We start from the raw sequence: 144,179 nt of genomic DNA on the forward strand, positions 1-144,179 counted from the left end.
TATAAAATAAGTTCACCTCTTAACATCCATTGTTAAAGAAACTGAGAATAATAAATTATGCTTTGATTTGGAACATACAGAATAAAACTTGTACCAGACAACAAGCTACAAGCCTTTAATCTTCTCACTCATTTCTTCTTCGTATGGACACAAAGGTTTTTTTTAAAAAAGTGTGTAATTGGCGAAGCAAAGTCCAGATTATATTGTGATAGAATATAACTATTGTACTGTTCTGGTCAGCCAACAGGTTGATCAAACAAAATTGTGGATTAAAACTTAAAATAAATTATATGTATATATATTTTATTTGTTTAGGAGTGCAATACAGTAGCAGGCCCTTCTGGCCCAATGAGTCCGTGCTGCCCAATTACACCCATGTGACCAATTAACCCACTAACCTGTAGTCTTTGGAATGTGGGAGGAAACCAGAGAACCTGGAGGAAACCCACATGGTCTAAGGGATAACATACAAACTTCTTGAACCTGGCTTGCTAGCGCTGTAATAGCATTGTGCTACCATGCCACCTGTTATTTATTGATAACTATTTTTGATGCTTTTATGATTTCACAACTCTTAAACTTTATTAAAATGTTAATTATGAAATTAGTAACGGAATCTTATTATGGCATGTTCTCCAAAACACAATAAATGTGATTGGGTGACTGCTGTAGAGTTTGCCTGGCTTAACTTGCTGTTATGTTTCTCTCTTACCACCACTCACTTTCTCCAAATCAAAGGTGTAGCCATGGGCACATGCTTGGGCCCCATCAATGTCCATCTTTTTGTGGGGTATGCAGAACAGCCCTCATTTCAATGATACCCAGGACCATTTCATTAATTCTTCTTCTAGTACATCAATGACTACGTTGGTGCTCCTCCTGTATTTATGCAGACCACAACAACTTCACTGGTCTTGCTACCAGTTTCCAGCCCTGCCCTTGCTTTCACATAGTTAATCTCTGACTCATCGTTTTCTCAATCTCTGCCTCCATCTCAGGAGATAGGTTTGTAATGGATGTTAGTAGCTAGCCTACTGACTTTCACAGCTATCTCAACTACTCTTCATCCTACCTGTTGTATTTGCTCCAAAGATAAGACTTCCTGTACAAGTGTCTTTGAAATGTCTGCCTTTTTCCTGAACTATAGCCTCACCTCTTCCATTGTTAGCAAAACCCTTGAACACTTCCCAGGCCTCTGTTCTCTCTCCTTCCTCCAGGATAGAGTTCTTTGGTCCTCAACATTCACTCCACCAGACCATTCCTTTTATAATTTGTCACCCTCAGAGATGTCACACCACGAAACTTATCTTCTCTTATCTTCCTCTTTCAGTATTTCCCAAAAACCGTTCCCTCCACGACTTCCTGGACCATTCTTACAGATGACTTGTGGACGCCAAATGCAGTGCGTGAGATTGGAAGCAGCACAACTGAGTCAATACTTCACCTAAAAAGTCTAAGTCCCTACATGGTGGGAAGGAAGGAGGACAAGTTTTACATCAACCGCTTCTTACAACAGTTTCCCACACACACTTGGCGTCCACAAAGTTGTCTTCTCTAAGTGTGGCTAATGTAACTCCACTTTTTAAACAAAGGAGGGAGAGAGAAACCGGGGAATTATAGACCGGTTAGCCTAACGTCGGTGGGGGGGCAACTGCTGGAGTCAGTTATCAAGGATGTGATAACAGCACATTGGAAAGCGGTGAAATGATCAGACAAAGTCAGCATGGATTTGTGAAAGGAAAATCATGTCTGACGAATCTCATAGAATTTTTTGAGGATGTAACTAGTAGAGTGGATAGGGGAGAACCAGTGGATGTGGTATATTTGGATTTTCAAAAGGCTTTTGACAAGGTCCCACACAGGAGATTAGTGTGCAAACTTAAAGCACATGGTATTGGGGGCAAGGTATTGGTGTGGGTGGAGAATTGGTTAGCAGACAGGAAGCAAAGAGTGGGAATAAACGGGACCTCTTCAGAATGGCAGGTGGTGACTAGTGGGGTACCGCAAGGCTCAGTGCTGGGACCCCAGTTGTTTACAATATATATTAATGACTTGGATGAGGGAATTAAATACAGCATCTCCAAGTTTGCGGATGACACGAAGCTGGGGGGCAGTGTTAGCTGTGAGGAGGATGCTAAGAGGATGCAGGGTGACTTGGATAGGTTGGGTGAGTGGGCAAATTCATAGCAGATGCAATTTAATGTGGATAAATGTGAAGTTATCCACTTTGGTGGCAAAAATTGGAAAACAGATTATTATCTGAATGGTAGCCGACTAGGAAAAGGGGAGGTGCAACGAGACCTGGGTGTCATTATACACTAGTCATTGAAAGTGGGCATGCAGGTACAGCAGGCGGTGAAAAAGGCGAATGGTATGCTGGCATTTATAGCGAGAGGATTCGAGTACAGGAGCAGGGAGGTACTACTGCAGTTGTACAAGGCCTTGGTGAGACCACACCTGGAGTATTGTGTGCAGTTTTGGTCCCCTAATCTGAGGAAAGACATCCTTGCCATAGAGGGAGTACAAAGAAGGTTCACCAGATTGATTCCTGGGATAGCAGGACTTTCATATGAAGAAAGACTGGATGAACTCGGCTTGTACTCGTTGGAATTTAGAAGATTGGGGGGGGGGGATCTGATTGAAACGTATAAGATCCTAAAGGGATTGGACAGGCTAGATGCAGGAAGATTGTTCCCGATGTTGGGGAAGTCCAAAACGAGGGGCCACAGTTTGAGGATAGAGGGGAAGCCTTTTAGGACCGAGATTAGGAAAAACTTCTTCACACAGAGAGTGGTGAATCTGTGGAATTCTCTACCACAGGAAACAGTAGAGGCCAGTTCATTGGCTATATTTAAGAGGGAGTTAGATATGGCCCTTGTGGCTACAGGGGTCAGGGGGTATGGAGGGAAGGCTGGGGCGGGGTTCTGAGTTGGATGATCAGCCATGATCATAATAAATGGCGGTGCAGGCTCGAAGGGCCGAATGGCCTACTCCTGCACCTATTTTCTATGTTTCTATGTTTCTCTGCTTCAGAGATTGTGTAAGTGCTTTATGGACACCTGTTTTTCAGTCACTAGTGCTTTCCCATTCCACACCAAATTTGAACTGTTGTGATCATCTCAAAAGGAGGTGTTATTCATTGAAGAGATAATAGGCGAAAGAGAATGAGCAGATTTAAGGAATACTTAAAATTTAAACAAAATAGTCACCATTTAAAGAACTAAAAAGCAAATGATATGCTGTAGATATTAGATAGATAGCAAATGTGGAAGATGGTACATACTAAAGAAGAGTTTATGGATTTTAATCTTAAATTCTAAATCTTACAGCATCAATGCCCTGTGAAGAATCCCATTATGGTATAAATAGTTAAAACCACAGAAATCAGGTTATTTTGAACTAACCTGAAGAAATCTGCTTATTTTGAACTACCCTGATGAAATGCAACATAATTATAACTGTATTTCAAACCAGAGATTACACAAGAAAAATCAGAAAATAGTTATTTGTACAATAAATGACGTGCTCCATCTACAGGTTATGTGCATTGACACATCTTTATTGAGAATTTATTGTACACAGGCACAAGATTACTGATTACAACAACAGAGCATTGTTCTTTAAGAACAAATAAACGAAGATGTAAATACAGTAGTTCACTTAATTATTTATATTTTCCATACATCACTGATTGTGGACACTATTTTAACACAACATAAGCACCACAGTAACTGTACTGTACTTTATAACCATGAACCTTGGTGAAGAGGGAGCATTACAACGTGCACCATTTTGCCACACTGGAACCTTTTGGTTCATCTTTCTTGAATATGCTTTTCTCTTGAATGAAATGACTATTTTATTGTGTTTGTAAACAAAAAGATCCCAATTCGATAGCTTTTAAAATTAACATTCTATGTTAGAAGACAGGTTGTAATCTTTCAAAGATTGTGCTACTAGATCTTTGCTAGGTTGTAACTTCAGTTTAATTCATTAAACATAACTCACTAAATTTAGGCAAAGCATAAAATTTGAGATTTATCTAAAGTAAATAAAGATTCACAGTGCAAAGTTATTTTATGATTAAAGGACCGTTATAAACACGATAAAGTCTGCAGATGCTGGAAATCCAAAGCAAACACGCATAAAGTGCTGGGGAAACTCCACAAGTCAGGCAGCATCTGTGGAAATGAACAGTGGACATTTCAGGCCAAGGCCTGAAGAAGGGTCTCAGCCTGAAACATTTACTGTTTATTCATTTCCATAGGTGTTGCCTGACCTGCAGAGTTCCTCCAGTGTTTTGTACATTTGTTCGTAAAGGAATTGTATGGGATATAACAAAAGTTAATGCAGTGTCCACTTATCCACATATGGATATGTTTGCTAACGTTTAGTTAATGGCCTGTAATACCTGAGAAATAATAAAAGATAATTCTGACATCATCACACAAACACATTTCAAGTCTCCAAGAAAAACAATTATAATATACAATTGAGAATACATGAAGGAAAACAAATTGCTATGTTATGATAAAGCAGTGGGTTATCACATATCTTAATGACTTTTTACTTGGTATCAGTTTAACTCAGTACCTTAAAGAACTTGTTTGAATTCATTTACAATCATTTCCACGAAACTGTTCATTTAGAAATGCCTATGGCGCATTGGCATTTTTCTTTGGCACTTCAGTAAACCACAGAAAGAAATTTAAAAACAGGGTACAGAACCTTCATCAGTTACAGCCCTTTCAAGACAGGGAAGATCCCAAGGAGTTCTGTGGAGCAGATCATTGTGATGCATTCAGAATCATGCAGGAGAAAGTTGCAGAAATAGAGTGATGCTATTGGTGGGATTTAAAAACAAGGACCTGAAATTTAATAAATGAGAGGATGGAGATTTATTTGAGATAGAGCAGCCAAATCAAACTTTGTGATTCACTTTAAGTGTGAGCCACTAGTTGTCCTCTATCACATCCAGATCCAAGAAAACAACTTCTTGTTGCTTTTTAATGCAATATCTGGAGCAAAGCAAGTTACACCATACCAAATGATCAGAATTTTGCAAAGAGTTTATTTTAAAATGCAGAAGTTCCAGGCATTTACAGCTTGAGAGCTACACTATTATTTACATGTGCCATCACGTCCTTCAGCTTCTGTGCTGAGCTATCAGTAGCTTTGCCGAGACTATGCAGAGATGATCGTAATTCTACCCAGTTAACTTAATGCCATTTGCAAATTTTCTGTCACTGTAATCACTTGGACTAAAACATTATCATGCAGCAGGAGTGATAATACATGTCTGATGCAAGAAAGGAGCATATCTGGTCTGGCAGTGGATTCAGTTTCTTGGCATCAACTTAGCCAATATGGCAACATGGATATTTTAGGTACCTTTGATGTAGGGAGCATAAACCACTAAATTGGACCATATGCACACTTATTTCATATCACACTTGTTTAATCTGAGACCTTTTTTTCAGGGTAGTTTGAAATCACTAGTCTAATCTTCAGATTGAATGTTTTTTTAAAATTTGTAATTTACAGTTATCTCAAAAAGTTCATGTTTCAGTTGGAGTGTGTCCATTGCAGCTTACTGCAAGAGATCAAGTTTAATCCAGGAAAATAATGTTATCACTTGGTCAGGCTAATCTGTTTGATCTGTATTTTTGATAAAAGGTTGGGTAGTCGTTGTCTGGCTACTTCTAATTTCTCTGAACTCTCATTAAAGTTGTCAGGTACTGTAAATCTGTGTTATGTTTTTAAGTTCACAAGATGATTAGAAAACCAAATCTCACGGTTTCAGCACGTCCATGGACATTGACAGTGCCAATCTGCTACTTCTAAATAAAACAGTAACTGTAGCAGATATTTACCTGAGGTGATAAAATTAAGCAATGTAAACTAGCACAATTATGACCATTAATCTTCTTAATAAGAATAAAACCTTACTAAAATTAGTAGTTCTCTGCTTTGCTTAAAACAAAACCTAGCAAATTGTTACTAACACTTTTAAAACAGTTAATATTGTAGTTGATCTGTTAACTATCAGTTTCCCCCCCTCTTACTTCACCTCAATTATCACAGTTTGAGTAATCTCTTCTAATATCATTGGAGACTACTTTCTCGAGGTTTTGAACACAAAATTCAAATGCACTTTAGTGAATGCTCATTTCACATAAAGCTTGATTATCCCAATTAATTTCATACAAGTTGTTCATCAATAAATGGTATAAATGCTGGAGTGTTACATGTTTTTTAAAATTTGGCAGTATTAGCAATGAAAACTGCTATTGTTTACATGTGGAAACAGCTCATGAAAATACATTGTGGCTTGGTAAATTCCTCAAATTCAATTTGTAACATCAAAATCTGTAAAGGTTTTCCTCCCTGCAGGAAAACACTTGTCATAAGGAGGCACGATTTCAATGTTAAAATTGAATATTACGATGTTCCAAAGCACTTTAGAGCCAATAAGTAGCTTTTAAATATAGTCACTATTACGATGTAGATAGTGGCATCCATATAGCATGCTCCCAAAATAGGTTTAAGGCATATGTTCCTCAAAGCAAGCCAAAGGAAGCTTGTAAATTCACAGGAGAGCAGATTAAGTCTTAGTTTAAGATCTCACAGAATATACAATGCCACCAACAGTGGAGCACTCCCTCAATCTGCACTGGAAGACTCATCTACATTGTGAGCTGGGACTTGAATACACAACCTCATGACTTGGACATATAAGTAATGACAACTAATACTGGATTTGAGAAAGTACACAGTTAAGGGGATAAACAACGCTAAAACATAGCTGCGTGGAGAACAATAAACGTGTGAAATTGCATAACTAGACTGAGGTTTGAAGCAAAGGTATCATTAAGTAAAAGCGTATAGCATAAGAAACTATTACTGAAGATCAAGTGGAGGCAAGTCTCCTGTTTCCTTTAGGAAGATTGCTAATCTATCTTGATTGGCTCTTATCCTCAAGTTCAGGAATAAATTGGGTAACATGGGAAAGGCTTCTACTTATTTAAAACTGTTACCAATGTGTTTGTAAACACAGTTATTCAAGCTCACTTAATGCCTGATAGAAATTGCATCAATGGTACAAAGTACTAGATGTTTTCCTGACCAAGCATCTTGAAATTAAAATTCCTATCAAAATGCTTTAATTCCTGACTATGCCACATATATCGTGACAGAAAGGAGAAATACATTGACAAGCCTCAACATTTATCCCACGCTCTAAAGAAAAGTCTCCATCTTTGCTCCACATCAACAGTCTTGGGGCCTGATTAAATGACTTTGCCAGCTAAAGGCCAAATAAAAAGCCACACCTGGTACTGGTAAAGAATTTGTTTGAACTTCTCTAAGTATAACTACTTTTTACATTGGATTAAAGATCCTCACTCAATGAGAGGGCCCTAACTGTTCAGGATAGCTCAAAATGGAAAGACCAGCACCAAAAAATACATTTGACAAATTACATGACATGTCAACAAGATCAAAGCCCATGAGATTAAGGGGGTAATTAAAAAAATTGGCTAAGTGGCAGAAAGAATACAGCTTTTCAAGAAAGGAATTAATGATATACATTTTGGATATTTTTCCTCAATATATTTCAGTGACCTGGACATAAATATAGGGAAGATAATTTCAAAGTTTTCAAAAAAAAAAAGAACTATGAAATTGAGTAAATAGTGAGTAGTATCCCATTCCAGGAATACAGAATGGGTTAAGTGAGCAAATACTTGGAAATTGAACTGTACCATATAGAATACGAGTGATTTTCATTAGAAGAATAAGAGTCAATATGAATTAAATGCTGCAATTTTAAAGGAGCTGCAGGAACATTGATGAGATTGGATGGGATGATTATCGAGTGGGAATAAGTGTATACAAGTTTTATTTTAAAAAGTTGCAGGACATGGATTGAGTGAGATCTTGACTAAATTAAGTCCTACAGTAAAAAATGTGCAAGCCTCCCAAAAGGTTGTGTGAATCCTACTAGAAATATTGTTTTGAGTTGCAGCCATCACACTGTAGAACGATTATGAATGTTTTTGATAGAGTGTAGAGGATATTCACCAGAATAGCACCAACAATGAGTGACTTTATATAAGTGAAGAGAGACACGCAAGATTTTTCCCTTTCAGAGAGGCCAGAGACGATATTTGAAAGATGTGTTTAAAATTGTGTAATTAAATGTGGAAAAATTGTTTTAAGTGGCGTACGAATTGTTAAGAGAGGAGGCAGAGGTTAATCAGTATGCAAAGAGAGAGAAGTGACACAAGGTGAAAAAGCATATGCAACTAGTAATGTTAATTTCGATTGCACGCGTTCAAATTCAATACTAGCTCCTAAAAAGGGAAGAGGATAAATATTTGTAGGTTGTTGGGGAAAGATAAGTAGATGGACTAATTGGATAGTTCTTGAGAAACCTGACACAAATACTTTGGGCTGAATAACATTCTTCTGGGTGGCTATGAATTTAATTGGCACCTTTTTATATTTCTGCATTTTATTGCCTTTAAGGTCATTGAAGAGGGTGTTGCTTAGGTTGTCTCCCTTACAAACAAGGGTTTTTAAACTGCTATTTACAAGCATTAACAGTTACTCCGGCAAACTTATGCAAGCCACATTTGCAATACTCTATCGTTAATATGATTTATCTTAACCTACAGATTCAGCAACCCTTACTCCCCCTACTCCCCATATATCATTCACATAGTCAAAAGGATTATTGTGATGTTTGGTTTCGTTAAACTTTAAAAAAAAAGGCACTGTTTGTTTCTCTACAAAACAAAATACCAGCAGTATGTGTCAGTATGGAGTTAATATCAGCTAATTTAGCCCTGTTAAATTAATTTTACGAGGAAGAAAATAATTGTAAGCACTTGCAGGGAGGTCATTTAATTTTCCTCTTATTTAGAATCTGTATTAAATCTTGTAATGTTAACATTACGTTGTGTTCAAATGGAGGAATTACTTAAATATAAAGCACGAAATCACAGAACTGGTTTACTAACAAGACACTTTCTCTGGATATGTGGTCAGTTTAAATAAACACACTGTCCGATACAATTCTAAGAAATGGTGAATTCAAATGCAAGTGAATTATTAGTTATGTCTGATTAGTAGATCCCATTTCCCTTTCCAGGCCATTTCTCTTCAACATAAATTCCCAAATGTTCAAACTGGAAAATATTTCCACTTCACCAGCCCACATATTTATTTAGTCTTTATAAAATGCTTGGCACATCTGTGATTAGAAAATTAAATTCAAAACTTGCACCATTGCTGATATTTTAAGTAACTTTGTTTGAATCTTGCATTTGTGACATTTAATTGATTCCCTACAAAATAAAAATACAAAATTGCACTTTGTTGTCCTGGCATCATTTTGTTAAATTGTTACAAAGGTTGTATGCTGGTGAAAAAGGTTAAAGTTCAAATATTAAGGATACACTTACTCAACTGGCAGTACATACATACATCACAAAAGGATATAGGATGTTTCAGACTGTTTTAACATTATTTAATTACATTCTCTTATCCATAGTCAAAAGAGTTCCAGCATACTTTGATGGCATGGACCTGAAGGCTCAAAGAACAGATTAGGTGTTCCTGGTTTACAGAGGTTTAAAAGACTCCCTTCTGTTATGTGTGGTGACTTTCCCCTTTGGGTTATTTATGATCTATTTCATGTACAATTCCATTCACAGACCTACTATAAGAATGAGATTACCATAGAAAAAAAAACACACACACAAAACCTTAGGTTATATAGAAACAGTCAGGCTGTACTAAAGTCACAATCAATACTATTTGAGTAATATTCTATTCAATCATATACATCTGCAATCACATGTATAAAACAGTATTTTAAAATATTTGCATGGTACCTATTCAAAAGTTCAGCTGACTTATTTCTAAGTTGCTCATGATTTTTTATATTTTGCAACTATACAGTTAATTCAGACAGCAGGAATACAGACAAAATTCACATCCCCACTTAGCTCTGAGCATTGACAAGTTAAAGCTTTATACACTAACTAGAAAACCTAGCACATCATGTGGAATAGTGAATGATGAGTTCACAGACAGCCTAAACAAGGAGAGAGTTCCTAAAACACTAAATAGGTGCTTTATTGTTGGAAGAGGCTGTTTCCAAAGTATATTCTACAGATTAATACAAGAATGACAATACCTCTAATATAGTGAGTACACTGCACTATTAGCCAAAGAAAGGTTACCCAACATCAGTTTAGCACATGAAAAGCCTAGTGATCTTAGACAGCACTTTAGTACTCTTGCAGCTAACCAACCAGTGAACCACATTGCACCACAGCTAAGATCTGTATTACAATATCCCTTTTCCATTGGCCCACATAGGTTTCAGTTTAACTAGTTAAATATCAAGTCCCCAATGCAGCTTTAAAAAATCCTTCAACAATTTGGCTTGATCGCTTGTGAAAAACGGTTGCAAACTGCAAACTGTTCGCAAGTTCACTCGGTAGGTCAGGACTCTTGGTGGGAATTGACAAGTCGTAGTTCAAACAGTGTAGGGGGTTAAGAGGATAGACAAAAGACAATAAATAGATCTGATCTTTGATAGGCTGGATTAGAAATCTATCTAGGCCAACAAAAGGGAAACTGTATTTCTAAGTGACAAGTAGGACCTTTGGTCTCTAATATGATGGTATTTGGTATCCCTTGGAGGCTGTACCCAGGTTTTCAGCAAACGGTGGGCTCTGGAAGGTTTCTGCATTCTCAATTCCAGTACTGTATGGTGGATGGCCAGCGTCCAAGTGATCGTGGGAGAAGAGTGATGAGTCAGCTCCCAAATGGTACCTCTGCCATGCCTTAAAGGCTAGACCAGCCTTTAATGAGATTCATTAAAGGAAAAATATTATTATGCTTGTTAGTATATGATAATTCGGCACAAACAGGAAAAATATAACAGAAATGCAGTTAATTTAGTGGAGGTTAGTCAAGTGTCTTTACAATACAGTATTCCATGTTCTCAGATTAAGCACACAGGTGTTCAGAAAACTACAGTAAGACTTGTTTACGTTAGGAATTCAACCATATGTTGGGCAATGATTTCTGAAACTGATGTTCAAATGCATCTCTCTCACTGTCATCCAAATGAGATTTGTATAATTTCATAGCAAATATTATAACCTGTCTATTTACTTTCACCATCCACTTCCCAAGATTTAATATTAATTAAATTCACTTTAAAATTATGTACAGTATTACCAATGTTTTACACATTTGTGAGAACAACTACTTTAAAGTTCTTCATTTATTATTCTGTCAGTGCACTAGATTCCACATTGATTTCACATAATGGAACTAAAGATGTGTTGAGTATACAGCTTGGGATTTGTTGCATGTAAAGAGTCAGGATTTTTGTATGGCAGAAAAATGTGTTCTATATTAAGGACAGGTTATTACATACAGTGACTAAATTCATAAAAAGGTATATACTGCTAATAAAATACAGGTGAATTTTTTTTGTCACATGGGGAAGTTTTTGCATCTCATTCCTTACTAAACTACACTATACTTTCAATTACAGGGGTACATAAAGTGAAAACAATAGCGCTAATATTGTTTAATAATGAGTCCCAAAGAAAGGTCTCAGCCCGAAACATTGAATATACATTCATTTCCATAGATGCTGCCTCACCTGCTCAGTTCTCCTCCAGAATTTTGTGCATTGTGGCAATATTTCGTGTTTTAGTACTTAGCATTGGAATCTGGATTTTGTACGATTTATTTGTATTCAAGATTGTTGGCACTTATTCCTGCTATGATTTCAGTTTTGTGAGAATTATATTAATTATGAAATTGAGCTAAAAAGAATCTATTAGCTATGATCTTCTCAGAAACAATGCCCAAATTCCAAACTATTTTGTGAAAGACTAACATGGTTAACTTTGTGCTTGTGAACACAAGAGGTTATTGCAAAACAGCTTTCAATAACGTGCTTAATCTCAGTCTATCTTGGTTAGGTAAACTACTATGCAATGAGATGTTAATTATTTAGTCTCAGAGCACAGAATGAAATAAAATCTTATCAATAATTAAATGTATTCTGTTAATGATATTAAAAAGATATTGTGATAGGGATATAGTCAGTTTGTTAACAGGCACAAGGGCGGTTTATATTGGTGAAGATGGTGAAGACTGAAGGACCAGTCTTTGGACATCTTCAACAAATCCTATACTTTTAAATTTGTTGAAGGCCAAGAGAGTCAAGAACCCCTGAAAAAAAAGTGACAGAATTTATCACAATTTATTAGAGTACAGGGAACGTTTGTACTCTACTACAGAACTTTAGATCTGATACAGATTTTTAATTAGATTATATCCTTCAAATGGCTCTTTCACTAACAGTGTCAGCCAGGCCACAGTTCGATCTTGCATCATTCTCACTTCTACATCAGAAGCACAAAGCTTAGGCCAAAATCATATTCTCACAACTTTCTAGTTGGAGAGCTTGAATGACAGCTGAAAGAAATGGGACAATAAGAAATTTGATTTTTCACTGGGGTGTCATTTATCCTCTTTCACACTGACTGGATTATTGGATGCAAGGGCCTCAATAACAGCTTGTGATCAAGTTCGCTCATAGTGTCTGAAATACTCACCCACGACAGAATGGAAAAGAAAGAAAAGGCAATGGCAGCCCGCGCAGCATCAGCACCTTGGTTGAGAGGAAGGTTTTCTGATGGGGTGTGTTGCCACTGATTTGCCAAAAAGCAGAAGCTTACGAACCACAAGAATGTCCACAGCCCTGAAACAGATTCAAAATGCGTCAAGTTAGTCGGTGAAAAGCAGAAACTGTGAATGTAGGAAATCTAAACAAGAACAGAAATTCCTAGAGATATTCAACAGGTTACGACACCATCTGTGGTGACAGGAAAAACGTTAATATTTCAGGTTAATATGACTGGAACTAGAAAAGTGGAAGTGTTTTAAATTGCCTAGAGGGGAAGGAATGCCTTTGATAGAATGGAGTATGTGCACATTATTATTGTCAACCATGGATTACTGTTGAATAATTACGAATGAAGCTGGGAACATAAAAATTGATAAAAATGTAAAGCAAAAGCCCCTAAAACAAAGTTTACCCTATCTGCAGCGAATTATAGAATGATACAAAGTTACAGCACAGAAATAAAAACACCACTGATCATACGCAACACATGCAAAATGCTGGAGGAACTCAGCAGGCCAGGCAGCACCTAGGAAAACAGTACAGTCACTGTTTCGGGCTGAAACCCTTCAGCAGGAACATGCTGCACTCATTTCCTAGATGCTGCCTGGCCTGCTGAGTTCCTCCAGCATTTCGTGTGTGTGTTGCTTGAATGTCCAGCATCTGCAGATTGTCTCGCTTACCACTGATCAAATTACATTCACAAAGGGTACTCTGTCTATAAAGCACACACTTCTTAGCTCCTGGCACTTTGCCTTGAAAGTTACAGAATATCATCCAAAAAACCTTTTAAGAGTGCTGAGGATTTGTGCCCCATCTCCCTTTAGATTAGATTAGATTCAACTTTATTGTCATTGTGCCAAGTACAGATACAAAGCCAATGAAATGCAATTAGCATCTGACCAGAAGTGCAAAAGAATAGTATTATTTACAAAATAACTGTGAATAAAAAGTGCTACAGCACACAAATATAAAAGTACTGAGGCAGTACAATATGGGTGCAATACTGCTTAGTGCTGTGATGTGAGTTTCAGCAGGGTCACAGCCTCAGGGAAGAAGCTCTTCCTGTGCCTGCTGGTGCGGGAGCAGCGCCTACCGGATGGGAGGAGAGTAAAAAGTCCACGATTAGGGTGAGATGCATCCTTGATAATGCTTTACGCCCTGCCCAGTCGGTGTTTATGGTAGATGTTCTCAATGGTGGGCAATTGGGTGCTGATAATCCGCTGGGCAGTTTTCACCACACGCTGGAGTGCTTTGCGGTCCGATACGGGACAATTGCCATTACACACTGAGATGCAGTTGGTGAGGATGCTCCCAATGGTACAGTGGTAAAAGTCCATCAGTATCCTGGGACAGGGGTAAGTTGTCTTGATGCTGCGCAGGAAATAAAGGCGCTGTTGCACCTTTTTGATCAGGATGGAGGAGTTCAGGGACCAGGTGAGCTTATCGGAAATGTGGACACCAAGGACTTTGAAGCTTGATACACACTCCACTACAGCTCTATTGATGTAGATGGGGACATGAGTATGGCTCTTAACATGCCTGAAGTCCACAATGACCTCCTTGGTCATCTGGGTGTTAAGGGCCAGGTTGTTGTCGGCACACCACGCGGCCAGGTGCTGGACCTTGTCCCTGTAGGGTAGGCTGTCTTGTCATCCCCTCTGCTCAGGCCAACCACCGTGGTGTCGTCTGCGAACTTGAGGTAACCATTTCCAAACCCATACAATATGGCTGTTTGGATAGATTATTTCCTTTTTCCCTCAGCTCCACTATAATCTTTCAAACTATTATTTTTAATTATATGCATCTAGATACTGACGGCTTCTACTACAGGAAGATGTTCCACTCACCACCCAGACCTCTTAAATATGTGCACGATGATTGACTCTTCTTTCTGCTCTGAACTACCCCACTGATCGAATCTCTGTAATTTTTGAAATCTCTGTAGTGCTATCACATCCTCCCCTTAATGCAGTAACCAGAACTACACTTGTACCTAACTTAGGGTTTCATACAGTTCTAATATAATTTCCCAGATTTAATTTACTATGTCTCATCCAATAAAGACAATGATCCCATATACCACTTTGACCGCTATCTACCTTTCTTGCTCTTTGCTATCACACAACCAACATCTCATCATTTATCACACAACCCTATTTCTCCTTCACCTCATACTGCTCCAGATTGAATCGGATATCATCTTCCCGCCCTCTTGGCCAGTCCACAGACCTCGCTCTGCAGTCCACAGCTTTCTTCCTCACTATTAGCTATTCAGTGAGACCAACCCCTTTTCGGCAATCCAGCCACACAGAACAGAGGCCTATATAAGGCTCATGTAAAACTTTAAACTTTCCACAATATTGGTGCTGTTTTGTCTTAATGAACAATTCTAGAAGGAATAAAATCTTAGTTACTGACAGTTTGGTAGTGAGAACCTTTTAGCATTGACTCTTCCCTACCAAATGCCATTGGTATAAACAGATTCATAACAAAACAAAAAGCAAAGGGAGTAGCTTGGGACAGCTTATCAAGCATCCTTCTACTGTTAATAACAATGAACATCTATCCATTACTTGCTTTGAATTGTTTTATAACATCAACATTGTCATGTTTGTCATTAACCATAATTAGCAATGTTCACTCCATCTAAATCAGCTTGTTCCCCAATTTAAACTGTTGATTAGATTAGATTATGAAGATACGCAGTCCCTCTTTTATTGTCATTTGGTAATGCATGCATTAAGAAATGATACAATATTTCCTCCGGCGTGATATCACAAAACACAGGACAGACCAAGACTGAAAAAACTAACAAAACCACATAATTATAACATACAGTTACAACAGTGCATCAATACCATAACTCAGCGGTCCCCAACCACCGGGCCGCAAGGCATGTGCTACCGGGCCGCGAGGAAACGATATGATTTGGCCATATGAGTCAGCTGCACCTTTCCTCATTCCCCGTCACGCCCACTGTTGAGCTTGAACGCACGCGAGGTCATTACCCATGTGTCATCCATGTCAGCACGGGAAGGAGATCAACTCCTCGAGCTTGCAAATGACGGCGGGCTGAAAAATATGTTTGACATAACATCTCTGCCGGCATTCCGGATCAAGTCAAGGCTAAATATCCTGAGATAGTCACGAAAGCACTGAAAACGTTGCTTCCATTTCCAACATATCTCTGCAATGAATGCAACGAAAACCAAATTGCGGAACAGACTGGACATAAGGAACCCCCTTCAAGTATCGCTGTCTCCCATCACCCCTCGATAGGACCGTCTTGTTGCAGGAAAACAAGTATCATTTTAGGCTCCCACTGATTCAGCGATATTGGTGCGTTGCAATGATTTTATATGTTCATATGAGGAAAATATGTGCTGTGTGTTTGATATCCAAACTTTACTTAAAACGTTATGATGCTATTATAAGTGACTTATATAACCATATAACAATTACGGCATGGAAACAGGCCATCTCGGCCCTTCTAGTCTGTGCCGAACGCTACTCTCACCTCGTCCCACCGACCTGCACTCAGCCCATAACCCTCCATTCCTTTCCTGTCCGTATACCTATCCACTTTAAGTGATAATGTCAAACCTGCCTCTATCACTTCTACTGGAAGTTCGTTCAACACTAACTTCAAGCTCCCCTGTCCTCCCCTGATAATTGTCTTATCGCTATATTCATGCGAGGAAAATATGCGCTGTGTGTTTAATATTAAATTCATTAGATAAAACCTTTTAGAAACGAAATTGAGTGTATTAGCCACTTATCACCTATACTCCAGTCGTGATTAACACACCCCCCCTGCCCCGTTGTCGTCGTCCCCGCCGCCAATAGAATCAGCAAAAACGATTTTTAAGAAATCGGCACGTACACGCAGCATGCGCACTGGTGCCCGCGCAAGGCTTCATGGTCATTGTAGTCTTTCTCGGGGTAAACACAACGTATTTGACTGCTACTCTTGTACGTTGGCAACCTTACCCACGCGCCCCCCACCCCGGTCCGCAAGAATATTATCAATATGAAACAGGTCCGCAGTGCGAAAAAGGTTGGGGACCCCTGCCATAACTTGATGAAGAACAGTCCATGGCACAGTAAAAAGTTCAAAGTCTCTCGAATGTCCCACATCTCACGCAGACGGGAGAAGGAAGAAAACTCTCCCTGCCATGCCCGACCACAGTCTGACTGATTTCTTCATCAGTACTTCTTTGAATTAATCAACATTATCAATGTCTAGTTATACTCTGTCTATAATAAGGTGGGAAATACTCAGCGGATCAGGCACCATCTGTGCAGAGCATCATGGTTAACATTTCAAAATTAGAAAAAGATAAGAAAAAGGATGGAACACATACTGTGTGTTTTAAGTGGACAAAAGAGTATGTGAGCAAATAGAGTCAGACTAACTAAAATGATAAGTAAAATTAAAGGCTTTTTCATCAAAATGTGAGCAGCATTCAGAACAAGATCGATCAACTGATTGCAACACAAAATGCTGGAGGAACTCAACAAGTCAGGCAGCATCTAAGGAAATGAATGAACAGTCGACGTTTTGGGCCAAGATCCTTCTTCAGGACTGACAGATTAAGTGATTGCACAACTAAAAGTAAATGAGTCTGTCAACTATAGCAATTCAGAGGTATGGTTGCAATGTGGGCAATGCTGGGAAGTGAATATTTCGGAGTATTTCATACTCGAGAAGAAAACAAAGGAAAAGTTAGGAGTTCTAATAAATGATACTAGTTCAGTGATCAGGATGTAGAATTAATTTGGCTGGAGGTAAGAAATAATAAAAGTATATCACTGGCTCTGTCCTTTAGTACACCTAATATTGTAGAGTATAAAGGATTTTAGGTAACTGCATTAATTATGGGAAACATTCAGGATGATTTCTCAGAAGCCACTGGGAACCAATCAGGGAGCAGGCTCTTTGACATCTGATATAGTGCAATAAGGTAGAATTAATGAATGAAGCCATTGTGAAGGATTACCCAAGAGGTAGAATTTCAAATCTACTTTGATGGCAAGAAATTTGGTTCTGAAACTAGTAGCCTAATTTTGAATAAAGTCTATTACAATGGTATGAGGACAGATTTGTCTCAAGTGGACTGGGAGAATAGGTTCCAGGGCACGGCAGCACATTAGCAAAGACAGATATTTACCTCAGTGCCATTTTCATGCACTATCCCCTTCTCCATATCCCATTTACTACCTGATATCTATCAGTCCCTGTCTGAATGAATCCAATGACTAGTTCTCCAAAATATTAAATATTCACCGGCTGAAGGAAATATCCTAAATGCAAAGAAGGTTCAAGTTTATTCCTACGATGAAGGCTATTATTCACTGTAGAATAGTGCATGAACTTATTGAAACAAAGATTTTAAGAGGGGTTAACAGAATGGATGCTGAGAGGATGTTTAACCCAGAGGGAGTATCTTCATCTGGGAGGAGGTGGGGGTACAAGCTCAAATAAGGGATCACCCATTTAGGATGGAGCTAAAGAGAAAGTTTTACTTTCAGAGGATTGTGATTTTTTAGAATTAGCTAACCAAAGATCTGTGAAAGCAGAGTGATTAAACATATTCAAGACTGAGACTGAAGACATTTAAACTGCACAAGAGTCCAGTGATATAGGGAGAGAGTGTGAAATTGGTGTTGGGGTTGGATCAGCCAGTTGATCAGATGACAGAACCTGCTTCTACATGTGAGCAAAGGGAATGCCTGTGTTAATGGTAAAAGCCAGGAGAAACCGATTGTCACAGATGGCATTGGTGACAGCTAAGAGCATGTGTCCACCTTGTTAATTGCAACTGATGTATCTAGAGGTGGTGTAAACAGAGGGACATGAATGAGAACAGAAGGAAAAACAGTAATGATGAAACTGCAGGATGCAATACACAGCCACTGCTGGAAATACAGAGCATGGGACATAGAACAATACAGTACAGATGATGTGCCAGCCTTTTAACCTACTCCAAGATCAATCTAACTCTTCCCCTCCCACATAGCCCTCCATATTTCTTTCATTGTGTGCCTATCCAATCTCTTAAACATCCCTAATGTATCTACCTCTACCAGTACCCCTGGCCGAGCATTACCCCATCCCAGCAGACAGCACCTGCAGAAAGGGAAAATCTAAGTTTAGACCCTTTAGGAAAACTGCCAGCTCTGACACAAATTGGAACGACTGATAACCCGACTGGGCCTAGTCATTCACTGGGCCATCCTGGCCTGAAGAGGGGAAAATTATCCTGAGGTGACTTCTTAGTGAAGGTGGTGAAAGGCATGGAGACAGTACTTGGAAGGTCAAAACATAGTGTATCCTATTAATATTCTGGTGGGAGAAAATGGGCTGAGAGCAGAAGAGAGGAAGTGGAGTCTCTTCTAGTCTCAGATGTTTCACTCAGTAACCTATAGTCAGTAGCTTTTGATCATTATGATTTTTCCATCAGGAAATAATGTCTAGATTCCTCTTGCTCTTTATCAGCACTCAGGATCCACGTGCAATATATACATATGAATTTCCATTATAATCAAATTCAATAATATTAGGATTCTTACACAATTATGTTCTACACTCATATCCATGAATTTACATTTTATTAAAAGAATCATTAGAGGTATACAAGCACAGAAACAGGACATTTGGTCTAATTTGTCCATACCGATCAAGGTACCTATTTGAAATTTGTACTTATACCTATTTGTGTGTGTTTCTAGGGTATCTATTTCAGCTAGTCCCATTCACCTGCATTTGGGCATTTTCCTCTAAGCGTTTTCTCTTCTTGTACCTGCCCAAATGTTTGTTTGTTTTTTTTTAAAAACATATCCACTTCCACCATTTCCTCTGAGACTTCCTCGCACCACATGCCCCGACTCTCTGAAAAACTTGCATCTCGGTTCCACTTTATATCTTTTCTCTCTCATTTTAAAGAATGAAAAGTATCTTTGTGCAAGTTCTTTTGAAGTCCCACAGTGGAATATCAGAAATACATGCGCAACCTATATTATATAGTGTGTCTAGCAAAAAAGGTAAAGGGCTGGACGAGAGGGAATCTGACTGGAGAGGAAGTGGACCATGGGAGAAAGGGAAGGAGGAGGGGCACCAAAGTTCAAAATTCTAAGTAAATTTATTATCAAAGTACAACATATACAGCTCTGAGATTCATTTCCTTGTGGAAGTACTCAATAAATCCATAAGAAAATAATAACCATACTAGAATAAATGAAAGGCCTCACCAACTTGGGTGTTCAAACAGTGTGCAAAAACAACAAACTGTGCAAATATAAAAATAAATAATAATTAATAAATAAATAAATATCGACAACATGAGATGAATTGTCCTTGAAAGTAAGTCCATAGGGTGTGGGATCATTTCAATGACGGGGCAAGTGAAGTTATCACCTTCGGTTCAAGAGCTTAAAGGTTGTGGAATAATAACTGGGGAGGTGATAGGCAGGTGAGGAGAAGTAAGGGGCCAGAGTGGGGACTTGAAGAGGAAGGAAGGGGAAAGAGGACGATGGAAAATTACCAGAAGTTGGAGAAATTGATGTTCCTGCCATCAGGTTGGATGGCAATGAGACCATAAGACATAGGAGCAGAATTAGGCCATTTGGCCCATCCAGTCTACTCTACCATTTCATCATGGCTAATCCAGTTCCTTCTCAACACCATTCTCCTGCCTTCTCCCCACGTCCTTTCACACCCTAACTAACCAAAAACCTATCAACCTCTGGCTTAAATACACCCAGTGGCCTGGTCTCCACAGACAGTTGTGGCAATGAATTCCACCGATTCTCCACCCTCTGTCTAAAGAAATTAATCCTCATCTCCATTCTAAGTTGATGTCACTCTGTTCTGAGGTTGTACCCTTTGGTCTTAGACTCGCCCACTTGAGGAAACTTCCTCTCCACATCCACTCTATCTAGGCCTTTTAATATTCAATAGGTTTCAATGAGATTCCCCCTCATTCTTCTAAATTCCAGCAAGTACAGGCCCAGAGCCATCAACCACTCCTCACACGATAAGCCTTTCATTCTTGAATCACTTTCATGAGACAGCTTTGAATCTTCTCCAGTTTCAACACATCCTTTCCTAGATAAGGGACCCAAAACTGCTCATAATACTTCAAGTGAGGCCTCGCCGGTGCCCTATAAAGCCTCAGCACAATATCCTTATTTTTTATGTTCTAGTCCTCTCAAAATTAATGCTAACATCGCATTTGCCTTCAACACTGACTCAACCTGCAAGTTAACCTTTGGGGAATTCTGCACAAGAAAGGACCTCCAAGTCCCTTTGCACCTCAGATTTTTAAATTTTCTGCCATTTAGAAAATAGTTCATCTTTTTATTCCTTCTACCAAAGTGCATGATCGTATACATCCCGACACAGTATTCCATCTGGCATTTCTTTGCCCATTCTCCTAATCTGCCTAAATCCTTCTGCAACCTTCCTGCTTCCTCAATGCTTCCTGCCCCTCCAACCATCTTCGTATCATCCACAAACTTGGCCACAAAGCTGCCTATTCTATCGTCCAAATCATTGACATACAACGTAAAAATGGTCCCAACACCCATCCCTACAGAACACCACTAGTCCAGCAGCCAAACAGAAAAGTCTCCCTTTTTTCCCCACTCTGCCTCCTACCGATCAGCCAGTGCTCCATCCATGGTAGTATTTTTCCTGTAATGCTACAGGCTCTTGCAGAGTAGCCTCATGTGTGGCACCTTGTCAAAGGCATTCTGAAAATCCAAGTACAGAACATCCACCAATTCTGCTTTGTAATATCCTGCTTGTTGATTCCTCAAAGAATTCCAACAGATTTGTCAGACAAGATTTTTCCTTAAGGACACCATCCTGAATTTGGCCTGTTTTATCATGTGCCTCCAAGTACCCCAAAACCTCATCCTTAACAATTGATTCCAACACCTTCCCAACCACTGAAGTCAGGGCAACTGGCCTATAATTTCCTTTCTTTTGACACGCACCCTTCTTGAAGAGTGGAGTTACATTTGCAATTGTCCAGTCCTCCAGAATCACGCTACAATTTATTGATTCTTGAAAGATCATTATCAATGTCTCTACAATCTTTGCAGCTACATCTTTCAAAACCCTGGGGTATTATCCATCTGGGCCAGGCGACATCTACCTTCACACCCTTCAGCTTCCCAAGCACCTTCTCCCCCAGAAATAGCAACTGCATTCACTTCTGCACCCAACACTTCTGAATTTCCAGCACACTGTTAGTTTCTTTTACAGTGAAATACTGGTTCAGTCCATCTGCCATTTCCCTGTCACCCATTACTACCTCTCCAGTACCATTTTTCAGTTTTCCTATATCTACTGACACCTCTTTTACTCCTTATATATCTGAAAAATACTTTTGGTATCCTCTTTGATATTATCTTACCTTCATACTTCATCTTTTCCCTCCTCATGGCTTTTTCCAGTTACCTCCTGTGGTTTTTAAAAGCTTTCCAATCCGCTAACTTCCCACTAATTTCTGCTGTATTGTATGCCCTCTTTTGCTTTTATGCTGTCTTTGAGTTTACTTGTCAGTCAAGGTTGCGTCATCTTGCCTTTAGAATACTTCCTCATCTCTGGGATGCATCTATCCTGTGCCTTCCGAATTGTCCACGGAAACTACAGCCATTGCTTTTGTGCTGTCATCCATGCTAGTGCCCTCTTCCAATCATCTTTGGCTAGCTCCTCTTTCAAGAGCAATTCCCTTTCCTCTAGTGATACATTTGACTTTAGCTTCTCCCTTTCAAAATGCAGGTTGAATTCGATCATACGATGATCACTGGCTCCTAAGGACTCCTTTATCTCAAGCTCCCTAATCAAATCCAGTTCATTACACAACACCCAATCCAGAATAGCTGATCCCCTAATGGACTCAACAACAAGCTGCTCTAAAAAGCCATCTTATAGGCTTTCTATAAATTCTCTTGGGATCTAAAATCAATACCAACCTGATTTTCCCCAACTAGCTGCATACTGAAATCCTCCTTGACTATCACAACATTGCCCTTTTGGCAAGCATTTTCCATCTCCCTTTGTAATTTGTAGCCCACATCCTGGCTGCTGTTTAGAGGCCTGTATTACAACTCCCATCAGGGTTCACCCCCCACCCCCATCCCCTTGCAGTAACTTAACTCTACCAACAATTATTCTATATCTTCATTTCTAATGACATCTCTTTCTAAGGATTTTTTATTTGATTTGATTTTTTAACCAGCAGAGCCACAACACTCCCGTCTACCTGCTTGTTCTTTCAATGTGTATCCATGGATGTTAAGCTCCAATCTATAATTTTCTTTCAGCCACAACTCACTAATGCCAATATCCTCATACCTGCCCATCTCCAACTGTGCTACAAGATCATCTGCCTTGCGCTGCATTCATTCAAATACATCTTCAGCCCTGTATTCACCACCCTTTTCGATTTTGTCCCCGTTATAATGCAACTCACCCATGACTCCAATTTTTTCCTGTCATCTGCCTGTACTTGCCGACAGTCTCACTACACACCACCTCTGCTTGTATACTAACTGCCTCTTCCTCAGGCCTATTACTCAGTTTCTTATCCCATTACTGAATTACTTTAAACCCTCCCCAACAGTTCCAGCAAACCTGCCTGCAAGAATCTTGAACCCCTCGCATTCAGGTGTACCCTGTCTCTCCCTTCTGTACAGGTCATACCTTTCCCAGAAGAAATCCCAATGATCCAGACATCTGAAATCCTGTCCCCGTATACCAATTCCTCAGCCATGTATTCACCTGCCAAATCATCCTATTCTTACCCTCAGAGAATATGGCATAGACAGCAATCCAGAGATTACTACCCTGGAGGTCCTGCTTTTCAGCTTTCTACCTAGCTCCCCAAGTTCTCTCTTCAGGACCACCTCCCTTTTCCTATCCATGTTGTTGGTGCCAATGTGTACCAAGACTTCTGGCTGCTCACCCTCCCCCTTTAGAGTGCTGTGGACCTGATCCAAGATATCTCTGACCCTGACACCTGGGAGGCAACACACCATCCGGGTGCCTCTATCACACCCACAGAATCTCATGTCTACTTCTCTCAGTAAGGAATCCTCTATCACTAGTGCAGTCCTCCTCTCTCCTCTTCCCATCTAAGCTACAAGTGCCAGACTCCATACCAGAGCTTCCCCTCCCCAGTAGATCATCCCCCCCCCACTCAACAGTATCTAAAACAGTATACTTACTATTGAGGGGAACAGCCACAGGTGCACTCTGTACTAGCTGACCATTTCCTTTTCCTCTCCTGACCGTCACCCAGATACCTGCCTTCTGCATCTTAGGGGTGATGACCTCTATCATTTCCTCTGTTTCCTGTGGGAGCCAAAGGTCATCGAGCTGCAGCTCCAGTTCCTTAACATGTTCTCAGAGAAGCTGCAGCTCGGTTATCCGGGAGACTGGATTACCAGAATTCCCACATCTCACACAAAGAACACAACACAGCCCCTGAAGCCATTCTCACTGCTCTATGTACAAACAGATCAAGAATGAAGAATAACCTTAGTAGATACACCTGTTCTCGCCAAAGCCTCTCCAGTCTAACACTGGTCCACTCCAACAGTGGCTGCTCCACTTGCCCTTGCCTTATTTTTTTATTTGCCCTTACTAATGAATCGTTATTTGATTGGTCCACTGGAAAGGCTGAGAATGCTCCCTTTTAAATCTCATTCAAGGACCTGTGAGTAACCTCCTCTCGCTCCAGAGGTGTTGTTCCTTCAGCTTGAGAGTGACCTCATGGTGGCAGAGGAGGCGGCACAGACCAACATGCCAGATTGGAAACAGGGATAGGGATTAAAATGGCTGGTCACCAGGAAATCCTGCTTTTTGCAGACAGAACAGAGGTGCCTGACAAAGTGGACCCCAATCCACATTGGGTCTCACTAATGTAATGGCAGCTGCATCTGGAGCACCGGATACAGTAGAAGACCCCAGCAGATACACATGTGAAGTATTGCCTCACCTCTAAGGAATGTTTGGGGCCCTGAGTGGAGGTGAATGGGGGCAAGTATAGCAGTTTGCCTACTTGCAGGGATAACTGCCTCTTTCGGCAATGTAGCTCTTTCAGTAATCCATTGATGACTAAATTAGTGAAACTTCATGCACCCATGGAGAGCTCGTCAATTTCACCAACTTTGAATCAACTTCCACCCTGCCCTGAAATTCACTTGTTCCATTTCTGACAACTCTCTCCACTTTCCCAATATCTCTCTCTCCCCCCCCCCCCGCCCCCACCACCTCTCTGGACAGAAAATGTCCATGAGATCTTTTATAAACCTACCAATTTGCATGGTTACCTTGACTGTACCTCTTCACACCCTCTCTCCTGTAAAAAAGCCATTCCCTTTTCCCCATTCCTTTGGCTCCACTGCACCTGTTCTGGACTGAAGTTCTCCTTTCCAGGACATCAGATGTCCTCCTCCTTCAAAGAGCTGGTTTTCCCTTCCTCCATCTTTGATGGTGTCCTCACCCACACCTCCTCCATTTCCTGGACATCCTCACTCAACCCATATTCCCACTGCCTTAACAGGGATGGAGTTCCACTTGTCCTCCCATGAGCCTCCACATCCAACACATCAGTCTCTGCAATTTCTGTTCTCTTCAACAGGACTCCACCACCAAATGCATCCTTACCCCACCCCCCAACCCCACTTTCTACAGGGATCACTCCCTCCGTGATTCCTTTGTCTATTCCTACCTCCCCACTAATCTCTCTCCTGACACTTAACCCTGCAAGGGGCAGAAATGCCACACCTGCCCATTCACCTCCTTTCAAGGCCCTAAATAGTCCTTCAAGGTGAGGAAACACTTCACCTGTGAATCTGTTGGGGATCATCTCCTAGATCCAGTGCTCCCAATGTGGCCTCCTCTACAATGGTGAGACCCAACGTAGGTTAAGGTCCACTTTGTCGAGCACCTCCGTTCCAAACGCAAAAAGTGGCCAACCATTTTCGTTCCTATTCCCTTTCCCGTCCTGACATGTTGGCCTATGGCTTCCTCTTCTGACATGATGAAGTCACTCTCAGTATGGAGGAACAACACCTCATACTCCACCTAGGTAGTCTCCAAACTGATGGCATGAGCATAGATTTCACCAAAAAAAAAAAAAAAATCCCCTCCTCTTCTCTTCAATTCCCCACTCCAGCCTCTTACCTCTTCTCTTCACTTGCCCGTCACCACCCATTGCCCCTGCCCCTTCCACCCAAAGTCTACTGCCCTTTCCTATCAGATTCCTTCTTGTCCATACTTTTGTCTTTTCCACCCATCACCTCCAAGCTTCTTACTTCATCCCCCTTCCCCCATACACCTTGCTTCACCAATCACCTTCTAGCTTGTCCTCCTTCCCCTCCCCCCCACCTTATTCCAGCATCTTCCCCCTTCCTTTCCTGTCCTGAAGAAGGGTCTTGGCCCGAAACGTCGACTGTTTATTCACTTCCATAGATGCTGTCTGACCTGAAGAGTTCCTGTGGGGGGTGTGGGGGGTCTCTGCATTTTCAGCACCTCCAGAATCTCATGTTTATGAAACTAATTTATTGTCTTCTCTGTCTCCTTCCCACTGCTAATAGCCAAATAAACCTCTCTTTTTGATGCCAAGGGACACATTTTTGCAGCACTTACCAAATATAATCAACCTTACTGACATTGTGAATAAAGCTGCTGTTAATTGTACTGGCTCTTCTGATACCTAGTTAAACCAGTTTTGATTTTTAAATGATAGTGATCATTATACAGAGATACTAGAATGGGAACTTTTCACTTCATGCTTGTTTGGTTCCAAATTAAGGAAGCACATTAAATGACAGTTTGCATAGAAGGAAGTGAAAATCTTAGAAGGTAGAACAGTTAACATGAACAAATCATAGCTATGTGCAAGGTACAGGTCTTTGTTATAGTCCCGTTTGGCCTCCACTCTTTTCAAACCCTACTTTAGAGTTTGTGGTACTCCTCTTAGCTCATTCGGTGGCACAGCACTCAGCCGTTAGCATAACATTTTACAACACCAGTGATCCGAATTCCCGCCGCTGCCTGTAAGGAGTTTGTCTGTTCTCCCTGTGACTGCGTGCATTTCCTCTAGGGTGCTCCAATTCCCTCCCACATCACAGATCTACAGATTAGGTTTAGCGAGTTGGGGACATGCCATGCTGGTGACGGAGACGAGGCAATGCTTGCACATCCTCTGCACAGGTTATTCATGAAAACAACGCATTTCATTGTAAATTCTGACTTTTATATATCTGACCAATAAAGCTCATCATGTCTTTTATCATTAGTGTATTTGCCAACTGCATTCAGCTCCTTCCTGCTCTGCTCACTGCGTCCACTCTACCCCATAAGTACATGCTTGAGCAACCATTTGTAGCAAGATCTACACAAATGAACATTAAATACTAATTATAGAAATCCCCGTTTATTAGTTCAAAATTACACCTGCCAAATCTGTAGTCTTAAGCACAGCACCTTGGTTTTATTTTCAGGTTACAGAAGCATATTGTAGAATGTGACAGGATTTGTATTCTATAATATGGAAACCATAAGAATTGATTTCCTTTGTTGGAACATATTTTCTTTCAAAGTACTCCATTTATATTGAAGATACATCATTACAAATTGTGCACAGCACAGAAAAAAGCCTCTCGGCATTAGTCCACATTGACATTAATGTTGTACATTGTCCTCATCCAACTCTGCTCCAGCAAACCTCAAAAACATTTCCTTATCTTCTCACTTCAGTTTCACACCCTAGCAACACATGGGAACATTGGAAAAAATGGCCAAGAAGCAAATTCTTGCTCCCTGCAATAAATGTGTGGTATCCACATCAAACAAGAACCTGACAGGACAGACTATTACTTCACAAAACAGCTTTCTAAAAATATAGCTGTTGATTCTGTAAATCCTGTGCAAATGAAGACTGAATCATTTGCAAGTTTATTTTCAGTACACGTTGAGTGTGATTGTATAATATTTGAAATTCAAATCCAGACAGAATTTTTTAAAAATCACATTTTAAAGCATAACGCAATGCTAATAATTCAATCGAGTTCATTTTTAATAGCTTAGAAGTTTTAAACAAATAATGTTTTAATGTTTAACTGATTTAAATAATTGTTAATATTTCTGAAAAATGGGGAGACAAAAAATGATTTCAGACAGTTTACTGCCTAATTCAAGGGGCATTTCTTAGTTGCCAGTATTACGTGGAAGGAACTTTTTCCCCGTATGGCCCTGCTACGTGTTAGCAGTGACATCAGCAGAGTTCTGCTGAAGAGGCTTCAGGAAGGAAATTCTTAAGTAGAGGGACGCACAGAAGCCACGTGCAGACAATATAAAGGTCAGTGGCAAGTACAGATGGTATACTAGTAATTGGGAAATTCCACACCAAATTTTTTTTTTAAAACATACATGATCATCATTTTAAGATTAATTTGCATTTCCATTAAAAGACATTATTTGTAATTAATTTATAGCACTATTCCTTATAAAACAACTAAACATTACAAAAGCCATTTTGAAGTATTATCAACACACAGAAAAATACTGGACAGGATTTTGTTTTTGTTGTTCAAGATTTTCAGCATCAGCAGAATCTCCTGTTTTTTGAAATATTATTCAGTTAACACTTAGTAAAAATCATACACTATTTCACATTTCTCCTCTAATATTCAAATGATTTATGAACTGCTTTTGGTTTAGTTTATCGATGTTCTAAATAACATCCTTCAATTACATGCATTTGTCATGGTTTATAATAAATGGCCGTTCCACATCTCAAAATGAATTTGTTATTTCTGTGTCAAAGCTAATTAACACAAAATTTCCCTTTAAATAAATGGAAGAGATTCTGCAGATGCTAGAAATCCAGAATAACACTCGCAAAACACTGGAGGAATGCAATAGGTCAGGCAGAATCTATGGAAAGGAATAGAGAGTCAACATTATGGGCCGAAGCCATTCAAATATTAGCAATAATTATTAAACAATCTAACTTAAAAGACAACGAAATAAAATAAGATTGCGTAACTCTGAATAGTTGGTGGTTGTAAATATATGCCAAAGCCTTTAGGACATTAAAATTACTGACAGATAAATTGGATTTGAGCATGCAAGAAATGACTATAGACCACAGCCCATCCAGCCTCTTTCAGAATTGCATCTCTTCCAGAAATTTCTTTCACTTCCTTTGTGCATTGATACCTGCCTTGTATATATTTCTGTGCATTATGACAATCGTTCAGTACCTTTCACACAAGCCCTTTCTCAGCATATCAGCACTCAGTCTGGTCTTGGGGGCCACTCCTAATTGCAAGTACAGCCATACTTCCAACTGTACATGGAATTCTGGCTGAAATGCAGAAGGTTGAGCCACTTCTACTGACAAGTAGTTGTAATGAGCTAGTGCACTCGCAATTAAAATCAAATGTACATCCTTTCTGAATCACATGGTCAGACTCTGACCCTATGGCAAACATCTGATCACCTATACCTTCAATCTTGAGCTGTAAGAAAGAATACTGTACCCTGACTAATCCAAGTAGCAACTTCTGTAATATCACCAGCATTGCCTCCTTATCTGGAGAAATTAAATGAATGCATAATGTTTTGCTAATAATTTAATTGCAAATACAATATGGAAAAGGGTATCCTACTGAATTATTATTCCCATTAAGTGGGAAATTAAAAACTATGACTGTAATATCAATCCCAACTTGAACCAAAGCTAGAATTAAAGGAATCTGGACCCACAATTTCTTTATGATGCTTAACACTAACTTACCATAGAATGTGGAATTCTCTAGAAAATAGCAAACGAGACCAGAAAAAGCAAAAAAAAGATGCTGGGTGTATTGCTAAGTACAGTCTATACTGTCCAAGGCTGGATAAAAGGGACTACAGGCAGCAGCAGGTCAAAGTAAATGGTATGAGCTTGAACATGCCTGACTGGCAGCATGATATTTTTGTATGTTAGTGTAGTTTTTTTAAATTTGGAATTTATGCAAGAAAGCTTTTCATCTTTTAAGCTTGATCACACTCTCTAAATTTGAGACTGTGCAAGCAATATTTTTTTTAAATATATGTGTAAAAGCAAATGTGTATGATATCATACTTAATCATGATTCTATTGGCATCACAGTATTCCCCCCCCCCCCCGCCCACCACACCATGCAGCCATTGACTCACTGTGATACAGATCCAGCCCACATCTATAATCAGTTGGAAACCTTGTGCCAACTCACCAAGACTTGGAGCAGAACTTTTGAGACAATAAAAATATTCCTTTTTATTTACTGCAATAAATTCTGTAGAATCTGTAGTTCCTTGGGTACCTTGATTGTTACTTAGTAGTGTTGTGGATCATAAAAATTAAACTGCAAAATAATTATACATTCATTGGTCTCACATTAAAATGAAAGAAAATGAGAATTAGTAACACTTAAACAGTTAGATATTTCTGTCCTGAATACTTCTACCTGCTCAGTTATGAAATTATACGATACTTTCAAAATGTATGTTCATATAGAAAGAACAGTATAGAAAAATGCTGATGTTTACAGAAGGCTAGTTGTGTAAACTTTTGGCTGAAGTGGATAGACGACAATGATACAGGATGAAGTGTGAGATATTAAAATCATGAATGTAAGAATGACAAGCAGAAGATCATTTCATCTCATGGGCCTGCTCTTGCATTCAGTAAGATCATTGCTGATCTCTCTTGCCATTGCGACACTTGGCTACAGTAATCCCCTCACCAAGGGAAGGGAATCCGCTGTGATCTCATTGAATGAGGGTTTGATCCAAAGAGTCTAAAGGTTTACTTATGTGGTCGTGATAAGAACGCTGTAAACTTCCTTTAACAATTTACCTATTAGATACAGCACAGAATAGGCCCTTCGAGCCACACCAACCAGTAATCCTCCCAATTTGATCCATGCTTAATCACAGAACAATGACCAGTTAACCTACCAAACAGTACATTTTTGGACTGTGGGAAGAAACTGGAGCACCAGGAGGAAACCCAGTCGGTTTTCTCAGGGAGAACGTAAAAACTCCTTACAGGCAGTGGTGGGAACTGAACCTGGGTCGCCTGTAGTGTAAAGCGTGTTGCTAACCACTACGCTACCATGACTGCTTGCTACAACAGAAAGCTTCAATTCATTGTTAATTCTCAGCACCCTACATAGTGGACACCCCAACATTCAGGCTGCCATCATGCCCTGGACACAAGTATTAGTCAGGTTTTAAGATGACTTTTCGATATATATAGTCTACTTCCAAATTTCCCTCATTGTCCAGATGGTTAATTTAAATTTGATTGTTGAAATGCCCACCCTCCACTACCAGAGGCCTTCAACTAACAAAACGAATATTGGGAGGGTGCACTTTAACATTACATTTGTAGAATAATAGCTGCAATATATTATACAACTACTAAAGTGGAAGTGAAGGGTTTAAGCAGCAATCAGAAGAATCGAAGAGGTCAGGTGCCTATCAGATTGATTGTGGCTCAATCAGCTTAGTCATAGCTCAGGTCAAATACAAAATCTTTTATTTTTAATTTCAGCACAACGCGTTACTTGGCCACAGCCCAGGTCAAAGATTGTGAGTCCACTGGAGAAGTCGGGGCCCAGTGTCAGGGAATCCATCAGCCCACTGGAGCGAAAGAGGACTGCCTGCCCTGGGGTTAGAGGACTGTACGTGTGTGTGAGGGAAGGAGGAAGGGATGGGGCTCATTGTGCTGTTGGTGTTTGGTATGTTCTATTCTGTCGAGCATTGTGGGCATGCTTTGTTGGTACCAGAATGTGCAGCACACTTGCAGGCTGCTGCAGCAGATGTTGGTTGTTAATGCAAATGACACATTTCACTGTATGTTTCAATGTACATCTGATAAATCTAAACCTGAAATCCAAAATATGTAGCACTACTAAATTTTACTTAACAGTCAATATCTTCAGCTTAGATTTACCATTCAATGTGTTCTGTTTACATCTTCCTAAATGTTTGGTTTAGTCTGATTGTGGCCTGGTTGAGAGGGGAACAGGAATGGGTGCTTAATATTCCAGGATTTCAATGTTTTAGAGGAGGTAAAAGAGGTGGTGGGTGGAAGGGGGAAGTTCAACTATTAATCAGGATCATACTTGTACTCAGAGGGCCAAAATGGAGGACACATCCACCAAGTCTATATGGGTAGAACTCAAAATTACAAAAGATACAATCATTCAATAGGATTATATTATAGAACCTCCAATAGCCACTGGGACAGTGAGCAACAAATATTCAGGCCAGTTAGGGAAAGGTCTAAAATCAAGGCTTTTGTTGGGGGTGACTTCAACTTCCCTAATATAAACTGGGATCTCCTTAGTGCAAGAGGTATAGATGTGGCAGAGTTTGTTAGGTGCATCCAAGAGGGTTTCTTAAATCAATATGTATATGCCCAGCAAGAGCAGGGCTAAACTGGAGCTGGCGTTAGGTAATGAGCCTAGCCAGGTGACTGACTTTTCATGGGAGAACAGTAATTGAACAGTGATCAGAAATCTGTTTTAAAATAGCCATAGAAAAGGATAAGTACAATTTGGGGCAAGTCCACATCTGTCATGTTGAGGGTGGTTAAATATCAACTGTACAGAGTACAGTTTGTGTTCCAGTAAGAGAGGACAAGGATGGCAAGGTAAGAGAACTTTGGATGTCAAGAGGTGGTGAATTTAGTCAAGTAGTAAAGGAAGGTTTAGGAAGCCAAGATCAAACAGAGCTCTTCAGAATTATAAAACAGCAAAAAAAATTCAAGAAAGGAATTAGCTGAGCCAGGAGGAGCCATGAGAAGTCCTTACCAAGGTGGATCTTAAAAATCCCAAGGTATGCTCTAGTATATCAAGACCAGGAGAATAACTAGGTCCAGGTAGGACAACTCAAGGATAAAGCAGGGAACATATGCTTGGAAGCAAAAAAAAAATATGGGTGAGGTTATAAATGAGTACTTTGCATCAGTATTTACCAAGGAGAAAGATGAAAAGGATAGAGTGATTAGTGTGAAGCATTTTAATTTGCTAGGGCATTTCAAGATAAAGTAGTGGTGTTGTGTGTCTCAAAATAGTAAGTCCCCCGGGTTTGACGTGATATATTCCAGCTCACTGAGAGAGACGAGAGAGAGACAAGAGAAAGATTGCTGGCACTTGACCAACATCTTTATGTCATATCTAGCATGGAGCACTGGCAAGCAGCTAATTCTGTTCCAATATCCAAGAAAAATAAGGATAATGCGAGAAACTATAGACCAATGTCACATCTGAGGTAGGAATGTTACTACAAAAGATTCTTAGGGATATGATTTATCCTAAGAATATTTGGAAAACCGTGGCCTCTTGGGGACAAGCAGCATGGCTCTGCATGGAGCAAGTCTTATCTTAATAATGATGGAGTGTTTTTGGGAGATGAAGATGATTGATGGAAGTAGAGCTGTGGATGTTGTCTACATGGATTTTAGTAAGGTACTTACTAAGCTCACTTATGGGAGATACATCCAGAAGATTAAGATGCATGGGGTGCACGGTGAATTGGCAATTTGGATTTAGAATTGGCTTGTTCATTGAAGACGAAGGATAGTAGTTGATGGCATTTATTCTGGCTGGAAGTCTGTGACTGGTGCTGTTGTGCAGGGATTTGTACCAAGACCTCTGCTGCTTGTAACTTAAGTAGGTTAGTAGATTTGCACACAATACAAATATTGGCATCGTGGTTAGCATAGAAGACCGACAAAAGAGGCAGCGAGATATGGATCAGCTGGAGATACGGGCAGAGAAACGACATAACGAGTTTAACCCGACCAAGTGTGAAGTATTGCATTTTGAAAGATCGAATGTAAAGGGACAGTACACTGATAATGACAAGACTCAATAGTGTTGATGTGCTCACAGATCTTGGGGCCCCAAGTCCATCAAGTGGCTACGAAGGCTGTTGGGGTGGTAAGGAAGGCATGTGGCATGCTTGCCTTGATTAGTCAAGGAAATGAGCTCGAGAGTACAGGAGTTACGTAGCACTCTAGTAAAATTCTAGTTATACTACATCTGGATAACTGCTTTAATCTCTGGTTGCCCCGTTATATGAAGGAGGTTGAGGCTTTGGAGAAGGTGCAAAAGAGGTTTACCAAGATGCTGCCTGGATTAGAGGGCTTGTGCTACAAGGAGAGATGGGCCAAACCTGGGTTGTTTTCTCTGCAGCAGCAGAAGTTGAGGGGAGATCTGATGAAGGTTCATAAGATTGAGAGGCATTGATAGAGTAGGCAGCCGGGATCTTTCTCCTAGGCTTGAAATGTCTAATACCAGAGGAGACGCGTTTAATCTGAGAAGAGGCAAGTTCAAAGGAGAAGTGTGGGCAAGATTTTTTCCTGCACTGCGTGTGGTAGGTACCTGGAATGTGTTGCATGGAGTGGTGGAGGCAAATACAATAGAGGGGTTCAAAAGGCTCTTAGAATGGCACACGGAGACGCAAGAGAATGGAAGGAAGTAAACATTGTGAAAGCTGAAGGAATTGATTAAGTTGGGCACTTAATTACTGATTTGGACCAACACTGTGGGCTAACAGGCCTGTTCCTGTGCTGTACTCTATGTTCATGTTAAGAATGTCTACATCAGTCTCCACCACCATTACCATGGCAGCCCATCCTAGATAACAAGAACTCTTCAGAATCCTCCTCTAGTTTGTAGGTGGCTAGCTTACATTGACAGTTTCTTTAACTTTGCTCTTTCAAACAGGAAAGATTCTGTGTCTGCTTCGTTGAAACCTATAGACCTTTATTAGGTTCTACATTAACCTTTAAACCCCCATTTTATCTTCAAGTTCACGTAAAAGATACCTTGGTTGTATTTTGAAACAAACTAGGGAAATATCCCAGGTATCTTGGCCAATGTTTGTCTCTGAATTAACATCAAGGGAGATCTAGTAATATCCATTAATGTATCTGTATTATTAATATACACAAGCTGGCTGCTGTGTTTCCCTATGAATAGTAATCTCAATTCAAAATTACTTCATTGGTTCAACAGTGATTGGAATAAATGAGAATAACTGAAACATAAATTTTATAGCCATTTCTAAAACCCGCTGGACTTTGAAGAGAACATTCATGACTTTTGAACTGATACAGAGAGCAGATCTAAAAAGAAATGCGGTGGACGTTGGTATACTTGAAAAAATGTATTTTTTTAAAATGAAAATATGAGGCTGGTGGCACAATGACATCGGTGCCGAACCCAAGAACGGAGGTTCCCAGGTTCGAAACTAGTCGGGTCCGCTCCAGAGTACGCTTTCCATCTGTGCTAGGTTGAGTGTTGAGATCGCAACTTGACCTTGTAAAAATAAAGGGGAAATACTGCAAAAAATGTCTGTGTGAGGAGAGGCGGGCCACACAGTCTCTCTCTCGCTCCGCGCCTTGTCTTTTTCATGGCTTTTACATCATCACAGACACGCAAACGCACAAGCACAGACTCACATGCACACGTCAAAAAAGAAAATGAGGATCAACAGAAGTGGTAGAGCGAAAAGGAGCAATCACACGAGTGATTTTGCAACAACGACCCACACAAAAAGTCAGAAGGCGGCAGAAGTGTAAATATACAATATGCAAATCTGTCCAAATGCAAAAGCCAAAATCCAGTAGATTTTAGATACCCTATTATTCATGAATAGAAGTACTGTGAAAAGTATAGAAGACAAAATTCTTAAAATATCTACAGGAATTCTTTCATTTAAAAAAAATCATAATAGTGAATTCAATAACACGGAATATGTGGATTCTGAAATTCAGCATGGGGTACCAGTCCAGAGTAATTTTATAATGGTGATCATAGTTCCATTAGATTTAGTATAATTCATGGAAAGGATTAAAACAAATCAAGGTGAACTTTGTAGGGTCCTAGTGAGAATACATTTGAACTACTGTGAACACATGTGGCCTCCTCACCCAAGGAAAAACAGAGGGACTGCAGTGGGGATTCATCAAACTTAGTCCAAATGGGAAATTTGTCACTTAAAGAGAAATCGATTAGAATGGGACTCAAGTTCTTTTGCATTTAGGAAAATGATAGGGAGTCTTAACGGCACAAATTCTTCCAGGGTTTGACATGGTAAAGATAACGGAATGGTGTTTCCACTGGCTAGTATGCCCAGGATTTGGTCTGAAGTAAGACCATTCATGACAAAAATGAGAAGATATTTCTTCAAGTGGATGGTGAATCTTTGCAATTCTCCACCCAAAGGGGCTGCAGAAACTATCCCTGAGTATATTCATAACAGTTACTAGGTCACTTTAGTACATATTAAATGTCATTCATTGCTACCAGATTTGTGCTAAATATATTCCATACCAAGTGACAATGATGTACATCTTTTGCCTAAGAATCCCAGTGAATGAGTAGGATTGTTGTGACAATTTGGAAATGAGTTTTGATGACAACCTACAAGATATTAGATTTATTGAATTCCATTTCACAACTTGACATGATGAGATTCGAACTCAAAGCTGTTGAAATTAACCATTCCCTGTGTTACATGTCATAAAAACAAAAACCGGTCAGCTTCTTTTTGCTCAGAACATCCATGTGGCACAAGGGGAAACTCTACATCTCCAAACCCGAAATCCAGTACACCTTTATCAGATGAGATTTTTATAAACAAGTTCAAGGTTTGTAATCAATTGTGAATATTTTAAAATCTTAGTTATTTTGGTGAAAGTTTTCCACTTTCCACTGTCTGTGGACAATCAATAACAGCAAAATAACAAAACTTTGTTTAAGAAATGTAACTGAACATAAGGAATTGCTTATAACTTTACATTTAGAAGTAGAAGTCCGTCTCCTTTGCGACACTAAGTATATCTACCTGAAATTCCCAGATCTCCCATTACAATGTGTTTCCTGTCCTTTACACTGCTCATCTGTGGGAAGTAGAAATCCAGGGTGAGGTACAGGATGCATATGAAGAAGGCCATGATCCCAATTGCAATGCCATAGTTGCAGGCGCTGTCATTTTTATTGTAGACACAGTGAAGTTGATTGTCACCTTTATTGACGTAGCCTTCATTCACAATAGAAGCAAATACAACAATGGAGAAAACCTGCAGGAAAAAAAAATGAAGACGTGAGAATGTGAAGAGTTAAAGCTTTGCACATCAACAACACTAACAGTTCTAATCAAAAAAGGTCACCAGGAAGGAAGTCCTAGAAACCCAGATACTTCATGGTACAAATTTTGAGAATAAGGATCAATAAAATGCACTTATGCCACTTCAATTTATCCGTAGCCAAGCTGAATATTCAATGAAGTGTGTTTAGAGGAGCAAGGAACTCGGAAGGACCTTCTCCCAGGCTATAGTGAATATCATTTTATGACCCCCCCCCCACACCTTTATTGAGTCTGACACAGGCAATGTTGGTTCTGAGCAGAAATCAGCAGAGTATGCTGCCAGTTGCTTCCAAAGCACTGAGCTTTCTAATCTTATCCTGTTCAAATCTCTTCAGCTCTCTAGCTTTGCGTTGTTCACCCAAAACAGATTTCAAAGCAGAGTTAAAGGAAGTGACGTAATAAAATTGGCACATATCCTGTGGTCAGATGAGACACATCTAGAATACCTCATGACCAAACTTCCAGGAATTCTTCCTAGTGACCCTAACAAGCCTAGACCCTTGTAGATCCACATTGACTGAACCCTGGGAAATTTACAAACTACAATGTCTTTGTTCACCATCTAAATCCTAGGTGACAGCCCGCAGATTCTGAAGTGAGTTACTGATTAAAGGCATCTGATCCAGGCCTCATTATTGTCGCAGAAGTTCAAAATAAACACCAAAACTGCATCAAAGCACTCTTTGAAACCTTGAGATTAAGCAGGGCTTGGGTTGCTTATTTTAGACCTGAGTATACTGGGTTAGCCAGTGTCACATTTTCTAATAAACACTAGATCAATTTTTCAATCTATAACCATAAAACCATTACAGCACAGGAACAGGCCATCTCGGCCCTTCTAGTCCGTGCTGAACTTTTACTGTCACACAACATGATGCAGTTAGTGGAGAGAGAAAAAGATGTTTGATTTTACTTGGAAACCAATTCCCAACTAGAACACAAATATTTCATGTTGAAGCACTAGTGCCCAAGTTGCTTTGGAACAATGCCTGCTTATTCCAAACGTTGAGGAGTTAACAGTGTAAACCACTACCTCTCACAAGGTTTTAAAGGACAGATCACATTAGTAGGATGGGGGGGTGGTGGGGGGAAAATAAGTTTTATTTTGAAACTCAACTATAAATTAGGTTTGAGAATCACAAGGTTGCAGAATCAGGCATGACTCATGCCAATAATGAAACACGAAGCCTTGCCTATGGTCCTCCACACGCTGATTTTGTTATTTTTCTACTGTCTGAGTGCTTCAGACAGAGGAAGCACAAAACAGATATTAAGCAATTTGTTTTCCTTCTATGATTCCTCAGAAAGCAGTGCCCTCTTGTAAATTAGAATATGCTCTGTTTTCCAAATAAACCTATTCTGCAGTTCACTGTTCAGTAACATTTTCAAAAATCACTCGTGAACTGCATCAAATCTAACTCAAAAATATGAAAATATTTGAAATTTATCATCTCAATAGTTAATACAACTTTGTTTCATATGGTAAACAGGAGAATTAAAAGAAAATTTCTCGAAGACTAGATCTATGTTGATTTACCTGTACATCTGACAAAACACCCTTTGTTCATAAGTAGAAAACGTTGTAAAGAGTCAAGGAGCACAGTGAAATGGGTCCTGTTTCTATGCTGATTCATTCAAATTTACAGGATATTCCCAACACATGACAGATTTTTCACCTTTTACTGTAATGTGTCACATACAAGTTCAGTCCTTGGTCAAAGCTTCTGCTAAAGGCAAGTTTCATGTGACTGATGGCAGATAAATGTGGTAACAGGGTTTGGGGATGAAATTACTAAAATGCCTGCTGTCTGGAATGCATTCAAACAACAAAGTACATGTGTTGACAGATTAAATTACCAACCATTTCTTATATTTTAGAGCAACAGCTCCCAGCCTTCATGCCATAGACCAATACCATTAAGGAATCTGTGAACCTCTGGTTGGGAACCCCTTTTTCAGAGGTTAGAGGGGCAACTATGTTCTGCAACTGTATTAACCCTGAAAACAAAAAAGTGTATAAATTTACGTTAAAAAATAAACTGATCTCCCTCCTGGCACTTATCCTTGTAAGTGGAACAAGTGCTACACATGCCCTTACACTTCCTCCCTCACCACCATTCAGGGCCCCAGACAGTCCTTCTAGGTGAGGCGACACTTCATCTGTGAGTCGGCTGGTGTGATATACTGTGTCCGGTGCTCCCGGTGCGGCCTTCTATGTACTGGTGAGACCCGACGCAGACTGGGAGACCATTTCACTGAACACCTACGCTCTGTCCGCCAGAGAAAGCAGGATCTCCCAGTAGCCATACATTTTAATTCCACGTCCCATTCCCATTCTGATATGTCTATCCATGGCCTCCTCTACTGTAAAGATGAAGCCACACTCAGGTTGGAGGAACAACACCTTATATTCCGTCTGGGTAGCCTCCAACCTGTTGGCATGAATATTGACTTTTCTAACTTCCATTAATGCTCCTCCTCCCATTCTCACCCCATCCCTTATTTATTAAATTTATTCCCTCCCCCCCCCGTCCCTCTCAATTACTCCTTGCCTGCTCTCCATCTTCCTCTGGTGCTCCCCTCTCCCTTTCTTTCTCCCTAGGCCTCCTGCCCTATGATCCTCTCCCTTCTCCAGCCTCGTATCCCTTTTGCCAATCAACTTTCCAGCTCTTAGCTCTATCCCTCCCACTCCTGTCATTTCAGATCTCCCCCTCCCCCTCTCAAATCTCTGACTATCTCTTCTTTCAATTAGTCCTGACAAAGGGTCTTGGCCTGAAACATCGACTGTGCTTCTTCCTATGGATGCTGCCTAGCCTGCTGCGTTCCACCATCATTTTGTGTGTGTTGCTTAAATGTATGCACTACTGACTAGAAAATCTGTATGGACTTCAAATAGATGCATGTCTAGTGAACTGCGAGAGAGTGGTCACAAAGCACTGACAAGATGGAAGATTATTGCAGATGTGTTGGACAGCAAGACAAATGGCTGTAAATAAAACACCACATTTATAGAAAAATAAGTGTGTGACTTGGACTGTGGTATGTGATGAAGTGCGGTATGTGACAAAGTGCAAGTCAATGGATGAATGGGACGAACTGGCCAGAGCCAGATTCACAGACAGTTGAGAACATTGTACCTGTTGTCCAAAAAAAGAGCAACTACTAAATATTCCTACACCAAGATATTGGTTTAAAAGCAACCAGAGATATTTCAACTTGACTCTGGAGAAAAATGTAATGTCCTTACAAATCAAACCATTTATTTCAACACAGTGGAGGCAAAGCCAAAAAGTACTGCATTATCAATATATATCATGGCTACACTGAAGCATACCAACAGATGCTCTTGGAAGATAATGAATATCGGGTAACCAGACAGGCGTATGTTTCAATGTGACAAAATAATCTACTCTTGGAATTGGCAAAGCAGTGTGGCTGACAGGATCATGAAGACTGCTTCAACACAGTGGATCCCTTCAACTGCACAACTTCTAGTTGAACATGCAGATGTTTGTTTTATTTATAAAAGGAATTAGAATCCAAATAGCATTTAGCCCTTGATGAAAGGAAGCAAGCAGATGTACACTCTCCAAGGTTATGTTCCAGCAACTCTCAATATTTTTAAAATTGAGTTGGAGGGACAGACACAGTAAAAGTGATACTAGGGATCATGGAGAATCCCAAATGTCAATTAGGTTAGGTATGAGTTGAGAAATCTATTGACAACCACAAGTAAACCTACTTGTCTAGATTTAAGAAGTTTTAACGAAGCTATCAAGAGCAGTCTCTATAACCTGTAAATGACCACGTTCAGCCAAATCTCAGTAGAGTGAAAAAAAAACTGTGTCCAGAATGAGCTTTGTTATGAAAACAAAAATGTGCTGCCTACTATCTGTTCCTAGTAGCCATATGGTCATACCCATTCAGAAATATTCCCTTTGTTCAACCCATTCTTCCCTCACTTTCTCCTCTTCTGAAAACTAGCCTGATTTTCTCTTTTCCTGTACTGATGAATGGTCCCAGATCTGTAACAGTAATCGTTTCACTTTCCACAGATATTGCATGCCCAATGCTCAGTAGTTCTAGCATTTTCTGTTTTTGTGTGTATCTTGGCATATAGTACTTCATAAGCAGAGCTTCATTCTGAAATTAATTCAACCTGCCATACAATTCAAGGCTTCTTTAATCAGAACATCATGTTCTTGTTTGGTTGAAACCCAAATCATACTGACACTAGACGTATATTGTTTATGAAAGGTGGCCGACTTACCACTGAGTCACACAACTCTTAGCAGGGTCAGCCAACCAGCCAAGTCTGTATACCAGCCCCAGTGAGAGGGTCACATTTGTGGGGGTCTTCGTCTGGGATTTTGGATGGTGTGTGTGAATGCTGCTTTAGTACAGCTCCAACACCATATACAATTTTGCTGACGACACCACTGTTGTGGGCTGTATCCAAAAGGAGTGATGAATTAGCATACAGAGAGATTGAAAACTTGGCTGAGTGGTGTACTAACAACAACCTCTCACTCAATATGGTGGATCATTTTGGTAGGTCAAATATGATTGCAGAATATAGTATCAATGTTAAGACTCTTGGCAATGTGGAGGATCAGAGGGATCTTGGGGTCCGAGTCCATAGGACACTCAAAGCTGCTGCGCAAGTCGACTCTGGTTAAGAAAGCATACGGTGCATTGGACTTCATCAATTGTGGGATTGAGTTTAAGAGCCAAGAGGTAATGCTGCAGCTATATGGGACCCTGGTCAGACCCCACTTGGAGAACTGTGCTCAGTTTTGGTCGCCTCACTACAGGAAGGATGTGGAAACCATAGAAAGGGTGCAGAGGAGATTTACAAGGATGTTGCATGGATTGGGAAGCATGCCTTATGAAAATAGGTTGAGTGAACTCGGCCTTTTCTCCTTAGAGTGACGGAGGATGAGAGGTGACCTGATAGAGGTGTATAAGATGATGAGAGGCATTGATCGTGTGGATAGGCAGAGGCTTTTTCCCAGGGCTGAAATGGCTGCCATAAGAGGGCACAGTTTTAAGGTGCTTGGAAGTAGGTACAGAGGAGATGTCAGAGGTAAGCTTTTTTTTAAATGCAGAGAGTGGTGAGTGCGTGGAATGGGCTGCCAGCGACGGTGGTGGAGGCGAATACAATAGGGTCTTTTAAGAGACTCTTGGACAGATATATGTAGCTCAGAAAAATAAAGGGCTCTGGGTAACCCTAGGTAATTTCTAAGGTAAGGACATGTTTGGCAGAGCTTTGTGGGCTGAAGGGCCTGTATTGTGCTGTAGGTTTTCTATGTTTCAATGTCATTAAGACCAAGGAACTGATTGTAGACTTCAAGACAGGGACACCAGAGGTGCATGAGCCAGTAATCAGAGGTGGAGAGTGTCAGTAACTTTAATTTCTTGGGTGTCACTATCTCAGAGGACCTGACATGACCCATCATATAAATATAACTGTGAAGAAAGCATGACAGCGCCTCTACTTCCTCAGGAATCTGCGGAGATTCAACATCTGATCAAAAACTTTGGCAAACTTCTGTACACATGTGGTGGAAAGTGTGCTGACTGGCTGCATTACAGCCTGGTATAGGAACGCCGTGGCTTTTGAGCAGAAAATCCTACAAAAGGTAGTGGATTCGGCCCAGCACATCACGGGTAAATCCCCCCCAACACCCCCACCCAACCATTGAGCACATCACATTGCCATAGAAAAGTAGCATCCAAAGATCCCCCACCATCCAGGCCACGCCCTTTTCTCACTGCTGCCACCAGGTAGAAGGTACAAATGCCTCAGGACTCGCACCAGAACAGTTACTACCCCTCAACCATCAGGCTCTTGAACAAAAGGGGATAACTTCACTCATTTAGAGGCTCATTTACGGATATTGTTATTTCATGTTTGTTATTTATATCTGTATCTGCACAGTTTGTTTACAGTATCCAGTTCCTGATATTCATAGTTACTGTTCTATAGATTTGCTAAGTATCCCCACTGAGAAAAGAATCTCAGGGTTGTATGTGGTGATATGTATGCGCTCTGATAAAGGATTTTACTTTGAACTTTGAAGTAGGAGTTTGAGGCAGCCAAATAGAATTATGCACTTCCTGAAGTAACTGATTCTGGCAGAGTGGAAAGTAGCACAGCAGAGGGTTGAACCTGTTCTGGAACATCATCTCACATGAGAGAGGAACCAGAAACTTGCGGTAACCTGTGAATTACCATCTTTAGAGTCAAAGGGTAATTTTTAAACCAAGCTACAAAAGAAAAAACTCCGCTCTTCTGGGAGTTTTGCGTTTGCAGCATGAGACACAACATCCACCAGCCAGGGATAAGCAAGATCAGAAACTATACACAAAAAACACAAGAGCTACTGATCTCTCAAAAGGTACCAAAGAAAAAAATGCATCCTCTCAGACTGCCCTGGGAAAGATCTGTTAGACCTGGATGAGAAATTGTATTTGGTGATAGACTGACCATTTTTCAACTTTCTGGGAGACAGACTTTTGGGGGTGGGGAAGGGGGAAAATCAGCAATAGCTTTGAGTAACAAACGACTCCGTTTGTCAGATGAGGCATCCCTGAGATATTGATCACCAATGAAGTGTCATTATTCACAATAAACAGCTTAGTGACCTTCTCAAACTTGATCATCCATATAATGTCACTTTCCACAGTGTAATGGAAGGGAAGAGAACATTGTTGAAATGGTCAAGGAACTGCTGAGGTTAACTAAATCATCACATTTGAGTCCTGCCGAAGGGTTTCAGCGCAAAATGTCGACCGTACTTTTTTCCCCCGTAGATGCTGCCTGGCCTGCTGAGTTCCTCCAGCATTTTGTGTGTGTTGCTCAGATTTGCAGCATCTGCAGAGTTTCTCTTGTTTGTGATTTGATTACTATTCTGGGGATGCCTACCCTGAAGAAGTTTAAAATCAGTCCTGCCGAAGGGTCTCGGCCCGAAACGGCGACTGTACAGATGCTGCCTGGCCTGCTGAGTTCCTCCAGCATTTTGTCGGTGTTGCTCATCACTTTCAAACTCTTGTTACAGCATCTTAAGCCTTTCACAGTGCCCCAACCCAACAGCAATCTATTGTTTGCAGAGGCTTGCGTGAGGAACAGAAGCTACTACTAACAATAAGACTGCTGGATCAGAAACGTAGAGAAAGATAAATGGACAACTGGAAGTAGCTAAAAGTAGAAATGCAAATTCAATGGCTGAGGTGTCATGGTTAAGAAATGGAGGCAAAATACAGATCAAGTTCACATTGGCCAACTCCAAACATGATGGTAGACAATGATAACTTGACACTCATCACACACTGGACTATACAGGGCACAATGGATGAAGGCATCTCATATCAGAGGAACAAGTACCATTTCAGAATGACCACTGAGGAGTTTGTTTATCCAATGTGCAAATGTATGTTACCTGCAGAGCACAAATACTACTATTCAGCAGTCCCCTGGAAGATCATAACCAGTTAGGGCCAGATTAGGAATGACATTAGTCAACTTAAGCTTCTCAAATACTTTGAGCCAAATGGGGAATGTACCATGTATTCCATGTTAATTTCAATTTGTGGACAATGAATTGTCTAGTTAACAATTTAAGGATTGCTTTATGTGAATATTTGCTGTCACAGGATTTGGAATCAAACTTCTACAGTCTTTGAAGAGGAAGCAACTGCAAGGATGCCCTCTCACTTTGGAAGTGTTTTTTTTAAGATTATGAGAACACTCAGTCCTCCTCTATCATCATTTAGAAATGCATATATGCATTAAGAAATGATACAATGTTTCTCCGGAGTGATATCACAGAAAACAGGACAAACCAAAGACTAACACTGACAGAACCACATAATTATAACATATAGTTACAGCAGTGCAAAGCAATACCATAATTTGATGAAGAACAGACCATGGGCACAGTAAAAAAAAAGTCTCAAAGTTCCAAGTCGATCGACTCCAGAGTCCCCGATAGCAGGCGGCAAAAGGGAGAAACTCCCGGCCATAAACCTCCAGGCACTGTCAACTTGGAAGCAGCCAACCACAGCCGACACTGAGTCCATCCTTCCGAAACCTTTGAGCTTCCGACCAGCCTCTCCGATACAGCCTCCCGAGCGCCTTCGACCTCTCCCCGGCTGCTGAAACACGCAAAGCCGAGGATTTCAGGGCCTTCAGCTCTGGAGATTCCGGTTACCACACAGTTGCAGCGGCATCAAAGCAGGAATTTCAGAAGTTTTCCAGATGTTCTTCCATGCTCTCACATCTGTCTCCATCAAATCAGAATTGTGCATGGTCCCCTACTTGACAGATAACAGATATCATCACCGAAGTGGCCACGTGTGCTGCCGTCATGCCGCTATGTTCTCCCTCCTCCCGGGAGGAAGTTGCTTGTCTTGTCTTGTCCATACTGCACCAACCGCCGCCGCTGGGCTATAAACATACAGGAGCAATGTGTGGTTAAGTGCCTTGCTCAAGGACACAACACACTGCCTCAGCTGAGGCTCGAACTCACGACCTTCAGATCACTAGACCGATGCCTTAACCACTTGGCCACACGCCAACACTTCATGAATAAAATACATTTAAGGGAGTGTCTGAGACCTATTGCCATGCACAAACAATACAAGGGTGATGCTGACAAACTTTCAACATGGTTTTCCAAACCTCCAACACCAAAATGGGGACTTGGAGTTTCACACACAAAATGTAGGAGGGACTCAGCAGGTCACCTATGGAGAGAAATAAACAGCTGATATTTCAGGCCAAGATCCAGCCTGACACAACTTTTCATTTCCCTCCATAGATGCTGCCTGATTTGCTGAGCTCCTCCAGCATTTTGTGTGTTGCTCAAGATTTCCAGCATCTGCAGAATTTATGTCTCTGACTCAGAATTTCAAGTCTCTCTGCCTTGTGAGTTTCTTGTAGACTGCTAAATAATAAAGCAGTAGATCATAGGCACCAAAATCCTCAAATAAATGAGGAAGATTTGGTTGAATACAAGTGCACAGGAAATGTTTGTACTTTGTTTTTCCTACCATAAATCCACAGTCCTTCCTTCCAGCCCCACCATCATTTATACACTGCTAAAAGGCCATGAAAAGACATGGCACATAACAAATGAACAAACAGGCCATATATAGCCTTCTCTTGTGACTGAATTCTTACCATTTGGGTATCTGTACAATACTATGTGCAACATTACTGTAACATGGGCACAGCCAGAAGTAATGATTGAGAGTAATTACAGCCCTAAGTGTCAGCTCCAGTGTCATTATTCCCCTTCACAAGAGAACTCCCTCTAATCAACACTATTATAACGTTGGAAATACCACTGATCAGTTAATTCTAAGATCTACAGACCTACTTCTAGCACAAAACAATAATTACTTTTTATCCTCCCAAAGTTACTGCATTACTTGCACCTCAAATTCTGCAAAGATGCACTGTTCAGTAAATGGTTGTTACGCATGATGAGAAAAGTGTTTGTGCATTGTATTAACAAAAAAAATTACGACACTAACAATGACACTAATATACAACTGTACAAATAAGCAGGCAGTTTTAACATTATGTGGCAGCATTTCCCAAATGCCACTAATCAATAGCTTAGAAGTCCTATTGATTTGGTATCCAGGATATTGAGACACTGTCCCATGCTCCTTTGGGCCTCAGTGAGTATAAAAGGATCATGGGAATTGGGGCCCAAGTGAGTTAATGTTTCCATTTAAAGTCACCTGATTCAATAAAAATATTTCTTACCGAGGTGCCACATCTATTTAAAAAAAAAGGAATTATAAAGGTAGGCTAGGGTCAGAGAGTTACGCACTGTAGAAAGAGGCCCTGTGGTCTATCGTATCTATACTACGCTTTCTGCCACAATAATCCCATTTGTCCAGTGTCCTTCAATGTCCGTTTAAACAAAAATAATAATCCTGATCTGGAAAAAAAATCAGAATCTTATTATGTTGCTGGGGGTTTTGAAACATGGGCTCTGAAATTAGGTTAACAGCACAAGATGGTTGAGGGGTTGGCCAAGGCTTTGAACTCAAACGGTAGAGAAGTGATCGTGAAACTACTTAGAATATTAGCTCAGCTACTGAATTCTGGTAATTGGGAAGATGTGAAAGCATCATTAGACTGTGTGGAGAAAATCTGAGGACATTCCTGAGGCTGAGAGCTTGGTATAACTAGGATTGGATGGAGACGTGGCGGATGAGGGAGAGGATGGAGATATAAAAAATTATGAAGGGCTGAGACAGGAAGAAGCCATGTCCACAAATGCAGGCGTTCCCAACTTTTTTTCTTTTTAAATGCCATGGACCCCTACCATTAACAAAGGGGTCCATGAACCCCAGACTGGGAGCACCACCTTAAGTGGAGGGACTACTAACTAATGGATATAGATTTTGCGAAAAGGACTACTTTCCCTTGCCCGAAGAGTGGAACCGGCTGAGTGAGAAGGTTGTGGAGGCAGAAACCTTCGCCACAATTTCAGTCAAATACTGGCCCCCTGCTTAGAGCTGCCCCACAGAGCCCTGATTCATTACTCTGTTCTTCATCCTCCAGCCCGAACACTCACAGGAAACTACCCACTGATACTTAAGAGAAAAAGATATTCAGTCAGGCAGCACACTGGGAGCCCTCGTCTTCCTGCAGCAATCTCAGAGCAACACATCACTCACAGCTCGGAGTGGAGCGGCTGCCTGTGGCCTTCACTGACCGGTGCAGAGATAGTCAGAGCCACACAGCATGGGAACTCATTAACACCCATTCAAGCCAGCACTATCCCCATGTTTGGCAGGATGTGGGGCTCAGGGGTGCACCTTGGCCATTGCTGTGGACTGGCAGTACTCCAAGCGTGGCGAGATGGTAGATCTCGCAACCTCCCTCCACCATCTGTTGGGTGTGATGGAAGATGGCAGATAGCGCCTCTTCATTTAGCTGCACAAGGGCAATGACCAGTGACCACTGTTGAACTGGTTACCCAGGCGAAGTCTCTGGGCTGGGGAAGAGGAGCGCCCATTAGATTTGTGCCAGGCGATGACAGAGTGCACGGAGCAGGAGCTGCCAGTCTGCAGCAGCAAGCTACCACTCTCACTGTGGGGCCAGGATGCCACTCTGAACCCCACATCTCAGAGACGAACGACAGCCTCTGTCCGCCCAGCGTTCACCGGCAACTCTCCACACCAAGCCATGGCCGATTCATTGCTGGATTTGTAGCTACAGTAGTCGCCAGCACAGCTGCGCTGCGGCAGTGAGTTCATACCAGCAGGTTCCCCTTGGCGTAACAGGGAACTCACACCAGGGGGTTCCCATCACAGAACCACTGTCAAATACGCAAGAATCACCCCTTTTGGCACTGGTTCTGAAAATGCTGTCAATCCTGAGAACACATCCCTTGCAGAATGTGTACTCAGAACAGCATCTTATGGACCACAAGTAGAATTGCAATGTGAATTTAACCTAAATAACCCGATTTTTCCAGCAGTCCGTGATGGTCTCTTTCTACATCCAAGTTTACATAATTCTGTGAAAACAATGACATTTATAGAACTTTAAATGTTACTATTCAGTAAACAGAACTGGGAGATAGCATGATATTATTTAGAGTCTGGACTTTTGAAACTGTAAAGAAACTCTCTCCTGTGGCTCTTCTAAAAAGTGATTCTGCATGATGTGGTACTGAACACTCCTCCATCCTTAACACATCCTGCAATTATTTATTGGAACTTTGTCAATTTTAGCCTAGTCACTTAAGATACGGTCAAAAATGAAGAGTTCCAGCACACAAATCCCAGTCTCAGACATCCCAAAGCTCTTTCACACCAACCCTTGCGTGGACACTTCCTAATGCACTGAGCGACAATGGTTAGTTTATGCATAACAAAGTCAGAATTTTTTTTAAAATGGAGAAAGAACACCTAAAGTGGTTTATAAATTATAAATGGGAGATAAATACTGGCCAGGACTATTCTTCAAGGACAGCTATGGGAAATTCAAGTATCTATACCATGAATGCCACAGTAGTATAATGCTATTACAGCTCAAGGGGTCAGAGTTCAAATCTGGAATTCGAACTTCAAGTCTGGCGTCCTCTGTAAGAAGTCTGTACATTCTTATGTGTACATGGTTTTCCTCCAGATGCTTCAGTTTCCTCCCACAGTTCAAAGACATACCAGTGAGTAAGCTAATTGGTGATTGTAAATTGTCCTGTGATTGGGTTGGGGTTAAATAGGTAGGCTGCTGGCCAGTGTGGCTCATTGGGCCAGAAGGGCCTGTTCTGTATCTCTAAATAAATTATAGATATATCAAAATGGGGAGAAAGGGCCTTCAGCCCAAATGTCATGATAACAACACTGCCAATACATCACGTGCTTCTTTATCAAGATCTAAAACTATTTCTCATATCCTTACTCGCACCCATTCCTCTTGTTTCTCTGCTACGGGCACAATACAGTACCACGTGGATGTTTGATTCAATTTCTCCTGCTCACTGACCACATTACCTCGTGCTCCAGGTTAAAGTCATCTCCTTGTTTCCAAACCCCTCACTCCTCCTCACCCTCCTGCCCTATATCTGCAGTGCTTCACTTCCGGCTTCTACATCACCCGATTTAATCGCTTAAAACTTGAATGCTGTCCCTTCTGATGTCGATACCACCTCCCCACCGTACCAAACCGTACCAACTATTCTATATTTTTGGTCACCTGCCTAAATAATACTTTCAGCTTGGTGTCTAAAGTTGTGTTTGAAAAGACTGACATATATTATTTTAATATACACTTCGTACACTCAATTAGCTGTGAGACACCCACAGCCATCTCAGTGAGTGGCAAGAATGCTATAGTCTGAGCTTCTCCTGGCATGTCTCAAGCATGGAGACATATCACAGAACCAGGCCCTTGGTCCACTGAATCCATACCAACTATCAGCCCCTACACTATGTTATTGCTACATTGAACCCACTTGGCTTCATAAAACCAGAAGAGTTATTATGGGATGGACTGAACCCACCTCAAAATGACCCTTTCACCAAAAAAGAAAAAAAACGATTCCACTGCCCACTACAAAAGGCAAATAAATTCTACGGTAGAAATTTGTCCATGATACAGGTGCTGGATACATGATACAGTACTAAAAGATGCTGCTTGGATTAGCGAGCACATCTTATGAGGATAGGTTGAGCAAGCTAGGGCTTCTCTTTGGGCTGAAGGAGAAAGGGTTGACTTGATAGAAGTGTACAAGATGATAAGAGCCACAGATTGAGTGGATAGCCAGAGTTTTTCCCCAAAGCAGAAACGACTAGTACCAAGGGGCAAACTTTTAAGGTGATTGAAGTATAGGAAGGTGGAATCACACACACACACACAGGTGCATGAAACATCCTACTGGGGTGGTGGAAAAGGCAGATACATTTGGGACATTTAAGAAACTCTGAGATAGGCACATGGACGACAGAAAAATGGAGGGCGATGCAAGAGGTAAGCACAACACCATGAGCCAAAGAGACTATACTGCGCTGAAGGTTCTACGTATAATATATTCTGTTCCTGAAACTTGGTTCCTACAGTCATTTCATGGAATGTGTTGAACTACTGTATTAAACATTTACTGTCTTAAAATTGTATGAAACTTTTAATTGTTATTGCTAAAATGAATTAAGTATGGCAAGATTTACAAAGTTAAATCACTGGAGACTATAGGAACTGTTGAGTCATAAACTTGTGTGTATAAAAGAAATGGCATTTGAAATTGTAACTGTTGTGAGTCACAATATCAGTGGCATTTAAAATAACTTGTTTAAAGATGGCCAAAAGAAAACTAGCATGTTCTCAAGTGTGTTAAATACCACTCAGTTACTCAATCGACTCCTATTTAGAATTGTATTAGTCACAAGACACTTCTAGCAAATTTCTTCACTTCCTAATGTGGCTAAATTGATGAGCACAAAAGAAGTTCACATGCATTAGATTTATTGAGAGAGAAGTTAACTCATGGGGCCTCATTTCTTTTTAAGATACCACAAAAGCCAAGTGTGATCCAATAAGGTGTATGGGAATGCAGCTTCCCTTCCTTTCCTTCCCAACAGTGCTATCTGAAGGGAAACTTAACTACTTGCACGCAGTGGTTGATATTTTTTCACCATTGTTGCAGTTCTGTAAAAGATATGCACTTTGCAGAGCTGGTGTGTCATACGCTCAAGTGTTTCAAGGCTTCTGCTAAAACCAGTTGATACCAAACGCAGGTGCACAAGGTGGCTTTCTCCTTGCAGCAGAACAGTTGATAACAGGGACGTGGGGAGGGCATGGAGAGCGAAGAAGATCATTAGCAGGAGGCCGCCACACTCCAGTGTGTTCAATAAATAAACCCCTTATCTGAACCTCAGCAAGGAATATTTTATGAGATGTCTACAAGTCAGTGAAGAGATCCTCTAATCTTGCATTTTAATGTTGCTTAAGGAACATTGTAGCCACACTACAATTAAGGAGGCTGCAATTTATACATTTCCCAAAGACCAACAATTTTGACAGAGACCGGGCAGCTTTGCAAGGAATACTAACTGCCTCACAGTTCAGGTTGTTTTTGACTACAGAAATATCACTGTGAAGCTGCCACATGTCAACTGTGAGACGTACTAAAGTGATTCTACTCCCAGAGCCTCAGTCTGGCATGTGATAATAAACAGTGAACTGTGAGAATCAACGTTCAACATCCTGGCACAAAGTTCTTAATTCTGTGGCTCTACCAGTTGCATACGTCCTTCGTATATGTCTCTCCACTGTAGTTTGCTTCATGCTGCTGCTAAGCTGTGACCATTTTCAATTGGTCTACAACAGAACCAAATCAAGACTAGCGGCACAAAAATCTCCCTTGATGCAACAGTGACCTCAACTCCGACAATCTTCACGGGAGGGGTGGGGCAATCTTTAAACTAATAGGAACCTGTGCAGCCTATTATACTCTATAAGCCATCCTCAGCACTACGTACACAAAACCACACACATTCAGATACAGAGCTTCACACTGTTGTCTACTTGTTCAATGAAGAATACAAAAGGATCGAGATGGGGGAGGTGGGGAAGAGGAGTTGGTGGTTGTAGGGTAGGGATGCTCAAAGCCTCAGACCTCGGAAAACTAGAGTGCAAGCAAACCATCCCCTATCCTGGGGACTGCCCAACAGAACATGGCTGCTCCAATAGGGGTTTGGACCTCTATAAAAGTGCATTGTTGGATATTTTTACATTAGTAACACTGAACTTGTTGCTGCTACTGGAGCAGGCACATGGGAAAATAAGTGCTCTGTCTCCCCAAGTTCTACGTTTTTATAAAGAAGAGTTAAATACACTTGCCATCTGCAATCATCTTCTAAGGATGGAAGAATACAAATATACTCTCCACCACCACAGCATCTGATTCACCACAGATTAGAAATAACCACTGCAATCTAACTTCCCAAACACCAACCTTTAAATAACAAAAGTCAATTTCCATACAAAAGTCAGCTAATCACTCTAGGTATCCTCGCTTGTCTTACTATTTTTAAGCAGTGGCTGCACTGTGACTGATGGAGGATTGCTGTAGTCAAACTCAGCATCTGAAGATAGCCCTGGACTGTCCCACCTCTGCCTGAGAGGCAGCTGAGCTGACTGACTGGCTGACAAATTATGAAGGCCCAGTGGAGTGGCGGTGGTGGGGAATGAACGATAAAGGAGATCGCCTTTGTGCACCATGTGACCACTGCCCATTTCCCCCAGGACTGCATCCTTGCCAGCCTGATATTCTGTGAAAGGTAAAACCAGACATCCCACCCTGTAAAAACTCATTTCAGGGAGGCAGCAGCATCAATTTGCGGGAGACTTCCAGGAGACGTGGGATGTCTGCAATAGAGTAGCTCATTAGCAGCTAGCCAGCTAGTTTAAATAACATTAGCTATGCTAATGAATGAATGACACCTGTTAAACTCACCTCAACATGTCTTTCACAGTTTTAACCCACCATGGGCAATAGAAAAGTCACTGTTGCAAACAGTGCAGCGAGCAACACTGTCATTATTTTTGACCCCTATTAGGCAGAGATACACTTTAGTGTAGTCTGGGGTGACGTACGTTTTATATTTTCTGTTTTTGGAACACTGTGCCATGGCACTCTCTCTCACGGGGGGGGGGGGGGAAATCAATTTCCGGGATATTGTATATAACTTGTGGGCATCAGGGAGCCAATATCAATATGCGGGACACTCCCAGAACTTTTGGGAGAGGTGGGATGTCTGTAAAACTGCTGGACTGCTCTGAGCAGTACAATCCACAACCACACTGGGGCCAGTCTAAACTGCGTTCCAGAAACTGAGCTTCCACTGAAGCACTCAGGCACTGCAACATCACCCATCTAATGCTGCATCGGAGTTGAACCCACCAGTGTGCACTTCCATGCTGGAGAGTGAGGTCTCTGTGCTGATCCTGACAGGACAATCTTGAGGCTGGTTATAGACTCCATGTTCCTTGACAATGAACATATGCTTCCCAATTCAAAGGGCCTACCCTTCAGTAAACTTCCATAATGGAGTCTTCATCCAAGTTCTCTGGCACAGAATTTAAAGACATGTCCACCCATGTAATTTTTTTCCCTACCCTGGACAGAGGCCCCTTGTACTCCCATCAGGTGCAGATGGCATCTCAGTGCAAGCCCATAAGTGTTCACATCACCGGCATCCAAACTGATGGATACAAGTGTAAAAATCAGATATTGCCTACATGATCTATCGTCCAAACTTCTTGCTCAGGCTGCCATTTTTGGATAGACTCTGCAATATATCATTTCTTTCACCTAAAGATCTAAAGAACCATAACAGTAGCTAACAACCTTGATGTCTAGAGGAAGCCAAATGCTAACCACTTTTGCTTGGGCAATCATCTTTAGCAATGGCATGCATGGTTTGTGAATGGAATATCTTAAAAAGTACAAAAGATGGTAAAATTGTTAAGAATATTATTTTGTTCCCCTTTAAGAATGGATTGGAGGCATTTCAGGAAAGATTGACGGGTAATCCCTGGGGTGAGAAGATGATCCTATCAGGATTGGCTCAAAATATTTAGACCTTCTCAGCTTAACAGAAGCAAAGGTGATCTCATTGGCATTTATAGGACTCTAATGTTTCCCCCAATGAAAGAATCTCAAACAGTAGAATACATTTACAAGATGCATGGGCAGACCTTTTAAACCATGGTGTGCAGGAATTTCTTCTCTTATGATGAATCTTTGGCATTCTCTACCCAGAGGGTTGTGGAAGCGAGTTCCCCAGGGGTAATTTAATAAGATGCAGATAATTTTTGAAAGATTGGGAATTGAAGATATCTTGTCACTACTTGCAAAACATCAAATCAGTTGCAGCACATATTAGGGCATTTATGAATAGTTCCCCAAATGAACTGTATCTATAAAAGACTATCTACAATTTAGAAAACACAAGAACAATCATCTCAAATGAAACAATGTAGAACAACCTGTTAAGTCTTAAAGGCCAAAGATTTAATTTGCCCATATGTTGAATTCCTTTTACTTTCCTCAGAATTCTATTAATCTTTTAGAATAACATGTTGTTAAAGCTAAAAGATAATGTATTCCGTTTCAAATATCCCCATTGTGGTGCTCCCCAGGGTTATGGGATCAGCCCCCTGCTGGCGCATGACTGTGTCACAGGATTCAGCTCAAACTGTGTCATCGAGTTTGCAGATGACACAACAGTGGCCTGCCTCATCAACAACGACGGCATGTCGGAGTAGAGAGGAAATGGAATGGCTGGTGGTGAGAAAGAACAAACCAAAGTTTGACGTGGAGAAGACCAAGGAAATCATTGTGAACTTCAGGAAGGGGCAGACAAACCATCCCTCTCTGCAAGTACATGGCTCCTCCATAGAGAGTGTTAAGTGCACCAAGTTCCTGGGAGTTCACATCACGGATGACCTCACCTCGTCCCTTAATACCATCTCCCTGAACAAGGCCACACCGCAGCACCTCCACTTCCTGATCAGATTGAGTCAAGAAATGCTCAGCCCACCCCAGCATCTTAACTGAATTTTATAGAAGCACCATTGAGAGCGAACTGACAAGCTGCATCTCCATCCGGTATGGGAGCAACTGTACATTGGACCGGACATCACTACAAAGGACGGTGAGAAAGGCTGAGAGGATAATAGGGGTCTTCCTACCGCCATCAGGGTCATTTATCAGGAGCACTGCTTACACAGGGACCCAATACATCCAGTATCCTCTGACTTTCTACCATCAGGCAGGAGATCTTGATGCATTAAAGCAAGAATGATCAGGATGGGAAACACTTTTTTCCTTTAGGCCATGAGGCTTCTGAACTCCCTGCTGCATCGCATACAAAGTGTCACTAACTAATCCGTTTTGTACCTGATATGATTTAGTTTATGCACTTTACTTTGCTTAATAGTGTGTAACCCACCTGTAGATTTTATCATTAATTTCCTAAGCTATTGTGTGTTGTATGTAATAGTATGCTCTGCCCCTGGTTCAGAGGAATATTGTCACATTTGACGACATACATGTATATAGTTAAATAGCAATAAACTTGACTTGAATAAAAAATTTGAATAAAATTGCAACAGGACTCCATTTTTATCATGACCTGAACTGTGGCTGTGGACATTATCTCATCACCTGCTTCGGGCCTAGGCTGGTAATAAACGTAAATAGTTTTTACATGAAGGTGTCCAATAAGTTTTAGTGCTCAAAACAACTCAGTGGATCACTTCAGGACATTTAAATTTTCCTGGGATCATTTTCATGTGTGCTATAATTACTTTTACCTACACCAAGTTGTCCATCTCCTGAATATTAATTAAGCAGATGATAATTAAAATTTAAAATTATTTCTTTCTCTATTTGCCTGAACAGCCAAATATCTCATTCTCATCTATACTGGATTGATAATTTACTAATACTACTAAAAATCATAAAGATTATGCACTTTACAACAGTGACCTTGCTTCAAAGATACATCATTGACAATGAAGAGCTTTGAGATGTCCTCAAACCACAAGAGCACTGTATGATTTGTGTAGTCTTTCTTTAAAATGTTGTTGTTTTCACAAAATAGGAGTTTGGCACCTTAAAAAATACCGAAGATTCCTGGCTTTGCCAGCTTGTTTACTGGTTCAATTGCTTTCCCTGTAACGACCAACTATTGAATCTAGAAACAAAGGTCATGTATTATAAATGATTAGATTATGAGGACACGCAGTTCTCTTTTATTGTTATTAAGAAATGATACAATATTCCTCCGGTGTGATATCACAGAAATACAGTACAGACCAAGACTGAAAAACTGATAAAAACCACATAATTATAACATATAGTTACAACAGAGCAAGCAATACCGCAACTTGATGAAGAACAGGCTGTGAGCACGGTAAAAAAGTTCTAAGTCTCTCGAAAGTCCCACATCTCACACAGATGGGAGAGGGAAGAAAACCCTCCCTGCCATACCCGACCACAGTCCGACTCTGAGTTGTCTGAAAACTTCGAGCTCCAACACCAAGCACCGAGCACCATCTCTGCCGAATGCTTTGGCCCCAACCCCGGTCACCAGCAGCAGGCAAAGCCGGGAATTTTGGGGCCTTCTCTCCGAAGATTCTCGATCGAACAGTAGCAGCGGCAGCGAACTGGGCATTTCAGAAGTTACTCCAGATGTTCCTCCGCGCTCTCATGGCGGTCTCCATCAAATCAGAATTGTGCATGGCCCCTATTTATCAAATAAGGTATCATTTCACTGTGGAGGTTACGCGCGCTGCATCGCACCACCATCTTCTCCTCCCTCATAATGAATGATAAATTCAGAAATAGGGAAGGCAGTGAAGAGTTTTATGCTTTGCAAAATGACACCGATTTGACTAACACTTTAATTCTCTGCCAGGTTTCGAAAGGATAAAAATCCACTCTCCTCTGCTATCAATTTCCTCCTTCATCCTTTACCTTTTTCACCAATCACTGCCCAGCTTCTCACCTCATCCTCCCTCCCTCACCTGACATTGCCAATTACCCGCTGGGTTCAAAGTTCCAGGAAGAATTTATTATCAGAGTACATGTCACCCCATACAACCCCAAGATCCTTTTTCCTGCATGCATACTCAGCAAATCTAAAGAACAGTACCGCAAACAGGATCAGTGAACAAACGGTGCAAATGCCAATACAAATAAATAACAAGAGAGTCCTTAAAAGTGAGATTATTGGTTGTGGAAATACCAAAAATAGAATGTGTAGTTATCCTCTTTTGATCAAGAGCCTGATGATTGGGGGTAGTAACTGTTCTTGAACCTGGTGGTGTGAGGCCCAAGGCTCCCATTCCTTCTACCTGATGGCAGCAGCGAGAAAAGAGCATGGCCTGGGTGGTGAGGATCTTTGAATTTGGACGCTGCTTTTCTACAGCAACGTTTCATGTAGATGTGCTTAATGGTTGAGGGGGTTTTACCTGTGATGTACTGGGCTAAATCCACTACCTTTTGTAGGATTTTCAACTCAAAAGGTACTGGTGTTCCCATACCAGGCTGTAATGCAGTGAGTACACTTTCCATCGCACATCTATAGAAGTTTGTCAAGTTTTTTTTGATGACGTGCCAAATCTCCACCACCTCCTAAGGAAATAGAGACACTGACGTGCTTTCCTTGCAATTTATACAATGGGTCCAGGACAGGCCCTCTGAGATGGTGACACCCAGGAATTTAAAGTTACTGACCTTCTCTACCTCTGATCCTCCAATTAATCAGGGCTCATGCACCTCTGGTTTCCCTCTCCTGAAGTCTACAATCCTTCTCCTCCTCCTACCATCTTATTCTGGCTTCTCCCCCACTCCCTACCAGTCCTGATGACGCATCTCGGCCTAAAGCATCAACTGTTTATTCCCATCCGTAAACGTTGCCTGACATGCTGAGTTCCTCCAGCATTTTGTGTGTTGCTCTGGATTTCCAGCATCTGCACAATCTTGTGTTTAGTATCTTTTTACTGAGAGCCCAACAGATTAAAATGGAATAAAAACTTTTCAGATTGCTTAAAATAGGGACTACACACTTAATTCTACCTCATTTATTTAGAGATACAGCATGATAACAGGTCTTTCCAGCCCAGCAAGCCCAATTACACCCATATGACTAATTAACCTACTAGCTGGTACTATGAAGTATTGCATTAACTGCTATGCTATCGTGCTGCCAATTATCAAAATCTATAGACTGTAAAATGCATTCAGATCTCATATCATTCAACTCTAAATCTCACGCAACAAAGGAGCTCATAATTATAATAATACAATTCACCTTCAAACTTTCATTCCTACTTGCTAGAGTAATCAATTTCTAATATGCATTCAATACATTCTTTACTGTTGAATTAGAAGTTTCCAAAAGAAAAATTTGAGCCCCAGGACAAGGAACGACAGAGAACAAATGTGTCCAAGAGTAAAATGGCAGATGGTCAAAAACATCTGGATGTAATCAGAGTGCAGATCGATGGATTCACTGGGTGCTGTGTTGGTGTGATCAGCCAGTCCATAGACTCCTCACACACAACAGTCATTCACAATGAGGATACAAGTCCCGTCCTAAAGTGATCAAATTTAAGTTCTTGTGAACGTTTCTGCTTACGGATCAATGCAAAGACAATGTGAGAATATGAAAGTATGCAGCAAAAACAAACCACTGCAGCCACAAAGATGCAGAAACAGCAATGCCACATGTTCAAAGACCAGACATTCACAGCTCCAGCAATGGGGTTCGTTAATAGAAAAGCACACAGTGATCATTCTCAACAAATCTCCAAATTTGAGGAAGGACATTCTTGCTATTGAGGGAGTGCAGCGTAGATTTACAAGGTTAATTCCCGGGATGGCGAGACTGTCATATGTCGAAAGATTGGGGCGACTGGGCTTGTATACTCTGGAATTTAGAAGGCTGAGAGGAGATCTTATTGAAACATATAAGATTATTAAGGGATTGGACACTCTGGAGGCAGGAAGCATGTTCCCACTGATGGGTGAGTCCAGAACCAGAGGGCACAGTTTAAGAATTAGGGGTAGGCCATTTAGAACTGAGTTGAGGAAAAACTTTTTCACCCAGAGAGTGGTGGATATATGGAATGCTCTGCCCCAGAAGGCTGTGGAGACCAAGTCTCTCGATGCTTTCAAGAGATGGATAGAGCTCTTAAAGATAGCGGAATCAAAGGTTATGGGGATAAGGCAGGAACTGGATACTGATTGTGGATGATCAGCCATGATCACAGTGAATGACGGTGCTGGCTTGTAGGGCCGAATGGCCTACTCCTGTACCTATTGTCTATAACACTCAGACAGTAAAACATTTTTTAAAAATAGCTTCATAAACAAGAAAAAAAATCTGCAGATGCTGGAAATCCGAGCAACACACACAAAGTGCTGGAGGAACTCAGCCGGCCAGGTCCTGCCGAAGGGTTTCGGCCTGAAACACCAACTGTACTCTTTTCCTAGATGCTGCCTGGCCTGCTGAGTTCCTCCAGCAGAGTGAGTGAGTGTGAATGAGTCTATAAAAATATAGAATTGTTATATGTACATCTAAATATACAATGAAAAGCGTAGTTTGTGTCAACGATAACAACAGTCCAAGATGTGCTGGTAGCAGCCCGCACATGTTGCCATGCTCCCAGCACCAACATAGTATGCCCACAATTTACTAACTTTTACTGCTGCCTTCAGGATGAAGGTATAAGTGTCTCAGGACTTATATCACCAGGTTCAAGAACAGTTACGAACTACCCCTCAGACATCAGGCTCTGGAACAAAGGGGATAACTTCACTTGCCCCATCACTGAAATGTTCACACAACCAGTGGACTCACTTTCAAGGACTCATCATCTCATTCTGGTTATTTATTGCTATTTACTTATATTTACATTTGCACAGATGGTTGTCCTTTGCACTCTGGTTGAATGCCCTAGTTGGGAGGTCTTTCGTTAATTCTGTTATAGTTACTGTTCTATAGATTTGCTGAGTATGCCCACAAGAAAATGAATCTCAATGTCATATATGGTGACATGTATGTACTTCGATAGAAAAGATTACTTTGAACTAATCCATACATTCTTTGGAATGTAGGAGGAAACCAGAGCACCTGGAGTAGAGAGAAATCAAATTAATGGTCCCAAAAATTGTTAGAGTTCTATTCTATTGAATGGTAACACAGCCTCATGTGTTTGACCTCATAACCCAAGACTTCTCATCAGTCAACATGTGTTCACATCATTGCCAAGCTCTATTCCTTCCAAACTGTGAGGGTGTGGCCATGCAGTAACTGAAATACTCCTGCGCACATAGCCTTTGTTGCCACACAGCTAGAATTCTCTTTTATACAATGTTAATAAAACTTTGAAATTATGCTAATATGATTAAATCTATGTTAATATTTGTTAAATACACTGATTTGCTAATAAATATAATCCATACATTATCTACCACATCTACTTTGAAATATTTTACAGCTTTAACGTATTCATATTGTCAGTGTTTCAAATTACAACACTGTTACAAATTGTAACAATAAAACAGATTGAAAGTCGGTAGCTCATTGTTAATAAACCAGTCTTACTGAATGCCAACACCCAAGTTAAAAGTTTACAAAACAAAAGATTATCCTTTTTAAAAACCATATTTTATTTATTAATTTGGTATAATGAAATCAAAAGTTTGTGATTTTTTAATTTTCAGTCAAAATAGTATGCACATTATATAAAAAAAGTGCTGTGTAGTTTTCAGGCCGTGTAAAAATTTCTTGCTCTGTCCAATGGTTGGACTGCATAGATGTTTAAAAAAAACTAGAGGAAACATTGTTGCCAAAGGACCATTCTCTAAACACAATATGTATTTTTATAAAAAAAAAATCAGCCTGTGTGTTTCACTAAATAAAATTCAGGCGTTTTATTTTTCCTTACCTACTTGAAATTTTACCCCTATTACATTTGAGCATTACAGATCAAGTTAATCACTGATTTATATGAAATAAGCATCAAAATCATATTTGCAATTCAAGTTTAAGGTGTGTATGTTTACATGGAAATAGAATGATTGCAAGGTACTTGATCGGATATCATTTACTCTATCATTCAATTTTGAAAAATAATATCCACCGAGCAAGATTCAATAGAAGTTCCCAGAATGTCTCCAGGGAATAATATCAGATTTTGGTTTCCATGGTTATCTTTAGGGAGATAGGGATGCAATATCAACTGCATGGGAAAAATATGGATGAAATAACATGAAAGATGTGATTTACAAGCCCAGAAATTATAATTAATCCAAATCAAGAGCGTGCTCTAGATTAAAATAAGTAGAACAGGACATTTTTCCTTATTCACTGCCCTGACCTTCTACCCCAATCCCCCTCCACCAAACTTCTGGAAGCAAGTGGCAACTGTCCAGCTGAATGAGTTGAAGCTGCACAATAATGATAGGGGAAAACCATTACAGAACTTTAAACAAAACAGGCAGCGTGGTAGAGTAGCATTTAGAGCAATCAAAATTACTGCACCAGTGATCACTAATTGGGGTTCGGTTCCGGGATTGCTTTTGCATTCTCCCTGTCATTGTGTGGATGCTCCTGCTTCCTCCTATGCCCCAAGGCCACACGTTTAGTGCTGGTGGTGAGTGATGGGTATGTCATGTCAGCACCAGAAGCGTGGCAAAACTTGCGGGCGGCCCCCAGCACAATCCTTGTACTCTGTCGGATGTTGATGCAAAAAAATAATAAAGTTAGGTTGCCACAGGAGCCAAGCGATTAGCACGATGCTATTACAACTCAGTGTGTTTCGGAGTAAAGAGTTCAATGCTGGCGTTGTCTGTACCGAGTTTGTATATTGTCCCTGTGAGTATGGCAGTTTCCTCTGGGTGCTCTGGTTTCCTCCTACAGTCTAAAGATGTACCGGTTAGTAGGTTAATTGGTCACCGTAAATCGTCCTGTTATTAGGCTGGGCAGTTCAGCTCGTTGGACCAGAAGGGCCTATTACACGCTGCATCTCTAAATAAATAATTTCCCGCCACTGTTTATATAGACTTTGTACGTTCTCCCTGGGACCATACTGGGTTTCCTTTGGGTGCTCCATTCCAATGGCGTGCTGGTTAGGGTTAGTGAGCTGTGGTCATGCCATGCTGGTGCCAGGAGCAGGTCAACACTTGCAGGCTGCCCCCAGCGCCACCTCAGACTGCGTTAGTCATTGATGCAAGCAACATATTCAACTATGTTTCAATATACAGGCGACAAATAAAACTAATCTTCTTCTTTAAAACCGTTAAATAAAAGATCGTGTGTTTCGCCAGGCATTGTGCAGAACAGAGTCAATAAGCTTGTGCTGCCTTAAAGCTGATTTATACTTGTACGTCAAATCGACGCCGTAGCCATCAACCCTATGCAGTGCCTACGCGGATCCCTACGCTGTAGCCTGATGCGCACTTCTCCCAAAACGTAACTACGTGTCGCGGCAAAGCAGACCAAATAACTGATTGGTCCGCTTGGTAGCATCGAATTTCCTCCTGCGCTGCAATAGCTTCCCATTGGGCGACTGAAGGGCAGGGAAGGAACTCTGGCTGCAATGCTTTCCATAAAGCTTTACAGACCTCCGAAATTATGGAGGACACATTTCGCTTTTACCAAAAAAGATGCTCGCTTTAAACTTGTTTACCCCGAAAAAGACTACCATGACCATGAAGCCTTGCATGGGCAGGTATGTGCGTATGTGTGATGTGCGCAAATTGCAGAGCGACGCAGACACACCAACGCACAAGTATAAATGCTCACAATGGCGTAGCCCACTTGCATAGGCTACGGCGTAAGCTGGTACGCACAAGTATAAATCAGCCTCTAGTTTCAAACAGGTATTCTAAAAATGACTGGCAATTTTCCAGTGAGCCAAGCCAAATATTCCTGCCTTTTGGGATTTTTCTTAAACTGAATATCCAATGTGAAAGCACAAGGTTGCATCCTGAAAACACAGCTGTTCAATAAAGCAAAAGTTCAGGAGCAACGTTTAAAATATCTCTGGGTTTTAGGATGCATGAAGACAAAATACAGCTGAATATCTGTGTGAATGCTTCTAGAATAGGACTACAATCTGGGTGGAATGCTGATTTTAGCACTGGTGTTGGTGCCAATATCAACCGTAATCAAAGGGTTGATGCATTACTCTGTTAAAGCTAATATGTGGCTTCTGCACCCATTCATAATTTTTATGTCATGTAAGTTCAGGAGACTCTGTCCTAACTTACAACATCCTTATCCTGGCAAAACGCCATTTCATTGCACCTGGACATAAAGTTGCCTTCTACACTGTCGTAATGTTTCCTGGAGGAAAAATTGCTTTAAATACACTAGGTTTGTTTAAACTAAGCAAGATTTTGTGGCTCCATTAAGCAGCAAAAACCATGGCTGCTGGTGCAAATCTGAATCAGATGCAGAAAATGGTGGAACTGTGTTGGAAACACAGAAAATGTTGCAGGAAAAAATATGATTATGAATGATTATGAAGACACATAGTCCGCTTTTATTGTCATTTAGTAATGCATGCATTAAGAAATGATACATTATTTCCTCCGGTGTGATATCACAAAACACAGGACAGACCAAGACTGAAAAAAACTGACAAAACCACATAATTATAACATATAGTTAGAACAGTACACAATACCATAACTTGATGAAGAAGTCCATAAGCACAGTAAAGTTCAAAGTTTCTCAAATGTTGCACATCTCTAACAGACGGGAGAAGGAAGAAAGACTCTCCCTGCCATACCGACCACAATCCCAACTCTGAGTCATCCAAAAACTTCGAGCTCTGATCAGCTCTCCGACACCGAGTACTGTGTGCCATCTCTGTCCGAACGATTCGACCTCCTTCGCGGTTGCCAAAAGCAGGCAAGGCCGGGGATTTTGAGGTCTACCCTCCGAAAGATTCCCAACTACACAGTAACGACAGCAGCGAACGGATATTTCAGAAATTTCTCCAGATGTTCCTCTGTGCTTTCACGTCCATTCTCCATCAAATCAGAATTGTCCACGGCCCCCATTTAACAGATACGATATCACTTTTCACCAGAGGGCTGCGCACACGCGAGCGTGTTGCCATCTTCTCCTCCCGTTACATAAAACATTGGGCAGTAACTCGAGAGAGAAAATCAGAGTAAAACTTTCAGAGTGCCAATCAAAATGATGAAAGGTCCTCCTGACAAGTTAATTCTGCTCCTCTCTATAGCCGTTGCCTGACCTGCTGGTGATCAATTCTTGTGGTAACACAAGAAAGTTTGCCTTTTGGCAACAGAGAGAGTGCCTCATTGGCCTACCTTCATCAAATCCCTGAAAACCAAAAGTACAGATACAGGAAATCAGAAATAAAAACATAAAATACTGTTAATACTCAGCAGGTCTGGTTGCTTCTGTGGGAAGAGAAACAGAACTAACATTGCCTTTATTTCTCTTACCACGTATGAAATATTTCCAGCAATTTTTGTTGAACGGATCCTTGATACATTTTGAGATGTTCAAGATAAATTTTTTTTTCAATATTTAAGGTGTTAAAAGGAAATTAAATGTAATATTCATTGTGGTACATTTTTATCCTTTTAACTTAAAAAGCCTCAATGTATTGAACTTGTGGGACTGGCTTTATAAACTGCCATACTTATTGTTAAATCATTTTTTCACTGAATTCAAATGCCTACACTTAGAAGCATGAAACCAGTTCCGCTGGTTAACCTGGCTTATCTCTGTAAAATGTACCTTACTGCTTATTTGCAACCACTCAGCTGAGACCCAAGGAAAATAATGAAATGCAAATTTACACTTCAGTGCGACAGCTCTACATCAGCTTTACTTTTCCATTTAATTTGTTCTTTGCTTCTTCACGAATACCAGTGCAATTCTCATCCCTCATTGGAATTGCTATGAAGTCTGCAGTAGGTGTCCTCAACAAAGTTGTGTTAACATTCTCCAGGGAAAAGAGTGAGACATATTTTCCCTTCGAGTACTTTCCATTTAAGGTGTGATTGCAACATGGGCATGTTAGTCCTTTCAGCAGGGAACATCATGAAACTGGCAAAGCTCTTGTAGCTCTTTAAATCCAGAGATCATCAAACTTCCTTCTGCTCTTGCATCTGTTACTGCCCACGAAAATGCTGCCTTACAAAATGTTCTTCTTCATGCAAGCAGCAACAATGTGCTGGAGGAACTCCACGGGTCAAGAAGCAACAGTGTGCTGGAGGAAAAGAACTGTCGAAATTTCAGGTCAAAACCCTGCATCAGCACTGCCCAACCTGAGCAGTTCTAGCATGTTCTGTGTCAGCTTCTGTTCTTCCACCTCACGTTCTACAAATTATTTGATTTTTTTTTAAATTTAGCAATTAAAAGGGAGGGAGGAGAAGACACGCGCGGCCACTCCGAATGATATCGTATTTGTGAAGTAGGATGCCGTGCACAATCCTGATTTGATGGAGACAGACGTGAAGAAGCACGGAGGAACATCTGGAGAAATTTCTGAAATGCCTACTTCGCTTCCGCTGCCACTGTGCGATCGAGAATCTCCGGAGGGGAAGGCCCCAAATCCTCAGCTTTGCCTATTGCCCGGGCTGGGGTCAAAGCGCTCGGCAGAGATGGTGCTCGGTGCCGGAGGGCTGGTCGGAGGCTCAAAGTTTTCGGACGGACTCAAGAGTCAGACTGTGGTCAGGGTGCTTCCAGGGTGCTGCATCGGCAAGTTTGCAGCGCTGGAAGCTCGTGGAAGGGAGTTTCTCCCTTCAACCGTCTGCGTGAGATGATGGGACTTTTGAGAGACTTAGACTTCTGTTTTAAAAATGTGCCCATGGTCTGTTCTTCATCAAATTATGGTATTACTTTGCATTGTTGTAACTATATGTTATAATTATGTGGTTTTTGTCAGTTTTTTCAGTCTTGGTTTGTCTTCTGTTTCTGTGATATCATTCTGGAGGAACAAATTGTATCATTTCTTAATGCTAACTGACAATAAAAGAGGACTGTGTGTCCTCATAATCTAATCTAAAATATTAGCTACTCTAAAACAGGACCTGGATAAATGGCAACAGAACAAAAACATTCAAATATTGGGTAGGATGCCAAGATGCATTTACTCTGCAAGCTAGAGCAAGGCATGAAACTTAACTGAATTAAAGACTTAACTAGCTTCAGTTAACCTACAGTACATTGCTCTAGTTCTGGCTGCTTGCTATCCTTAATTTTCAGTTTACCCCAACTTTGGTGCAAAAGGTTCTAAGCCTCAGAACTTTGCCCTAGACTTCAGGATGGAGATCCCCCTCCCTCTCCTCATTTAAGCAGCTCCTTAAAGTCTAACTTCTGTTCATTTGGCATGAATTGTCAGTTTACTTTTGTCTGGTAACCTTTCTGTGAGGAAGTTTGAGACATTTGAATACTTTAAATGTGTTACAATTGTTCAAGTTGTATTGTTCATAGTTCTATGAATATTTGACAGTTTTGCTGAATTACTTAGAGACTTTTCCTCAGATGTCTAAACGAAGTCAGAGATTTAGGGGCAGGTCTTCTTGATGGTGTTCATACTGAATCATTCGGGAAAAGCAGAAAATTCAGTTATGGGGGAGTTGGGCCCAAAATGAACCAGGATAGACAGAGTTTACATTTGTTACAATTTAATTGGATAAAAAATAACATCCTTTCTAAAAGTATGTTTCCAATCATTTTTCATTTTCTTTTATACCCTATACCCAGCTTATCAGAATGACCTTACATAGATGGCATTTCATGTGTTAGGCATTCTTTGTTGAAAATAAACAAAAAGTGCAGATGCTGAAAATCTGTAAAAAAAACATAGAATGCTGGAAACACTCAGCAGATCAGGCAGCATCTGCAGAAAGAGAAACAGAGCTGATACTTCAGGTGCTTTCCTTAGACCACAAGATCACGCAAAATAGGAGCAGAATTCGGCCATTCTGCCATTTCATCATGGCTGATCCATTTTTCCCCTCAGCCTCACTCTCCTGCCTTCTCCCCACATCCCTTCATGCCCCAACTAATCAAGGATCTATCACCCTCTGCTTTAAATACAGGTGTCCCCCTGCTTTTCAAACGTTCGCTTTACGAAACACCTACATTAGTACCCTGTTTTCGCTAACAGAAGGTGTTTTCACTGTTACAAAAAAAAGCAGCGCACGATAAAAAGGCAGCGCACGCCCCGAACAGCCGCTCTCCCCCGGATTCAGAACGGCATTCTCGCCGGCATTGCTTTAACACGTGCCTGTGAGTAGCTGTTTGCAAGATGAGTTCTATGGTATCGGAAAAGCCTGAAAGAGCTCGTAAGGCTGTTACACTTAGCGTAAAACTAGACATAGTTAAGCATTTCGATCGTGGTGAACGAAGTAAGGACTAAGTGAGTTTGGCTTGTGGAAGCTGACGAAGATGATGTTGAAGAGGTTTTGGCATCCCATCACCAAGAACTGATAGATGAAGAGCTGATGCAATTGGAAGAGGAAAGGTTAACAATCGAAACCAAGTGAGTAATGATAAACTACGACTTTAATTTTGAAAGGGTACGTCAGTTTAGGACATATTTGCAAGATAGTTTGAGTCCTTACAAAGAACTGTATGATAGAAAAATGCGCGAGGCTCAGCAGTCAAGCAAGCCTTCCACATCAGACAACGAACCTCAACCTTCGCCATCAAGGCGGGCAGTCATAGGAGAAGGTGAGCTGCCTGCTGTAATTGAAACAGACGACGATGAGATGACACCCCAGTGTCCCACCACCCCAACACCCAGGCTGCGGACAGATACCGATTCGTGGAGAATGCAGCGGTAGCCGGGAGACACACAGCACATCTTTAAGAAAAAAGCCTAAATAAACATGCTAATTAATTAGGTACCGCCTGGCACGTAATTGTCAGCCCAGATCGGAGGCGATGCAATCGGCAATCGCTTGCCGATGGCGCTTGCGTGAGATTTTCGCTACAGAGAACAGGTCAGGCAATGATTGTGGAAAAGTATTTCTACTTTATATAAGCTGTGTATTTATCATATCATTCCTGCTTTTACTATATGTTACTGTTATTTTAGGTTTTATGTGTTATTTGGCATGATTTGGTATGTTATTTTTTGGGTCTGCGAACGCTCACAAATTTTTCCCATATAAATAAACAGTAACTGCTTCTTCGCTTTATGATGTTCCAGTTCACGAACCGTTTCATAGGAACGCTCTACCTTCGGATGGCGGGGGAAACCTGTATACCCAATGACTTGGCCTCCATAGCTGCCTGTGGCAAAGAATTCCACGGATTCACCACTCTCTGAATAAAGAAATTTCTCCACATTTCCATTCTTTATTTGTCTCTTCTATTTTTATCCATGTTGGGCTTTCTATACAGGCTACTTCCAATAAAATAACGAAAAAGTGCACATTTCTCTTAACTCAAGCCATTAAACAATAAAGAGCTCCTACTTAATAATTATTGAATCAGGTTTGATAAATTTTATCAAGAACCAAGGAATTTGCTGTGAACTGTACAGGTACTCCAGTACGGTATTGCAGGAAAGCTGCACTGTTGGGTGTTTATTATTTTAGGCATGATGTTAATTTGAAGCCTACATGGATGTAAGTGATCCCAAGAAATTAAAAGCAGGCACATCATCTCCATTATCCCAGCCATAATTATTAATATCAAAAACAGATTAGTCATGTTCACAGTACCATGGCAAAATTGGCTACCATGCCTCTTTTATTAAAATAGTCATTACTTTCAAGTTTTTCCTATTTTGTGACAACATAGAGGCCATTTCAGCCTATCAAAGCTGTTCTATTTAATTAGCTGTACAATGCATTTGTATGTCTGAGGTATTAAAACCATCTTATCAAGAATGGATTTCAATTATCATGTAACAATTAATTTATATAGAAGCACAAATAAGTGACAAGAGCACAAGAAAATCAATTCCAATTCTATCAGGCCCACCATAACCGCTCCATAATCCACTTAAGCACAGACTCTCCATCTAATCACATAATCTCCTGTAAAAAACACACAAAAAAACTTCTGTGAATTCCCCTGTAACTCCTATCCACAATCAACATTTTCTGAGACTACAGATAAATGGTTTCCCAGAATCACAGTTAAACCACGAGAACTGGAACTGGTCTGTTAAATTCCCCTTTAAGAGACCAAAATAAATTAATAGCCGAAGCACATTTAGTGACGAGGTGATGACAATCACAGATTTTTCCCTTCAGGGACTTTCCGTGGAAGTGATTTTAATCCAAACAACTCCTGACATATCCATTTTATATGGAAGTCCTCCAACTTCAAGATTTCAATCTCAAAAGATACACAATTTGAGAGAAGGGAGCTCTTCATTACTTTAAAGGCCCTACATTTTTCTCAAAAGTCCAGTAAAATAAATGATTAATTTAGTTTAATTTAGCATTGAGATCGACACAGACATTGTGGGTGAGGGGCTTGTTTCTTTGTTGTACAGCTCCATGTTCTGCATCTATAACATTCCCATATGATCCCCTACCCAACGTCCTAACTCTACAATAGATAAGCTATAGGGAAGAGGATGAACTGATAATGGCCAATCTTCTTTTGAACATTCACACCAACTAGTACTGAAACTGCAAAGTAATGTGTACTATTAAGTAAAGCAGACGATGGTATTAACAGGACAAAAGTAATGCAATCTATTATAATATTCATGTCTCAATGAATGCATTGGTTTCCAGGATACAGATGTGATTGTATCTTCAAAGTGGAGGCAGCCTTCTGTCTCATAGATGGTTTACAATTTGGGGTCAGCTACGTGCGGATCAACTGCAGTTATCCCAATCTTACAGTGTGCTCAGACTCACTGAAGGCAACAGGCTGTGGCAAGACAATATACAAACTTCTTGTTTGCTCTGGACACTCAGCCAGCTCAGCTTTCCATTTCTTTTCAATCCCAATGCTCTTTTGAGATGTCAGGCTCCAGTGGTGCTGGCTATCACACCTCTCTATGTCAATGCCTTGCTTAACTGTCCGTGGAACAGAAGTACGAACATTCAGCAGGTAGTGATGCAGTTGGACAGCTGATTGAAGATAATGTCCTTAGGAATGGGGCCACCATCCATCCAACAGACCATTACTTTGGTAATGAATGTGTGACTGACAGAATCAGATCACACTGAACACTAATGTATTTGTCTTATAGAAAGACCTGGTGTTACTAGAGTGCAAGCTGTGAAGTCTTCTCTCCAAGTACATACAGCCCAGGTCTTGCTGCTCTAGAGGGGTTAGTTAGGTTACAGATTTGGTAGATCTACATCATGGTGCGCTCCATTGTTTACACTCTCTTAGCTTCTACACAAGCAGTTTTTGCACTGGGTGTGTTGAAAGATGTCATCATCTGCCAAAAGCACATCACCAATAATGGTTGGTCAGCATCCTGCACCCAGCGATAATGTCCAGCTTCATGATGGTCAGTATGGACTCTCTAAAGGCACAAAGGGTATCTGCCCATTTAACTTGGGGTCTGTTCTCTGGTACAGGAAGCTGGTGCAGCATCAGCAACATGAAGCAGCCACGGATAAAGACAGTCACCCTTAAACAGATAAAGTTGAACAACTTTCCATCATTTATGGCGATCGGCTGAAAGTCCATGACAGCCCAAGACAAAGCAAATCTATTTGACCCCACTGTGGATCTTAAAGTGTTCCTATGAAGGCCCCTCACAGTGACCTCGCCAGTCATGAGGAAAAGAAAGGAACAGGTCACTGTACAGTTTCAGTAAGCAGCCAGTTTTCTTCAGCAGCTTTAAAATAAAACCTATTCACACAATCAAAAGACCCGAGGCTGCTGAAGGCAACACCTCTCAAATACCAACATCAAAACTGCTAATGGAAAGCATGAAGCAGTTCCCTCTTGTTTTGATCTGGTAACTATCACTTTAAATCAGACAGAATACATAATATCAATAAGACGTATCTGAAAGCTTCACAAAATAACAGTGCGATTGTTCCAGAGTACATCATCATTGACAACCTGGGAAATGGTTTGAGTGGAAGGTAAATATTAATTGGCTCAGTCACAAATAATGCCAGATTGTTACTTATGAATGACAATGTTGTCTATCATCTCTAATAAGAAACCTGCAGAGTTAATAAAAAGGGAAATTCAGCACCTTCTACCAAGTAGATTCAGTTTTTTTTAAAAAAACAGGAAATTTCTGCCAACCCCAGTTAGTGAGGAGGAAGAGAATTGTGAAAATGAGAATTTCTGGACCTTTTATGATCTGTTTCAAAGGAAATGCATATGAGAATTTCCACAAAAATATTACACCATATTTATTCTTTGCTTTAGTCTTGGCACGTGGCCAAGTGATTAAGGTGTTCGTCTAGTGATTTGAAGGCCATTAGTTCGAGCTTCAGCTGTGGCAGCACGTTTGTGTCCTTGAGCAAGGCACTTAATCACACATTGCTCTAGTCTGTACGAGGAGTGGCGCCCCACACAGACTTCCAATCTGCGCCTTGTAAGGCATGAAAATGTCCGACGCAGGCCTCTCATGGTCTGAGTCGACGTTCCCCCCCTTTATTAAAACTAAGACAACTTCAAAAAATATTAAAAATTAACGTTCAAACACAAATTCTACTTCCAAACTACATATAATTTACTTTGTTACTGTGTCCAGCATTAGTAACCGTTTGATTCCAAGGCCAATAGTTCACAGAAGTTTTCCGCAAGAAGTCATTGTTAAAAAATTAAACACCATTTTTTGAACTTTGCAGTGGTGGGCAGTGAGCAGTCTCATTAGCAGTCTCTCAGCTCAGTACGGCAGTGCGCAGTAGGGCCGTGTTTATTTGATTGAGTCCATTCTGTTTTTGATGCAAGGTAGGGGAGACCATTGATAATTGGTGAGCGCCGCATTGCACGGAGGGGAGGATGGTCGGCTGATGAGGAGCGCAAAACGTTTTCCGAGTATTGAGTGGACTCGCTCAACTTGGGCTATGACATCAACCTCTCCCTCCTGAATTACCTTGAGAGTGAAGAAGAACACCAGAAAGTCTCAAGTCTTATTGAAAACCAGCTGGAAGAACTGCTGAACAAAATTGAACAATATTTATCCTTCCTTTCAACACAAGTGTATGACTGGTTAAAGGACCCTTTCTCTGAATATTCTGCTCAGCCTGAGAACCTGACTTTGAGAGAAGAGGAAGAACTTCATGAGCTGCACTCTGATCATGCACTCAAGATGAGATTTATTGACCTGCCCCTGGGCAAGTTCGGGATTTCTGTGAAAGAAGCGTATCCTGCCATTCATAGGACAGCAATGAACATTTTGCTGCAGTTTTCAACTTCTTACATGTGTGAGCAAGCTTTTTTCTTGTTTAACAAGCATCAAGAACAAGGATAGAAATTGCCATATTTCAGTTGAAGGTGAAGTCCATGTGTGTTTATTTCAAGTTCAACCCAGAATTGAGTATTTGTGCAGCAAAAGAAAAATCACAGATTTCACATGCTAGGTCTATATTTGAACCTGATCATGTCATTGAGTAAGAAAATCTTTTATCAAAGTCTTGTATAAAATTGTGTCTTAAACTTTAGTTACAATATTGTCAATAAATTTTCATGTTTAAATAGCATTAAAAATCAATTTACAACCTGCATTTAAATTAAATCTACTGAGTCTATCTTTAGAAAAATTAAACCCTATTTTGGCTTTAGTCAGTTATTTAACCGAAAATTATTATGTTTGCCTTATGAGGTTTTAAAATTTATGAAAGGGAAAAGATTAATTCCAAGGTAAGCTAAGTTTATCTACTCCCCCCTCCCCTTCCCCACAAGGTTGGCTAAAAATTCAAATTTTCTACTCAAAACAGAATTATTTTTGGATTATAATATCTACAACATACTGGTCACACTAAATTACCATGAGCTGTTGATATAATCATTTTTAATCAGGGGTTCCCTGAGTTGTGAAACTTATTTCAAGGGTTCCTCCAGGGCAAGATGGTTGAGAAAGGCTGGTTTACAGGTTAAAGTAAAGCGCAGGATTGGTCTTTCTGTTACTTTGTACAAGTCCACATGTGATTCATTGTCCAATCTGTGACTAAGTACACTTAGTGTACCAAATTATGGGCTTTACGCTCATAATTCGAAAAATTATGAATATTAAAAATCACACTAAACTGTGTAGTGGGCAAGGGAGCCGTTTTAAGTGCTTCGTCCGCGCATCTCCTTTATCCCCATACCTGGATATTATAGCAGAAGGCCGCTAGAGGACCAAATTTAGCAAATACGCTCTGATGACATCATCTTCCAGATCTTGCCCATAAAGTGCGCTCGCTGAACAACATAGTAAATGGCATTATTCCCTATTCTGGATCCCATTCAAAAGCAGGCAGCATTAGTCAGCAAGTGCATTTTTAATGGATTCAAATTGATTCCCAGATTGTCCTGCAAACCAGTCTCCTGGTGTGACTGATGGACACTGTCAGGCAAATCCATCAATTTTTACACAACGTTCACACGGCTGCAAAGCCACGTTTCACAACAAGACCTATGCTCCTGTGTAAAATTTAATTCATGCATACAAAGTGGGGGAGAACAAACAGCGAGCGGGCAGCTAACGAAAATAATTTCAGTTTCGCCACGCCTCGTGCTTAATCCCCAACACTATGCAGAATGTAAAATGCAACCGAATTGTCAATGAAATTCATTCGAACCAGGACCATTAAATGTGGTAATACTTGTTCTATTGGTAGAGTTGACTAACAGAACAGAATCCTGGAGCAATATATTCAGTGAATTACTATTTCTTTATCATTCAGTTCACAACACACAATCCTTTTGACTCGAACCCATTCTACAATCAAGTGCATAACTTTCACTAATACACAAGCACATGTTTATTTTTAGATAAGACTCGCAAATTAATGCCAGTCATAGAAGGGAATGACAAAGTGAACTGTATCTACGTTGCTGGGGAGGGGAGAGAGAGAGACTATCAAGCGATTTCTACCACCCCACCCCCTTTTTATTTTACCTAGGCGAGACAGAGCATACATGACGTGCTAGCTATTGTTTCGTTAACAATCTAGTTCATGCACAAGGCACGCATCAGATGAGCCCAAATGACATCCAATTAGTATTGGAATCAGGCATTATAACCCCACGTCACGTAATAAGAGCACATCGGATACAGGACGCATGGAGTGCAGCCGAGAAGCATGTGTGCTGGGCTTAGCGTGAAACCCCGAACCAATGCTACAAATTATAACAATAAAATTAAAACGTCCTGTCCATTCCTCTTTGCGACAAAATCGCATTTGTACGTTAACGCATCCAAACCTTGACAAAACGCAATAAATTACCATTAAGTAAATTAAAAAAAATATCACATCTTTAACTACTATTAAATGAATCTCGATGAAAGCTTGTTATATTGTTATCAAGGCTCGGAAAGTAATTTAACTGACGTTAATGTTTCCTACAAACATTGTAGAATCCACGCAAGCATCCAATTGTAAAATAAAGGCGCCAGTGACTGGAGGCTACTTAACCTCTGATTAGTTACATTGAAACTTCTTACAAAGCCTTAACTTGATTTGAGAGGTAAGCTTATAACCCATTCCTAGGAATCTCATTTACTTGAAGCAACTTTCTACAGCGCTAACAAGGAATTTTGCATGTTTCCAAGATCACTCTAATTTGAAGAATAAACTGGCGGGGGGCGGGGGTGGCTGAGGAGACGAATTCAGGTTTTGCTAGTAAAAGTCCTCGGAATGACAGCATTTAGCATCTGATCACCCTGGCATAAACGACATACAAAAGCGATCCTGCTCAGATGACACAACCGATACTGGTCTTGGTTTTGTAAAAAGGCACAAGTGAAAATGGGTTTCCCCACCATTTCACAGGGGAGGGATGGGAAGGAAAAAGCAATTTCTATACCATAAGGAAGATTACAAATAATACAAGTTCCGTGCTACCTGCACTCGGACACCTTGGCCCATAAATGCTGTTTACGAACACAACGCCAAAAATAAGGATCTCAGATGCTGAACAATTAATAAACGTCGGCGCAACGATGGTCGTACTACTCCCATCTTTTATATAAAAATATCAATTATGATGAAAATAACCTCCGCTTTCAGATAATTTGTTATTTGAACACCACAGGTATTTACAGAAAATGGGAGAAGAGAAATGCATCCCAGGGTTCTGTCTATCTTCTTTGCATCAGTAACACGACATCACCTGGATTCTCAGAAATTTTCCAGGTAGGATATGTCTCCAAACATCATTTCACAATTTATAAAGATCGCATATTGAACTTAGAGCCTTTTATTTCCAATTTAAAAGTAAATAAATGCTGTACCGCTGCCTTACCCAGCTGGCGATGCGGAGAATGGTTTGAGGCTGTTTGAGGAAAGCGATGGGATCAACACCGGACCCAGCCTTTCCAGCGCCGTACGCACCTCCTTCCATCTTGAGCCTTCCTCTGTCAGTCTGTCTGTCTCTCGCTCAGCCTCAAGTACAAGAGACGTGCGGCGAGAGCGGCCACTTCCCTGCGGTTGCGCAGGAGCGCGCCCCCGTGCGGCGAGAGCGGCCACTTCCCTGCGGTTGCGCAGGAGCGCGCCCCCGTGCGGCGTCTCCCTCTATATGCGGAAATAAAACGAGCGGCTCCAGAAGGAAGAGCGCAGAGCTGTCAATCACACTGGAGCAAGGGGTGGCGTTACCGGGCGGCAAGAATAAAGTCGCAAGTTGGCAGGACACGACGTACTCTTTATAAAGGGGAGCTGCAATGATTGCCAGATGAGTTCCACTTATCAGGCTTGCTGTCACTGGTTGACAGGGAATGAATGCCAAACCTCCAGGATAATCAAAGTACATAGATATTAGGATGAGACAAAACAACAAAGGTTTATACCAATATTTTGGTTAAGAGGAACTAGTTGAATGTCGAAAGTATAGAGTTATTTTTAAAAGAGGAAATTAAGAGCAGCAACGAGAGAGACGATGAAAGTAGATCAGTGGTTGAAAAGCAAGTTGTTTTTTTTATTATTGATGGGGGCGGCGGGGGGGGGGGGAGATAGTTAAACTCACAAAACTGCAGTGCCTGTGTGGATTTTCCACAATCTCCATCTGACCAGCAGGATTTCCCCTGAGTTCTCCAATTTTCTCCCACATCCTCTGTGGGTCGATAGGTTAACTGACCACTGTAAATTGCCTGGTGTGTGTAGGTGTAGAATTAAGGTGGGGGGGGGAGTTGCTAAGAACATGGTGAGATTAAAACAGGATTAGTGTAATTGGGTGATTGATGGCCACAGTAGACACAGTGGCCTGTTCCAACTGAAAGGCAGGACTGACTAGAGATTGAAAAAATACACCTTGATAATGAACTAAAAGAGCACCCGGACAAGGGGAGAAATCTGCCAGGGAGGAGTGGGAAACAATAATGAATCAAGTGAAAAATAGAGAAAGCAGATCTGCTCGATCATTCAGTGGGGGAGGCTCAGTTTCCAAGTATCTTCAAGACAAATATTGGTAAATGTTTCGGTATTAACGAATAGGATATAGTTCAGGAAAAAAGGTTCTGCAGTAAAAGTTTAACCATGATATTGAACAGCAGTGCAGCCATAGAGGGTTGAATGCCTACTGTGGGTTATATTTCTGACAGCTTGGTGTGGAGACGATGGTGGGAGAGTCTTAGACCAGAGTATACAGTGTCAGAATAGAAGGGAGTCCTTTCATAGAACCATAGAAGAATAGAACACTACAGCACACAAAACAGGCCATTCGGCCCTTCTAATCTGTGCCGAAACTTTATTCCGCTAGTCCCATTGACCTGCATCCAGTCCATAACCTTCCAGACTTCTCCCATCCATGTATCTATCCAATTTGTTCTTAAAACTTCAGAGTGAGCCCGCATTTACCATGTCAGATGGCAGCTGGTTCCACACTCCCACCACTCTCTAAGTGAAGAAGTTCCCCCTAATGTTCCCCCTAAATCTTCCCCCTTTCACCCTAAAGCCATGTCCTCTCGTGTTTATCTCTCCTAATCTAAGTGGAAAGAGCCTATTCACATTTACTCTGTCTTTTCCTCTCATTATTTTGTAAACCTCTATCAAATCTCCCCTCATTCTTCTACGCTCCAAGGAATAAAGTCCTAACCTGTTCAATCTTTCCCTGTAACTCAACTCCTGAAGACCCGGCAACATCCTAGTAAATCTTCTCTGTACTCTTTCAATCTTACTGATATCCTTCCTATAGTTAGATGACCAGAACTGCACACAATATTCCAAACTTGGCCTCACCAATGTCTTATACAACCTTGCCATAACATCCCATCTCCTATACTTAAATACTTCGATTTATGAATGCCAGGATGCCAAAAGCCTGGTTTACCACCCTGTCCACCTGTGACGCCACTCTCAGGGAATTGTGTAACAGAACTCCAGATCCCTTTGTTTCAGAACGGAGATGAGGAGGTATTTCTTTAGCCAGAGAGAGGTGAATCTATGGAATTCGTTGCCTCGGGCAGCTGTGGAGGCCAAGTCTTTATGCATATTTAAGGCAGAGGTTGATAGATTCTTGATTGGTCAGGACATGAAAGGATACGGAGAGAAGGCAGGGAATTGGGGCTGAGAGGAAAATTGGATCAGGCATGATGAAATGGTGGAGCAAACTCGGTGGGCCTAATGCCCTAATTCTGATCCTATATCTTGTGATCTTATAGTCTTGTTTTGAATCAATCCTGGGTATGTTGAGGGAACAAGGATGAAAGGGGAATGAGTCTGGCCTCAAGTTTTAGGCCCTTCTTGTGGTGTTTGGGACAGACACATTGGAGTCTTTGTCAAGATGTGTGTGGAGGGACATTGGGCACTGCTCTTTGTCAGGTTGGTGAAGGAGATGGAAATCAGGGAGCTAGGGCTCAAAATATGTTCCTGGGAAATGTCAGGAGCCTTGGTAATAGCAGTGTCAGGGTTCATTAATCAGATTTTCTTTGGTCTGATCCTTTGGAGGTGTGGCTTAGACATAGCAATAAAAGTAGCGAAAGTAAAAGCCCATAGGAATAAAGAGAAAGTGGCAAGCTGGATTTAAAAATAGCTCAGTGACAGCAAGCAAAGGGTGACTGTTCACCACTTTGCCTGATTAAAGAACTGGAAGCTATGGCATTTTGTAAAGCTCAATTCTGGCTCCTTGCTTTTTATGGTTCGGAGTCCCAATTAATGAATTTGCTGATGATTTCAAAATGGACAGTGTGGTTGATTTTTACCACAGGCTTGGTTCTCAAGTCTCCCACTTCTTTCATTTGGTTAGCAACTAATTCAGACCATTCAGTTTCATTTGTTCACGAGATGATAGCAAGGAGAAATATCTAGGTGACAGAAAGGTACCAGTCAAGTGGTACAAAATTTACAAATGAAATTTGGTTCCATGAAGGAGGACAACAAAACATGGAAGTACACATAAGAGGTATGGAGGAACCAATAGATTTTTGAGTGCATGCCCATAGATCTCTAAAGAAGCCAGGCGGGCAGATAAAAGTTAATAAGCATGCAGAATGGTTTTCTTTACTAGCTGAGGACTGAATATGACAGCCAGGAGAAAATGCTTCAATTGTATAAAACATTAGTTTTGACCAAAACTGTAATTTTATCATTTCCACAGAGAAACGACAGAGAGTTCCCTCTGCTGTCACCTACAAGGAAAGTCATTGCCAGAGTTTTTCTAAGTCATCAATTCACAGTGACCGAAGAACTGCTCCCTGGGACACGATGTATGAAGCACATGGTCTTCAATTTCAAAAGAAATACAAGGAGTAGCACCAATGACTGTTCATTGTCCTTTCTGATGTCACTTAAGGCCTTGGCATCATCAATCAGAGAGACTGCAGAGGACTGTTCTCAAATTTGGCTGCCCACAGAGATTCAACGCTATCTTACATTTGCTTCATGATGCCATGCAAGCTATGGACTTAACCAAGTTTAGAACATGGCCGACTTTAGAACAGGGTGGTGCCAAGCAAGGCAACAGTTTTATCCAGCGTGTACATATTTTCTCCGGTTTGTAATCAAGCTTCATCAATCTTTCTTGCTGCAATGTTGCCCCTCACGTCTAACAAACTGCTTACTTGAAGTGGGATGATTATAGAGCACTAATGGGAAATTATTTAAACTCCTGAACCTCAGAAGGTAAGCTGCTTGTTACTTACACATGCTTGGAGGCTAGTTCATAGTTAATTTTGCTAATGACACCACAGTTGTTGGCCAAATCAAAGGTGGTGACAAATCAGTATATAGAAGGGAGATTGAAAATCTGGCTGAATAGTGCCATATAACAACAACCTCTCACTCAGTATCATCAAAACCGAAGTATTGATTATTGACTACAGGAGCAGGAAACAAAGTCGATGAGCCAGTCTTCGTCAGGGGATCAAAGGTGGAGCGGGTCAGCAACTTTAAATCCCTTTACTTTATCATTTCAGAGGACCTGTCCTGGGTCCAGCAGTAAGTACCATTACAAAGAAGGCGAGGCATGCCTCTACTTTCTCAACAGTTTGCAAAGATTTGGCATGTCATTGAAAACTTTGACAAACATCTACAGATGCATGGTGGAGACTGTACTGATTGGTCGCATTATAGACTGGTATGGGAACACCAATGCCCTTGAACGGAAAAGCCTACGAAAGTAATGGATACAGACCCAGCCCATCATGAGCGAAGCCCTCCCCACCATTGAGCACATTTACTAGAAGTGCTGTCACAGGAAATCAGCATCCATCATCAAGGCTGTCTTCTCACTGCTGTCATCAGGAAAGAGGTATGGGAGTCTCAAGTCCCACACAGCCAGGATCAGGATCAGTTGATCAAGATTAACCTACAGGTTCTTGTATCACAGGGAATAACCACACTCACCCCAACACTGAACTGATTTCAAAACCTATGGACTCACCTTAAAGGACTCTACAACTCCTGTTCTCAATATTTATTGCTTTATTTGTTATTATTATTTTATTTCCTCTTTTTTATAATTACACAGTTTGTTGTCTTTTACTTGTTTGTCTTTTATTTGTTTGTCCGTACTTGTTGTATGCATCTTCGTGGATTCTTTGTATTTACTGTGAATGCCAGCAAGAAAATGAATCTCAATGGTGACACATATGAACTTTGAGACTGTGAACTTTACAGGCATCAGTGACACATTAACCAAAGTGGCGGGAAGGATGGGTCATTCACTCTCAAGTCACATTCCCACTCTGTCCCTGCTTTACAACACTGCCTTCCAACAATAAAGGCTCACAGTGAGACCATGGAAAACATGGACTATTTTTGATAAAGCAGATTTCCCGGTGGCCACCCATTTTAATTCCATTGCCTATTCTCATTGCATGGCCTTCTTTACCATCACAATGAGGCCAGTCTCAGGATGAAGGAGCAACACCTCAAATTCTGTCTGTCATATTCTCCAACCTGATGGCATGAACACTGAATTCTCTAGCTTCTGGTAATTTCTCTTCTCCCCCCCCTCCCACCCCATTCCCTCTTTTTCCATTTCTGGCTTACCTCTTGCCCCTTCTCTTCTCCTCATCTCCCTCCAGTGCCCATCCTCCTTCACCTTCTCCCATGGCCCATTCTCCTCTCCAAACAGATTCCTTCTTCTTCTTCAACCCTTTACCATTCTCCCGGTCACTTTCCAGCTTCTCACTTCATCCCCCCCACCTTTCCCTTCACCTGGTATCAACCAATCACATTTCAGCTTGTACTCTTTCCCCTTCCCCCACCTTCTTATTCTAGCTTCTTTCTCCTTCATTTCTAGTCCAGATGAAGAGTCTCATCCTGAAGCATCAGCTCTTCATTCCTTTCCATTGTTGCTGCCTGAACTACTGAGTTCCTCCAGCATTTTGTGTGTATTACTACAGACCATTTTCAATATTCTGGGAGCCAGCCTTAAAGAGCAACATCAAAGCAATTTACTGTGTCCCTCAATGCACCAGCATGGCCCTTGGCTGACTGAGGAAAATGAGTGTTTAAACATAAGGCCTCAAATCCAGCACAACATTCTTGGTGTAACAGGAAACAGTGATCTAAGCCTTCCTGGGTGCCTCTACGACTTGGATCATAACTGCAGGCATCTCAAATCAACACCATCTCCAACAAATCCTCCACATCCTGTCGAAAGGAAGCAAATCATCCAGGTCAACATCCCCAGCACTAATACCCTAATTTCATGCCCAGTTCACTCCACTGGGAACACCACTTCGTCCTCATGCCCAAGACTAGACCTTTGAAACAAGCACACTGTCAGGCAAGAGATTACCAGGTGGACAGAGCGAAAGGTTCATGGACGTGCTCAATGCCTCCTTGAAAACAATTGAACATTCTGGCTGATAACCATTCAGAGATACAATTGAGACCCTGGAGTCCATGTGTTGGGAGAAGACACTTGCTTAGCGTAAACCGCAGAAGAGGGTCACCACTTCACAAACTCCAGGAATCTCCTGTCCTATAAGCAGAAGCTGGGTCCAGCAGTATCTGTAGAGGGAAATGCACTGTCAGCATTTCAGGTTGAAAGATAGAGGGAAAGGTATAGTGTGTATCACTGATCTCAGAAAGCAGCACCAATGGCAATTAAAATGGTTATTTTAAATGCTAATTCAACTTTTGTTTTGTATATATTACTTTCAATGAACTTCCCTTCTACAACTGCCTATCATCTCTCCTCACCTGGATCCACCTATCGTTTGCTATCTCTTGCTCCACCCCTACCTAGCACTTTTTTTCCTTTTACACTGGCTACCTCCCCTCTATCTTTCAGTCCATCTGAAGGATCTTTACACAAAATGCCAAATGTCCATTTCCCTCCATTGATGACAAATGACCCGCTGAGTTCCTCCAGCATCTTGTTTATTGCTCCACACAGCAGTATCTGCATCTCTTGTATCTTCACCCTCAGTCTTCTCTGTGGCAGGTGACCTTAGAACTTTCAGAATAATAATGAGGCAGTCTACGGAGAGGAAGTCATCACCTTGTCACAGTGGTGTCAAGAAAACAACCTTTCCCTCAACGTTGCAAAAACAAAGGAACTGGTTGTGGACTACAGAAGGAATGGAGACAGGCTAGTCCCTATTGACATCAATGGATATGGAGTTGAGAGCTTCAAGTTCCTTGGCATAAACATCACTGAGGATCTCGCGTAGTCTGTATATACCAGCACAATAGTGCCTCTTTCACCTTAGATGGTTAAGGAAGTTTGGTATGGCTCCCCAAATTCTAAGAACTTTCTACAGGGGCACGATTGAGAGCACCCGGACTGGCTACATCACTGCCTGGTATGGGAACTGTGCCTCCCTTAATCACAGGACTCTGCAGAGAGTGGTGTGGACAGCCCAGCGCATCTGTAGATGTGAACTTCCCATGATTCAGGACATTTGCAAAGACAGGTGTGTAAAAAAGTCCTGAAGGATCATTGGGGACCTGAGCCACCCCAACCACAAACTGTTCCAGCTGCTAACATCCGGGAAATGGTACCGCAGCATAAAAGCCAGGACCAACAGTCTCTGGGACAGCTTCTTCCACCAGGCCATCAGGCTGGTTAATTCATACTGATGCAACTGTATTTCTATGTTATATTGACTATCCTGTTGTACATAACAATTATTATAAATTACTATAATTGCACATTGCACATTTGAAGGAGACATAACATAAAGATTTTTACTCCTCATGTATATGAAGGACGTAAGTAATAAAGTCAATTCAATTCAATTCAAATGGAGTGGGAGCAAATCATTCTAGATCACAAGGAAACACAGAAAAAGGAAAAAGTTAAATGTGCATTTCTGGTGTTCTAATGCAGGATAGAAGCAGAGAGAATAGCGAGGTGGTATATCTTGTTGCCAAATTCAAGAATCCCAGTTCAGGGATCAGAATTCATAGAGTGGGGTTGTTTTTTTTGGATAAAGGAGATGAAGAGAAGATTAAACTAATGTCCATAAAATTATAGGGATAAGCAGAAAGAGTTGCTATAGTAATTACAAGAAAACATTTAAGTTAATTTGTTGAAGGATTACAAGAAAGCCAAGAAAAAAATCATTCAGTAAATGCTAAGTACCTGAAACTCTAACTGACATGATGATGGAAATCCTCTTCATTTCTGACAATTACTTGGATGAGCATTTGAAGAGCCAGAGAAGGATCAGGGAAGTAAGATTAAACTAAAATTCACCATTGACCCAATATAATCCATGTTTCAGTGTTCTAAATTCCTAAGAATCTGAGCAGTACTACTTAAATGCAAGTTTTATTGTCCATGCTGCACTGATCTCAGAAAGCAGCACCAAAGGCAATTAAAATCCTGTATTCTGAAAGCTGATTGAACTTTCAGGTTTTGTATATTTTACTCTCCGTGAAGTTAAATACTCTGGCCAGAGCAATATGCCTAGAGAGTGGAGATCATCTTTTATTTCCCAGAAATTGCAACAGCATTATGAAGTTTCCATTTCACAAATTGTGTTGAATCACAACCCATGCCTGCCCCAACTTGAGCAATGGCATTGTGTTGCAGTTTGCACCACTTTGCGTTATCAGCCCTCCACAGTGTAATGGCCATTGTAGGCAGATGTCAGTAGGCTGCCACAGGGAACAGAAGTCATCTTTGCATTGTGTTTTTCGAAGCTTCCTCCTCCAATGTAAATCAGCACCTGAAATCACCTGGTACACCCAGCTTCCTGCTCGTGACACCAGACCTCCCACTATAATCATGGCAGAAGCCCTGGAGAAATGGTGTAAGGAGAAATACATGATGCTGTTCTAGGATTTTCATTGACTGTCAGCTCCCTTACTTGAACTCCAGCAGTCAAAAAATGTTTGCCTCAAAAGAAGGAAGTCCATTATTATCCAGATGGAGCCCGTGATCAAGCAAGCACTTTAATGAGCTGAAAAGGCAGGTGCGGGAATGGAACCCAGGAGAATGTAACTGGCAGGAGTCAAAATGACAGCTCATCCTGATATTCATCTGCTTTACACAGGATCATGTTCCTGATCATAGAACACACAGACGTTTGTGGGAGACAGTTGTCCTTTGTCAGCATAATTAAGGCTTGAACTTAGAGTTATGATAACTATGCTTTGAAGATTACACTTCATTAACTCTACCTCATGAACTTAATTGTAAGAAATCATTAAATATGGAAAATTGTTTTTCTTAATGTTCGACACCATTACACAGAGAACTTGTTACAAATGAACTGCAGCTAAAGTTGTGTGACAGTTTCCTTTCTTGATTGTAGGATCAGTAAGTGTTTTGTTTCACAGTAAGAGTTGTTGTACCCAAGATTTGAGCAAACAAGCACAGAAAGTTTCACAAAATTGAAACAATTTAAAAACATTTTCCATTGAAGAACTGAAAAATAACGCACCCTGAAGTTGTTAACATCAAGTAAAAGCCTACTAGCACTTAATGCCTTACCATATTTAAAACTATGTCATCTGGTTCTTTTGACTATCACTTACTATTAAACATCCTTATGGTATCACAGTGCACTTTGAATCTTTTTGATGAGTCAATTTAGCTAAGTTCACTCTTTGCTCTTTCCCCATAAAAAATAATCTTTTTTTTCAAATTCATTCCTAAGTCTGCTTTCAATAAGTGCATGTGACCCTGTAAGAACATTATAAGATGATATTTCTCATTCTCTCCCTGTGATATAGTTGAGATCAAAGTTGCCCATGGGACATAATTGCTTTTATAGACATGTAAGGAGGGGAATTTGATAGATCAGTCGTAAAGAAGGGTCTCGGCCCGAAACATCAATTGTTATTGATCTGCTGAGTTCCTCCAGTATTTTGTGTGTGTTGCATGCACCCAGTTCATTGTCTTAATTATCTGCCCTCTCCATTCAGAGATTTGATAGAATGCACTTCAAGATCCTCTCTTCCTCTGCACTTCCTGCTGTTTATTGTCTAGCACCAAAAGCAACTGTAGTATCTAAACAACCTTGGTCTTCACACAATCACAGATATTCCTTCTATTCTCATTACTTCCCCACTTTCTGTACAGAAAGCATTGTTATAGTCCTGAAAAGTCATTGATCTGAAATATTAACTCCATTTCTCTCTCTTGCATGTTTTTTCTGTAACTGTAGAAATGTTTTTTTTAAATCAGCAACTGTGCTTGTACATCTAGAAAATAATACAAACCTTGCTTACATATGAATGATAAAGTCCAAACATTTTGGTTTATTTCTGTCTACCTTAATGATCAATTGCTTTATCCCATGCTCAGAAAATAGAGCTTGATTCAGATTACTGCACTCTGTTTTGTTCCCTGAATAAAACTCTCATGGTGTGCTGAAGAACATAATTGTTTGTATCTTCACTGTTGGAGGCAACTCATTAATGTCTGATGGAAAAACAAACAAAATCTTTGACTTGATTTTCTTACAATAGCTGATCTGTTGAAGAAGATATATGTTTACAAATTACCAATTCATGTAGATTTCCAAAAAGGCTTTTCATTGTGTATTGATAACAGAGCATCATCTTTAGCTGGCCAACAAAAGGACAACAATTATTTAAATATTATTGCCATGACATAAGAATTAGACACCACTTTCACACTTTTGCAATAATGAAAACAACTTGCTAAAGAAAAGAAAAAAAGCAGACATCAAATTCCTCCTACAATGAAGTAGGCAGCACAAAGATCCATGTGAAAAGTTAAGACCCCCAATCCAATGTCTCCAGGATCCACTCTCAAAATATAGACGCACTTTATGAACAGTAAATGGAATTCACAAAAAATTTGAAGAGACCCATTCAGACTGCGAGCAATCCAGCTCAATCCCCTGCTGGATGGAGCAGATCACATGTTCAACTACTTTTTAAAAACATGAACGTTTGTGCCTCTTGCACTCTTTTAGACAAACAGTATCAGGTACGTACTACAGTTTTACATATTTCAGCGAAATTTCCCTTTAGTTTCCTCTGCTTCACAGAAAATAATCTCAGCCTAGCCAATCTTGCATCTTAACTATTTTTTACAATGTTGACAGCAGTTTTGTAAATCTTTCCTGCACCTGCTTAGTAGCACCACATCCTTCCTGTGATGAGTAAGCCAGTATGGTACGATATGCTCCAGTTGTGGTCTATACCCAGCTCTTGTTTGATATTTCAGACAATTACAACAAACATCTCCCATACCTACTCAGTTGTCATAAGTATCTATTGTCACAACCGTGGACACTGCCGCAGAGTGTGGGCGCTCTTGCAGGTGGCCAGCTGAAAGAAGAACACGGGAGAATGTGTATATTCCAGCCAATTAGGGATTCTTTGTAATTTTATTTAACTCTCTTCCTTTTGTTTCAGTCTTGCCAATTCTCCATGATTGGCTTAGTCCCTGTTCCAGGAATGAAGATCAGCGATTTAGATAGACACTGCTAAAGGAGCGGTAATAATTTAGTTCTTGGTTACTGCTTTCAAGTTGCAGTGATGGTGTTAGTTTTTGGTTAGTTTGTGTTAGTTAGTGGCCCTGTTGGCCTTGTAGTTCTTATTGTCCTTTGTTTTGATAGTTCTAATCAAAGCTCAGTGAACTGTTCATTCATTGTCTGTGACTCTCCCTCTGCACTTTGGACATCAGTGGAGTGTTGGCAAGACCTGACTGGAAAATGGACCCAGCGGAGAGAGGATAGCTGAAATCAGCCCTGAATTTCATTGGCCGGGCCGGGCGGGGGGAAGTGAATGTCACTGGAGCCTGGGTGCAACAATTACCCTCAGAGCGACAAGATTATTTCAAGCTGGAACAGGTGTTCCGTTCGCAACGACCGCTCAGCAACGCACAACAGACAGCCAGAGTCATACGGCAGCCATCGCTCGCACTGCCGCCGTTCAGCAGCTCTCTGCCAGGACAGCCCCACTCCCAGCACCAGCACCTACCCAGCCAACCTCACCGCCTCCAGCCCTTCTCTACTGCTGTCTCATCAGCCTCAGCCAACCCTTGGCTGCTTCTGGACCCGAACTGAGCCTCCCTCTGTCTGGCATATACTCCGGTGACCTCGATGGCTGTAGAAACTTTGTTAACCAGTGTAAGCTCACTTTCCAAGTCCAGCCTGGTCGCTTCAGTGAAGATGCACATAGACTGGCTTACATAGACTCCCACCCAACCCGTTTAATGGGCTACAGGAACAAGGTTCTGTTGCAGCCCAGTCTTTCCAGCAATTAGAAGGTGAGCTCAAGATGGTGTCTGACTTTCCAGTACGGGGTCAGGAGACTACCCATTGACTCCTGGACCTGCACCAAGGGAGAGGGTCAGTGAGGAACAATGCAGTAAAATTCCGCACTCTTGCAGTTGAGACGGGATGGAATGATAGGTCTTTCATCACTGCTTTCCAGCGTGGGCTGAGCATAGAGATCCGGAGCGAGATCGCAGTGCAAGATGAACAGGACAACCTGGATGATCTGACAAATCTGGCCATTTGAATTGACAACCAAATTCAAGGCTCTCGAATGGTTCTTAGGGAGCAAGATTTACATCAAACCAAGGAAGTGTGAGTTCCTCAAAGAACAGGTATTGTCCTTGGGCCGCATCCTCACCCCTTCCAGTATTCAAATGAACCCATGTAAACTACAGGCAGTCACAGAGTGGCCCAGGCTATCTACGATCAAACTGGTGAGGTGCTTCATGGGGTCTGCAAACTTTTGTCGTTGCTCTATCGAAACTTCAGTTCCATCGCAGTCTCCGTAAATGCACTCACCAAGAAGACCCCTGAAGGATTCCAATGGACAAGAGAAACAGACCAAGGATTCTCAGAGCTAAAGCAGTGCTCCCTGCTGCCAATTTGACATCTCTGAGGACAATGCCAATCCAGAGCCTATCCTTACGCAGACATGCATATCTGTTCCAGTGATCTTGGGAACAGGAGCAGTGGGGAAAGCTGCCCAACAGTTGGATCTAGGCCCATGTGGGTGACGTCCTAACCAACTGTTTGTTCCTGCATCTATGTGCTCCAGAGTGTTGAGTGGGTCACTCTTGTCTCGTTGGGTTTCCATGAATTCAACAGACCCTATAATTTATAAAGAGATTATTTTGGTGACCATCTATGTCCCAAGATGTCCTTGACTTTGCCTCTGCCTGTCCGGCTTGCGCCCAGCACAAGACATCACATCAGCACCCTGCTGGTCTGCCTGTACCTCACCATCACTGGTCCCACCTCCCAATGATTTTCATCACTGGTCTTCCTCTATCAGATGGGAACACTACCATTCTGGTGGTCGTGGACCAGTTCTCTAAAGCTGCCCACTTCATTGCTCTTCCCAAACTTCCATCAGCTCATAAAACTGCCACCCTCATGGTTCAGCATGTGCTCACCTGCACAGCTTCTCTCAAGACATAGTGTGTGATCGAGGAGCACAATTCATGTACCGTTTTTGGAAGACTTTCTGTTCTCTTTTGGGAGCCACAACCAGCCTCTCATCAGGTTTCCACCCCCCAATCTAAAGTCCAGGCGGAGAGAGCGAATCAGGAGTTAGAAACAACTCTGCACCTCCTTGTATCCTCTAACTCCACAACTGGACCTCCAACTGGTTTGGGCAGAGATTGCCCACAATAACCGCCAGTCATTGACCACTGTCACGTGCCCCTGTGAATGCCAAAAGGGATTCCAGCCACCATTTTTCCCTGACCAAGAGAATGACATGGGAGTCTCTGCTGCTGAACAGTTGGTCCAGTGCTACAAGCACACGGGATGACGGCCAGGACTTCAATATGCCCAGCAGGCTGATCAGCCCTGCTGGCAGGTGAGGCCTCAGAAGCCGGGGGAAAAGGTCTGGCTGGTGAAACTGAGATCTTCCATTGTGAGTAGAGAGCTTCAAGTTGGGCCCATGCTATGTGGGACAATTTGTAGTGGAGAAAGCTGTTAACAAAGCCCCCTACAGGCTGCCCCTACCATCATTCATGAAAATTCACTCAGTCTTCCAAGTTTCCCAGCTGAAACCGATGACTTCCACCAGCTGCTCTGGTGACTCCCCTCTCCCCTTCCCTACTTGATGGATGGGTCCCTGGTCTATCTGGTGCAGTGCATCTGGCAATCTCTCCAGGTGTGAGGTAGTGTCCAGTACTTTGTTGATTGGGTGGGGTACGGCCTAGCAGAATGATCGTGGTTCTGGCTTGACACATCCTGGACAAGTTTCTCATCCGGGATGTCCAGCGACTACAGGTCTCTGGCACCTTGAAAGCTGTGACTAGGAAAGTGGGGCCTGTCACAACCGCGGACACAGCCACAGAGTGCGGGCACACTTGCAAACAGGCATCTGTGAGAAGATGGCAATCATGTGCATGAGAATGCACACATTCCAGCCAATTAGAATTCCTTTGTACTTGTATTCAACCCTATTCCTCTTGTTTCAGTCTTGTCAAGTCTTGATCGAAACACAGAAACAACAGCCCCCCCCCCCGTTTACCTTAGTTCACGTTCAGGAAAGTCAACCAGTAATTTGGATAAACGCTGTCAAAGGAATGGTATTAAATTAGATCTAGGTTACTACATACGAGTCGCAGTGATGGCGTTAGTTTTTAGTTAGCTTGAGAGTTTTTAGATAGTGGTCCTCTTGACCTAGAATTTATTCTTTGTCTTTGTTCTGTGCAGTTCTTATCAAAACTGAACTGTTCATTCCATGTCTGTGTCTCTCCCTCTACACTTGGGCCATTGCTGAACTCCTGTTTCTATCCGGCACCGTTCAGGGATCTGAGGAAATCTCCCTTCATTTTCTTCAATTTATTGTCTATTCTCTTTCCATCCCTAACCCATACACCTGACTATTCCATTAACATCTTCCAACAATCTATGGTAACCTGTAAACTTTGAAATAAGAAATAAGATAGGTCTCTCTCATCATCCATATTAAAGGACTATTTTATAAATCACAATCATGAAGGAAAATTAAGAAACGTCACTGAACGTCAGTCTGCAAGCATCGTTCACTTTCCATTGCACAATCAGGAAACCCATGTGCTGCAGAGCAGAAATATCAATATCCCGTCAAGCAAAGAGAATTAAACACCCCCAACCACCCCCAACAGGAATTATGACAAGCTACCGTTTCTTATTAAACTGAAATCCACAGCGCTACCTTCCAGGATGGAAATCAGTGGCGTCCAACACCTCGTCTCAATGAACAGCCTCCTTCAGAAACCTGAACAGAAATGACAACAGCCCAACTTTTGTCTTAAATAGAGGTATCTGGGGCAGCGTGGTAGAGTAGTGGTTAGCACAACACTTTACAGTACAGGCGACCTGGGATCATATCCCGCCGCTTCCTGCAAGGGGTTTGTGTGCTCCCCCCGTGACCGCGTGGGTTTCTCTGGGTGCTCCAGCTTCCTCCCACAATCCAAAGACGTGCTGGTTGGTATGTAATTGGTCATTGTAAATCGTCCCATGATTATGCTAGGATTAAGTCAGGGGATTGCCGGGCAGCGGGGCTAAAAGGGCCTATTCTGTGCTGTATCTCAATAAGTACTAAATTAGTCCTTCGAAAGAGAAAGTCAACCAGATCTGCCATATCATACATCGTGGCTATCCCTCGAGGTCGAGAATGATGGTCTTCATTTTGAAGAAGTGGCCCACAGACTGAAGACGCTTGTGTGTGTACTTGTTCAACATGTACTTGATGTTGCACTCCAAAAAGCACACGATACTTCACAAATCAACCAACTGATTCCAATGGCATGGAAACCACGACGATTGGAGCTGATGGATTTGTTGCAGCCTTCATCTGCCTTTACAGCCGTTGAGTTCGAAGTAACTTTGTCCGCCTGTTCCACCGCTGAGGTCTTGGTTGGATTGTTCTTTGTCAGGGACCTCACCCTCGACCTTACCGCCATGGTTGACCCTACCAGGAGCATAGCTCCAGACGGCATTGCTCTCGGGATCACAGGATCACACAAACTTCTCCACCATGACAAGGTGACAATCCACGGAGAAGCATATCATACATGGCCTGACGAAGGGTCTCGGCCCGAAACGTCGACTGTACCTCTTCCTATAGATGCTGCCTGGCCTGATGCGTTCACCAGCATTTTACATGTCCTTCCTTTGATATTGACTGTAGACAAAGAAGGTCTTTCACACATCTGGCCTCAAGAGGACAAAGTCATTGTGATCGACTTTCTCACCAGAGTGCCTCAGTTGTGTACTTTCGGAGAAATAATGTGTACACTCCAATTTCTTACACAGAGGCAGCCCTGGGAAATAATGATATGCCCTTGTTAAAGATTCCCTGTAGTGATTAAAAAAGTATGGTATTTTCTTTCAGCAAGAGAACTTGGTCCTGATGAGGTGGTGCTCACCAGCAAGAAAATGGTCCCTCGAGCCCGGGCCCGCTCCCACAGGGGAAATGCCTCCCAAGTCAGGGCTGCTCCTATAGAAGGCAAAATGACCTCTGAGCTGAGACTAGTCCTACAGTGGGGGGAAATGGTCACTGACCTGCGGGCTACTGTGAGAGAACAGTCCTGGCCCACAGCACTCTAAGAGGAAGATGGCCTAAGCAAGTTCCTGAGTGGAAAATGGCTCCAGACTGAATGCCACTCACATTGAGAGTTGAGTGGGGCCTGATGTAGACAAATCTGCAGGAACCGTGCATTTAACTCATGGTAAACCAACTTCAGTGATATTCAGAAAGCTGCAGGAAAGTGTGATTAGATAGATATTGAGATACAGTGTGGAATAGGCCCTTCCGGCCCTTTGAACTGTGAAATCATTGGACAATTTACAATGACCAATTAACTGTCTAACTGGTATGACTTGGGACTGTTGGAGGAGGCTGGAGCACTCGGAGAAAAACTCACACATTCCATGGGGAGAATGTAAAGATTCCTTACAGATGACATTGGAATTGAACTCTGAGCTCTGACGCCCCGAGCTGTAACAATGTTGCGCTAACAGCTAAACGACCGCGGAGCCCAGATGGGAATAAGCTCCTTTGAATGAGTTGTTTTCAAAGTTAGAAAGGAAGATGCAGGTTGAGGTTGCAGTTAAGAGCAAAAGCTAAATAACTCTTGGCAAAGAAAACATCCAGAGGACAGTTGTATTATTAACCATAGAATCATTTTGTCATTTTCAATAATATTTTACTTACAGTGCTTGCATTTATGTAACTTTCTTGGTCTTACAAAGGTTTGGGAACTCTGGTCTGCATTCTGGTCTCTCAACCGGTTTTATCCTGCCCCACTATCCTTTTGCCAACCTCAGAACACGTATAAGGAACAACTCCCTACACCAACCCATGAAAAACACCTTGTTCTTATTGACGGAAACATGGAAGGGTGTTACTATGGAGGGAATTATAAAGGGTAATGAGAATTTTTAAACGGATATGGGTACAGAAAGCAGACTTCTGGCTTAATAATTGATGGTGTTAGGCCAAGAAAGGCAACCAGAGATTCACAAAATATCAAAGTTTGGAAAGTCTGGATCTATCACCTGAGAGGGGGAGGAAGCAAAATCAGACAACGCTGAATGAGCATAGGTGACACAATTGTGTGGTCTAAAACTCAGCATGTGATCAAATATCACCACTTGTGGTTCAGACACTGCCAAGGAGATGGGTGGCTGGATAGTTCAGGAACTACAGGCTCAGAGGGTATCTGTGATCTGACGATGAGGAAATCTCCACTCACCCAGCACCAGAAGTGGGACCAGTAAAATTGGCAAGATAAAGCTGGATGCCTCAAGATACTTGGAAGTTATATTACTGAGGCATAGTATAATGTGGAATTGAGGAGGGCTTTATATAAACATATAAGTACTTTGAAAGCCAATAGAATATATATAAAGGTGGCACTCAGATGAGAAAAATGTTGATGCATTCAAAATCTAAAACTTAATGGCTGATATCAAAGATCCAGTTTAAAGCATTTGGAGCTTCAGCAGTATAATTGCTTACGGAATATTTGTAATCTTGGAGCATATTTCCTCCTGCCCATTTGTGGAATGGAAATGGTTCTATAGGAAAAGAATTGCATTGGTCTTATTTCATGAATGAACAAAGCACTCAATGAAGATTGAACCTGTATAGATTCACCCCTGCTTCTTTATCATTGCTGTGGTCCTTGCTATGAATAACTTCCAGTTCCTATACCAAAGAAACGGTTTCAGTAGCTAGAGTTAACATATGAAAGAAAAGGTTTTATCTATTACACACAAATAATGATTAGGTATTTGAAAGGAATGAGTTCTAATGTTGGCTGTGAAAGCTCTCTCTCATCTTTCTCAAAAGAAAGAATGGATGCCAAATCTGTACATAGGAAATTCATAGGCTTATGTATACTGCTGACTTCAGAATAAACTTTTTTCCCACTCTGCACCTTGTAGTGCATCGGGTGGCTTTTTTTTTGCAGTTTCTTTTGCATTTGTCTATTTTCTATGAGGCCAAGTTGCTAGCTCAATGTTCAAACCAGCATATATAGAATCAGAATCAGAATTATTATCACTGAGATATGTCATGAAACTTGTTTTGTGGCAGCAGTACTGTGCAAGACAAAAAAAATTACAAATTACAATAATTAAATAATGTCAAAGAGGAATAGTGAAGTACTGTTCATGGACCATTCAGAAATCTGATGATAGAGGGGAAGAACCTGTTTCTGAAACATTGAGTGTGGGTCTTCAGGCTCCTGTGCCTCCTCCACAATTGTAGTAATGAGAACAAGGTATGTCCCGGATGGTGAGGGTCCTTAAAGAGGCACCACTCCTTGAAGATGTCCTCACTGATGGGGAAGGTTGCCCCTGTGATGGAGCTGGCTGAGGCTATAATCCTCTTCAGCCTCTTACAATCCTGTACATTGGAAGCTCCATAGCTGGCTATGATGTAACCAGTCAGAAAGCTTTTCACCATACATCTGTAGAAATATGATAGGGTCTTTGATGATATACCAAGACTCTTAATGAAGTATAGCCACTGGTGTTCCTTCTTTGTGATTGCATTAATGTGTGGAACCCAGGATAGATTCTCTGAGATGTTGATACCCAGGAACTTGAAGCAACCTTTCCAGTGCTGACCCCTCAATGAGAATTGGCGTGAGTTCTCCTGACCTCCCCTTCCTGGTCCACAATCTATTCCTTGGATTTGCTGACTGTGGTGTATTTAATATTTCAGAAATATTTGAGTAATATCATAAATACATATATTGTTTGATTAAGCATTCTTTGGTGACATAATTCATTATGGGTTATATGTAAAAGTACATGAATCACAGACGTCATTACACCACCATGTCATATTAACTTCTGGAATTACAAAACACTGACGTTGAATGCAAGGTAGCTGTTGCAACATCACTCAGCCAACCAATCTCTCTCACCCCCACATTCCTCCTCATACCATTATTGAACCAAGATCATGAAACAGCCTACATGAACATACCATTATCACGTGGACTTTACCATGTTGTTCAAGATAGCCTAGTACACCTTTAAGTGAAACTAGGAACAGACAATGTTAGACTTCTTAATTATTCCAATACCTTCAGACAAATTTAAAGCCTTATAAAAAGACAAAGCACATTCCAATATTAAATTTAATGGTTAGAGCCGTATGAATATCTCCTTGAAATACAATGCAGATAGGATATTTTAATAATTCAAGTGCAAAATGTATGAATGTGATATGTCTAATCCATTTCAAATACAGGTTTTATGTAATCTGATCCTTGCTTCCTTGGAGGCAGACCTCAGTTTTGATGCTCTTGCTTGTTTCATCAATGTTAAATGTCTTTGAGGCTTCATAGTTGATCCAAGGGAAGGGGTGAGAAAATAAAAATGAGAACATATAATGATTTAGAAAGTCAAAACAAAATCTGCTGTGTTACTCAAGCGTCTTTGTTTTGATCTCATTGCGCCTACATCCCCCTCAATACTGTTTTATCAGCACTCTGTAGGAAACAGGAAGTAAAATTAAGATTGTAGCTAATTCTGAAGATAAACAACAAATGCTGTGCTGACGGGTTATTCTCTTTCAATGCTGAAAAGGCAGTCTTTTCTGAATAGTGAAGAGTTCTAAAAGCCAAGGAATTCATTTAATACAGATGATTAGAAAGTTGTGGATAGATACAAGAAATAATGAAAAAACTTAATCTTCCCTCCATTCCTCTCAGTTTTAAAGAGGTTGGGTCCTAGCACAATATCTAGCTGTAAGCTAGTGAATGGCAGTGTGAACTGTCCGATGAAGTTACTTCTCGAGAAGTTGTCATTGTCCTGAACCAGTAGGCGAACAAAGGCCAGCTCAGACATGGGCACATTGAACTGGAAGGTTGTGTTCCACGTGGGTAGTCTCCATAGAAGGCAACAGTAGAAGATAACTAGAAAAGCATGGTTCTACCAAATCAATGTTACTGAGGACATTTCTAGATATCACTCACTAGAAAGCTATTTGGTCCTTCAGTGTGATTATGGCTGATTTATTCTAGGTTCCTCCTCTGTGCCCAATCCCCATTACCATCAAGAACTCAATCTTTAAATATTTCTAATGACCTGGCATCTGTATGTCTCAGGAGCAGAGAATTCCAAAGCTCCTTATCATGGTACTGTTCCATTTTTTTCAGGTTCTTGCTCTAGTGAAAATATCACAACTACCCTGGCAGTGCCAGGGAAGATAGTGAGGTGGGTGTGGGGAAAGGTGATGTTAAGCCTACATGCAAAGACAGGAATCGAAAGATTGATCATCGTGGGAATAATGTTCTGAGTTTTATTTATTTGAATGCATTGTGGAGATGAGTTTAGAGCATGGATCAGCACATGGGATTAAGACATTGTAGCCATTAGTGATACTTGTCTGCAGGAGGGGAAGGACTGGCAGCTCATTGTTCCAGGGTTCCATTATTGACATTATAGACAGGGAGGGATTAAAGGTGGAGAGGTGCCACTAGTTGCAGAAAATGTCATGACAGTGCTGAGATGGGACAGAGTGGAGAGTTTGTCTACTGCGGCAATGAGGAATAAAAAAGGTATGACCAGATTAATGTGATTTATTATAGACCATCCAATAGTCTGCAGGATTTATAGGAGCAAATTTGCACGGAATAGCAGACAGTTGCAAGAAAAATAAGGTTTTGATAGTAGGTGATTTTAACTTTCTACATATTGACTGGGACTCCCATACTGTTAAAGGGATGGATGGGATAGAATTTGCCTGATGTGTTCAGGAAAGTTTCCTTAATTAATATATAGAGGTCCCAACTAGAGAGAGTGTGATACTGGATCTCCCATTAGGGAACAAAACAGGGCAGGTGACAGAAATGTGTGTAAGGGTACACTTTAGATCCAGTGTTCATAATGTCATTAGTTTCAAAATAATAATGGAGAAGGATAGGTCTGGTCCTTGAGATGAGATTCTAAATTGGAGAAAGGTCATTTTGATGGCATTGGGAAGGATCTGGCAGGTGTGGATTGGGATAGGTTATTTCATGGCAAAGGGATGCTTGGTAAGTGGGAGGCTTTCAAAAGTGAAATATTGAGAGAACAGAGTTTGTATGTTCCTGTCAGAAAAATAGGCATGGCTAATAGGTTTAAGGTTGGTTTTTGAGAGATACTGAAGCCCTGGTTAAGAAGGAGGAACAGCATAGTGGGTATTGGCAGAGAAGAACAAATGAGGTGCTTGAGCAATGTGAGAGAACACTTAAGAGGGAAACCAAGAGCGCTAAAAAAAGGCATAAGGGTGTTCTAGCATACAAGGTGAAGGAGGATCCAAAGGACTTCTACAAATATATTAAGAGGAAAAGGATAGCAAGGGACAAAATTGGAATTCTGGAAGATCAGCCTATGCATAGAGTCAAAAGAGATGAGGGAGATCTTAAATGGATTTTTTTTTTGTATCTGTATTTTTCTCAGGAGTCTCCTATATACCGAGTCTATAGAAGTGAAACAAAACAGCAGAGACAACATGGACCACATACGGATTACAGAGGAGATGCTTGTTGTCCTGAGTCCAATTAGGGAGGATAAATTCTCAGGGCCTGACAGTTTCTCCTTGGACCTTGTGGGAGGCTAGTGCAGAAATTGCAGGGGCCCTCCCAGAGGTACATATTTAAAACATCCTTGTTTAAGAAAGACCCTAAGAAACCACAGGTCAGCAAGCCTGATGTCAGTTATGTATAAACTATTGCAAGGTATTCTATGGGACTGGATGTATAAGTATTTGGATAGACAGGGCCTAATTAGAGATAGTCAACATGGCTGTGTGGTGGGTCGTGTCTCATTAACCTTTCAGAGTTTTTCGAGGTTAGCAGGAAAGGCAGTGGATGTTTTTAACATGGACTTTAGCAAGACCTTTGACAAAGTCTCACATGGGAGGCTGGTCCAGAAGATTCAGTCACTTGGCGTTCAGGATAAGGTAGTAAATTAGCTTGGCGAGAAAAACCAGAGAGTGATAGTAGATGGTTGACTCTGACAGGTGGTGTGCCTCAGTGATCAGTGCTCTGTTCATTGTGATTTGTCGTCTATATCAACAGTCTGTATGATAATATGGTAACCTGAATCACCAGATTTGCAGGTGACACCAAGAAGGGGTATATAGCAAGGAAGGCTATCAAAACTTGCAGTAGGCTCCTGCACCTTCTTCCTGATGGCAATAGTGAGAAGCGAGCATAAGCTGGTGGTGTGGATCCCTGATGATGACAGTGTTTTCCTGCGCTAGCACTCCGGGTAAATGTGCTCAATGGGGGAGAGGGATTTACCTGTGATGCACTGGGCCATATCCACTATTTTTTGTAGGATTTTCCATTCAAGGGTATTGGTGTTTCCATTACCAGGCTGTGATGCAACCAGTCATTATACTCTCCACCAGACATCTATAGAAGTTTGTCAAGGCATTAGGTGAAATGCCAAATCTTCACAAACTTTTAATGAAGTAGAGGCGCTGCTATGCTTTCTTTGGAATTGAACTTGCGTGCTGGGTCCAGGATAGGTCCACTGAAATGATAATTTAAAGTTTAAACTTTGGGAGGCCAGACCAGGGTAGGACTTCACAATGAACATTGTAGGGCACCAAGGAGGTTGGTAGAACAGAGGCATCTGGGAATACAGACCCATAATTTCTTGAATTGGCATAACTGGTAGATAAAGTCATAAAGAGAGCTTTTGGCACATTGGCTTTAATGAATCAAAGTTTTGAATACAGGAATTGGGATGTTGTGTTGAAGTTGTATAAGACATTGATGGGGCTTAATATGGAGCATTATGTACAATTCTAGTCAGTATCAATAAAACTGAAAGAGAACATAGAAAATTTACAAGGATGTGCTGGGACTTGAGGACCTCAGTTATAGGGAAAGGTTAAAAAGGTTAGGACTTTAATTCCTGGAGCGTAGGAAAATGATGAGTTTTGATAGAGACGTACACAATTATGAGGGCTGTAGATTGGGAAAATGCAAGCAGGGTTTTTCCATTGAGGTCTAAAAGTCCGAGGTAAAGTGTGAATGGTGAAATATTTAAGGGGAAGCTGAGGGGAAACTCGTTCACTCAGAGCATGGATCAAGCCGTCAACTGAAGTGGTGGATGTGAGTTTGATTTCAACGTTTATGAGAAATTTGGATAAATACAATGATGGGAGGGATACAGAGGGCTATGGCCCAGGCACAGGTCAATGGGACTAAGCAGAATGCTAGTTCAGCACAGACTAGATGGGCCTGTTTCTTGTGCTGCAGTCTTCTATGAGTCTATGACTCATTGGTAACATTCCAAATCTCCTAATGAAATATTGCCACTGGTATACCATATTCTTGATTGCATCAATGTGTTGAGCCTAGGAGATTCTCTTTGAGATGTTCACCCCCAGAAACTTAAAGCTGCTCACTCTTTCCACATGAACTCCTGACTGAGTGACGGTGTTTGTTCTCCTGACTTCCCCTTCCTGAAATTCACAATGAATTCCTATTCTAGGCATGACTTCACCAACATTCTGTAGAATTGTAATAAAACCTCCCCTATTTCTAAACTCCACGCCCTTTGCAATAAGTGAAATATGCCATTTATCATTTCAACACTCAGTTGCTTGCTAACGTTTCCTGATACATGCACAAGAATACTAGATCCCTCCAAACTTTACTCCATTTGCAAATATATTGACCTTGCAGGAATTTCAACGTAAAAATCTCCCTCCAGAGTAAATTATTGGACAAACCAGCAAAACCAGTGGTTGTATTTCCTGAAACTTAGTAAGTTTAGGGAGGATGTGATTAATAATTCCAGTTTAAAGAACTGATAGGCATGATAGTTTAGTAGTATTTATGAAATTTGGAAAGCCCTTGGGCTGGGGTGGTTGTACTAGAAATGAGTATTATGTAAAAGCTACAGCCAGCTCATTCAGAAACAAAGTGAAGAAACAAGCAGAGTAGAAATTTGGAACTTTGCACATGGAAATTGACACTGGCAATAATTAAGTTTAAATCTGTGAATGATGGATTTTTGTCAACTTGGGTATCAAGGGATAGGCAACAGAACATATACACAGTAAAGCCACAGATTATTACTTCCATAATATATTCAAAGAACTCATTTCCATTTTTACATCAACTTTATTATTGAGTGAAAATCGTTTATCAGATCTAATACAAAACAACATGATGGGGAATAAGATTCCCTCAGCCAAAAAGTTTTAATCCTAATTTTCAGAACACAATTAGAACAAAATGCTTTTGGAGCAGCACACAGAATGCTGGAGGAACTTGGACAGTCAAGCAGCATCTACTCAGGAGAATAAACAGTGGTCCCGTCATCAGGACTGGAAAGGGTCTCGATTGAAGGTCTTGATTCTGCACTGCTGAAACATCAAATGTTTATTCCTTTCTGTAGATGCTGCCTGACCTGCTTTGAGTTCCTCCAGCACTTTGTGTGTGTTGCTGTGGATTTCTAGCATCTGCAGAAACTCATGTGAACGTGATTTCAGAATTTCATACCTAGCGTGATTACAGGCTTGAGTGTATCATATTGAATGGGATCCATCCAACCTATGAACTTGGATTGAGACTGCAAGTCCACAATGAAAATCTGAACTACCAAATGGCTTATTTACATTTCACCAGTCTGGAGTGGCAAGAATTGTATGACAGCAGTTACAGCTGTATAATTGTCATTTTCCTTGTAGCTTAACCTTCTTATACTTGTTTGTATTTTTATAATAATTACCCATGTACGTGTAACGGTGCAGTGTTTTCTCTAGTGGTTGCAGTTGCTTTTGTAACAACTTAGTTTCCGTGGAGGATTTAGTATTACATGAATGGGCACTAGCTTATTGGTTAATTTGAGCAATGGTATTTGAATGGAATGTGTGTTATCAAGTAATCAGGTATAAGAGGATCAAACCACTCTTTTTCTTTACCAGACGTTCTTTTTCCCCTTTGTTATTTCCCCCGCCACCAGGGTCTCATTCCCTCTCCCACTTTCATTTTCCTTCTACTCATTTCATTCCTGTAACACTGAATAAATGATCATAAGCAACAAGTTTTATGCCTCATTCCTGACTTCCTAAGAACCCTGGTTCAAAAATATCAGGATCTAACACAGCCAAAGATTTGGTATAGTCCTGCACTTGGATTCAGGACAAGAGTTTACTGTAAACATATCATGGTAAAATTTTAACCATCCAAAGAATACATAAATAAATGTCTTAACAGCCAAAACTGAAAATATATTATTTAATGTGTTTTCAAGTATCAGCAAGCCTGATATTTCATGTTTTTTTAACCTTTCCCACTTCCATATCTTTCTCTGGTTGCCACTGACAGGCAAGACTGTGTCGACAGAATGACAATCCCTCCTTATTGCTTCCAGTAACTGATGGCTTGGAGCTGTAAGAGGCACCAGACAATAGCTTGGTGGAAAAATGCAATAAGTGCCTATTTAAATAAGGTATACCTGCTGACATGGACACCATGGTTATTAACACCCTAACATAGAATATGAATTGATATGTAATCTACACAACAGTTTTATTTATACAAATTCAGTGCAAATAAAACTTTTATAATTTCAGTCTTTTTTTCTTAATTTCAGTAGTGTTGTTAATCTTTCGTTCCCGTGAAGGCTTAAATACTTAATTATCTGAAAGTTGATTAAATAATGATAGACAAAAGCCTGCCACAGTTCCACAAGATGCATTTTAGACATGTATGCATCTATTGTCACAATTATTGATAAAGCCTTACAATTGATCTAAAACTTGACCTCTCAGTCCATGAGTATTCTAAATCACTGACCGGGGGGGGGGGGGCAGTGTGAGCTGCGACAAAGATGGTAAATAATTTGTAACGTGTATACTTTAAATCTGACAAAACTGCTTTGAAACAGTGACTTTTTTTACTTGCCACGCCAACAATAATTCCAACAAGCTTCAAATTTGAAAACATTATCCAAATGCTAGAACATCCATCATTTATCACAAGGAGTGACTGCTATTGTATTAATGTATTGGTCAAAATGGCAGACATCATTAAAAACTCAGCTACATTAGTACAAGTCCAGCGGACAACTAGTACGATAGGATCAGAATCAATTTTCTTGCCCCAGCAGTTTCATGGATTCACTGATTCATCCCAAACCTTATATAATTCTTCTAAAATCGCAACAAACGTTAACCATTATAAAAACTGGTTTATTAGTTCACAAGCAAATGAAAATGTGATTCTCCAAATGCCAGTGTGGCTCAGTGGTCTTCATTTGCTATTGAAATAGCGCTAAATGTTTCAAGTTACCACTTGTTTCTGTGCGGCAACCAAATGAAAAAATAACTGAAATCCACCAAAATGTTAAATTTTGTGCAAATCCAATGAAAAGAGAGATGGAAAACCTGAACATTCCACTTTCCAAAACAACTTATTCTTACAGATTGTAGAAAATAAGCTTTCTTCAATTGTCTGTTACAGCTAGATCCAGCCAGGAACAAGTGTTAAGTCTTCATACAAATGATCATCCTGACTCAACTGCACTCTCTAGAGGACAGAGGGAGTATGAATTTAGAACCAAACAATTAGAACTGGATGAACACCTTGAGACACCACCAACCTCAAATTGAGAATTGAGAGTCAAGAAGGTACAAGTGGGAGGAGAAAATATTAAGGTACCATACATCGTGATTTCCATATTACCAAAACCAAGTAACATTTTGTCAAGAGTAAGAAAAAAAACACACACAATTCCAAGCCAAACTTGAGATTTTAAATAAAAATAATTCAATCACATGAACCATCCTTCCAACCATCTTTCCATCGCTCATCCACCTTGGAGCAATCAAACTCTGGTTTTCCTATCCGTTTGCTGATATCATTGTGGAGAAGGCACATCCACTGAGAAAGTTTATACCTGTTGCTAGTGTCGGGTGGAAGTACCTTCAATCTGTAACAGTGGAACAAAGATAAAACGATTAGCATTTGGTGCAGTATAATCAAAGTTTTCCAAAGATTTCACTAGAAAGAAATATGTTTGTTATCTTATGCCTTGCCATTTCCCTTGGGATGTTAGTGCCTTGGTTTTTGAGGTGATGCTCATTCCATGTCCTGATTTTCTACTTTCCTTTACAGATCATGAGAAAATTCCACAATTCAGAGCCCCAAAGGCACCTTCCTGTTAAGACAGCCAATTCCTTGAATATTGCATTTTGTACTCACACTTCTCTTTCCACTACACATACACCAACGATTGGAGATCTGGTCTTGGATACCCCTCACTCAGGTCTACAGACGTAACACAAGCATGCATTAATGGACACTTCAATTCTCCATTTTGCTCTCATTCTGATCTTGGCTTTCCATACCAGTCCCATGAAACTGGTTGAGGGAGCGCACGTTGTCTTTCTACAACAGCATTCAATCACACTACAACCACTCCTCAGCTTCTGTAGATAGCAGCTGAAGATACAGATCCAACTGTTCAATAAACCATAACTGCATCCTATCCTCTCAGACCCTCCTTTGTTGTTTATCTTTCCCTTTTCTTTGCATAGCTGCAATCTCTAAATTTTCCATTTTTGATGTAAAATGCAAACATTGTCTTCCTTCCATAGATTCAGCCTGGGCTGCTGAGTACTTCCAGCATCTTGTTTCTACTTAGTTATATACAACAAACTCTTCATACATTTAGCAATGTTATACAGTGAACAACTAAGTCATTGGACCAGAAGGGTTGTGGGCCAAAATGGAGTAGCAGCCAGTCTATCTCTGCATCTCTGAGAGGAGGAAGTACAAGTAGCCAGGATTCCTACTTTTAATTGTTAGCTAGAAACGCTACTGTGACATCATTAGGAAAGGTCAGGAACTGGTCCAGCCACTGTTACCTCTATTGGAAGAACTTGTTGCACCTGTACAAATAATCACGCAATTATTGTGTAAGACAGCAGCAAAGCAAGTACATTTGAACAAGGAGCCCACGGTCTTCAGGAAGAGAGAGAAGGGGGTGTGCAAAATTTTCTTTTCACTTAATCAGTTGAAAGTCTGAATCACGATTTACTCAATTGAACTTCATCTTAAAATGGTTCAGGATATCATATACATACAGTACATTAATTGGGCCACTGGTTAATCATGGCAGCCTTTTACTTGGGACACTCTGCTGCTTAGTTAAGACAGAAGACTGTTGCCAAACAGTTTCTAACCAGCATCAGTACACCATGCTTGGAACTAACAGTTTTTAAAATAGTGTCAGTTGCATGTGTTTATGTTATGTTATCCACTTGGTCTGACGAACACCGATTCAAAAAGCAGTGATTTTTGATAATTGTGTTTTTTTTTTATAAAAGGTGTAAAGTGATGAAGATGACACATCTGAACTTGAGCTGGTGACTACACAGGATGCCAGCAAATTTATTGTTGGATTACAACACTACTTCATGCAGGAAGGCTATGAAAGCAGCCCATTATCTGTGCTAGGTGCGTGTGCTGATTTTGTCCATTTACATCAATCAAAAAAAAACTGGATTACACCTTCCATTGATAAATATTTGGAACTAATATAGTTTTATAATACTGTAGTATTATTGACAGCATTCTAATTTGTTCTGTATTACATTCAAATACATAATTTGTTACCCAGTTAAATGGTAGTTTCTGTTTTTTAAAATATCTCTAACTATTCCCATGAAACCGGCTAATTGGGGTAGCCACTTAATATGTTGTTAGTAGATGTAGCATTTTTTTTCAACTCTATGATGGTAGTCTAAAACAAACAGGTGCTGAAAAAAGAAACCACATCACACTGACCTGTCTCTCAAATCTTTTGCACAGTCCTCACAGGGAAAGAACTTTGAAAACAAAGAAATAAACTGTTTCATGTCCTCCTGTTGATTGGTGGTGGGCTTGTCTGGATAATAAGCAGCCATTGTATGAAGAAAAGACCAAGTGTTCCTCCCTAGCTCTTCACGATCTAAAGGACATTCAACAGGACGCTCTTTATCCAGATCCTCTGCAACATCCTGCAGATGGAAAACAAAAATATAAAGTGTACAAGATCAATTCTAAAGCAGTGCTCAACAAAGAATTCTGCAGTAACTGACTGAAGAGAAATCCTACCATACTAGAGCTAAAACTTTATTTTAAAAGTAGAACATGTTACTTTATTCACATTTTCCAGGATTACATGTAAATCAGGTCGAATTAAAAGAGCAAAAGCAATTTCTCAAGTGATGCAAATGGAGCAGACTAGAGGGCAATTCAGTTTAAGTCCCATTTAGAAAACACGAAGAGTATATGGAACGAGCAGCCAGAAGTGGTTGAGGCAGGTACAACAGTATCATTTAAGAAGCACTTGGATAGGCAGATGCAGGACATGAGGGACATGGGTTGAACACTAGAAACTGGGACCAGCTGAGTGGGCACTGTACTGGCAGGGACTCAAGGGGCTGGAGGGACTGTATCTGTGTTGCATTGCTCCATGACAATGTCAGAACAGATCTAAGGTGTAGAACCTTTTAAGCCCATTTTACCATCCAATAGAGTTAGTGAAAGCCATACCTAACCCTATACTGAATGGCAAAAGCAGTTCAAAATATGAGGTATTTGCTTTAATGGCATTTGTTAATCAAATTTGAATCATATATACCCCCCCCCCCATATAGAACAGTCTGCACACAGCCCAAGTTTACAACCACCAACGCAAAGGAATCAGCTCCAAAGTCATTAATTGGATTTCGGATGAGGAATAAATCAGAGTTGTACAGCAGAGAAACAGGACCTTCAGCCCACACAGGTCCATACTTACCACTGTTTTATCTAAACTATATCTTTTTCTATATGCTTCTGGTCCATTGCTTGGTGACTCAAGTGCTTGTCTAAATGCTTTCTTAAGTATTGTGCTCCTCAACCTCCTCAGTGAATTCCAACTTCTAACAATGCTATGCATGAAGAAACTCCCCCACCCTCCAGATACCCTCTCACCTATACCTATACCCTCATTTTAGAGATCCTCACCATGTGGGGAAAGATTATCAATCCCTTTCATAGTTTTGCACATCTCTACCAGGTCACCCTTCAGCTCCTCTGTTCTAGGACCCAGCCAATCAATCTCTTCCCATAACTGATAAACTCTAATCCTGGTAACATTCTGGTGAATTACAGCATTCCTAGAGAACGGCATCCAATATTCCAGGTGCGGTATAAATGACAATTTACAGATTTGTAACATGATGTCTCTGCTCTTGCATTCTGTACCTTGATTAGTGAAGGTAAGCATCTCATATAGTCTTCACCACCCTATCTACCTGTGCTGCCACTTTCAGGTTTTCACTGGACCTATACTCCAAGATCCTTCTGTTCATCAACACTCCTTCAGGCCCTACTTTTATCTGACCTGCCAAAATGCATCACTTTTCATTTATCAGGATCATTTAGCTTTAAGTCTGTTCTACTTATCAAAAGCATGACTGCTGATCTATATATAGGTTAAATTTCCCCACATCATCCAATGTCTTAATAAAAATTCTCATTTTGATATGGAGTATTCAATTAACTCTACATCACATCTTGACAAAATAGCAATCTTGCAAGCTACATCATGCAGTTACTTATTGAATCAGGAAGGGAAGGTACAATGTCCTGTTCATAAAAAAAGATCAAGCTGCTCTGTTTCCAATACAAGTAGGATTTCATGTAGACATCTCCAACTCACTAACTAAACTGCACTGAACTACTCTTTTTGCACTGGAAGAAAGATGACAATTGCGTTGGTTCCTCAGTGCAACATTTTGAATCTTCTAGGGCTTCCAGGCTGTTATTAGTCTAATGGGGAATGTGGTGCTACAGAAAGTGCAGTAACAACATCATAATACAAAAATAATCAGTACCCTAGAGACGTACCGAAACAAAGTCATCACAGCCAACAGTGGATGTGTGCATACCGCGGAGCACCCACAATGCAGGTGGCACTTCCCCTTACAAACCTACCAACATATCCCCCTATTCAATCTTTCCTTTAATGCATCTCTGCTATTTGCTTCAACCACTTTGTAAGATGTAAGGTGAGAAAACACTGTCAAATTCCACATCGGATACATCATTAGTTTGTATACAAACCCAGTTTTCACGTCACATTTCGGCTGAGGTCTTAACATTAAGTTAGATTTCAACCAGATTTTCAAATATTGTCCAAGAATCTGCTGTCAGTCTACTGAACTCCATAAATCAAAACACATCCATACATAAAATGATACATGTAAGAACCGGGTTTAATATCATTAGCCTACATCATGAAATTTGTTGTTTTGCAACAGTAGTACAATGCAATACATAATAATTTGTAAAACTATAATTATAATATATTAAAAATTAAATGAAATAAGTAGTGCAAAAAGAGAGAAAGAAGTGATGTCGTGCTCATGGGGTTATTGGCCATTCAGAAATCTGACAGCGGTCGAATAAAGGCTGTTCTTGGTCTTCAGGCTCCTGTATTCCCTCCTTGATGGTATCAATGAGAAGCGGGCATGTTCTGGGTGATGAGGGACAACATTTTCTGAGCTATCGCCTTTTGAAGGTGACCTTGATGCCTCAGAGGCTAGCACACGTGATGGAGTTGGCTGAGTTTACAGCTTTCTGCAGGTTTTCTGATCCTGTGCAGTGGACATCCAGCCCCACCCACCCTCATATCAGACGTTGAAGCAACCAGTTAGAGTGCTCTCCACGGTCCATCTGTAGAAATTTGCAAATATTTGGTGACTTACCTAGTCTCCTCAAATTCCTAATGAAAAATAGCCGCGGTCTTGCCTTCTTTGTAATTGCGTCATAATGTTGGGCGCAGGATAAACCTTCAGAGATGTTGAGAACCAAGAACATGAAACTGCTCACCCTTTCCACTCCTGATTCCTCGATGAGGACTGGTGTGTGCCCCATCAACTTTCCCTTCCTGAAGTCCACAATCAATTCCTTGGTCTTACGGATGCTGAGTGCCATTTTGTTGTTGCAATACCAATGAACCAGCTGACCTATCTCATTCCTGTACACCTCGTCACCATCTGAATTTCTGCCAACAACAGCTGTGTCATTGGCAAATTCATAGAGGGCATTTGAGCTGTGCCTAGCCATGCAGTCTTAGGTGTAGAGAGAGTACAGCAGTATGCTAAGCACACATCCTTGAGATGTGCCAGTGTTGATCATCAGCGAGGAGACTTTACTTTCAATCTGCACTGACTGTGGTCTTGTGGTGAGGATGTTAACGATTCAATTGTAGAGGGAAGCTCAGAGGCCCAGGTTCTGAAGCTTGTTGATTAGAACTGAGGTTATGATTGTGTTGAATCAAAAAGCTGTAATCAATAAACAGCAGCCTGATGTAGGTACTACTATTGTCCAGGAGATCCAAGGCCGAGTGGAGAGACGTGAGATTGTACCTGCTGCAGACCTATTGTGGCGATAGGCAAATTGCAGGTCTTTGCTCAGGCAGAAGTTGATTCTGGCCATGATCAACCTCTCAAAGCACTTCAGCAAAGTAGACACAAGTGCACTGGGCTGCAGGAATTCCTCAGCAATGCAGTGAAGTGATACTTTGAACTGTTGGAGAGGTGTTTGAGCTCACAACTCAAAACAAAACAAGATTGCACCAAGAGTCACTACACTTTGACCACCCAACACAAAGAGGAGAAGAAAAGAAGTACTTCCTTCTGGATCTGTCTTTGTATCCAGTCACTGACACAGAGCGACTCTGACACAGAATAGAACTCCAGCAAAAGGTTCAAACCTGACCACTGGCACTGCCCATGCGAAGTCTGCATATTCCTTCTGTGACTGGGCTGTTCTCCCACATCCAAAGATGCTTAGATTGGCAGGTTAGTGGCCCACTGCAAATTTTCAGGGGGGGGGAGGGGAAGAACTGAGAGGAAAAAGAGGGGGAATAAAATTGGGCTAATGTCAATGGGTGAAGGGCCTGTTTCTGAACTATATGATTATTCTACCTGGCCCCTGAAGAATTCCTGCAACTACAAGACGCTTTCCACAGACACTTGGTACTCCACTACTATACACACACTGGCTGTTGCTGGATGAGGTGACAGCCAGTGGTGTCTGCCAAAAAAAAGCTATTTAGAGCATTAGAAAGGCTAAAGTGCAGGAAACAAAATTATAAACCAGGTATCTTCTCCTTCATGACATTTCAAAAAGGTACAAACATCACTGATGTGACACTTCAAGCAGACAGGATGGTGAAGAAGAATTTTGAGACACTGGCCTTCAACAGTCAGGGCATTGAGTATAGATTCTGGGATGTTGTGCTGCAGCCTACAAGACACCGGTAATGCTGCATTTGGAATAGTGAGTCCTGACAAAGGGTCTCGACCTGAAACGTTGACTGTGCTTCTTCCTATGGATGCTGTCAGGCCTGCTGTGTTCCACCAGCATTTTGTGTGTGTTGTTTTGGCCACCCTGCTAAGGAAAGTGCCACCAAGCTGGAAAGAGCGCAAAGATTTGAGGATGTTGACTTGGAGTCAACCAACGGCACATGGAGAGAGGTTCAGACTCGTTGGAACATAGGAGCATGATGAGAATTCTTAGAGAGGTATGCACCTTCATGAAAGGCACAGATAGAGTGAATGCACACAGTCTTCCCAGGGCAGGGGAATCAAGAACTAGAAGGCCAAAGGTCAGCAGACAGAGACTTAACAGGAATCTGACAGGCAACTTTTTCCTCCCAGAGGGTGGTCCAGACAGGTACATTAACAGCATTTAAAAGGCAACTAGGCAGATGGATAGGAGGGATTAAAAGGTTAACCATATGTGGGAAAATGGAAATAGGTTAGACATCTTGGTCAGCATGGGCCACTTGGGCCGAATGGCCCGTTTGCGTGTTCTGTAATCAATGACATTGAAAGTATAAGTGTCAATTAACGTCAGACTGCTTTCCTCAATAGGCACTCCCGGGTGGACATGACCCTTTCCACCGTACAGGTGCAGCGCTCGGAGCCTCCCTCACCCCTCGACGACCGCTCTGTCCTCCCATCGTTCCTCACCACTTCCTTCCCCGCAGACACCGCCAGCTTCTTCTGCTCCCGAATCCACGTCTTGAAGTCCACGCAAGCCCGGCACGGTTTTTTGGGCCGATCTGCGCCGCCTTGGACCCCGCTTCTCCCGATGTCATCGCTGCCGCTCCCGGCCCCGGTCGGGAAAGGGAACCCGGCCAGCGGGTCAACGCCACTCGGTCGCGAAGCGGCCGCCATCAGCACCCGCGCGGCATGCCGGGAGTGGCGCGCGCCTCGCGATTTATCAATGGGAGCGCCGCCCCTAGGGGGCGCTCACTCACTCACCCAGCCAGCCGTTCATCATCGCCCCTGCCCTCTGCAGGCAGATTCCCTGCCTTCACCTCCTCCGGTGAATACAGTAAATGCAAATTCAGAAAGAGAAAAAAATCGCATCTTATGCTATATTTCAATTTTACTTTCAATAACGACTTCAAACAGAGAATATAAAGTAATCCTGGAGAATACTTCTGAAACACAGCCAAAATTATTACGTACAGAGCACAATAACCTATTTGCACACATTGTGCATGTGACAAACTTGTGTATGTGTATACACAAAGGCATGCACGTGCACAAACACACACACACACCCAGTCACGCATATACACACCATACACACACACACACACACACACAAGCACATGCATGTGTGCAGAGGTGCATTGAAAAACTTATTTGTAGCATCACAGACACATAGCATCCTATAAGCAATATTCACAATAACAAACATAAATTAACCAAACATTATACTTCATTTTTACAAAAAAACATAATTAGAACAAAAACAAAACAAAGTCCACGTTAGTACGGAGTGATTGAGGTGGTCATTATGTCACTATACTGTAATGATTGGGATTGTGCATGTGGGTTCAGAGCCAAATGGTAGCTTTTTGCTACAGTAGAACTTGGTGTTGTGTGACCTCAGGTTTCTGTAGCACTGCCGGATGGCCACTGTGAGAAGATGGCATGGACAGGATGGTGGGGATGTTTGATGATGGATGTTGCCCTCTTGAAGCAGCACATCAAGAACATTCCTCCAATGGAAGGAAGGTCCTGGAGGACTGGCGAATCACTAACCTCGTACCTCTATTTAAGAAGGGAACAAAGGAAAATCCTGGGAACTATAGACCAGTGACTCTCGCGTCCGTTGTAGATAGATTGCTGGAGGAAATTCTTAGGTAGAGGGCTCATGGCATTTGGAAATCCACGGATGAAGTAGGGAGAGCCAGCATGGCTTAGAGCAGGGCAGGTTGCTTCTTATCAACTGGATAGGGTTTCTTGAAAAGGTGATGAGAGAGGTTGATGAGGCTAGGGCAGTGGATGTTGTCCACATGGATTTTAGTAAGACGTTTGACATGCGAAAACTTCTACAGATGTATCATTGAACGCATTCTGACAGGCTGCATCACTGTCTGGTACGGGGGCGGCTGTGGCTACTGCACAGGATCGAAAGGAGCTACAGAAAGCTGTAAAATCAGTCAGCTCCATCACGGGCACTAGCCTCCATAGTATCCAAGACACCTTCAAGGAGCGATACCTCAGAAAGGTGGTGCCCATCATTAAGCACCCCCATCACCCAGGACATGTCCTCTTCCCATTGCTACCATCAGGAAGGAGGTACAGTAGCCTGAAGGCACACACTCAGCAATTCAGGAACAGCTTCTTCCCCTCTGCCATCCGATTCCTAAATGGACATTGAACCTCACTTTCTATTATTTCTGTTTTTGCACTATTTTAATTTAACTATTTAATATACATATGTTGTTCGTTCATCGTTGACGTCGATGAAGACCTCGACACCATTATGATGGTGTCGAGACTAGCGCGTGATTTGGATTTAAGTGAGGGAGAGTTGCGCAGTGTCAGCCTCACTCTCTCTTCCCAATTCCCATCTGGATCCAGTGGCAAGACAGAGTCTAGACAGCTGGAGATGGGACTAGGCACAGCGGATGACCAGGACGTCTTCTGTGTCTTGTCCTACTCGACACGTTCCACGACGCTTGCAGAGACCGCCTTCTTGACCGTTGGACCTTCCATGGGTCTCGTCCGCTCAATCCGCCAGACTCTGTCTTCACATGCTGGGATAGACAACTCCCCGACTCACCGAGGGTTTGAGACCCGTCGACTACCCTCACCTGGTTTAGCCAGCTTGTCGAAGCCGTTGCCCGGGGTGTGGCCGCTGTCGCATGCAAACAGCTACAGGGAGCCACAGGTGAGAGCTGAGTGCCAGGTGGGGACCAAAGGTGGACTAACCGCCCTGAAAAGGACGCGACATGTTCCCCCCACCAGAGGTGCTACCCCTCCCTGACACCCCAGACACCCCATACATACATATATGTTACTGTAATTGCTTTACTTATTTTTCTATATTATTATGTATTGCATTGCACTGCTGCTGCAAAGTTAACTGCTGCCTCCTCCTGCTTCAAAACATCCACCATTGTTCCAGTACCTAAAAAGACCAAGGTAACATACCTGAATGACTGGCGTCCTGTCACACTCACATCAATAATAAGCAAATGCTTTGAGAGCCTGGTCAAGGACTACATCTGCAGCTGCCACCCATACTGGACCCCCTACAGTTCACCTACCCACATAACCGACTGACAGATGATGCAGTAGCCACAGCTCTACACACCGTCCTTACACATCAGGAGAAGAGGGATGCTTCTGTGAGAATGCTGTTCTTGGACTACAGTTCAGCATTCAACATCATAATTCCTTGCAGGCTCGACAAGAAGCTCAGAGACCTCGGCCTTCACCCAGTCTTGTGTAGCTGGATCCTGGACTTCCTGTCAGATCGCTGGCAGGTGGTAAGAACGGGCTCCTTCACTTCTGCCCCTCTGACCCTCAACACAGGTGCCCCTCAGGGCTCTGTACTAAGCCCCCTCCTTTACTCCCTGTGTTACCATCCACAGCTCCAATCTGCTAATTAAATTTGCTGACGTCACTACACTGATTGGCCTTATCTCAAACGATAATGAGGCAGCCTACGGAGAAGAGGTCATCACCCTGACACAGTGGTGTCAAGAAAACAGCCACTCCCTCAATGTCACAAAAACAAAGGAGCTGGTTGCGGACTACAGGAGGAATGGAGACAGGCTAACCCCTATTAACATCAATGGATCTGGGGTTGAGAGGGTGAACAGCTTTAAGTTCCTTGGCATAAACATCATTGAGGATTTCACGTGGCCTGTACATACTGGCTGTGTGGTAAGATAGGCAAAACTGCGCCTCTTTCACCTCAGATGGTTGAAGAAGTTTGGTGTGGGCCCCCGAATCCCAAGAACTTTCTATAGCACAATTGAGAGCATCCTGACTGGCTGCATCACTGCCTGGTATGGGAACAGTACCTCCCTCAATCTCAGGACTCTGCAGAGAGTGATGCGGACAGCCCACTAATCAGGGCATTTACAAAGATAGGTGCGTAAAAAGGGCCCGAAGGATCACTGGGGACCTGAATCACCCCAAACACAAACTGTTCCAGCTGCTACCATCTGGGAAACTGTACCACAGCATAAAAGCCAGGACCAGCAGGCTCCGAGACAGCAAGATTGATTAACTTATGCTGACACAACTGTATTTCTAAGTTATATCGTCCATCCTGTTGTACATACTATTTATTATAAATTACTATAAATTGCACATTGTACATTTAGATGGAGATGTAACATAAAGATTTTTATTCCTAACATATATGAGGGATGTAAGTAATAAAGTCAATTCAATTCAAATCTCATGACATATGCTGGTGATAATAAACCTGATTTGGATTCTGACTAAGTCCCTCATGGGAGGCTAATCCAGAAAGTTAAGATGCATGGCGTCTGCCGCGAATTGGTTGTTTGAGTTCAGAACTGGCTTGTGCATAGAAGACTGAGGGTAGTGGTTGAAAGGACTTATTCGAGTTGGAGGCCTGTTCTGCAGGGATCTCTGCCGTTTTGTGATGTATATAAATGACCTGGTTGAAAATGTAGATGGGTGGGTTCGTAAGTCTGTGAGTGATACCAAGTTTGGTGGAGTTGTAGATAGTGTAGAAGACTGGTAAAGAATACAGCACGATATAGATCAGTTACAGATATGGGCTGAGAAACGGCAGGTAGAGTTAACACAGATAAATGTGAGAGTGTTGCACCTTGGTAGAGCAAATACAAGGAGACAGTCCACTGTAAAGGACAAGATCCTTAACACTGTTGCTGAGCAGAGAGATCTTGGGAAACAAATTCATAACTCCCTGAAAGTGGCTACACAGGCTGATATGGTGGTTAAGAAGACTTATGGAATGCCTGCTTTCATTATATGAGGCATTGAGTTCAAAGGTCAAGAGATTGTGTTGTAACTTTATAAAGCTATGGTTAGGCCACATCTGGAGTATGGCATACAATTCTGGTTGCCACACTATTGGAAAGATGTCGGGGCTTTGGAGAGGATGCAGAAGAGGTTTACCAGGATGCTGCCTGGTTTAGAGGGCATGTGCTACCGTGAGAGGCTGAATAAACTTAAGTTATTTTCTCTGGTGTAGTGAAGGCTGAAGGGAGATCGGATAGAGGTTTACAAGATTATAAGATGCATAGATAGAGTAGAGAGGGAGTACCTGTTTTCCAGGGTAGAAATGCCTAACACCAGAGGGTATGCATTGAAGGTGAGAAGGGGTAGGTACAAAGGGGATATGAGGAGTAAGTTTGGTGAACTCAGAGTGTGGTGGATGTCAGGAATGCACCGCCTGGTATAGTGGTAGAGGGAAATATACTAAAGGCTTTTAAGAGATGCTTAGATGAGATGTGAGGAAGAGGGAGGGATAGGGACGTGGTGTAGGGAGGAGCGATTAGTGTTTGGGTGTTTTTGATTTGCTTTTTAGCTGGTTTGCCAGAATATTGTGGGCCGAATGGCCTGTTCCTGTGCTGTACTGTTCTATGTTCTAGGTTCTGTTGTGACTCTGACAGTAAAGCCAGTTTTACTCTGGCATGTTAACTGAGACTCTGAAGAGATGTTGACATGCAATTACTGCAATAAAAGCTCTTTCTCAATACTGTACCTTATATTGAGAAAACTAATTCAGCTGCAGAACTGATTGAATATCTTTTATTTTGAGACAAAATATGAAAATTAAAACCAAGCATTATAGCAAATGAGAACAGCTCACAAGCTATAAAATAATATTGGCATTAAGATTGGAAGAGCAACAAGACGGAAGGAAGAATGACAGGAATTTTATGAATGCTCATCCCAAGAATCAATTGCAGGTCCATCAATGTTTTTAATGTACATAAATGATTAAGAAATGGGAATATAAAATTTAGTAATTTTTATTGTTGCCAAACTTGAAGTGACTGAAAACGGCAAGGTCTGAGTTGATCAGATGTAGACAGGACGATTAGATTAGATTATGAGAACACTCAGTCCTCTTTTATTGTCATTTAGAAATGCATACATGCATTAAGAAATGATACAATGCTTCTCCGGAGTGATATCACAGAAAACAGGACAAACCAAAGACTAACACTGACAGAACCACATAATTATAACATATGGTTACAGCAGTGCAAAGCAATACCATAATTTGATAAAGAACAGACCATGGGCACAGTAAAAAAAAGACTCAAAGTCCCCCAGTCGATCGACTCCCGAGTCCCTGATAGCAGGCAGCAAAAGGGAGAAACTCCCTGCCATAAACCTCCAGGCACCGTCAACTTGCCGATACCTTGGACGCAGCTGACCACAGCCGACACTCAGTCCATCGGTCCGTCCGAGAACTTCGAGCCTCTGACCAGCCTCTCTGATACAGCCTCCCGAGTGCCTTAGACCTAGCCCAGGCCACTGAAACAAACAAAGCCGAGGATTTCAGGGCCCTCTGCTCCAGAGATTCCGGTTACCACACAGTAGCAGTGGCAACAAAGTGGGCATTTCAGAAGTTTTCCAGATGTTCCTCCGTACTCTCACGTCTGTCTCCATCAAATCAGAATTGTGCACGGTCCACTACTTGACAGATTACAGATATCATTCGCCGGAGAGGACGCGCACGCTGGCATGTTAAGGGACAGAATTCATAGAGGTCAGGCAAATCCATAGAGTGCAAGGAGGGGAGGAGAAGATGGCAGCATGACGCAGCGCTCACGGCCGCTCTGAATTGATATCGTATTTGTTGAATAGGGGCCGTGCACAATCCTGATTTGATGGAGACAGCCATGAGAAGCGTGGAGGAACATCTGGAGAAACTTCTGAAATGCCTGCTTCGCTGCCGCTGCTACTGTGCGATTGAGAATCTCCGGAGGGGAAGGCCCCAAATCCTCGGCTTTGCCTATTGCCTGTTGCCGAGGCTGGGGTCAAAGCGCTCGGCAGAGATGGTGCTTGGTGTCAGAGGCTCGAAGTCTTCAGATGGACTCAGAGTTGGACTGTGGTCGGGTGTTTCCAGGGTGCTGCATCGGCAAGTTTGCGGCGCTGGAAGCTTATGGCAGGGAGAGTTTCTCCCTTCAACCGTCTGCGTGAGATGATGGGACTTTCCAGAGACTTTGAGACTTTTTTTTTACCGTGCCCATGGTCTGTTCTTCATCAAATTATGGTATGGCTTTGCACTGTTGTAACCATATGTTATAATTATGTGGTTTTTGTCAGTTTTTTGTGGTTTGTCGTGTTTCTGTGATATCATTCTGGAAGAACAAATTGTATCATTTCTTAATGCATGCGTTACTAAATGACAATAAAAGAGGACTGTGTGTCATCATAATCTAATCTAATCTAAATATAAATTTATGTGAATGAGAATGCCAATAAACAGGCGGAAGTATATAGACAAATTATTCTGCATATGTGATAGAAGATTAGGACTTCTGATACTTAGAGATGAGTCACTGAAACTTGACAAAAATCAGCTATCAAGCTTGTCCACTCAGTGTCCAGATTACTAGGTACACTTCTACACCTGCTTGTTCGTACAAATATCTAATCAGCCAATCATGTGGCAGCAACTCAATGCATAAAAACATGCAGATATGATCTAATGGTTCTGTTGGTGCTCAGACTAAACATCAGCATGGGCTAGAAATGTGATCTAAGTGGCTTTGACTGTGGAAAGATTGTTGGTGCCAGACGGGGTGGTTTGAGTATCTCAGAAATTTCTGGTCTGGGATTTTCACACACAACAGTCTCTAAAGTTTACAGAGCATAGCGAAAGAAAAACTATACAGTGATCAGCAGTTCTCTAGGCAAAAACACCTTGTTAATGAGAGAGGTCAGAAAAGAATGGCCAGACTCATTCAAGCTGACAGGGTAGCAACAGAAATTCAGATAGCCGTGCGTTACAACAGCTGTGTGCAGAAGAGCATCTCTGAATGCGTAACAAAGTTCAAAGTAAATTTATTATCAAAGTACATATACATCACTATATAAAACCTTGAGTTTCTTTTTCTTGAGGGCATATACAGTAGAAACAAAAAAGATCAATGAAAGACTGCATCCAACAGGACAGACAAACCACCGATGTGTAAAAGACAACAAACTGTGAAAATACAAGATAGAGGGAGAGAGAGATAGTGATAATGATAGAGAGATAGATAAATTAATAAATAGATTGAATAAACAAACAGGTAGACTTAGTGAAATAATGAACACATAAAAAAAATTCAGAACGTGAGATGAAGAATCCTTGAAAGTAAGTCCAGAGTTTGTGGGAACAGTTCAGTGATGGGGCAAATGAAGTTGAGTGAAGTTCTGGAATCTCCTCTGATTCAAGAACCGGATGTTTGAGGGGTAGTAACCTGTTCCTGAACCTGTTGGTGTGGGATCTGAAGGTCCTGTACCTTCTTTCTGTTGGCAGCAGCAAGAAGAGAGCATGGCCTGGATGGTGGGGGTCCTTGGTGGGAGGAACTTAAAGTTAAGAGGAAGGAGGGGAAAAAGGGGGCATGTTCTGGTGAGGAAAGGTAAGACAAAACAGAAAAAAATGCAAGTGAATCACCGTTTTTTACCTGAAAGGGATTTCCTGGACAATGAGAAGTAGAGAGGCAAGAGGGAAGGTCCTATATTTGCATTGGAAGGGGAATGAGTGGAGGAGGAATAGTGAACCATTAGAATAGAAGTTACTTGGACACACTCCAATTTGCCTACCAGAGCAATAGGTCCATAGCAGATGCCATCTCATTGGCTCTTCACACAACCCTGCAACATCTGAACAGCAAAGATGCACACATCAGGATGGCCTTCATTGACTACAGATCAGTATTCAGGCTGTCATCCCCTCAAAACTAATCATTAAGCTTCAAGACCTTGGCTTCAATACCTCTTTGTGCAATTGAATCCTGGATTTCATCACTTGCAGACCCAAGTCAGTTTGGACGGGGAAGAACATCTCCTCCGCAGTGTACTTAGCCATCTGCTCTACTCACTTTACACTTATGACTGTGTGGCTAAACACAGCTCCAATGCAACATTCTCTGATGTAGTTCGAATCAAGTGTGGTGATGGATCAGATACAGGAGGGAGATTGGAAATCTGGCTGAGTGGTGCCACTACAACCTCTTGCTCCATGTCAGAAAAACCACAGAGCTGATTGTTGACCTCAGGAGGAGGAAACAAGAGGTCCATGAGCCAGTCCTCATCGGAGAATCAGAGATGGAGAGGATCAGCAAATTTAAATTCCTCGGCGTCATTATTTCGGAGGACCTGTCCTGGGCCCAGCATGTAAGTGCAATTACAAAGAACGCGTGGCAGTGCCTCTACTTCCTTCAGAGATTGTGAAGGTTTGGCATGACATCTAAAACTTTGACAAACCTGCCTAGACGCGTAGTGGACAGTATGTTAGCTGGCGGCACCACAATGAAGTACGGGAACACCAATGCCCTTGAACAGAAAATCCAACCAAAATGAGCGGATACAGCCCAGTCCATTATGGGTAAAGCCCTCCCCACATCTACACAAAGCATTGTTACAGGAAAGCAGTATCGATCATTAAAGACCCGACCACACAGGTCATGTCCTCTTCTCGCTGCTGCCTTCGGGAAAAAGGTACAGGAGCCTTAGGACTTACATCACCAGGTTCATTCTTACCCACAGCCTGTGGACTCACTTTCAAGCGCTCTTCATTTCATGTTCCTGATATTTATCGCTCATTTATTTAATTATTATTATTTTTTTTGCATTTCACACTTCCCTTTTGTACACTGGTTGAGTGCCCAAGTTGGTGCGGTCTTTCATTGATTTATTATGGTTGTTATTACATTATAAATTTATTGAATATGCCCACAAGAAAATGAATCTCAGAGTTGGATCTGCTGACATATCGGTACTTTGACAATGAATTTACTTTGAACTTTGAACCAGGGATTCGAGGTTTATTATTATACATAGAACAACAACAAAAATATTCAAAATTGAAGTGAATTTTGGTGTCAAAATCCAGTTTGTTTTCTAAAAATGGGATTCACTTAGTTCAAATTTCAATAGTAAAATGTCAAATATGAATTCACATTTTCTTAAAATTTGCTTTTTATTGAGGCTGTTGGGTGCAAAGGGATTCTATTACAAAGGATAAATCAAAATCAATTATAAACTTACCAAGTTATTAATACAAATAAATTTGCCTCATGAAAGCAAGACAGCTATTATTTCCTGGGCAAAAGCATTATCATACTTTTTTCGATTGTTCTTGGTGAATTAATTACTCCAGTTATTTCGCTGAGTTCAATCAGCATGCTGTCCAACGACGGATATAAAATATTTCTCTGCTATTTTGTTCAGAACCACAAGAGGTCGCACTTGTTCTCAAAATCAGACAAGGTCAACTTGATTTTCTTCTCTCAAACAACAGGAATTCTGCAGATGCTGGAAATTCAAGCAACATACATCAAAGTTGCTGGTGAACGCAGCAGGCCAAGCAGCATCTATCGGAAGAGGCGCAGTCGACGTTTCAGGCCGAGACCCTTTGTCAGTCCTGACGAAGGGTCTCGGCCTGAAACGTCGACTGCGCCTTTCTTCTCTCAAGCTAGCTTTGGACAAGGAAGGCTATTAACCCATCTTAGTTTAATCACTGAGATATAAAACAATCACACAATTACTGCTGCTTGTTATTTTCTTTCAATTGTTTTCTGATCAGGCAAAATACTACAGGAGGTAGAAACTTGAAGTTTAAACACAAATATACAAGAAACACTCCTTGGGTCTGGGAACTCAGTTCGCTATCTCTCCACAGATAATAGACAATAGACAATAGGTGCAGAAGTAGACCATTTGGCCCTTTGAGCCTGCACCGCCATTCTGAGATCATGGCTGATCAACTACTATCAATACCCGGTTTCTGCCTTGTCCCCATAACCCTTGATTCCCCTAACCATAAGATACCTATCTAGCTCCTTCTTGAAAGCATCCAGAGAATTGACCTCCACTGCCTTCTGAGGCAGCGCGTTCCACACCTCCACAACTCTCTGGGAGAAGAAGTTCCTTCTCAACTCTGTCCTAAATGACCTACCCCTTATTCTTAAACCATGCCCTCTGGTACTGGACTCTCCCAGCATCTGGAACATATTTCCTGCCTCTATCTTGTCCAATCCCTTAATAATCTTATATGTCTCAATCAGATCCCCCCTCAATCTCCTTAATTCCAGCGTGTACAAGCCCAGTCTCTCTAACCTCTCTGCGTAAGACAGTCCAGACATCCCAGGAATTAACCAAGTGAACCTACGCTGCACCTCCTCCACAGCCAGGATGTCCTTCCTTAACCCTGGAGACCAAACTGCACACAATACTCCAGGTGTGGTCTCACCAGGGCCCTGTACAATTGCAAAAGTATTTCCTTGCTTTTGTACTCAATTCCTTTTGCAATAAAGGCCAACATTCCATTAGCCTTCTTCACTGCCTGCTGCACTTGCTCATTCACCTTCAGAGACTGATGAACAAGTACTCCTAGATCTCTTTGTATTTCTCCCTTACCTAACTCCACACCGTTCAGATAATAATCTGCCTTCCTGTTCTTGCTCGCAAAGTGAATAACTTCACACTTATTCACATTAAACGCCATCTGCCAAGTTTCTGCCCACTCACCCAGCCTATCCAAGTCACCTTGAATTCTCCTAACATCCTCATCACATGTCACACTGCCACCCAGCTTAGTATCATCAGCAAACTTGCTGATGTTATTCACAATGCCCTCCTCTAAATCACTGACGTAAATTGTAAACAGGTGTGGTCCCAATACCGAGCCCTGTGGCACCCCACTAGTCACCACCCGCCATTCCGAGAAACATCCATTCACTGCTACCCTTTGCTTTCTATCTGCCAACCAGTTTTCTATCCATGTCAATATCCTCCCCCCAATGCCATGAGCTCTGATTTTACCCACCAATCTCCTATGTGGTACCTTATCAAATGCCTTCTGAAAGTCAAGGTACACCACACCCACTGGATCTCCCGCATCTATCTTCCTGGTTACATCCTCGAAAAACTCCAATAGATTAGTCAAGCATGATTTGCCCTTGGTAAATCCATGCTGGCTCGGCCCAATCCTATCACTGCTATCAAGATATGCCGTTATTTCATCTTTAATAATGGACTCTAGCACCTTCCCCACTACTGATGTTAGGCTAACAGGGCGATAGTTCTCTGTTTTCTCCCTCCCTCCTTTCTTAAAAAGTGGCATAACATTAGCCATTCGCCAATCCTCAGGAACTGATCCTGAATCTAAGGAACATTGGAAAATGATCACCAATGCATCTGCAATTTCCAGAGCCACCTCCTTTAGTACCCTAGGATGCAGACCATCTGGACCTGGGGATTTGTTAGCCTTCAGTCCCATCAGTCCACTCATCACCGTTTCCTTCCTAATGTCAATCTGTTTCAGTTCCTCTGTTACCCTATGTCCTTGGCCCATCCATACATCTGGGAGATTGCTTGTGTCTTCCCTAGTGAAGACAGATCCAAAGTACTTACTAAATTCATCTGCCATTTCTCTGTTTCCCTTAACAATTTCTCCCAATTCATTCTTCAAGGGCCCAACATTTTTATCTTCCTTCTCTTCACATACCTAAAAAAACTTTTGCTATCCTCCTTTATATTCCTAGCTAGCTTGCGTTCATACCTCATTTTTTCTCCCCGCATAGCCTTTTTAGTTAAGTTCTGTTGCTCCTTAAAAATTTCCCAATCATCCATCTTCCCACTCACCTTAGCTCTGTTATACTTCTTCTTTTTAATGCTATGCTATCTCTGACTTCCTTTGTCAACCACTGTGGCCACTTTCTCCCCTTTGAATCCTTCCTTCTCCGGGGGATGAACTGATTTTGCACCTTGTGCATTATTCCCAAGAATACCTGCCATTGCTGTTCCACTGTCTTTTCTGCTGGGATATCCGACCAGTCAACTTTGGCCAGCTCCTCCCTCATGGCTCCATAGTCTCCTTTGTTCAACAGCAGTACTGACACTTCTGATCTGCCCTTATCCCTCTCAACTTGCAGATAAAAACTTATCATATTATGGTCACTACCTCCTAATGGCTCCTTTACTTCAAGATCACTTATCAAATCCTGTTCATTGCACAACACTAAATCCAGAACAGCCTTATCCCTGGTCGGCTCTCGTACAAGCTGCTCCAAAAATGCATCCCGTAGGCACTCTACAAACTCCCTATCTTGGGGTCCAGTACCATCCTGATTTTCCCAGTTCACCTGCATGTTGAAATCCCCCATAACTACTGCGACATTTCCTTTGCCACATGCCATTGTTAACTCCCTATTCAACTTGCACCCAATATCCATGCTACTGTTTGGGGGCCTGTAGATAACACATATTAGGGTCTTTTTGCCCTTACCGTTCCTCAGTTCTATCCACACTGACTCTACTTCTCCTGATTCTATGTCCCCCCCTTGCAAGGGACTGAATCTCATTCCTCACCAACAGGGCCACCCTACCCCCTCTGCCCACCTTTCTGTCCCTTCGATAGCACGTATACCCTTGTACATTCAATTCCCAGGTCTGATCCCCCTGCAGCCATGTCTCCATCATCCCAACAACATCATAGTTACCCATTCACACCTGAGCTTCAAGCTCATCTGCCTTATTTCTGACACTTCGTGCATTCAGATATAGAATTTTTAACCCATTTCTCCTCTCTCTGTTTAAATCGCTACCTATTGTGCATAACCCAGCTCCCTGAACTCTCACTGGGTTATATGCCCCTAGAATTTTGTTGTCCTTCTTAAATTTACTTACTCTTTCTGCACGTTTAACTCCATGCTACCTGACCTGCAGAATATTTCCTAGATTTTCAGTTTACTATCCATTCCATGAGTTCATTTATCTTTCTGCAAAGCTGTAATTCCTAATATTAAAGCAAACTTATTTTATTGGTTTAAATGTGTGTCCTGCTTTCATGCTGTTTAAAAAAGGAAGGAGTCCAGTTTGATGCAATGTCAGGGAGAATGTTCTGCAGCCAACATTCCCCCTGCCCCTGCTGATCAGCGATGGCTGATAACTGAGAAGGTGTCCCCTACCCCCTCTGGTAATTGCAGACCTCCCATCATGGCCAGTTGCTGGCAGCCACTTCCAAGTGGGCAGAGAGATGATAATGACCTGATAATGGCTTTGAATTATTTCGGCCTGGCCTAAGGTGATTATATGGGGGGTGCAATGGCTGTTTTGGTCATGAACCTGCCTCTTATTGATTCAAAAGCAACCAAGTCCAAGAGTCCTGATGAAAAGTCTCAGGTTGAAACGTCAGCTGTTCATTCTTTTTCCAAAGTTGCTGCCTGGTCTGCTGAATTCCTCCAGCATTTTGTGTGTCTCAGAGTCTAGAGCACAGTTCAGCCTTTCCCTTCACTGCACTGCCTCAGAGTGTGTTGAGGGAACCAGGCAGGAGAGAGAGGTACACAGGGGGAGGGGAGGGGGAGATAGTTAGAGATTGGCAAAGGGTGGGGCCTGCAATGGCTGGTCAGGAGCAGGGAAGTTAACATGGATGGAGGTTGGAAACAGTGAGATTTTAGGCCATTTAAGATTTTAGATTTTTGCCAAAGCAAGTAGCTTTCAGGATGCTGTGTAGGAGGAAATGGAGGAGAGGGGTAAGGGTTGGAGGTGCACTGAGCCACCGTGGCTGCAGGCACTTGTCCAGACCACTTCGACAGCACCTCCTAAACCTCTGACCTCTGACCTCTGCCACAAGAAGGAAAACGGCAGTAGGCAAGTGGAAACAGCACCACCTGTAGATTCCTCTCGATGACTCTTACCATCCTGAATTGGGAATATGTTGCTGGTTCTTCACCTCTAAGTCCTGAAAACAGCTGAAGGACTACCTCAGCTCACAAAGATCACACACCATCACCTCTCAAGGGTTATTAGGGATCTGTGACAAATTACAGCCATGCCATTGCACTCTGAGTAACATACATAAAGTGCCAGAGGAACTCAGCAAGTCAAACCGTATCGATGGAGGGAATAAACAGTCAACATTTCGGGCAAAGGCCCTTCATCAGGGTGTTCTACTAAATAAATAGGGCAGATGGTTCAGGAATGACCAGGCAGCCCTTCTGGTGAGTGGGTAGACATGTTGCTGGCACACTGATTCCTGTCCATGTCATTCATTTGAGGGCCAACCAATGGGCCCTACCTAGAGTTAAGTGGCTTGGAGCAACATGGTTGTTAGAATGATTTTTGGGTTTAGGTCATTTTAATTTAGAAAATGGCTTTGGCTACCAGTCTTTTGTTCCTTGAAGGTGTGAAGTTTGCATGTAGTTTCAAATGAAAGCATTGTATATGTTTTGCAAATATGGGATAGTCCTTTATGTTGAACAAATAAATATCGAGCCCCACGTTGGGCCAGCAGACCTTTCCACTGAAAGATTCTCTGTATGATGCTTGGTGTACCTTGTTTTGTCGAATAAAGAAGCTGCTTTGTATCTACCAGTAATTCCCTCCAGCAATTTCATTGACGCAACAACGATGGTCATGTGATTGGACCAATTTGGTCAAGTAATCAAACTGATGAGGTCACGTGAATGGCAAGGTCCAAAGGGTAACTCTAAATGATGGGTGGAGATTTCCTCTGAAGGGAGAGGTTAAGGGGAATAATGGGAGTTCAGATGACAGAAGGACATGACAAGAAGACTATAAGACACAGGAACCAAGTTAGGGCATTTGGCCCTTCGAGTCTGCTCCACCATTACATCATGGCTGATTTATTATCCTTCTCAATTCAATTCTCCTGCTTTCTCCCTGCCTGGTGGTATTGGGTTTGCTGACCATGAAGTTCAAAACTCAAATGAAGTCTTTTAAGCCCTTTCGGGTATAAATAGCCATGTGTACTCTCACTAAAGTGAGATTCTACTGTGACTATTCAATATAAATAGCCATGTGTACTCTCACTAAAGTGAGATTATACTGTGACTATTCAATCTTCAAAAACTAGTCTGCTTCCCTGTTGATTCTACATGGTGAGTTCAACTGCCAACACCCAGTGGTGAGAAGATACTTTCAGCTAACAAAGCAATTTAAAACACAGTTCTTTTACTTATAGTGATACATGTTTAAATCTGCATTTTCTTAAAGCACATTTAAAACTCACAGGGATTTCTATCTTAAACACTCCCCTATTCTCATAGAGAATTTCTATCTCATCTTGAATCATTGAATTATCTTGAATCCTGAAATATATAAAACATATCCAAATTACAAATCATTTCTAAAACACAAATTATTTCCTAAACATAAAGGATTTCTAAAGTACTGTCAGGACGCTGGAGCTGGGATCCATTCGCAGACACAGGACTGTGCACTCAGTGATATTAATTGAGTAACAAATCCTGAGGTGCAAAGTCGGCGTCAAAGTTCAGGCAGAGATCAAAAAAATCCAGAGAAATCCAAAAACCAGAATCGGGAAACAGGCAGTCAATATTCCGACGGACAGCGTACAGATACAAATGCTGGGAAGGCTCAGGAAAATTCACTAGCACAATCTGGCAACAAACAGGTGAAAACACAGGACTAAAATACACTGAGCAAGGAGAGGCAGATGATAGGTGGAGCACAATGAGACAGAAGTGGCAGCAAAACAGGTAATAGTGAGATACAGGTGAGAGACGGAGTACTCAGTAATACAGGGGCTGCAGTAGAGCAGGAGCCAGACAGGAGCACATGGGGCATGAAAACAAAGACGAGCACATGGCAATACAAAACCACAGAGTGACAGCTCTGGGGAAACTCACAAAAACACAGTCAACTGGAGGCACTGAAAAGTACAAAGCCTATAGGATTTCTCAACACAAAAGATAAAGCACAAAGCACTTCTTAACATAAAGACAAAAATTTACAAAACACAGATATATTCCTATAAACTAAAAAGTAATTCCAAGATAAAGACAAACAAATCCTCCATCGCAGAAACTGGAGCTGGAGGAATGGATACTTATTCACCCCTCGTTTCTTTCATGATTTCTTCTTGATATTCTTCACGCCATTCCTAATAAGCCTGAACTGCTTTACATTTATACCCTTTTTCACTCACTTGGGTAACATCACAAGTACATGATATTTCTTTGGGTATGCTTTTAACACAACCGATCTAAAAACATTTTTACAAGACATGGTTTGCAGCTTAATGTTCCCAGTTCATAATTAATGCTGTAAAGACAACTTCCCTTGAGCATAAAAAACTTTAAGTATAAACACATTAGTTATTGATATGCTAACTGGTATTATACATCTGTTATGCAAGCTTCCTTGAACTAAGCAACTTAAGAGTCAACTTGTCTGTTTTAAAACAGGGTGTCTTCGAAATACAGAACTTGTTTGCAAAGCTGTGTTTTTCACTTCAAGCTGATTAATGTCTTCCATTTACATTTTAAGAACAGAAGAATGAAGTTAAACAAATGCTAGTTGGAATCTTACAAGTGGCAGCTGTTATTTAGAAAGCAAGCTTCACACAGCCTTGGATCACCTGGACAAGACGAATACTTATGTTACCCAGAATTGCTCAAAATGTTCCGTATGATCTGACAAATGCCTTATAAAGCCTCATCTTCTCTTTGTAGGGTAGGTTCCTCCTCCCTACCAAAGAAAAGATACTTCCAGCTTTTATATTCGATTCCTCTCGAAATAACTGCTAACAGTACCTTTGCCTTCCTTACCAGCAAATCAACCTGCAAGTTAACTTAGAGGAAATCCTGCATGAGGATTCCCAAATCCCTTTGCACCTCTGGTTTCTGAATATTCTCCCCATTTAGAAAATTGTCTACGTCTTTATTCCATCTACCAAAGTGCATGAACATACACTTCCCTATACTATATTTGGCCTGTCACTTCAAATATGAAAAGTCATGGATGAACCAGGAGATTCGTAGTCTGCTGAAGGCTAGATCTGTGGTATTCAAGTCTGGTGATCCAGAACTGTACAGGAAGACCAGCTTTGACTGAAGGAGAGCTACCTCAGGAGCAAAAGAATGATTCTGATTCAGGTGAGAGGTGGAATCGGATGCACATTGACTTTAGCAAGATTTGCAGGCCATTACATCCTACAAGGTGAAACCTAACATCATGAATGGCAGTGATGTTTCACTCCCAGATGAGCTCAACACCTTTTAGGCACACTTTGAAAGGGAGAATAAAACTACAGTTCCGAGGATCCCTGCAGCACTTGGTGACCCTGTGATCCCTTGTCTTGGAGGCCAATGCCAGAACATCTTTCAAGAGGGTGAACCCTCGCAAGGCGACAGGGCCCAATGGTATACCTGGTAGGACTCTGAAAACCACAGTATCGACCAACTGGTGGGTGTGTTCACAGACTTTTTCAATCTCTTATTGCTACATTTTGAAGTTTCCATCTGCTTCAAAAGGGCAACAATCCTACCTGTGCCCAAGAAGAGCATGGGGAGGTGCCCCAACAACTATTGTCCAGTAACATTTACATCTATGTTCGGCTGGTGGCGCAATGGTATCAGCGCCAGACTCCAGAGCGAAGGTTCCTGAGTTCGAATCCAAGTCAGGCAACCCCGCCCCCCCAACCCGCGGGCATGCCTTCCATCTGTGCCGGGTTGAGCGTCAAGCTAGCCACGTAATAAAAAAGAGTTGAGTCAGGAATGTTCATATCGTGACCCGGTTAATCCGAAAGGAGACTAATCCTGACACCACGCACCAGAAAAGAATGGCTGACTGTCTGGTGCGACACACAAAACAAAAGTTCACATCTATGGTGCTGAAGTGTTTTGAGAGGTTGGTCATGGCTAGAATCAACTCCTGCCTAAGCAAGGATCTGGGCCCACTACAATTTGCCTACAGCAGATGTGATCTTATAGTCTCTTCACACACCTGTACAATACTAATAACCTACGTTAAGCTGCTGTTTATTGACTATAGCTTAGTGTTTAACACAATCATTCCTACAGTTCTGATCAAAAAGCTCCAAAACCTGGGCCTCTGTACCTCCCTCCTCAAATGAATCCTCGACTTCCTCACCAGAAGACCACAGTCTGTGTGGATCAGAAATAACATCTCCATCTCACAGATAATCAACATTTGTGCACCTTAAGGATGAATGCTTAGCCCACTACTCTACTCTCTACACCCATGACTGTGTGGCTAGGCACAACTCAAATGCCATCTACAACCGCTATTGTTGGCAAAACTTCAGGTGGCGACGAGAGGGCGTACAGGAACGAGATAGATCAGCTGGTTGAGTGGGTTGCAGCAACTTGCACTCAATGTCAGTAAGGCCAAGGAATTGATCATGAACCAGGAAGGGTAAGACGAGGAAATGCACACCAGTCTTCAACAAGAGATCAGAAGTAGAAAGGGTGAGCAGTTTCAACAGTTTCTGGGTGTCAACCTTTCTGAGGATCCATCTTGGGCCCAACAGTTACAAAGAAGGCACAACAGCAGCTACACTTCATTAGGAGTTGAGAGGATTTGGTATGTCACCAATGACACTTGCAGTTTCTACAGATATTCCAGGGAGAGCATTTTAACAGGCTGCATCACTGTCTGGTAGGGGGAGGGAGGGAGAGGCATTGTGCAGGATCGCAATAAGCTGCAGGGAGTTGTGAACTCAGTCAGTTCCATCATGGGCACCAGCTTCCGTCGTATCCAGGACATCTTCAAGGAGCGATGCCACAAAAAGGCGGCATGCATCATTAAGGATCACCATCACCCAGGTCATGCCCTCTTCTCATTGCTACCATCAGGGTGGAGGTACAGGAGCCTGAAGGCACACACTTGGTGATTCAGGAATCGCTTCTTCCCCTCTGCCTTCAGAATTCTGAATGGACATTGAACCCCTGATCACTACCTCACGACTTTTTTTTTCTCTTTTTGCACTACTTACTTAATTTAACTTTTTATATATATATATATACTTCGTACAGTGATTTACAGTTTTTATTATTATGTATTGCAACGTACTGCTGCCACATAACAACAAATTTCACAACATATGCCGGTGATATTAAAACTGATCCTGCCCATTCTCCTAATTTGTGCAAGTCCTTCTGCAGACTCCCTGATTCCTCAACACTACTTGCCGCTCCTATTTTTGTATCACCTACAAACTTGGCCACAATGCCACTAACTTCATCATCAAAAATCATTGACATATAATGTGAGAAGAAGCAGTCCCAACATTATCTCCTGCAGAGTCACCAACAGACAATGAGAAAAGCCTCCCTTTTCCCCACTCTTTACCTCCTGCCAGTCAGCCAATCTTCTATCCATGATGGACTGCAATCACCAGTTATGAGAAACTCCCCCATGATTGGGGAAGACAAGCTCATTGGGAATGTTAATACAGTGCCTGGCAATGAAGGTTGACAATTTTAAGTAAGACAAGAGTGAAATGTGCTTATTTCCATCACATCTCTTCCAGGTTTCCTTCAAGGCCAGCCTTCCATAGTAAGCGACAGGATTGGAAAGATCTTCTTCATGAGCCAATGGAGTTTTTGCAAGGCAGACAGAGATGACTGAATGTAGGTGGATTAGCTGCAGAGATGGAACAAATGAATCGCCTCAGAGGAAAATTGATTCTAATAGCCTCTAGTGGACATGCTGGCTGGAAGATCTAGGTAGGAGATTAGTACAGGACGGTTGGGCTTGGGATTTAATGATGTCAATGATCTGTCTCAGAAAAGCCAGGAAAGGGTCAGAGAGAAAGTGTATGTTTACCTAAAAATGTCAAGCCTCTGACATCAACAGGAACGTGGGAGGATTCAGGGGCAATGAAGGGGTGGGTGGGGATCAGGAGGAGAGAAGTGTACTCACAAAGAAAGGTGATAAAGGGAGCAATGCGATGAGAGAGAGTGACATATGAGCTCAAACAAGAGAAATTCTGCAGATGCTGGAAATCCAGGCAACACACACAAAGTGCTGGAGGAACTCAGCAGGCCAGGCAGCATCTATAGAAAAGAGTACAGTCAACTTTCTCTGGCCAGACTCTTCAGCAGGACTGGAGAAAAAAAGATGAGGAATTGGGATGTGGAAACTAAAATGGGGGAGGAGAAGACTGGACTGAAGAGGGCACAGACAGCCACAAGAATGGCACGACAGTGCAGCTGTAAGATTGCTGCCTCACAGCAGATATCCTGAACCTGGGTGCTGGCTATGTGGAATCTGCATCTTCTGTCTGTGATCGCATGCTACTCTGAAGTGCTGACAGGTGAATGATAACTGTTTTATGTGATTGTCACATGTACTGATACAGTGTAAAGCATTTGCTTTACATTTTATTCATCCTTACTGTAAATTTTCCCATAGTGTAGGAGTCAAAGACAGGCACATGGTGAGTTCTGAGTCATAGTACACATGCTGTCTCATTATGTAAATCTGCTTCACCTGGTTACGTGAATGTGGTTATGTATTTCCAAAGGTAAACAGAGAATAGAAGAGGGAAAATAAGGGAGAATGCCAAGTTAAAGTCAGGTGTCCAGCTCAAGAATCGGGTTAACGGCAGAATCAGTATGGAGTTTTGGTAAACTGCTGTCAAGGTTCTGACAGTGGGGATAAAGATAGAAAAACCATGACAGGCAGTAACTCTGGAGGTTACATTTCAGGTTATGTTTTTAAGTTGCAGAGAGAGAATTAGAGTGGAGTGAACAAACAAAATCTCTGGTAGTGTGAAAACCGAGACAAAATACATTCAGCGGCCACTTCATTAAGTACACTTGCTCGTTCATGCAAACGTCTATAAAGCCAATTATATGTCATAGAACACTACAGCACAGAAACAGGCCCTTCAGCCCATCTAGTCCATGCCAAACTATAAATCTGCATAGTCCCATTGACCTGCGCCCAAACCATAGCCCTCCATACCTCTCCTGTCCACGTATTTATCCACATTTCTCTTAAATTGTGAAACTGAACCTGCATCCACCACTTCCGCTGGCTGCTCGTTCAACATTCCCACCACCCTCTGTGAAGCAGATCTCCCTCAGGTTCCTCTTAAATATTTTACCTTTCACCCTATATTGATCTACTTATTTATGCATTCATTCATTCATCTAGCTATTTATTGATTTGTTTGTTTGTTTGTTTATTGCGATAGGGTGCGGAATAAGCCCTTCTGGCCCTTCAAGCCCTGCAGCCCAGCAACCCGCTGATTTAACTCTAGCCTAGTTAAGTGAAGTTTGCCTGGGATGCCTCACCCTATGGTATGGGGGCAGTTATATCACATGTTATGAGTGATGGAAGTGAACGCCCCACAGCTTTTACATCACGCTCCCTTCCCACCGTGGAGAAAAATTACACACAGATCGACAGAGAGGCCTTGAGTTTGGTTTGGAGTGCAAAATGTTTGAACCAGTAGTTGTATGGGAGAAAGTTTACACTCATAACAGATCATCAACCACTAGTGTCCATTTTCAGTCCACAAAAGGGTGTTTCACTAACAATAGCAGCACGAATATAGAGATTGGCTCCTTTTCTTGGAGGACTCAATCAGAAGGTTGAATTCAAGAGGACAACTAATCATGGGAATGCTGATGGATTGTCCTGTTTACCCTTGGAAAAGGAAATAACTGAAAAAAATTACAAAACAGGACACTCCCAGCTATAATTTTCTTTCAACAATGACTCATTGATACCTATAAATCACACCTGCCAATCTCTAACTGTGCTACAAGTTCATCTACCTTTTTCTGTACACTGCGTGCAGTCAAATCTAACACCTTCATTCACCACCATTTTCAATTTTGTCCCTTTTTTCACATTGAAACTCATCCCATTGACTGCAAGTTTGCCCTATTATTGGCCTGCCTCACTACACACTGCTTCTGTTTGTAAACCAGCTGCCCCATCCTCAGCTCTATCACTCTAGTTCCCATCCTCCTGCCAGTAGTTGTAGAATACACCTTTTGGCTTAGTTTAAATCATCCCCAACAGCTCTAGCATTACATATTTATTACATACATTACATATTTGAGTTGAGATGCATTCCATAATGAGTTGGAGTTTATAGCTGAGCAGGGAGGAGTGTCGTGTATTTAATATTTCACTAATATCTGAGCAATATTGTAAATATATTGTTTGATTAAGCATAATTAATCGCGGGTTATGTAAGAAGCACATGAATGGTGTGTGTCACTGCCATCATGTCCTATGTGAACACCTCACTAAAGAAAAACTAAGACGACACGGTTTCCCAGCTCCTATATTTCTCTTTTGGGAGTTACAAAACAACAAGAAATATAACAAAATAAGTAGTGCAGAAAGAACAAAAAGTATGGTAGTGTTCATGGGTTCATGGTCCTTTTAGAAATCTGATTGTGGAGGGCAAGAGGCTGTTCCTACAATGCTGAGTATGTGTCTTCAGGCTCCTGTACTTTCTCCCTGAGACGAGGGCATGTCCTGGATGGTGAGGGTTCTTTGTGATGGACGCCACCTTCTCGAGGCATTGCCTCTTGACCTTGATGGTGGGGAAGCCTGTGCCTATGATGAAGTTGGCTGACTTTACAACACTCTGTGGCTTTTTCTAATCCTGTGCACTGGTACCTCCATACCAGGCTGTGCGGCAACCAGTCAAAATGTTCTCTACGCCACATCTGCAGAAATTTGCTAGTGTCTTTGGTGAGATGCTGATGTACTTCATCAAAGACTCTACCCACCTGCTGATACTACCTAGCATTCCAGCACCTTCTATTTCGGGTTAAGAATTCCATCAACTGCAATTGTTCTATTTTTCAATCACTGGTCAATTCTGATGTTATTTTCTGCTCTGTCCACAGATGAATCTCCTAGGCTTCCCCAGCATTTTCCTGTTTTTACAACCACAGACACCTCTGGGGAATCCAGGCACTCTCGCGGCTGGGCAGCTGGACGAAGTCAACAGTCACTCGTGATATTCCAGTCAATTTGGATTTCCTGTTAATTGTATTCAACTCCCTCATTTTCCTGTCAATCTTGTCAAGTCTTGATCAAAGTACAGTAACAGCAACTCTTCCTGCTCACCTGAGTCAACATTCCAGGAAAGAAGATCAATAATTCTGAGAAACACTGTAAAGGAATGGTATTAATTTAGTATAATTTGCTGCAGTGACAGCATTATTTAGCGGCCATGTTATCCTCATATTTATTTTTCCTTGCACTGTACTGTTCTTGTTAAAACTCAGTGAGCTGTTCATTACACTCCAGCTTCTCTCCCTCTGCACTTGGGCCATCACTGAACTTGTGTCAGCAAGACTTGACCAATCAGACAGCTGGAATCTAAGTATGGCCCTCCGTTGCTCCAGGTTGACCATGGATGTTGCGTCCTTGATGATGAAGTTGAGTGGATATCGTACTGTCAGCACTGAAGCCAGGGCAGTACAATATGGAGAGCAAGCTGTAGCCTTTTCAGTTGGCTCCCCCCTCTCCATGCAGCTGATGAATCCAAAAGAATGGCAAAGACCGATACAGTTTGGCACCATCAGTGATGCAGGAGTTGCCAGTCAGTGTTGAATTCAAGGTAGGACAGCCTTAGGGACTCCAGCTTAGGATTTTTCCTCGGGGTTTACTCTTGAAGCCTTCCCCATTAGTGGGTATTGCCACAAGGCAGGAGAGGTTTGAGATCAGAGATTTCCTTCTCCTAAAAGACACGACTGGTAAGCCCATGTGCCAGAAGCGACTGGTTTCAAGGAGCCAGTAGCTTGCCTTTGCCCCTTCGCTTGTCAGTAGAAACAGTTCTTCTGAGTTTAGTAGCTAAGTCACATGTGGAGGACAGGAGCTGGACTTGGTTGTCAGAGGCTGTTTGAGACTCACCCCGGCTGTAATAACCTTAAGGAACCAGCCAGAATCGGTTGCCAGCCAGTACTGCTCTCACTGTCTCTGTCCAGCACCAGCACTGCCCCATCCTTCCCTACTGCTGTCCCATCAGCCTCAGCTACCAATGCCACAATTCCCTTGGCTTCTTCCGGACCTGAACCGAGCATCCCTGCCCCGGGCAGATACTCCGGTGGCCTCGACGGCTCTGTTGCCCGGCGTGAGCTCACTTTCCAAGCCCAGCCAGGTCAGTTTAATGGCGATGTACTTTAGCTGGCTTACACGATGAAGCTCTTAGACAGAGCCCCACTCAGCCTGTTCAGCCCCTGTGAGAAAGAACTTCTCCGGCAACCCATTCTTCCCAGCAATTTGAAGTCATGTCCAAGAGAGTGTTTGATCTTCCAGTACGGGGTCAGGAGGTTGCCCACCGACTCCTGGACCTGCGTCAAGGCAGAGTCTATGACAAGTGCTGGTGAGGAACTATACAGTAAAGTGGTTGGGATGGGATGGAATGAGAGATCTCTTGTCATTCCTTCCAGTGTGGGCTGAGCACAGAGGTCCAGATGAGCTCGCAGTGTGCGATGAACAGGGCAGCCTGGATGACCTGATCAATCTGTCCAATGGAATTGACAGCTAGGCAGATGAGTGGCACAGAGAGAGAATGTCCTGAGCAGCCTATTCATTGGATCATCGCCTCGTCTACCACCTCCTCTCTGGTCACCCAGTACGCAGACCATGGTGGAGCTCATGCAGGTGCGGGCTTCTGCGCCTTTCTCAGCAGATACATGATCAGTGCAGAAAAACAGGTTGCTGCCTCTGCTGTGGCTCTCTAGACACTTCCAGGCATCATGTCCCAAGCGGAGACTCATCAGCAAGAAGGGTCGATTTTTCTACAAGCATCTTCCCCTAATTGAGTCATTCTCCCAGCTTCCTTTTCCAGAGTGTCCCATGAGAATTCTGGCACTTATGGACTCCAAGGCAGCCGGCAGCCTCATAGATATCTCTCAGGCTCAACGGATAGAGAATATTAATATCAGTGCTCTGCATGGTCAGTCTCTGGGCACCAAGAAGATCCACCTTTCCACAGTTCCCCTCCAACGTGCTAGAGGGCAATCATAGGGAACAGCTCTCCTTTTATCTTGATTTACCTGAACTGCTGCTGGTGCTTGGCCTTCCCTGGCTCTCTAGATACAACCTACAGATCGATTGGCCCCCTAAAGGTGTTCCAGAAGTGGGGACTCGCATGCCTATCTACCTGACTGGGTCCAGCCCAAACCCCTGTCAGCACATCTCCTCCCACTGCTCATGTGGTCCTGTCTGCTGTTCCAACTGAATATGATGAACTTCTTGAGGCCTTCAATAAGAAGAAGGCCACTACACCGGCTATATGACTGCGCCATTGACCTCTTGCCAGGTTCTAGTCCTCCATGGGGACAACTCTTTTCTCTTTCTGATCCTGAAACAGTGGCCATGGAAGAATACATCAAGGAGACATTGGCCTCGAAATTTATCCGTCCATCTACTTCACCAACAGGGGCAAGCTTATTTTTTGTGAGCAAGGAAGATGGCAAGGTCTGTCCCTGCATTAAATATTGGCCCCTCAACAACATCATGGTGAAGAACCGCTACACTCTTCCCCTGTTGTCTATGCATTTGAACATCTCTAAGGAGTAACTGTTTTCTAAGATCTGCACCATGTTTACAACCTGGTTCACACCGGAGAAGAGGAGCAATGGAAGACATCATTCAACACTTCCATTGGCCACTATGAGCTCCTCATGATACTATTTGCTGTGACCAACGCCCTTGCTGTTTTTCAAGCCCTGGTCAATGACATGTTGAATCAGTTTGATTATGTGTATTTGGACGGCATTCTTATCTATTCCCGTTCTCACAAAGAACACGTCCAGTGAGTCTGGAAGTTTCTCAGTTGGTTTCTCAAGAAGAACTTTTATGTCAAGCCGGAGAAGTGTGAGTTCCTCAAAGAGCAGATTTCCTTCTTGGGCCATTTCCTCTCCCCTTGCAATGTTCAAATGGACCCATGTGAAGTTCAGGCAGTTATAGTGTGGCCCAAACTACCTACGGTCAGACAGGTGAGGCGCTTCATGGGGTTTGCAAGTGTTTATCATCGTTTCATCAGAAACTTCAGTTCCATAAATGCATTCGCCAAGAGGACCTCTGCAGGATTCCTACGGACAAGTGAAGCTGACCCAGCATTCTCAGAGCTAAAGTGATGTTTCACCATTGCTCAGGTGCTGGAACATCCAGACCTATCCTGTCCATTCATCGTCAACATTGATGCATCGGGTATCTGCACTGGAGCTGCACACTTCCAGCATTCTTCTGTAGATAATAGGCTGCACCCCCATGTGCTTTCCTTTCCTGTTACTTAACTCCTGTGGAGTGTATTCATGATGTTGGGAACCGAGAATTTCTGGCTGTCAAGGAGGCCCTGGAGACTTGGTGACACTGGCTGGAGGGAGCTGAGCACCCCTTTCTGATATGGACAGATCACAAAAACTTCTCCTACATTTGTGACACCGAGAGACTCAGCTTCCATCAAGCTAGTTGGGCTCTCTTTTTCATCCAGTTTAATTTCACCTTTACCTACTGTCCTGGCAGCAAGAATACTAAGGCTGATACTCTCTCTCTCCAGTTTCACTTCCCTGAGGACAATACCAATCCAGAGGCCATCCTTCCTTGCTCATACAGAGCTGCTGTAGTGATTTGGGGAATAGAAAAAGAGGAGAAGGCTCCGCAACAGTCAAATCCAGACCCAGGTGAAGAACCTCCCAAATGACTATGTGTCCCACAGCATTGAAGTGGGGTCACTTTTCCCTATTGGTTGGCCATCCGGGGATTCAACAGAGCCCTTGTCCATATTCCGGTTCACGGTCCGGTCCATTGACCCTCGCTCCAGGTTTTCCTGTCCACCCTGTTTCTGTTCTTGTTGAGCTCTAATTGAGGCAGCTGATTCTCGTTGGGGCTGGCTGCATAAATACCTTCAGAGACCAGGGCATGGTGGCTGGATTGATCTTGTCCTTACTCCTTGTATCCCTTCCTCTGCCTTCTGTTTCCTCGCCTGAAGCCTTGCTGGTAACTCTTGCCTCGCCTGAAGTTCTCATTTCGCCTTGCAATGCCTGAAGCCCTGCCTTCTCTTGCCGGTAACTCTCGCCTCGTCTGAAGTTCTGTCTTGCCTTGCATTGCCTGAAGCCTTGCCTTGTCTTGCTGTCTTGCCCTGGCGCCACCCCGTACCTAGCTCCCTTCCTGTCCCTTGCCTCCGTCAGGTCGAGATCTGCGCCCTGCCCAGGAGGAGCCTGCCTAGCCTCGAGCCTGAAGACTCCAGCCTCCTGCCTAGCCTCGAGCTCTGTGATCGCAGTAGATTTTCCAGCTTCCCCGATGACACACGGGTCTCCTGCTGTGACACCAACCCTTGGTCTGTCCATCTCCAGAGGCCCGAGATCTTTGGTTTTCAAATCCAGGCCGGACTCTCAGGCCGAGCCCTTGGCGTGCCGAACATCAGCCAGTCCTGAAACCCCGAGAACGGGTCCCATTTCCGCAAAGAACCGAAGTCAGTGTGTAACTCCAGGTCAGGGTCTTCAAAAGAACCCTGGAAGGGAAAAACAAAGATATCAAAGATGGAAATAGAGCTGTTTCCAAAGATGCAAGCGAAGTATCTTCGCTCCGCCTCCAGAAGTCCAATGGCCAATCAGCCTACTGACTGGGACATCTTTGGACTGTGGAAGGAAATCAGACCACCTGGAAGAAGGACATGTGGTCACAGGGAGAACGTACAAACTTCTTACAGGCAGCAGCGGGAATTGAACCCAGGTCACTGGTACTGTGAAGTGTTGTGCTGACCACTATGCTATCGTGCCAGCCCTGGAGCGAGGCTGGAGACTGAGAGTGAAACAGAATCTCTTTGAATGCTACAGCACTCATGGGCCTGTTGATTTCTGTGGGATTTAGGGTCAATGGTGAGTTCAAAGTTCAAAGCAAATTTATTACCAAAGTATTATGTACGTCACCATAAACAACCCTGAGATTAATTTTCTTGTGGACATACTCAATAAATCCATAATGGAATAGCAACCATAATAGAATCAATGAAAGAAAATGAAAGTGTAGAGTTGGTTGCAAAATTATATGCTACCTTAAAGCCAAGGAAAAACTAAGAGGATCTCCAGTCAGGAACCAAGCTGTAGCTGGATCGGAAGGACCTGCAGACCTCGAGGTCAGAAATGGACAGCATAGTATTGGAAGGTAATTGTAAGCTGATTAACATGATGTTTAAATTTATACTTTACAATTTAAATCTATTTTGATCCTGTCACAAAATAGCTGGCTCAAATTTTCAAGACAATGTTTGCGGGAGGAACTCAATCTCTAACAAGTAAGAATCAGGATGGTTCCCACCAGCATTGCCGATACTGCTGGAGGGAATCTCCTGTCGCTGACATACTAGGCTGTCACTGGGGAAAGATGGCCCAGGCATGCTGTGGTAACAAGAGCAGACCATAGTGCAGTGGTGACTCCCTGACTACTCCAAAGATACTTTGACATATAAGGAATGGGAGCCAACAAAAAAAAAATCAAAATAAAAGCACTTGATTGAAATGGTACCCCAGCCATCATTTGAAATATTTGCTACGTCAATTATTGGCACACCTGTGGCTGCAATGTCCTGCACCAACCCATAAAGCAATTCCCAAAACCTTTCATTTAGGGAGAAAGCAGGCAGATGTAAACAACGTATCCTGTTAGTACCCCTCAAAGTCACACACCATGTTCAGAGTGATATTGGCTTTACTTGATCTTTCCCTGTGTTTTGCGAGGGGGATGGGACCCAGAGCGATAGAGCAGTGAAAGAAGTGCATGGAGTAAAGCCAGATCTAACATACAGAGAGGCTTTGAGGAAAGAGAAGCAGAATAAACGGTGTAAAGATAGTAAGGTAGAAGGGCTGAAATGTGTGTACCTCAATGCAAGAAGCAGCAGGAACAAAGGTGATAAACTGAGAGCTTGGATACATCCATGGAATTATGATGTAGTGGCCATTACAGAGATTTGGCTGGCACCAGGGCAGGAATGGATTCTCAATATTCCTGGATTTCGGTGCTTTAGAAGGGATAGAGAGGGCGGAAAAAGGGGAGGGAGGCTGGCATTACTGGTCAGGGATACTATTACAGCTACAGAAAGGGTGGGTAATGTAGCAGGATCCTCTTTTGAGTCAATATGGCAGATTTTGGAAAGGTGCAAAAATAACAGGGTTGTTATCATGGGTGACTTTAACTTCCCTAATATTGATTGGCACCTGATTAGTTCCAAGGGTTTAGATGGGGCAGAATTTGTTAAGTGTGTCCAGGATGGATTCCTGTCACAGTATGTGGACAGGCCGATCAGGGGGAATGCCATACTAGATCTAGCACTAGGTAATGAACCGGGTCAAGTCACAGATCTCTCAGTGGGTGAGCATCTGGGGGACAGTGACCACCGCTCCCTGGCCTTTATAATTATCATGGAAAAGGATAGAATCAAAGAGGACAGGAAAATTTTTAATTGGGGAAAGGCAAATTATGAGGGTATAAGGCTAGAACTTGCGGGTGTGAATTGGGATGATGTTTTTGCAGGGAAATGTACTATGGACATGTGGTCGATGTTTAGAGATCTCTTGCGGGATGTAACGGATAAATTTGTCCCAGTGAGGAAGATAAAGAATGGTAGGGTGAAGGAACCATGGGTGACAAGTGAGGTGGAAAATCTAGTCAGGAGGAAGAAGGCAGCATACATGAGGTTTAGGAAGCAAGGATCAGATGGGTCTATTAAGGAATATAGGGAAGCAAGAAAGGAGCTTAAGAAGGGGCTGAGAAGAGCAAGAAGGGGGCATGAGAAGGCCTTGGCGAGTAGGGTAAGTGAAAATCCCAAGGCATTCTTCAATTATGTGAAGAAAAAAAGGATGACAGGAGTGAAGGTAGGACCGATTAGAGATAAAGGTGGGAAGATGTGCCTGGAGGCTATGGAAGTGAGCGAGGTCCTCAATGAATACTTCTCTTCAATATTCACCAATGAGAGGGAACTTGATGATGGTGAGGACAATATGAGTGAGGTTGATGTTCTGGAGCATGCTGATATTAAGGGAGAGGAGGTGTTGGAGTTGTTAAAATACATTAGGACAGATAAGTCCCCGGGGCCTGACGGAATATTCCCAAGGCTGCTCCACGAGGCGAGGGGAGAGATTGCTGAGCATCTGGCTAGGACCTTTATGTCCTCGTTGTCCACGGGAAAGGGTAGTTAAGAAAGCTTATGGGGTGTTAGCTTTCATAAGTTGAGGGATAGAGTTTAAGAGTCGCGATGTAATGATGCAGCTCTATAAAACTCTGGTTAGGCCACACTTGGAGTACTGTGTCCAGTTCTGGTCACCTCACTATAGGAAGGATGTGGAAGCACTGGAAAGGGTACAAAGGAGATTTACCAGGATGCTGCCTGGTTTAGAAAGTATGCATTATGATCAGAGATTAAGGGAGCTAGGGCTTTACTCTTTGGAGAGAAGGAGGATGAGAGGAGACATGATAGAGGTGTACAAGATAATAAGAGGAATAGATAGAGTGGATAGCCAGCGCCTCTTCCCCAGGGCACCACTGCTCAATACAAGAGGACATGGCTTTAAGGTAAGGGGTGGGAAGTTCAAGGGGGATATTAGAGGAAGGTATTTTACTCAGTGGTTGGTGCGTGGAATGCACTGCCTGAGTCAGTGGTGGAGGCAGATACACTAGTGAAGTTTAAGAGACTACTAGACAGGTATATGGAGGAATCTAAGGTGGGGGCTTATATGGGAGGCAGGGTTTGAGGGTTGGCACAACATTGTGGGCCGAAGGGCCTGTACTGTGCTGTACTATTCTATGTTCTGTGTTACATCTAGGATCACCAATCCTAACAGCACTCTGGAAGAACTTTGATCAGCAAGAACTGCATGATCAGGAAGGTTGCTCATGAAGAGCTTTCTAAAGGCAACCAAAATGTCAAAGCAAAGAAGGATAGTAATATGCTAAAAAGAAAATCCTTGGCAACAAATCCAGAACGTTGCTGCGCGAGGATTAGTATATGTGCTGTCAAGATAGCTGTAGGATTGCTTGAAATGGTGAATTGCAATAATGGCAAAAACATAACCATCTGCAGTTTAAATGTTGATCTTCAACGCAAACAGGTCATTTCCATGGTAAGGTTAGAAGGTAACCAATATCTTACAAAATTAAAAATCAAAATTGTTTTTGAATTTCAGCCCATATCTACACTTCTGTCTAGCATGGGGATTGGTGATAGGTGAACGTGAGGGGCAGATGGAAGATAACAGAATATGTGGATGTCAGATGCTCTTTAAAATTGAGTTTAGTAACAATAATTGGAAGTTATTGCCCAGAAGATTGTCTGAAGCATTAAAATTCGTCCTAGTCATACTGTAGGGAATCAGTAGTTATGGGAAACTACGTACTCAAAATATGCACATGTTACTGTAGAATCACCTTCTAGAATTCACATTTGCTTTACTGAGATCATATCAGCTGACTGCAATCAAATAAACATGGGAGAATAGGAACAGGAGTTATCAGTATTGAGATTGTTCTGTTTTCCTGGCCATTCGCTGCTGATCTGCCCCAAGTCTTATCTCTGGAGTAACACACACAAGGTATTGGAGGAACACAGCAGGTCAGGCAGCATCTATGGTGAGAAATAAAGTTTCCAGCTTTCTTTGCTTCTTTGATTAGGTAGCAGGCTGCTTTTTTTTATTATTATTATTCATTTCTCTTTTTACTGCAATATATAGTTCTGGGGTGTTAAGAGTTTATCACAAACGTCCTTTCAAATATTTATACTTATAATGGTTGGCTTGGAGTTGGATAGTGGGTGGGTTGGGTGCTGTCCTTTTTATTTTTTCATTTTTAATATGGGTGACTTGCTCATTTGTTAAGATATGTATTACTGCTGTTTTTGTCTGTATTGCAATGATCCTTCTATTTATACTATTGATTTTTTTCTTCTACGCTGTAATTTGTAGAAAATCATAAATAAAATATTTTTTAAAAGAGTCAAAGTTTTGGGCCGAGACCTTTCATCTGGACTGGAAAAGAAAGGGAAAGAAGCTAGAATAAGCAGGTGAGGGAGGGGAAGCCAGGTGAGGGGGAAGGTGGGGGGAGGGACAATGAAGTAAAAAGCTGAGAGGTGATAGGTGGAAAAGGTAAAGGGCTGAAGAAGAAGGAATCTGATAGGAGAGAACAGTGGATCAGGGAGAAGAAGAGGGGCATCAGGGAGACCTGATAGGCAGGTGAGGAAAAGAACCGGAAACAAGTTTCCCCAAAACCAATCTTAGTGGTGAACACCTCTATCAAATCCTTAAATATTTCTGCCCCAAAGGGAATAAATCTAACATCTCCTATCTTGCCATAGAGCTAAGATGATTTTTCTCCATCTACACATCTTTAATCAAATTAACATTTAACCATCAAAATTTCGGAGAACAGAACTCCACAACAAAGTCACCCTTTGAATTCAATATCAGTGACCATACAAAGATCTGAAAGTCAGTTTAATAAGTGATTCAAAGCAAGGTTGATTTTAATATGCCAAGTACAGTACCCAAGTATAAAACTCCCCTAAAATTTTCTTGGATGCATGTCACACCAACTGTGCTTATGAATAAAACTAACCAGAGAGATTTTGGTGAACTCAAATTTTAAATAGCAGATCACATGTAAATTAATCATCATTTATGTTCATTTACGTTAATGTTAATTTATGTTTGTAATGTATTGTGCTGCTGTGGAAAACTAATTTTCATGGTATTTATATCATGCCTGTGGCAATAATAAACTTGAATGATAATGCTGAGAGAAAGAAATAAGGCAGAAGGGATTAGTTTAGTGGACATTTAATTATTAATTTAATTAGTTTGGCACAACAATGTGGGCTGAAATGCCTGTACCATACCTAGATGTAACAAGGCAATACAGATTTTTAACTCTTAATCTTTGTTGTTTTTTTAGGTGCACTTCAAAGTTCACAAATAAACACTTCATGATTAAATGAAAAAGTAGGACCCCATCCTGTAATTATGTTGCTGGCTCTAGCTGAAATATTTCTGGAGGCACCATTCTATGGAGTCTGAAGTTCAACACTCCTGCCCCTGCAACCACACACCCCCACCCTCAGCCCCAGCTGTCTCGTACCTGCGGGGCTCTGACGTCATGAAGCCAACTCAAGGCAAATGGGACTTTATGATTTGTGAATATCAATCAATGAGTCATTCAGTCCTATATCTAATTTTCATTACAACTAAAAGGCAAATATATTTGAAGAACATTTTTGAGAAACCGAATTTTTGTAGCTTCTATAATTTCTGTAGTTTCTTGTGTAATCTTGTATGAAAATGTTTTGGAGTAAATATTTGAAGGTGCATGCTTATATATAATTAAATCTTTTGTTGGTTTTATGTTTCAAGACTGAATAATTGGAGATCAATGATATTAAATATCAAATAGATATAAGTGCCTTTGGCATTTGTTGTTATTCCTAATTTTCAAAGGCATTATTGCATCAGCTCATCTTGACGCAAATTTCCCATGCAATTCCCTTCCATCAGGAAATTAGACCAGGGACCTCTGGGTGATATTAGGGTTTGCAGGTGGTTGTGTCATCAATAAACACAACACTGATCTCTGCCTTGCTGACAGAAAGTGGAGGAATAATGTGAAATAGATGGCTTTTGTTTTTAACTTCCAGTGGAGAAATTCCTTCAGCAAGCCAAACTGGAGATTAACAGAGGGATTTGCTCGGAGGGGGCAGAGATTTACAGAGGGATTTGCTCTGAGAGTGCAGAGATTTAGAGGGATTTGCTCTGATGAATCATTGAATAAGGTAGGGTTGGATTTTATTTGCAACTGAGGAGCTTGAAGGGACACATATTGAACTGCGTAAAATTACAAAGGGCCTGGATAAGTTCAGAAGGGCTTATTTCAGAAGGGTCAAAATCAACAGTGTATTGATGTAAGTTCACTAGTAGGGGATTAGAGGAGGAATAGGAAATATATTTTTCACACAATGAGTGACAGAGGTCTGGAATTAATTGCCTCAAAGGGTACTAGAGGCAGAAAACTTCATCACATTTAAACGGGATTGGACGAGTGCTTGAAGAACCGTAGCCAGAGGAATTCCACTGGTCAAGCAGCATCAATGAAGGCAAAGGGATGGTGAACATTTTGGAATGCGACCCAGCATCAGGATAGTGTGTACGGATAAGAGAGCTGCTATAAAAATGTGAGAGGGAATGGTTGACACAGTAACATTCTGGTAGATGGTGGGTGTAACCAAGTGAGGTAGGGAGGGACAGAGAGAGGGAGTTAAGAGACTGAGGTTAGTGGATGATAGGTGGAAACAGGTAAGGCAAAAAAAATCTAAATACAGTTGGAAGGTGGTACCAGGTGGGGGAGTGGGCTAGTGGAGAAGAACTCCAGGTGGAAGGTCTGTTAGTTATAC

General features: G+C 41.8%; 2 protein-coding genes across 2 annotated transcripts; both read right to left on the bottom strand.

Annotated features, from left to right (window-relative positions):
* Window positions 1–3,530: 3,530 nt before the first annotated feature.
* Window positions 3,531–75,555, bottom strand: syngr3a (synaptogyrin 3a). The gene is made up of 4 exons (XM_063058863.1): window positions 75,390–75,555; window positions 36,645–36,879; window positions 12,657–12,802; window positions 3,531–10,877 (listed from the first exon to the last, which is right to left on the bottom strand). Exons 1-4 carry the CDS (start codon window positions 75,486–75,488, stop codon window positions 10,686–10,688), a joined length of 672 nt encoding a protein of 223 aa, XP_062914933.1. The 5' UTR covers window positions 75,489–75,555; the 3' UTR covers window positions 3,531–10,685.
* Window positions 75,556–99,530: 23,975 nt separating this feature from the next.
* gfer (growth factor, augmenter of liver regeneration (ERV1 homolog, S. cerevisiae)) lies at window positions 99,531–109,697 on the bottom strand. Its single transcript, XM_063057428.1, has 3 exons — window positions 109,466–109,697; window positions 104,241–104,452; window positions 99,531–102,381 (listed from the first exon to the last, which is right to left on the bottom strand). The coding sequence occupies exons 1-3, from the start codon at window positions 109,670–109,672 to the stop codon at window positions 102,219–102,221; spliced, it is 582 nt and encodes a 193-aa protein (XP_062913498.1). The 5' UTR covers window positions 109,673–109,697; the 3' UTR covers window positions 99,531–102,218.
* Window positions 109,698–144,179: the final 34,482 nt, after the last annotated feature.

The sequence above is a fragment of the Mobula hypostoma genome, chromosome 9 (assembly GCF_963921235.1).
Source record: "Mobula hypostoma chromosome 9, sMobHyp1.1, whole genome shotgun sequence".
Classification (NCBI taxonomy): domain Eukaryota; kingdom Metazoa; phylum Chordata; class Chondrichthyes; order Myliobatiformes; family Myliobatidae; genus Mobula; species Mobula hypostoma.

Excerpts from the sequence above, each read along its gene's own strand:
- gfer (XM_063057428.1), bottom strand. The coding sequence starts at position 109,672 with ATGGCGGCCGCTTCGCGACCGAGTGGCGTTGACCCGCTGGCCGGGTTC. Across the intron at positions 104,453-109,465 it reads TGTCTGCGGGGAAGGAAGTG|GATGTTGCAGAGGATCTGGA; the intron begins GTGAGGAACGAT and ends TTCCATCTGCAG. Across the intron at positions 102,382-104,240 it reads GCAAAAGATTTGAGAGACAG|ATTGAAGGTACTTCCACCCG; the intron begins GTCAGTGTGATG and ends CCACTGTTACAG.
- syngr3a (XM_063058863.1), bottom strand. The coding sequence starts at position 75,488 with ATGGAAGGAGGTGCGTACGGCGCTGGAAAGGCTGGGTCCGGTGTTGAT. Across the intron at positions 36,880-75,389 it reads TTCTCCGCATCGCCAGCTGG|GTTTTCTCCATTGTTGTATT; the intron begins GTAAGGCAGCGG and ends TTTTTCCTGCAG. Across the intron at positions 12,803-36,644 it reads GGGAGATCTGGGAATTTCAG|GGCTGTGGACATTCTTGTGG; the intron begins GTAGATATACTT and ends AATCTGTTTCAG.